The sequence below is a fragment of the Venturia canescens genome, chromosome 10 (genome assembly GCF_019457755.1).
Source record: "Venturia canescens isolate UGA chromosome 10, ASM1945775v1, whole genome shotgun sequence".
Lineage (NCBI taxonomy): Eukaryota > Metazoa > Arthropoda > Insecta > Hymenoptera > Ichneumonidae > Venturia > Venturia canescens.
This window is the reverse complement of record NC_057430.1, coordinates 7439494-7583672: the sequence shown is the minus strand read 5'-3', so window position 1 is coordinate 7583672 and position 144179 is coordinate 7439494. Positions and strand designations below refer to the sequence as shown.

The following is a 144179-nucleotide window of genomic DNA, read 5'->3' as shown; positions in this document are numbered from 1 at the left end:
AAAAATTGCGGAAAATCGCTGTTAAGAATATAATAAAAGTTCTCTTCACCTTAGGCGGGGGTATTTTTTTATGTAATTTGACCCGCTAAATCTGAATCGGGGGTTAGCTTGACTGATACACCTCCAAAATTTTGAGTAAATTCCAAAAAACTGCTAAAATTGCGGAAAATTGCTGTTTAAAGCATGATAAAAGTTGTCTTCGACCATACGCGAGGCTGTTTTTCATGTAATTTGATACGCTGAATCTGAATCGAAGGTTAGATTGACTGATACATCTCCAAAATTTTTAGTAAATTTCAAAAAACCGCAAAAATGACGGAAAATTGCTGTTTAAAGCATGATAAAAGTTGTCTTCGACCTTAATCGGGGTGTTTTTTTATGTAATTCGATGCGCTGAATCTGAATCTGGAGTCAGATCGGCTGATTTACTCGCAAAATTTTGAGTAACTGCAAAAATCTCTAAAAATGAGTCAAAATCGCTAGCATGGGTAGAAGAAGAGTTTTATTGATCTAGATCGAGTACGCTCCTTTTGTATTTTGATGAGCTGAAACCGAAACCGGGCGTTTATTTAACTCGTACGTCTCCAAAATTTGGTTCGATGGAAAAAACCGGCTAAAATTGTTCTTTACAAATTTCAAGCAGCTCAATCCGATTCCGGTAGCTAGTAGTCCCGATCATGCGTACTTCCATCGAAGATCGTGAAAAATAACAAAAAAATAGCAAAAAAACGTCAAAAAATAGTTTTTTAAATGTTTTACATATGCATGATTCATCTTAAACTGTGTAGGAAGCGAGTATATCGGTTCAATTTTCACGCCATGCTAGTAGCTCCGCCAGAGAGAGGGGAAAAACAAAAGAAGGCGAAGCACGCGGAATAGAAGACAGTCTCTGTAATAAGCTCCAAGGAGAAAGATCGTTGTCACATTTCATTTTCAAATTATCATTAAATCATTAATACATTTTGAATCAGTTGTCTTAGTTTACTGAACCACTCCCGTAGCGTTAAGTTTCCTACATTTGGGGGCTCAGCCGGGATCGAAAAAAAAAAAAACGTCAAAAGCCGAGGTTAGTTGGGGAAATAAGCAAGTTAAGCCGATACGATTAGTTGGGGAAGTAAGCAAGTTGGAAAGTCGAACGTACGAAGAGGTGCATCGCGAAAGTTGACGCGAGGGTAACCAGTCAAGTGTGTACAGTTCGAGAAGGCTTACGAAACAACGTCGGTGCGGGAGAACGTATGAGTGGTGAAGTTGCGACAGGAAAACAAGTGACGGATAAGCCGAAAAGGAGAGCGGCGAGATAAGTTGTGGGGAAAAGAGTTGTGTACCTCGAAACGGTCGAGAGTGGGATTCAGGTCGTAAGAAATACAATATTAACGATAGAGTGGGTGACATTGACGAATGTTGAGGACGCCGCCAGTGAAGAAAGGCGGGAAGGACGAAGAAAAAGGCGCGGACGAGATGAGCTCACAAGAGAATCTGACGGCCAAAGAGGTAGATGGCGCATTGATTGGATTCAGTAAGGAGAATGGGGGTAGGAACCAGGGAGATCGGGGAAACACCGGCGAGCAAGTGGAGACAACTAGTGGAACGACGCGAGTTTCGGCGATAGCGATCGAAGACATGAAGGTAAAACAGTTACGTGAGCAGTTAGAAAAACTAAATTTGCCGACAGGCGGGAAAAAATCGGTGCTTGTGGCACGCTTACGGGACGTAATGGAGCGCGAGGATGAAGACGATGAAGACGATGAAGGCGAACAATCCGAAAGAGATAGCGAAAGTGAACAATCTGAGGAAGAGGAACAAACAGACAGAGCAGCAAATGGCGAACGGACAGAAGATGAGGGAACAAGAAGAGTCAGACGACAAACACAGAGGGTGGAACGTCGAGGTCGAGAACGAGCTGAAGGCGATATACCAAGAGCGACAATGGTGCCGGTGGCAAACACTTTTACGATCAAAGATGTGGAAGGGAGTATTTCGTTTTTCACAGGCGATGATAAAATGCCCATACGACAATGGATATCTGAGTTTGAAGATACGAGTGCATTGTTACGTTGGAATGAATTGCAGATGGTGATTTATGGAAAAAAAATGCTTCAAGGGTCAGCCAAAGAGTTTATAGCATTAGAACGCGGGCTAATAACATGGAAGAAGCTCAAAGATAGTCTAATAAAGGAGTTCGAAATTGAAACCAATAGTGCAACCATTCACTCACAGCTGCGGACACGGAGAAAACAAACGAATGAGACGTCGCGACAGTATATTTATGCGATGCAAACCATTGCCAAACAAGGGTATGTAGAAGATGAAGCTATTATCCAGTACATTATAGATGGGGTACAGGATGACGAGTCAAATAAACAGATTTTATACAACTCACGATCGCTCAAGGAGTTGAAGAAAAATTTCGAACTCTACGATCGCATGAAGGAAAGATCTGGGCGAAGGAAACAACCACCCAAAGATGAGGTAAAGTCCAAGACGTATAAAGATAAAAAAGATGACAAGCAGGGAACGATGAAAAAAATCCGTTGTTTTGGATGTGGGTCAAAGGATCATGAAGTAAATAATTGTCCTCATAAAGAAAAAGGACCAAAATGCTTTAAATGTGATCAGTTTGGTCATATTGCGCCGAAATGCGAGAAGGTGGGAAAATCCAGTAAACGCGGGGAGTCGGTCAACTGTGTAACAATGTCAGGGGAAGAAGTCAGTGTGCGATTGAGTAACAATGAAATTTCAGCGCTACTTGATACCGGAAGTGTTAACACCGTGTTGCGAAACGATGAATTTCGGAAAATCAGTAACGCTCCTCTGAAAAGGACCGAGCGTATTTTTAAGGGGTTTGGGAACACGCGTACCAAGGCCATCGGAGTCTTCGATGCTGAAATTTGGGTTGGGGATGACCTTTATCGAAACGAGGTTTACGTTGTCCCGGTCGAGGTGATGGATTCCAAGATGTTACTGGGCAAAGACATTCAAAAGCAAATGGTGATAAACATCGATGGGGGAAAACTCACAATCCGGAAAAAATATGCGAAGGACGAAGAATTAGCAGTAAAAAGACCAAATGAGGACGAAATCAAGGAAACAGATAGTGAGGAAGGAGTGAGTCGACAGCTTTTGCAGATAAACTACGTTGATCAAGATACCATCGAAGTGCGAGAACCGTACAAGCAACGAATTCAACAGCTTATGGAAGATCACAAGCCGAGCAAACAAGTACAGACCAACGTGGAGACGAAAATTGTACTAAAGGATGATGAGGTAGTATGCGCGAAGCCACGTCGATTGTCAATTCAAGAAAAAGATATCCTCGAAAAACAAGTTGATGAGTGGCTAAAAGAGGGGATTGTACGACGTAGCCATAGCCCATACTCAAGTGCCGTGGTTATTGTGAAGAAAAAGGATGGATCTCACCGGGTGTGTGTGGACTATCGCCAATTGAATAAAAAGATTATACGGGATCACTTCCCGATGCCATTGATTGAAGACTGCATCGATGAATTAGCGACGGCTCGAGTTTTTTCGGTATTGGATCTTAAAAACGGGTATTTTCATGTTCCGGTAGCCAAAGAAAGTCAGAAGTATACGGCGTTCGTGACGCACAAGGGCCAATACGAGTTCCTGAAGACTCCTTTTGGGTTGACGAATAGCCCAACCAATTTTCTCAGGTTTGTTGATGAAGTATTTCGGGATTTGTCTAATCGAAGAATTGTTTTCACATATATGGACGATATTATTGTACCTGGTAAGGATGAGGCAGAAGCGTTTGATAACCTGCGAGATACAATGGCGGTAGCAGCGGAAAAAGGGTTGGCGATCAATTGGAAAAAATGCCAATTCTTGAAGAAACGGGTTGAATACCTTGGCCATGTGATCGAGGGAGGGTTCATTAGTCCATCGGATGAGAAAATCCGAGCCGTACAAAGTTATCCAAAACCAAAGTGTTGCAGGGACATCCAGAGTTTCCTCGGGCTCACGGGATACTTCCGGAAATTCATAAAAGACTATGCACTCATTGCACGACCGCTGTCCGACACACTCAAGGGAAATCAGACTTTTACGTTTGGGCCCGAACACGAATATGCATTTAGAGAGTTAAAAAACGCATTGACGACAGAGCCCGTACTGAAGATATACCGGCCGGATGCAACGACGGAACTACATACCGACGCCAGTAAGCTTGGTTATGGAGCGGCATTGGTGCAAAAAGATAAAGATGATGGAAAGTTCCATCCCGTGCACTTTATGAGTCGGAAGACATCAGAGGCCGAAAAGAAGCTGCATTCTTACGAGTTGGAGGTTTTGGTAATCATCAACGCTGTCAAGAAATTCCGAGTTTACCTGCAGGGTATCAAGTTCAAGATCGTGACCGATTGTGATGCGTTTCGGAAGACTTTAGATAAGCGGGATATAGCAGCCAAGATAGCAAGATGGGCGTTGTTTCTCGAAGGATTTGATTATGATATTGAACATCGCAAAGGACACCGAATGGGGCATGTGGATGCCCTCAGCAGATACCCGCTCATGATTGTGGATGATACAGTTACGTCAACGGTCAAGAAGCAGCAGGAGGATGACGAGAGGATACGGGTAATCAAGCGTATTCTTGAAAAAGAAAAATATGAGGACTATCTCGTCGAGAACGGAATTTTGATGAAGAGAGTAGGAGATAAAAACGTCATTGTATTACCAAGTAGCATGCACACAGACATTATACGCAAGGCTCATGAGAATGGCCACTTTGGAGTGAAAAAGATGACTGAAAGCATTCAGGACGAATTTTATATTCCAAGATTAAAAGAAAAACTGGAGAAGTTCGTTAGCTGTTGTGTTCCCTGTATTCTCGCCGAGAAAAAGAAAGGGAAAAAAGAAGGGGAATTACAACCAATTCCTAAAGGAGATACCCCATTGTCGACCTATCATATTGACCACCTAGGTCCGATGACAGCCACCTCAAAACTCTACAAACATCTCTTCATTGTGGTGGATGGATTTTCAAAATTCACGTGGCTGTATCCCACTAAAACTACGAATGCCCGAGAAGTCATTGCGAGATTACGAACGCAGCAAACCGTATTTGGCAACCCCCAGAGGGTAGTAAGCGACCGAGGGGCAGCATTTACTTCAACAGATTTCAGCGAATTTTGCCGATCAGAAAACATCGAACACATTCAGATTACTACTGGAGTGCCCCGTGGAAACGGGCAAGTTGAGAGACTCAACAGAATCGTCATACCGATATTAACCAAACTGTCTTTGGACGCTCCCGACAAGTGGTATCATCACGTAGAGCAGGTTCAACGTTGTTTGAATAGTACGTATCAAAGGAGTATTGGGATGACACCTTTCGAGCTAATGTTCGGAGTGAAGATGCGGAGACGAGAAGATCCTAAAATATTATCGATAATCGAAGAGGAAACCATTGAGCTGTTCGAGAAAGAGAGAGACGATTTACGAGGCTTGGCTAAAGCGAATCTTTACAAAATTCAGGAAGAGAATCGACGAACGCACAATCGTGCGTGTAAAGAAGCTCCGATTTATAAAAAGGGAGATTTGGTAGCCATAAAACGAACTCAGTTCGGACCAGGGCTCAAGATAAGGAAAAAATATCTGGGACCATACAAGATTTCTCAAATCAATGGAAAAAATCGCTACGAAGTTATCCGAGTAGGAGAAGGAGAAGGTCCAAAGATCACGACGACGGCGGCCGACTATATGAAATCTTTCCGATATGACTCTTCGGAGGCCGAAGAGTAGCAGGAATGGCCGAATGTAGGAAGCGAGTATATCGGTTCAATTTTCACGCCATGCTAGTAGCTCCGCCAGAGAGAGGGGAAAAACAAAAGAAGGCGAAGCACGCGGAATAGAAGACAGTCTCTGTAATAAGCTCCAAGGAGAAAGATCGTTGTCACATTTCATTTTCAAATTATCATTAAATCATTAATACATTTTGAATCAGTTGTCTTAGTTTACTGAACCACTCCCGTAGCGTTAAGTTTCCTACAACTGTACACGAATAAAAACATCTATATATTCTGTACGCAATAAACTAGAAACTGGGGAAAATTACAAAAAACTTGAATATAAAACTATCGTAGGCATGATTGTTCTTTCAATTCTGGTTTATTGATTTTTTTCAACTTTTTCCTTCTCTTGTAACGGATTCTTTTCTCCACGAACGACCTATGCAGTCGGTTTCTTTTCCTCTTTCTCTCTTTAGCGTCCAGCAAAAATCTGCCATCATATTGATATTCCACCTTCCCTGATACCGATTCTCCACTTCGCTGGTGTCTCGATGAAATCTTTTCCCTTGTTCTTCACTTAGATCTCCAAGGTTTTCAGGAAAGTAGTCGAGGTGGGAGTGTAGAAAGTGCAGTTTGAGATTCATCAAGCAACCCAAGTTTCTATAATTTTCCAACAACTCTTCAACTAAATCCTGGCATTTCTCACTTTTCTCATTTCCCAGAAAGTTCTGAGAAACGTTGTTGAAACTTTTCCATGCTGCCTTTTCAGTATCGTTCATTTTTTTAATGAAATTTTCGTCTCCAAATAAACTACGAATTTGTGGTCCATCAAATATACCCTCCTTTAATTTCGCATTACTCATCGCGGGAAACTTTTCTCCCAAATACTGGAAACAATCGCCATCTTTGTCCAGAGCTTTGACATACTGCTTTATAAGACCAAAAGCTTAATGTGGAGTGGTGGTTTCGAAGGATCAATTAATGATGTTCGTATGACGTTGTTACGGCCTAGATCGAAGTTTGTTCTTGTTGGCCACCCTTTCTGATCATAGTGTTTTTTTCTGTCTCTACTGTCCCATAAACATAAAAAGCAGGGATTTTTTGTGAACCCCGATTGTTGACCTAAAAGTAGTGTTGCAATTTTGAAATCACCACAAATTTGCCATTGATGTTCCGAATACTTTATTTTCTTCAATATCAATTGTAAATTTTCGTAATTTTGTAAACAAACCCACTGCATAGGTCGTTTGTAGAGAAAAGAATCCGTTACAAGAGAAGGACGGTTTAAGATAGATGAAGATTTTTTTCTTGTCATGTTATTGTGGAAAGTGAAAAAAAAATTAATTAAGCAGAATTGAAAGAACAATCATGACTGCGATAGTTTTATATTCAAGTTTTTTATACAATTTTCCCCAGTTTCTAGTTTATTTTAAGTTGGACTGCTGGTAACAGGCTAATTGAACTTTCGGTAAAGTCCGGAATTGCGTGAATTTCACCAAATTTATTTTTGAGACTGACTCACGTGCTTCGATTCGTCTAGAAGCTTTGCTTTTTGTAACGAATTGACCATTTTTTTCTCGGTGTTATTACACAGATATAAACTTTTTTTTCACGTTTAGTCATAATATCATAATTGTCTGATACGCTTTAAGATTCTAGAAATGGCAAATTTTTAATTCAACTGAGATTTTGCTTACACTTTGCTATCCATCGTTGACATAAGACGGCACCTTTTTTTCTCTCCATAACTGAAACATCGGAGGAAACACAAAAAACGTGGATTGCAAAAGATAGCTCGATCTGGTTTTTGAGTTTTTTTTAAAACTGATTCTCATGGAGTACGGTCCATTTTGAAGAACTTTGAGACAATAATGACGACTGTGGCATTTTTCATATAGTTACCGTAGAGCTTTGAATCTCGTGTAAATACACAAAAAAGTGCTGGAAATTGAAATTTGCAAATTGCTTCCTCAAGATGGTCCAGATGCACGATGCTCAAAGCTTACTCTATGAGGTACTATATTTTTCATTATAGAGGAAGCTTTAAGCATTGTTCTAAAGGCTTGAGAAAGCAATTCGTTACTTTTAATTTTTTTTTAAATAAAATTTTAACTCATTTATCGACTTTTAACTTTTTCAAATTAATTTCCAAAAATTAAAGCGGATTTTTCGAAAAACTCATATTTTCGTAAAATTAAAAAAATCATAAAATTTAAACCGCTCAACTGATATTTCCCAAATTCAATACCAACCTTCCTATTATGATAATCTATTTATAAAAAAAAAAAAATTAGTAATAAATCTTAAAATTTCCGGACGTTAGAGCGTCGCCACCCTTTTTTTAAAAATTTCAAAACGTCGTATTATTCGTATTTTATTTTTCAAATTCTGACAAAATTATCAGAGAATTAAGAGTTCGTTCAGATTAACATCTGTGCAAAACGGTAGCTCTGTATCTCACATCGTTTTCGAGTTATAAGCGTTTGAATTCTGCATAACACACACACACACACACACGCACGCACACACAAACATCCGGACATTTTTTCTAGATATGATTTTTTGATGTTTTTGGACATTTTGAGCACATTCTACGAGGAAGCAAAAATAATCGTGAAAAACCGTAAATGGAAAATCATACGAAAGAGGTACGCTCACTATTTAAAAAAATTTGAATGCCATTAAATTTCACTCCCATCACCGTAGACTGCATTGTCGCGATAGACTCGAAGGATGCTTGGTATATTTGTGCGTTTCTTCGTCAATGTGGACGTCATTAGACTGGTGGGAGTTCACGTGTTCGAATTAATTGTTTGACCCATTCGAAAGACTGTTTCGGTGTGCGAGGTCTATCTGACTTTTGAAAATCAACGTTGACAATACCGAATCGAAATTTATATCCATCATTCCATTCAAAGTTATCTAAAAGGCTCCAAACAAAGTATCCTTTGACAGGGCATTTGTCTCGATTAACGGCCAAGAGCAATTCTTTGATATAATCGTGAAGATATTGGATTCGCTGAGTGTCATTGAGACTCGTGCCGTCATCGGAGAACCCATTCTCGAGCACGTAAACTGGAAAATTGTTGTAACGATTTTTCAATATTCTAAGTAGATGACCAAATCCTTGGGGTACGACTCTGAGCCAAGACGATGCGGAGCGAGGCCAACTCGCGTTAAAACTCGTGTATACCCCATGGTCCCGGTACCAGAGAGTCGTATTCGATTTCGGCGCTGGTTCGGTTAGAACCGAAGAGTAATGATTGAGGCCTATGTAATCGGCGCTGCCTCTTATATAATTTATCTCGTCCTGAGTGAACGCAGGAAGTCTCGATCTCGGATAGCCCTCCATTTTGCTATTCTCACCAATCCGATTTTTCATTACCTCCGGATAATCGCCACTTTCTGAGAATATTGGATCAGCGGCCCAACCACAAAAGAAGGAGAAATATACTTCTGGAGTTTCCGTATCGTTCGAATTTTTCGGATAAGCATTTGCACAACCCAAGACAATACCGATTTTTCCATTCTGTTGCTTTCGATACTCCTTGTCATACATATGGTAAACCTTTGCATGCGCTTTAAGCGAATTGTGCATACATATGTACGGACTGATTCCAGGTAGTGCCGTGCCTGTAAAAATTCATTTGAATCTTTGAATGAATCAGATATTTTTTCGAAGTGAAAGTTTAAATGTGAAAAAACTTTTTGCTCATATTCAGTTAGATTTGAGGATAATCAAGTTATTTTTTTCTCGCCTCATGCTAGTGGAAGGGGATTTTCCGGCCATGGCAATGGAAAGAAAAAGAGAATAATGAAAATGATAAACGGCTAGTTGAGAAAGTCACGTAGTCCGGATCGCGCGTGTGCTAAGCGATTGAAAAATTATTTATATCGTTTGTCCATTCTGTTAAATAAAACAATAGTTAATATTATAAATAGTTATTATCATTAAAAATATGGATATTTCCAACATCTGTGATATTTATATAATGGTAATCCCCCTTTTTGGTGTTAAAAGGGGAAGGGAAAGGGGAAACGAGGAGTAAACAGAAAGTATCCTTTCTTTACATTTATACAATTTTATCTCGTTTATTACGATAACTTTCATGGTACTCTTGGAAGAACGTGGGGCAAGAGGATACCATAAGCAGTTAAACTAGTGTCGGTTTACATACGTTCTGTCAACTATTGCTGTATTACAAAATTGATTTTTCACGTTTATTTATCATATCCTATAAAAAAAAAATTATGGGGCAAAGGGGACCCCCCCTCGAAAAAAGACTCTTTTGACGATTTTGATTAATTTTTTCAGATGTGTGGTGAAATAAAATAAAATTTTAATTTTATGAAAATAAGTGGTCTTTTCTTTTTGCGAAAGAGTGTTTGTATCCATTTTGCCGCATTTTTTTAACTTATTTTGAATTTTGCTAAAAGTTCTTCGTTTCTTGACGTTCTATTTCAACAGAACTTGGTTGAAATTTATGAAACGAAATTGATCAATGGAAGAGGAATAAACGCACTGTTCCCATCACACTCATTTTCATCTGAAATGTGAAAAACATTCTTATGATACTCTTATTTATTAAGGATACACATCTGAAAGTGAGAAAAATCACAATTTTTTTGCTTTTTTGGTAATACCATGGAAAATGGATATAATGTGTGTTCAATAAAACAATAGCAGTTGTTCCTCCTAGCGTCTTCGAATGAGCTGATCCCATTTCGATCTCCATCGAAGAATTGAGTCGTGGATTCTGACACAAATTTTAATCTGAATTATATTAGTCATAAGATTTTTTTTCACATTTCAGACGAAAATGAATGTGATGAGAACAGTGCGTTTGTTTTTCTTTCATTGATCAATTTTGTTTCATAAATTTCAACCAAGTACTGTTGAAATAGAACGTCAAGAAACGATAAACTTTCAGTAAAATTCAAAATAAATTAAAAAATGAGGTAACAAAGTAGATACAAAAAAACGTTCACATTATCGTTTTAATATTTTCAACGAAGTTCCGTTGAAATAGAACGTGAAGAAACGAAGAACTTTTAACAATATTCAAAATAAGTAAAAAAAATGGGAAAAGTAGACACAAAAATTTTATCGCACAAAGGAAAGACCACTTTTGCCCCATTTTTTTCGTAAAATTAAAATTTGATTTAATTTCACCACACATCTGAGAAAATTAATCAAAATCTTCAAAAGAACCTTTTTTTCGAGAGGGAGTCCACTTTGCCCGATAATTTTTTTGTAGGATATGAGAGATAAGTGTGAAAAATCAATTTTTTAATACAGTAATAGTTGACAGAACGTATGGAAACCGACACTAGTTTAACTGCTTATGGTGTCCTCTTGCCCCACGTTCTTCCAAGAGTACCATGAAAGTTATCGTAATAAACGAGATAAAATTGTATAAATATCAAATATATATTGGATATAACCATATTTTCAATGATGATAACTATTTCACGGCTTATCTTGATCTGATAATTCAAGATAATTCAATTTATTAATAAAAAAAAAAAATTTTTTCCCTCCAAAGTAGTACAGCTATGCTGGTTCTGCCTTATGTAGGAATCTACCTTACCGACCGCCGGTAAAGTAAATCCCTGCTCCAACCCAAACGTCGGTAAAAAGGATGACTACTCTAACCCAAACAAACCCAAACAGTCGGTAAAAAGGATGACCACTCTAACCCAAACGGTCGGAAAAAGGATACCCCTCCCTAACCGAAACAGAACCCAAACAGCCTGAAACAAACCGAAACAGAACCCAAACAAACTGAAACAGAACCGAAACAAACCGAAACAGAATCAAAACAAACCGAAACATGTCATCGAACTGAGCTCAAACCTAAACAAACTCAAACAGGTCATCGAACTGAGCTCAAACCCAAACAAGTCATCGAACTGAGCTCAAACCTAAACAAACTCAAACAGGTCATCGAACTGAGCTCAAACCCAAAATACGACCGAACTGGGATCATACCCAAACAAACCGAAACACTTCAAAGCTCGCGCGCTGGATAGTTGGCGCAAATGCCGATAGATGGCGATTCGAGTAGTGGAGATCTCGTGTGCGGAGCCTCGGCTGGTCGAGCATATAAGGCAGGGAGTAGCGCTTGGATTTCAGAGAATTTCCAGGGTTTACAATGGTAAGTCTATCCCAAAATAATTCTCTCATGTACCTTTTTTATAATTCTCATCTTTTGCAGGTGTACAACAACGTATGTTTGTATGGAGGGCTGGAGTGGAACCCCCGCTTCCAGGGGCAAGTACTGGACCTCCCGCTGCCGGCCTTTGCGGGCTTATATCCTTGAGGATGACCTCTTCCTCTCTGATCATGAGAATGACGGCCCCCCTCCCGCCGCAAAAGTGAAGCAGCCTTCAGGGGAGGGATTAGAATTGTTCGTCTTTTTCCATCCCCTGGAGGTTGTTTCACTTTTGCGGCGGGAGGGGGGCCGTCATTCTCATCATCAGAGAGGAAGACGTCATCTTCGAGGATAGACCTCTTCCTCTCTACCACCGCTTTCCCTGGCCCCGGCTCCGACTCCAGCTTCGGCCCAGGCTCTTCCACCCCCGCAAAGGCCGGCAGCGGGAGGTCGAAGCGGGGGTCTCACTCATGCCCTCCACACAGACATACGTTCTTGTACACCTGCAAAAGATGAGGATTATAAAAAAGGTACATGAGAGAATTATTTTGGGATAGACTTACCATTGTAAGCCCTGGAAATTCTCTGAAGCTGTCTTATATGCTCGACCAGCCGAGGCTCCGCACACGAGATCTCCACTACTCGAATCGCCATTTATCGGTTCCGCAACTATCCAGCGCGCGAGCTTTGAAGTGTTTCGGTTTGTTTGGGTATGATCCCAGTTTGGTAGTATTTCGGGTTTGTTTGGGTTTGAGCTCAGTTCGATGACATGTTTCGGTTTGTTTCGGGCTGTTTGGGTTCTGTTTCGGTTTGTTTGGGTTCTGTTTCGGTTAGGGAGGGAAATTCTTTTTACCGACTGTTTGGGTTTGTTTGGGTTAGAGTGGCCATCCTTGTTACCGACTGTTTGGGTTTGTTTGGGTTAGATCAGGGAATCTACTTGACCGACGGTCTGTAAGGTAGAGTCCTACATGAGGCGAAACCAGCATAGGTGTACTACTCTCCAACTATGAGTTTTTGAAGCATGTTTTCAGCTGAATAATGAAATTTTGCAGATTTCTAATGGAGCAAAAAATGTTCTAAATTTTCGGGGGAGTGTTCCGCTTTGCCTTACTCTCCTCTATATTTTTCAATCATTTATTTTTTATTTTCAATCATTATTTGAAGAATGATTTAAAGAATAATCATTATTTGAAGAATGATTTGTATTACAATATTTTGTTATTTCAGACAAATTTAAAGCATTTGTTTTAATTTCAATTAAATAATTCAATTTACTGGTTCGTTTCTATTGGCTTAATACGATCTCAGGATTACTTTAAAAGAGTTTAAAATAAAATGGTGCAATACTCTATTACTGGAAAAGGAAAATAATTTTTTTTTAAACATTCTTGAATATTTTTCAAAATTCATAAGGAATGAATACATTTCAGTTTGATAGTTGAGTACTCAATTTATGAAGGAATTCGAATTTTTCAAATTATTCGACTTATTTGAACTATTCGAATAATTCGATTCGATTCATCTCGAATTATTTGTGAGTTTGAATATTCGCACACTCCTAGTTTATTCAAACTTTTGAGCAAGAGTCTACATGAATGAATAAAAAAAAAATAAGTGTATAATTCAGAAAATACCTGGAGATATCTGCGGCTCGTCGGAAGGCCTAGTGCAGTAGCTCGTTGGCTCGTTAAGGGTTGCGAATATTTCAACGCGGTCGCCCAATTCGTTGAAAATGACGCGTGCGTAATCCGCGAACCAAGTGACCATTAATTCATTCGTCCATCCACCCATTTCTTCTAGTATTGCTGGATGATCCCAGTGATAGATCGTGACAAGGGGTTTTATCCCTTTAGTCTTAAGTTCGTCCAATAGATTCTTGTAGTACTGAATTCCATCGTGACTTACTTTATTCGGAAAACCAGTTGGCAGAATCCGGGACCAACTCAGAGAAATGCGGTAGTAACCGACTCCGAGATCCCCCAATAATTCAACATCCTCTTTGTACTTGTGGTAGGAATCGCAAGCGACATCGCCGTTACTTCCGTCCTGGATAGGCGATGGATTCCTATGAGTATATTCATCCCACACATTTATACCTTTGTCACTCGCGTTCCAGCCACCCTCGATTTGATATGCGGCTCCTGCTACTCCGAGTATGAAGTCCGGTGGGAATTTCATATGCTCGCTTATGTTTGCATCAGTTCTGAAAGAAGGTGCATGAATCGGTGTTAACGAACCTTCAAAGGCTCCTCTGTATTCTCATTCTGATTGAGGTATTCTTTTCACGAACTCGAATATTCTACAAATAATTGATTTTAAATAACAGTAAAGTAAAAGTGCATTCGAATAGATTGGCGAAATTTCAGGTCAAGTGTTATTTGGATTTTATTTTAAGCTGTCACCGAATTATTGCACTGCTAAAATTATTCGAGAATGGAAAAATAATCAGCAGTTTTCACGTTGCTCAAATTTCAAACTTCAGAATAATATTGAAAAATCAGTTTTGTCTATAAATTATATGCAAGCATAGCTGATGATAAGACGAATTTGGTTACTGAATATCACGTGGTAAATTTTGAATTGAAAAAGAAATAATGAGTAACCATGTTGGTAGAATAGAATTACCATAATAAATAAAGTGAAGTCGCTATAGCGACGAGATTCCTTCACATTTTATTCGAATTTTGTTGGAAGTTATTGCAGAATGGTTGTCGTTAAAACTATTAGGGTTTTTTTAAACCTAATTTTTTTCAAAGTTCTTCCAGATGCTGGAAACTGAAGGTTCCCATCTGAGAATGGTTTTGCGATTCGTCAGAATAGACGTTTGTCACGGATTACCTGGACGAAAATGATAGACAACGGTAAATATTACGAATCACGGCTTTATCTCGAAACAGCCTCAAATTTTTTTTTTTTACACAATTTCTGAATCAACGGAAATTTATTAAAAAAATTAGAGTTGCTTTGAGATGGAGCCATGATTCGAGATATTGATTGAGCGTTTCCTGAGATTAGCTTTTCAAGGCAATGATTTAGTCGGTAACTTTGAAGAATTATGATTTATGGTGGAAATTGGAGTTGAAATGGTGATGTTTTTCTGGAACTACTAACTAAGTGGGGGATACTTAAAATGTTTCAACTTTTTTTACATTTATGCTGCCTTTTTGCCCGCGCAACTTCTTGCCTGAAATTAACTTTTCAACTATAATTATGTTTATATCATTCTTGTACTGCATAATATAATAACCGAATTTTCATTAATGTAAAACAATCAAAATAAAAGAAAAGCGAATGATCAAAATTTTTGTTGTTGTTGCAATAAAAAGCGAAATATTTTATTGGAAATTGGTTGCTCGAAAAATATCCGATGAAGTGCTTAATCAATTTTTTCTCTCCCTAGCTAACAAGGAATGCATGATCAAGTATTGTGGAACAGTATCGTGACAAGAAGTGCATTATAAAATACTACCTGTTGAAGTGTTCAAATGAATTCGAGCATAATTTTCGAAAAAATAAAAATCGGGTTATTTGAAGAGTGAATAATTGCTTCGTCGATTAAAATCGCAATTCTATTATATTTCGTTGAATTAAAAAAACGATCAACATTAATTCCTGAATGCATTACGGAGTTGGTTTCATTTTTGGTTGGAATTTTAGTCCATATGGAAGCATAAAATAAGAGGGCTCGAAAAGAAGTTTAACTCTTTAAATTCCTCCTTGCAATTTTGATCTTTCTATCTTAACGTGTTTGTGGTTGAGCATTTAATTTTGGTAACGTCCAAAAAATCATTTAACATGAACCAAAGGTGCTAAGTTCAACGGTGTGTCAAAGTGTTAATTGGAATCGGAAAGAAGAACAGTGTTTGCGACTTATTGATATTTATTGATTCGTTTGCTCAACAACATTGCGCAATATCCTTCGCGCTAAATTCTAGTTATTTCGTTATCAAGAGACGCGGTAGCGGCTCAACGCCAAGCGTAAAAGAAGAGCCAGCGCCACGCATTCTTATATACGCGAATATGCCGGTTTTATGACGCCACAGAGTTTTAAAAGGGCTCTCCCGGACAAGACATTTAATTCAAAAATCTGAAAATTGGTGATGATTTTTTTTCGATTTTTCCCTTTCTATAAACATTTCTGACCTTATTATTTTGTAGTGCTCTTCTTTTTTTTTCATTCTTTTCCTCTTTTTGCATTTTAATATTATCTTGATGCATATTATAGGTATTACATATAAAAGAGCATGGAGTGGTACAGGAATCTAAAAAGCAAGAAAACATTATTTTTCAGTTTCTTCCTAAAGAGTTTTCTTTTAAATTCTTTCGATAGCTTCCCACAAGCTGACGAGGCAATTATACTAAAAACGATTATAGACTAAAACGAAAATAATTACGATTATCTAGCTAAAAATAATTATTACCAAAATAATCATAACGTAAATTCGTTATGATTATACATTACGATTCCGATTACGATAGATTATTGGCTTATCGGACTTGATGAATGAAATGATAAAAGCTGCGCAGATATAGCCAACATTAATTCTCAGTGGTGATAATCCTTTTATTGCTAATGAGAGTGTGTAAAAAGTAAAAATTGGCGTAATAATAATCGACCTCCGTGAAAGCTTAATGAGTGATTAATGCTCGTTTTGTTCTCCAACGTTAATCTAGGTTCAAACGACCTTTATCCTATGTTGGAGCAATTTGAAATAAAATCAATCTGCGACATTGCACAGTAGTTGAATGAGTGCTAAATGGTTACAATTGTTTAAGACCCCAAAGTCTGATGCACCAATTAGTCACAGTTTTAGTGGATCCGTATCGGAGTATGTCTCGTTGAAGGAGAAAAATTGAAAATTTTTGTAATTTTGTTTTAAATTCTATATGAATCAAGAGAAAAGATTATCCTCAGCATTTTCGAGCAAAAATTTATACGAGAGTTAAAGTTGAAGGTAGATGTTTCGGTATGCAAAGTTCCTATATTATATCATGGCTAATGGCTATCATGGAACTTTTAATAACAACAACAACAACAACGACAACGACAACGACAACAACAACAACACAACAACAACGACGACAATAATGACTATGCAGTTACACAGGGTATTGCAAAATATCACCAAGTCATTTTGATCAGTAGTAAAATTTTCAATTGAACACTATCGATAATCAAGGTAAACTAAAAAACTCACCGTACGGCCGAAGGTAGAAAATATATCATAAACAGACACGCGATCATCTTCATCATGGGAAACGATCGATTTAATAGAAAGTCGTCGATGAAATCCGGAGACAGAAGTTATTTTTTTTAAATGGAAATTTTTAATGAATATTAATTAATTCTATTCCAAGTAATATTTTTCGTAGCTATTCGTTTAATTTGCTACAGAGGATGAACGAGTATGGCATGATCTCCTGACGATACCGCACTGTGAGAGAGTAAGTACAGCAGGATTTACTATGTACGTACTACAACACGGTAGGATGGTATATACTTAAAGTTAGATTTTTGGTGTCTCGATTTAGGTGAGAATGACCCCTCTGCTATTGATATCAATAGATTTCTGTTGAGTGGGGGAATAGAGTAGTTGACTTGCCTCTGCCTATAAAGCGTGTAGACGGGAAGGCGAACGTCGTGTGTCGCCTTAATTTATGCAACCCACTATACGCACCGAAAGGTTGCTGAATTAGATCAAAATTTGCACCTTATATGGGGGGCATTCCACGCCGATTCGACCGGCGTTTTACCTCGACCCCTTCGATTTTGTCCGCAAAATTTTATGAGTTAGTGCTATTTCTAAAAAGCACTCAGGAATTTTTTTTAGATTTACTCGATAGAAAAATGATTGGACAACAGTCCAGCCCAGCTCTTTCTATGTTTTTCAATTTTTTTTTCGTTGAAAAAGCCTTTTTCTAACAGATGGACACTTGCACCCACTTTGATTTAACGAGGAAAATTTTTCACATGAAAAATGAGATTTATGTGAATTTTTTCAGATTTTTAAATTTGGGCTAAACATTTTTTTTTTTTTTCAAAAAATTATATGTGGAATTGCGTCAGAAAAATCTTTAAAAATTCCTGTGTGCTTTTCAGAAGTAGTACTAACTCATAAAAAATTGCAAACAAAATCGGAGGGGTCGAAGTCAAAACCCGGTTGAATTGGCGTGGAATGCTTCATGTATATCTGTCTGATGCATTGCAAATAAATATGTCTAGTAATGGTGATGGTAAGAATGTTTTCTTTTTGCAGCATTGCAACAAATTTGTTTTTTAAGGTTAAAAACTAAATTTTTCATGAAATTGTTCCGCGTAGACTACGTTTAAGGATAATAAATATACTTCATTTCTGCACTGACAGAAATTGTATATGATTCATGAATCACAGTCACCGTGCATTGAATATACTAACACATAATATTTTTTATTGTCACTGAAGTGTTCTCATGGATTTCTCTTAGACAATTCATAATGCAATAAAATAATTCAAAAAAAAGCCAAGTGGATAAATTCCAACCTTGCGCAAATCACACGGGTTATTCCATTACATTGCGACCTCGATTGTTTGGATTTCCCACTTGTAAATATAGAACGTTGCGCAATTTCCATCTTTTCGTTGCTGGAAACCAAGTGAATGATCGGATTAAACCACCTTTTACAAGTGCAAATCGAATGATATGAGTGGCACGGTGAGGAATGTTGCAAGAATCAAACTTCAAAAAGATCGCATGTTTGTCAACTTCAGACTTCAAACTTTAAAGATTGTAATGGAAATGAAAAATCTTATAATCTATGAATGCTTGATCCGATATTTGGTTCAATTGAAACATTTTGTACTTCACATTTTTTTCTTTAGTTTAAACTCAAATGAAGTTTCCACAATCGAGCAAATCTTTTTTTTAGCCTATAATATGAAAGTAATTTTATTTCATTGAAAATGCTATAACATTTTTCTGTACAAAATAGATTCGTATCAACATGTTTTCCGTTGTTGAACAATATTCATTTAGTCCTTTTTTGCTTCCTCATAGAGGAAGCTTTGTGACGATGAAAAATTTTTTTTTCCACTTTTCAATGTCAATGTGCTCAAAATGTTCCAAAACATCGAAAAATCATATCTAGAAAAAAAGTCCGGATGTGTGTGTGTGTGTGTTGTGTGATGGCACTGCAAAATTCAAACGTTTATAACTCGGAAACGGTTTGAGATACAGGGCTACCGTTTTGCACAGATGTTAATCTATACAAGCTTTTCATTCTCTGATAATTTTATGACAATTTGAAAAAAAATACGAATATGATGACGTTTTGAAATTTCCATAAAAATGGGGTCGACGCTCTAACTTTCAAAAATTTAGAGATTTATTAATAATTTTTTTTTATAAATAGACTATCATAATAAGAAGGTTGGTATTGAATTTGGGGAATATCGGTTGAACGGTTTAAATTTTATGACATTTTGAATTTTACGAAAATATGAGTTTTTAAAAAAATCGTCTAACGGCTTCAATTTTTGGAAATTTTGTAGGATATTGTGTATAAGTCTGTACTTCCTCTATACTTTCCAGCAAAGTTGTCGGAATTATTTAATTTCAATGTAAATAGAAAAACGATGAAAATTGAAAGTTGCAAACTGTTTTTTCTGATGGCTCGTCATTTATTTTTTTTTTTTTATGAATTTAAACAAAGGGATAAATTAAAGTTCGTAAAAGAAGGTAGAAAAAATACATTATTTCCTTGTATACAAAAAAAATTCTGCAAATTAAAATTTGCAAATTGCTTCCTTAAGATGGTCAAGATGCACGGTGCTCAAAGCTTCCTCTATGAGGAAGCCAAAATGAAAAATATAGCACCTCATAGAGCAATGTGCATCTTGAGCACCATGCATCTTGACCATCTTGAGGAAGCAATTTGCAAATTTTAATTTGCAGTATTTTTTTAATAAACTTGAACCTTGCTTTATCCACGTTCGTCCCTTCTGGACGTAACAATTTCAACCTCAGTAATATTTAGTCTTTCGTTATTATATTTTCGAAATTGTGAATATTCACAGTATTGCTGATTGTAGTGATTTACGAATCGAAAAAGTAAATTTTCGGAAAATCGATATTTTAGTCGTTGTTCTATGGGTGATTGTTACATTCTATTTTCGATGTAAACGTGTTTCGAACTTTGAATTTTTTATTTTATTTATTTTCAACATTCAAAACTCTAGTCGAATTGATCTGCTTCCATATTATCATTAGAATATTATAAACTTGAGATTTTAGCTGTTGGAAATTTTAGTCATTCTAAAATTTTATCCCAATCCAATGTTTTCAAAAATTGACATATTGAGTGATTCGTCATTACAAACATTATTTTTTGCTATGTTGAGCGGGTTGAGGGCCAGATGCTTGCTTGATATGTTCGACGATTGGCTTGTTTACTTCCGCTCTGAATACTCAAGTTTATGACTAATGTTAGGTACTTTATTTTACGATTTTTATTCATTTGATTAAAAAAATCGCAGTGAAAATGAATTTTTAAATGAAACATTGAAATGTTTTAGAATGAATCCAGTGAGTTCTAAGGCATACTCGTTAAAGAAAGATCACGTGACTGGAGTAACTGTTTGAACCAACTGTAAGAGAGTTTTGATGTTCTGGGTCTGTCGGCCTGTTGAAAGTCAATACTTACAATACCAAAACGTTCGGTATATCCAACAGACCATTCAAAGCTATCGAGAAAACTCCAAAGAAAGTACCCTTTTACATTGCAGTTATCACGATTGACGGCCAAAAGCAACTCTTGAATATAATCATGGAGGTATTGAATTCTTTGAATATCATTGAGGCTCGTGCCATGATCAGAGAATCCGTTTTCAAGGATGTAAATCGGAGGATTGCCGTAACGATTTTTCAATATTCTGAGCAAATTGCCGAATCCTTCAGGGACAATAAAAAGCCAGGACGAGGCAGCTCGAGGCCAACTGGCGTTAACACTCTCAATCACCCCATGGTCCTTGTACCATTCAGTCGTATTGGATTTTGGTGCTGGTTCCGTCAAAAGCGAAGTGTAATGATTGATGCCCATGTAATCGGCACTGCCTTTTATATTATCGATTTCATCTTGACTGAATACCGGAAGTCTTGATCTCGGGTAACCTTCCAACTTGCTATTTTCACTGATTCGCTCTTTCATTACTTTGGGATAATCGCCAGTTTCGGAGAATATCGGATCAGCCGCCCAGCCGCATTTAAAGGAGAAATATACATCTGGTGTCACTTTATCGTTGGCATATTTCGGGTAATAATTCGTACAGCCAAATGTAATACCGATCTTTCCATTTTGCCGGCTTCGATATTCCTTGTCGTACATATGATAAACTTTTGCATGTGCTTTCAGTTTATTGTGCAAGCATAAATACGTGGCGATTTCAGGAAGTGTCACACCTGTAACAATTTATTAAGACCCATCAATTATCGATGTTTTTACAAATTGCATCAAGACCAATAAATAATCATCCGCGTAAAACTGACAAGCTATCTCCGTGTCTTCTACAACCTGATGACCCGAGGTAGAAATTATTTCGATTTATCTTCAACTAGAGTCCAGAAATAATAGGGTATTACACCTTTTTTTGAAAACTGTTTTAAAATAATCCTGAGATCGTAATAAGCCAGTAGAATTTTTATTTCAATTTTATAAGACCGAAAACTATGTCTTGAAAACCATTTTTTATTTATGATTTTCAATTTTCGCGCGGAAACGCTAGCCGCCATGTTGTTTTGGTTTGTGACGTCACTCCGTTAGTAAACAATACAATTGCGAAAGGCCAAGTAATAAGATTTGTGAAAATAATGAGTTATAGTGGTATATCATTGGTGTCTCGTGTCTGAATGCAATAATACAAGTGTAAAAATGCCACAAAAATTGTGGATTCATCGCCACCATCAACATATTTATCATTTTGGTAGATTTATACTTTCTGCTCTCACAAAACCGTTTTCCATAATGCGATTTTAATCAAATGAATGATAAAAGTCCATAAACGTGCATAATAACTTGTAAAATTTCAAAATAACACAGAGCGCACAATAAGAATCTAGATTGTTTACTATCGGAGTGACGTCACGTTGGAATCCTATATGGCGGATGGCGTTTTAGACATTTGAAAAACAGATGAAAAAAGACGATTTTTAAAATTGAATTATAAAATTTACATTGCATTTTTATGAATAAATATTGACGTTTCTCGTTTACTTTTTACGAAATCTATCATAATCATGCATTTTTATATATTTTTTTACATGGTGTAAAATATCCTATTGAGAGTAAATATCATTTTGTAAGACTTGCGGGAAAAGTTGTTACAAATATTAATTCCTGACAACTGGTTTTAATCAGATCTCCGGTGGAGCTTCACCGATTCGAAAGCAATAGCACAGTTCCTCAGTTTATTGTTGTAGTTGAACGTCAATTAAACAATTCACAGCACAGTTCATGCAAAGTGCTGAGGGCATCATTCTAATGTCTTCACTAACACAAACTGGATGTTTGTCGAAAATTGGTACACTTACGGAAATAGATATTAATTTTCGGTGCACTGAGATTGGTATTCTATAAGTATATTTCAGAGCTTATCAAGTCATGAGGAATCATTTCTAATAATGGTGTGAGGAGTCTGACCGGAATCGACCGATAAAGTCTGAGATATCGTTAAAAACGAGTTTCACAAGAAAATCAGGGTGTTTATTTTCATCGAAAAACATCATTTTTAAATACATTACCGCAGTAAGCGTGCCAATTTTTATGACGACATCGTGATGATGATTATTGTACTTTTCTACAAACTGCTGTGAATGTTCTGTGAATGTACATCTGATCGAAACAAGACTGGGCTCATCCGACAGCTGATAAATGTATTGTAAGATACTACTCTGATGCTCTCGAATAGGTTGATGTTCTGCCGAGGTCGGGTTTACACTAAGTGATGTATTTTAATTAGACAGACGTAAGTGCGTATCAAGTGGACTGAACGGACCCGATGTTTGAGTCTTTCAAACAGCCGTCGGTCAGTTCGATTACTTTTTGTCACAAAGCTTATATTTGATACAGCTTTTCTCGCCAGGTAATTCCAAACTTTTGAATAGGAGCGTCCATGCACTAATGAAATAGAAAAAGTGTCAAAGGAAAATACCTGGAAAACTCCGCGGTTCATCGTAAGAAAAAGCACAATGTGCTTCGGGTTCGTTAATCGTAACGAACATTCCAATGCGGTCCCCTAATTCGTTGAAAACGACTTTTGCGTAATCCGCGAACCAAGTGACCATCAATTCATTCGTCCATCCGCCCATATCTTCAAGTATTGCTGGATGATCCCAGTGATAGATCGTGACCAGGGGCTTTATCCCTTTAGTCTTAAGCTCGTCCAACAAATTCTTGTAGTACTCAATTCCATCATGGCTAACATTGTTCGCGAAGCCGGTTGGCAAAATCCGTGACCAGCTGAGAGAAATGCGGTAGTAATCGACTCCGAGATCCTCCAATATTGCAATATCCTCTTTATACTTATGGTAAGAGTCGCAAGCGACATCGCCATTACTTCCATCTCGGATGAGTGACGGGTTCCTATGAGTATGTTGGTCCCATGCATTTACACCTTTGTCACTTGCATTCCAACCACCCTCAACCTGGTATGAAGATGTTGCCACTCCCAGTATGAATCCTGATGGGAATTTCATATACTGCGTAATATTTTCATCGGTTCTGAAAAATAGTGTTCCATTTATCACTCAATCAACTTAATATGCCACTCGACGTTTTCTTATTGATCCAAGAACAAATACAATGTGGCATGGTCCGGTGTGTCCTTACATTTATAAAAATTTAAGGAAGTTTAGGCATTAGAATGAAAATGATGTCATTGCTTTTAAACCGATTGCATCTTATAAAGTGAAATGTAAAAAAAAATCAGTTAAATTTCCAGACAATGAATAACAATTTGGGCCAAATAACATGTAACCTTACGAAAGTCAAGACACATTCAGTGATATCTCTGTTAAAAATTATGCTAAAAATATGAAATTTTTTGGGCAAAATGAGCAAGGCTTGCTGAATAACGTCAATTTTTTTTAGATTTATTAGGAGATTTGCTGAGATCATATGAATAATCTGTTTTCCGTGCAGTTTTTTGAGGCTAGTATCGTCACCGTCCGTGTTTTCGACTGAGTCAGCTTTCACCAGTTTTTCGTCTTTTTTTTCCCAACTCTTCTTTAAAGTGTTAACAACATTGCCAAACTGTAAACTGGTCTAACTTTTGAAAGGTAAACTGGCATAACTTTTGGGTAAAAAAAATGACTGTACGGCCTCAACATTATTAAAGAGCCATGGTAGCGTTCGACGTCAAATAACGGAAAGAAGAAAATTCAAGATAATGCATGGCCCGAAAATTTTAGTAAACGCGGCCGCATTTTCATATCTAGGAATATCAGGATTTTCTATTATTCTCTTGAAACTTTGTTATAATGATAGATATTTTGTTGCATGGGCACAATAATTCTTTCAAGAACGTACAACAAAATATTTTGAAATTCCAATCAAATATTGTATCTGGCGGACAGAGGATAAGATAAGATTATGAGCTTCTTTGAGCGCGACTGCACTAATATATCATATATCATGATCATTTCAGTTTCGTGGGACATGAAATATTGGAAAAATGTTTTCAATTTCGATTAAAAACTGGGATATTTTTTGGTAAAGGCATCTATCAAATCGCTTGACATATTCGATTTCCCTGCAATTTACATATGTTTAAGTATGAAATGAAAAACATCTCTGATTTATTACAACTTTTTTCGCTGACAGTTTCCAACATAACTTTTATTTTTAGAGTACACTTTTTTTCATTTCTTGTAACATCTTGGAAATTGATTGACTTGATCATTTTAAGACAACTGAAGCAAAGAATTATTATTCAATTTTTGTTTTAACCACATTTAAAAATGGATGATTTTGAAAAGATTGCTAAGTTGATCAGTTTTTTTAAATGTGGTGTACATTAAAAAAGAATTGTCAAATTAAAAAAAAATATATCTCAAAAGCTATCAGCTAATAAAAATCAAACTTTTTGTATAATTTATAAACTTTGGTACCACTACACACGAACAGGTTAACTCCAAAGTATTTTGATTTCAAGATTTTTTCAGATCGAAATATCTATAACATGGCGGTACAAAAATTTACTTATCTCATGACTTTGATACAACTCTACTCTGAAGGATCGCTCGTTTCGAAAAAAATCATTTCCACAATATCTGTGTCCATTAAAAGTGAGATGAGTACAGTTTTTGGACTGCAGATATTTTTGAGCGGATTCGGGTAGTTTTAGACGTATAGTATATCACGCCATCGAGAGGGAAAGTGAATACTCTCGAACTGCGGAAAAATTATGTCAAGCACGCGGTTCGAGATAGTATTACTATCGTGTGACGATATTATTGTTTTTAATGCTAGAGATACGTAATCTAAACATGCATCTGAAATTTTTATCAAGGAGTGTTGCATGACTTGAGTTGTTACATTGCAGTACCAAGGAATATCTATTCTCTTCAGAGCTCTACTCTACTGCTCTTGAGGTAAAATATTTGAGTAATAAAGCGGATAAATATACGAATTTAAGGATTTATTATCTCAAAAATTATTCATTCGTCTTCATCCACATATGTTTTGTCTTAAAATATACATGTTTAGGTATACTAATAACTGTTCGCTCGTGATTTAGACCACTTTTAATTTTTCTGAAAATTTTTTATGCGATAAGGATATTCACTGACTAAATTTGATATTTACATCTCACTTAAAAAAAAAAAATTATTTTGCGAGGCTTGAAAACGTTTATATCTCTGCAATGAATCGACGTATTGAATAATGTCGCATATCGGTTTCATTTTTTGATCATACTTTCAGAAAATGAATGGGAAGAACCCGTTTTATTTGCGATAAATTTGTACTCGGATTGTGATTCAAATGTGAAATATGATTTTAAAAAATCGTTGTACTTTTGACAGAAAGAAACCTTTTCTACATTGATTTTATGCTATTCGAGTCAATCATCGAGTTAGAATATCTTGAAACAGTATTTGAAGACAAAATCTTGAAAAGATGGAATCACGGCTGTCCATATAAGGGATGCATCCACAAAATTTATCGTTGGATTTTTTTGGTATTTTTGATCTTTATATCCAGATTCATTATGTTCAGATTTTGTATCAATCTTAAGGTTACACCTTCACAAATGTTATAAGCATAAGAAATGAATGAGAAACAACTTAGCAAAATACATGTATTGAGGCATTCAAAATCCAAGATCTCACAAACACCATCAAAAAAATTCGCAATACCTTCAAACTTTGCACACATTTTTTTTGTATCTCTTGATTGTAGTTTTACAGAGGCCTTTCTGAAATTCAAAAATGTTGTGTTGCAGTCATTCTAATGTGTATATATTGACCGCGAGTGTTGTTATGAAAAATGTTTCTTCCTCGCCCCATTTGCAGATTCAAAGATTACATGCAATCGGTTGATTTGGGACAAAAATATTAAATAAGATTCCTAAAATGTAATGTATGGAGTCATTCGCATAAGAATAGCAATTTCCATTAGCCGTCATATTGTACATTTTTTTATACATCGTACGTTAGAAACAGCATCGGTCCATTATCGTGTTAGTTATTGAAAAGAGAATTGAGTATCCGGAATTATTTTACACATAAAGAAATCATTGAAATATTCATTCTGATTTTGTATTGACTATTGAAATTGATTATAAGATTCAATAATATTAAAATAATAAAAATGATAGAGATTGAGTATTTTTACTCAGTCCAACGAATCCAATAAAACTATGGCTTTATGCGCATGTTTAGATTACATTCGATGACCTGTAATGTTTTTTAACAAGTACGATTAATAAAATCAATGGCTTGAAAAACTTACCGTACACTGGAAATTAGGAAAAACGTCAACAGCAAAAAATGAATTAGCTTCATTATGTGATACAGGAATCCAGTGAACAATCGTCGATGACAGGTACGGTTGGTACCTTGAAAATGATCAGTGTGAATTCGTATTAAATATGAAATGATGATTCGCACATTACTTCTCGTGCTACAATCGACTGAACATCAATTGAAAAGAACATTCGTCGAACGCCTTCTTGACAATGCCGACCTGCGTCAATAAACAGCGCAGTATATAATCTGATGTATCATAATCATTTCTTTTTTTTTTGTACGGAGTATAAACGTGACGTATATGTGTGTCAAGTTTACTTTAACGGGGTGCCAGTTACGGGCTTCTAAACAATAAAATGTGCCTAGCAGCCAGCAGCTTCATTTTAACAATCTTATCATTTTTTTCTATGCATTTTATGATGCACGAGGATCGGTCATTTCGATTGAACATTTTAGCCATCACATCAGCTTCGTTCCGATAAAATGTATTAATTAATGAGCTATTAGATGGCAAGGTATAAACTCAATACCAATAAAGTGGCGTGGCCGTTTTGGGGCGAGCCGTTTGGGCGCGAGGACGTTTGGCGCTGCCGTTCGGGCGCGAGGATGTTTTGGCGCGGAGACGTTTTGGCACTGGGACGTTTTGGGGCGAGAACGGTCAGGCGCGAGGAAGTTTTTGCGCACGAAGATTTTGGTTGACAAAAAAATGCAGTATAAAAAATGAAATTGAATTGTGAAGGATAAAAAAAGCAATCATCGTAGCAACAAAAGATGTAATTAGTTTTGTTAGAAAGATGTAATTGAATTCAATAATAAAATTTATTTTGAAAGGATGAGTTCCCGCTACAATGTAGTTTGTAAACATTGAACCGATACATTGTATACGGGACCGACCAAGGCCAGATTTAACGGTTGAACGTATTTTCTTTGGAGTCAACTTGGTGTCTCTTAATTGTGGGACGAAATAATCGTGTAAAAATACTATGGCGAAATAATCGAAAAATTGATTCATGGAAAAAATTGTACTGAGAACATTACTCGAGAAAAAGAGACTTGATTTGAAAGACTTGGAACAGGAAAAAAGAGATAATATTTGATAAATTGATGATCACTTTGAAATTTTAATAGTCATTCTCGGGGGGCGGAACCCCTCGCTGGGGGCTCTGCCCCCTGACCCCCGCAGGGGGTTTACCCCCTGCGACCCACATTGCCCACGTTCAAATCCTATACGGGTATTTAGCATACAACAAAATATGGGGGTGGACGTAGATGAGACCCGATTTCGTTATTAGGCGAGGATCAAAATCGTCTCGTGCAAGAATATCCTCGCGCCCAAACGGTGGCGCCAAAACGTCCCAGCGCCGAAACGTCCTTGCGCCCGAATGGCGGCGCCAAACCATCCTCGCGTTTAAACGTCCCAGCGCCCAAACGGCTCGCGCCAAAACGGCCGCGCCAGAACGGTCGTGCCAAAACGCCGGCGCCAAAACGTACTGCTCCCAATAAAGTGCTCAATTTTCCAATTGCCCAGCGTTACTTGCCTTTGTACTAAGATTCAAGTGTTGCAATCGCCCTTTGCGTCGAGCCCTAAAGTATATTATCTGCTCACAGAGGCTACTGATATATGTGTCAGAACATTAAACAGGCTGAGTTGGGACCCTGCCGTAGAAAATACCAATGGAAAGGGAAAAATTGAAAAAAAAATCGTCACCAATTTTCCGGTTCTTTCATGAAATGGTTTGTTTGTGAGAGCCGTTTGAAAATTCTGTGACGTCATAAAACTGGCATATTCGCATATATAAGAGTAGCGGCAGGGCTCGGGCTGGCTTTTCTTTCGTGCTGCAGTTTTTCCTTTTAATACTTGGCGTCGAGCCACTACCGCGTCTCTTGATCATTGATTTAATATAACGTTTTGTTGAGTACCCATTATGTATTGTAACGTAGATTTTCCCCGTGAGGGTACGATCCAGTCCCTTCTCGGCTCACTCGCTCCTTCCCGTATGACTCGCCGGCTGCGAGAATGAACTGGGCGCCAGGTACAAAGTACCGTCGAATTAATCGACTTTATTTTCGTCGGTTCTCGCGATAGTAACACAGCGCAAAACTAGGGCTTAGAGTACACGAGGGGAACGAATGACCGAGGACGGTCCGACTACTCAGCTCATCTGAGATACAAAAGGTAGAGGGGGAGATCCTTGGGGCAAAGTAGCAATTACGAAACACAAAAGAAATAGTCAACAACAAAATATAAACGTCAGAACGGTATTCACCATTTATTAATAATTTAGATGAGAAAACAAACTATACAAAGAAAGAAATGAGAAATCACGCCCGTTAATTTGAAACAGAATGATAATTCAGAAAACAATAGTTTGATTCGCCATTTAACAAAATAATAACTCGAAGGAACAATATTTTTGATTCGCCTTCGCGTTAGCCCTAATTACACGCAGGTAACGAAATGCCGGAAACGACCTACCCGAGTTCGCAAGGTAACTACAGGTAATAGATAATAGGTAATAGCTATGACGGAAATTGTACCACGACAGCCACTACGGCAGGGGAGACAACAAAGTGACCATGGTGAAACAATCCCAGGTAACTTACGCGAGTGTCGTAGGTAGCGCAAAGGCAAAAGGTAATCGACACTCGGTAATTCTTTATCCAATAATTCATCCGCGACCTAACCTACACCACGGCGACAAAGATCGCAAAAGATAGCGCTCCGCGATTCGGAACAATACCCAGGCGCAACGTGAAAGGCAAAAGATAGGCGAAATTATGATTGACGAGGAAAATTAACAGAATTTCACAATAGAATACTTGAAAAAGATAACAGAAAAGTCGTCGATCTTGAGGCAACACATAATACAGCAGAAAACCAGAAAGGAGGCGCAATACAAAAAACTCGAAAGAAAAATACTGAAAACAACGGCTTGGCTAACCGCCGTACATTCCGAACGCGACAATGAGAACGAGAGAGACGCAACGAAAACATCGCGCGGCGAGCGCACTCGCTAGAGCCCTCGACGCGTGCAGGGAGAGAGAGACAAAAGATCACTTGAAATTTGCTGCGCGTAATACGCAGCGCTTACTCAAAATCGAACGAATAATCGTCCCTATAACTTTCTCGAAACAATGCAATACGGAATTGAACCAAATTAAGGATGAATTCTTTGATAGAGGTGAGCCTCTGCATAAACTATACGAAAAATGGAGACACGAGAAGTATCGGCCGCAATCTCGCACGATACTTCTTCACACATGTCTCCCTCAAAAGAATAGGCCACCAGGCAACAAAACTCGAATAACCGGAACTAAATTCCGAAAAAGGTAGGCTCAACCCTAACAAAGAACTCGTGGAGAAAGAGTAGTGGGCTTACCGAGAAGATCACTCGTCGCACATTCGGACAAGAACAAAGAACCTCACTGGTAGCAGGCTTCGACTTCTGACTCGCCGGTGAGGTGATCGGAACAAGACTAATTGTGCGAACGAGTGGTCCTCAATATTCGGCTCCATCCTCACCACTAGGGGCGGGTTGTTCCAACTTCTAGGTAGCTTATCTGGCGGGTAAAAGCATTGACTTGTAGACCTTTAACTGTCAGATAGGCTTACCTAGAAGTTGGAACAACCCGCCCTAGGCCCACGAACCGCAGCGCTTACCCGCTAGGCGTGAACTAGAGCACGGGCTCAGAGTCCACGCTTTCGCGGGAATTTCAATTACGAAGTGCGACACGTCGATAATTTACCTTCCTGTTGCTCTCGCCTTTCCCGTCCACTCGAAACATTCCTCCCGACTGGATTACCGTGATTCGGGTACCTTTCCTCTTGGGGATCCGGCGGGCAGCTCTGAAGACCGAGGGGAGGCCTCCCTCACGACTTCGGACGTCTAGAAGCCGTGGTGGGCCCACGACAAAAACCACCAGGCAATATAGCACCTTAGCTCTAGAAAACTCCCCCGAATCCCACCTGACGAAGCGCCGTATCGTCACGGACCGTGGCACCCGAATTTACGGTGTAGTGGACGGTGCAACTCTCAGTTGCTACAGCCGGAGAGGCACGGGCGGCGTTCAACGAATGGCCTATGCCAGCGTGTCCTCTCAGCCGTCCGCTGGTCGAGAATGATACTCGTTACTCGAAGACGGTGTGGGAGGGTGTTTCTCGCGAATGAGATCGGGTCGAGCGACAGCAAAGCATCGTCACAATAAAAGGCGGTTCGCAACGCCAGCAGCGAGGGCGACACCAAACATCCCAAAACGACATCGAAACTTTTACTGTAGTTAAACATCAAATTAAACTCAAAATAGACAACAAAATTCTCTCTCTTCCTGCCGCGTAGGTAAAAGGTAGCTAAAGATAACTAAAATTTCTCAGATCGGTAATGTAGGCGGTTTCTCAAAGTTAAATCTATAAATTACGCAATATGATGAGTCCGGTTCCGACCAACACCCGACGAGTCGAAAGGTTGTCAGAATGGGCCGTAAACCCGGTCCACTGATCGACACAATCCGTACGAGTGGCGGGGCAAAATGTCACGTCACAGTATATTATAGATATTAGAGTGGTCCTTATTTGAGGTTGAATTTTTTTTTGTAAATTCCCCATCTGGTTCGATTCTAAATCACTAAAAAGGACACCATGAAAAAGCTATGGGGTCAATGGGATGATGGGAAATGGTGCCGACAAATCCAAGTTGATTAAAAAAAGACATTTTACATTAAAGTGATGTTTTTCTGCCGGGGCCCGTCATCTATCATTTTATTCCAATCCTTCTACCTATTCTAATCTCTGCGTCATAGAGTCCAACTATCACTTTTCCTTGAAAAAGCCCACCCCATTCCGTAAATCATGTCTCCTCGCACAGTGTCCAGCTAACATGATATTCTTCCTGATATTTTATTAGTTCCTTTGGCATAACTCAAGCTACCTTAATTATAAATGCTATCCTCAAATATTAATCCACCTTAAATAATCTTAATTTTTTAATAACTTTCATATGAAATGTTGACATAGAACACCCGGTGGTTCGGGAATTGCATCTTATTGTGAATTATTCATCAAAAATCTTTCGGCATTGCGTTCGATTATCTTTTGACAAACAAGTTCTCCAAACAATTCTTTTATTTCGTGTCTTTCAACATAGCATCTGACTATCACGATACAAAAGAATTCCTTAGATATAAAAATTTATATTAAAACACCGATACATCGATCTCTCTTCAATCGTCGATGACAGTAAAGTAGGTCGAGCTCCGTATTTAAACAAACCATTATTCTTGACAAGTTGACATGAGCCTATGAAACAAAATTATTTCGTTTCATTGGCGCTGAAAAAAGGCTATTATTGAACAATGGATCCCGAAAACGACAGGCATATAAATTCAGTAATGGCATGTAATAGCACCGTTTTTCCTCCCGGTCATGGAGGAAATATCAGAATAATGATCTAGAAATTTTAGAAAATATAATTCTCTCCACGAATAGAAAAACGATAGAAATGTTATCTATTATCGAAATTCAGGAGCAAGGAATAAAAAAATGTCCGATGATTAACTCCTGGGTATACGGGAAAATAATGCATCACAGACAAAGACAATCGGTTGAAACATTGGAGGTGGGCGCATGACGTACTTACTTTTTAGAATTTGGCAATGCGCATAACGTAGTCTTAATTTTCAACGACTATATGTGACGTGACATAAATACTTAAATGGTTGATCGCAATGACGATTCACAAGGGTTTCGAGTACACTTGGTGGAGAGCTCGACGTGATTTGTAGATAGAAAAAGAATAGTCGCCAAAGATAAAGCACAAAGATAAAACACAAATTTGATTATGACCGGGCGCTTGCCGGCACCCTTCCCCATCATCCCATTACCCCAGTTTTTTCGTGGTGTCTTTTTTAGTGATTTGGAATCGAACCCGGGGGGGGGGGGGGGGGGGGATTGGAAAGAAAAAATTTCAACTCCGAATACGGACCACCCTAATAGATATATTCGTTTGAGTATCGTGGGCGCACGCTGAGGGACCTCGAGAAGTCTTGCTTTAGTCTAGTAGCGTTTGAGGAAAGGTATTAAAAGTCGTGGATAAAGAGATCTAAGATTCTTTATACACTCTTTAATGAAAACAGAAGGTTAGTAAAGTACAATAGTAGAATATAATAGAGAGATCTAGAATATGTTCTTTATGTAACGTAAGGTGTTAGTAAATTACAATAAGTGATACAACTTGGTATGATACGGGTGGTACATTACCGAAGAGGTGTCTTCGGACCTTTCGATGCGCGGTCGTTATTGAATTTCGTGGTCGATTGTAAAATATTTTAAGTCAGAAATCGAGATGATTGGAAAATATTTAAAGTCCCGTATCGGGGTAAAATACCTGAACATCTTCGTTGCTGGAGTTTACTCACTCTCTTCTACAGAAGACCTGGTGTTCGTCCAGAGTTTAAGTATAAGACGGCTAACCGAATGACAACCGAAATATTGTGAAACGTATAAACATGACTCTAGGTACGGATCGAAATGCGAGTTGTGCTGCAAATCTTGGCCTCTTTATAGGGCTAGATTTGGGTCGAATAATTGGGGTTTTTTTTTAGTTATCTTGGGCACAAGTCTATTTTTCGGGACTTACAGGGAAAAAACATCTGTGTTATCAATCGATGAATCCCTGAAATTTAGGGCAGTAGTGCTCGGATGGGAGTTTACGTGGAAACTAGAACATATATCAGGGCACGTGTCGTGGGTGATGAGATGACCATGGGTTATTTTCAGTGTCATGATTAGGTGACATGCACACTTAGTTCGAGATTGTTTTAGTTAACCCTCTCAGACCGAGACCTATTTCGCGTTGATGGAAAATGATTTCTTTCATAATTTTATCTCAAAATACTTTCTAGTTTCCGAATCCATTGTGACATTTCGGTTTTTTTGTTGGGAAATATGAATTTTGGAATGTTCGCTGCGCGCAGTACCAGGTTCTTGGGGAGCAAAATCAGGAAAATTTACGAATTAATCTAGCACCGAATACCTTAAATACATCATATTAGCTTCCCTTTGAAAGGAAATAACGTTTGGAGTACGAAAAAAAATGTATACCCACTTTTCTTTTGCGATAACTAAAGCACCTTTTCACACAACGCCAGCTCAACATGAAACGCCGACTTCATATTGATATTTCGATGAGTTAAAGCAGTTTATCTCTTGGTTCAGGAGTATCTAAGGTGCAATCTAACCTTGCTTCATGGAAATAGGCAGTTAGAACCCCGACCTTACTGACCGATGCAGTTTTATTGGGCCTGGAAGCGCGTGTTGCGTAGAAGCAACATACGGTCCGAGAGGGTTAAGTTGCAAATGGAAAAAATAAAATAATAAAAATTTAACATCGGTTGTGACAGTTGACTCATGTATCGACGTACATGAATGTTCTAAATGGGCCTATTCAAGATGTGCCAGTAAAAACATAACATTTTATGTGTGTAGAAACTACACTTCTGATTGTGATGACGGGGATGAGGATCAAATATTTGTTTCCCTCCCACTTTACTTAAAATTATCTTTACCTTCACTTAGATGTTTAATGATTCTAATAACTGAACACGTTTCCATATATTTTAATTTTTTATTGAATTGAAGAATACAAAATTTGAGGTTTTATGAGAATCATTCGTAACTTCCGCGAATATCTTCAGAATCAAACTGTTTCTCCTTTTCCTATTCGTTCCCATGGTAACGCTCATTGATCATTCGATTGCTACACTCGACATATATGCACACATTCATTCTTTACATATGTGAATATTTTGTATTTATTGTTCGAATCAACAAATGAATAATATTAATAACTATCCGTTTTCAATTTCACTAATGCGTAGTTGGTTAGCAGGTAAAAATAGTACCATAGTCAACTTGCCCCGACCGTGGGGTCGGTTGACACAAAAACGGTTCATCAAAAAAGCGATTCAATCACTCATATCGTTTTACGTTTAACAATTCAAACTTTTTTATGAGATAGAAGAAGGTTGCTTTTATACGAAACAACCATTTGGTTTTTGAAATCATGTTTAATTCCTTGTTTACAAGTAATAGTTTGAAAAGTTGGCCAACCAGCCCCGGTCTCCTTTACCTTTCACCAAAGAGAGAAAATATATCGCTCTATAACGCGACACTGCTGTGCCTCATCATCACATATTTACAAATAATCTGTCACGCGTTCCCACAGTATAGATTATTGTACAAATGTACGATAATCCATATAGATTCCAGAATGTCAACGAACTTTTAGAAATCATAATGCAATTTAAAAATCACGGTGACATTTGGTACTTGACGCTTTTGTTTTTGAATATGACCTAAGTATACTGCATAAATAATTTTTTTTTTAATTTTGATCAATATGCCTCAAGTATTGGAAATTCATTTATTGAAACCGTACACCCCGGTACTTGTGCTATTGAGTGTGATTGATCGTCTGTGATGATTTTGAATTGATAAAAAATCTTGTTTATTGTTATTGGTAGTTTCACATTATTTATGATACGCAGTTAAGGACAGGGAAAAACATGATTCTTTCATTATTCTGGTAACTTGAACAACAAATAAACTCAATCATGCAATCACGTCTTTCTACGCAATATACAGCGGAATTCTTTTGAATATTGATTTCCAACAGGGATGTGCTAAATGTGTAATTTTCAATTAATTTTTCAATTTCTATGTATATTATGACCATTGTTTTTGCTAATTTTTTTAATACGTGTATTTTCTAAGGTAAGAGATCCAACGAAAATATGCAAAACATGTGAAACCATTGGTGTCGTGGCATATAGGGGGAGTGCATGAAGAGTCACGCGCTAGCAGTGGCATTTTTTCGCGATGTGTAAAAGGATTTTCTTTTATGGGTTTGAGATCGGAATTATTATAAAAAATTGAATTAGAAAAACATTTTGTACGAATGAAAATAAGATTTTATTTCATTTTTCTTCCGGGTCTTATTTTAAAAAAATGCATATTAGGTTCATAATACGAAATCCTTCGATTTTAATGAACTTTATAGAGTGGTGTTATATACTCCCGAAGTTTTTGTTTTTACCTGAATTTTATCTGAATCGATAAATTCATATGGTTTTTTGTTAGTAAGGTTTCTGATGAAATGAAAGTTTTTATTTATCTTCAATTATCGTTCCTGACAACCTCACCCGTATGCATGCTTCACTGTTGTTTTTTAATCTTGACATTCTTCTTCTATATCTTAAAATAGTTTACATAGGACGTGATGAATGCCAAAACTGATTATATTGCGAAGTCTCGTTATCGATAATAGTAAGGAAGAATATTGTAGTCATGCTTGTCATGCCAACATCACAACATTTCAATGTTTAATTTTTTGAACATTTCTATCCAAGGCCCTCCTGTTATCTTCTTATGGTTGGTGATCTTCATATTGTTTCGTTGTGCCGAAACATTAACACGTTTCTATTACATAACATTTTTTTTTTCAATAAGAAATTCAAGAATTAAGTATAGGGGAAAGTAGGGCAAAGCGGAACACTCCCCCCAAAATTTAGAACATTTTTTTCTCTATTGGAAATCTGCAAAATTTCGTTATTCTGCTGAAAACATCCTTCAAAAACGTTTTTTGGGTTTGTTTTGAAAAAGTTTTTTTTTCACGTGCTTTTCTCATGGAAAATTGAAGTATGCGGTGGGCCGGCCGAAATAATTTTATTTCGAACTGTCCTTTTGGCTAGCCTCATCGTTTAGCATAATAAGGAGAAAAATGCTTGTGGAGTCTGAAAAAAAAAATATCGATTTTTTTCGATATACCCTAATAAAGAGTCAAAATCCACATTATTTTGGCAAATGTCATGCAATTTTTATATAAAGAGATTTCTTTATACTCCATACTAGTGTAAGGAGTAAAAATCCACACGATTTTGACGAAGTCCAAATGATTTTTATGTGAAGAGACTTTCTTTATACTCCAGGCAAGTATATAATGTGACGAAACACTCGCGCGACGACCCGAGCCCGTCGAAACTAACGAAACTCCGCGATCTTTAGATCGCGGACAAAACATCGCGGCGACCACGCTCGTCGTTATTGACAGGTGGCGGCCATCTTAGGTCGGTAGGCATGAGCCCGAGCGGGGCAACCGGCACCGCTCTGAACTTCGCCGCGCTATATTTTCGGAAATTAATTCTTTTTGATTTTTATTATTTTAAGTCGCCCGAGCACGTAATTACGATCAAAATTCTCAGAAAAATAACACGAGTTTAAGAAAAATGATCACAAGTCAAATTAATAGTATAAAAAACAATCACAATGAAAAATGTAAAGAGCGACTACGACGCATGCGCGGGGAGAGCGTCGATGGGCTATAGGACGCGTACGGGACTTTTCGCGATTGTAATTATTCAAATCATATTAAATGAAATAACAATGCCAAATTGAAGAAGAAATTAAATAATATTTGATCAGATTGAAGTTTTTACTGTTGAACATCGTAATAAGCTGTAAATCAAGAAAAGCGGTAGTCCGCGCATCGTATGTTAGCCCGCTCGACCAACGGGCGAGCGTGAATCATGGCAGCGGGCCAATCAGAGTAGGCGTTACAGAAAGGTGCGCAGAACCGAGCGAAAACGGAGATTCTCGGCGCTCGAGAATTTTATGGTGGGGACACGGGTATAAGAAGCGCTGCGCGACTCAGTCGGCAGACAGTTCTCCCTGGCTAAAGAATCAACTCGGACCTATCTTAGTACACTTCAACATCAGCCTCAGCAATACTAAACCTATCCTCAAAATTTTTGGGGTTCCCGTAGCGCGGACTCTCGGATCGACTCGGTGACGTCTCGATCCCATAGCCCGTGGACGGTGAATTGCCTATTTCCTTGGATGCCTGGATTCTCGGAGCGACTCGGCGACGTCTCGATCCCATAATCCAGGGTCCACACCTAACCTCTAAAAAATTTCCGGCTTTCCGTTGCACGGAGTTCTCGGATCGATTCGGTGACGTTTCTATCCCATAGCCCGTGGTTTACATCCTACCTTTTCACTTTTTTATATCTTTCTTATTGTTGAGGAGGATTATAAATTTATCCTGTTATCAAAAATTAAATTCTCGTTTGAAAAACATTGTCCGAGGTGGTCCAGGTAGGGAGATCTAGACCCATTTTAGAAAATAACAATCCAAGAGACGATAGTTTAAAATTAATTTTATATCGAGTAAAAAGAAATTCAAAATTGTAAAAGTGAGAAATACTCTTAGTTGATTTTAAAAGAAAGCGTAACAGGACATCGGAAAAACCACGTCAAACGAATTATAGCTCGAAGCATTGAATCGAGAGGTTTTTAAGCTCGATGCGTGTCGAAAGATTAGAACGAACGCGACCATTTAATTTAAAATTGTTTTATTTCTAATTATTATTTTTGTACAATTAAATTCCGAAAATTGAGAAATTAAAAATTATCTCAGACAGAGAATTTGCAACGTTTTCGGGTCTTTCGGGTCTCTTTCTCGCCAGATCCGATTAAACAAAGCAAGACAGTTTAAAAACAAAAAACACAAAATTGTTTTCGAATTAGCGAGCCAAGGCGCAAAATTTCTTTTATTTTTGTCAAAATTCGGTCAAATAATTGAATAAAATTGATTATTTTTATATTTTACCAAAATTAACAGTGTCCGCGTTTCCTTCATACCTGCTCCTTATTATTAAGGTTGTTCGAACCGACGCGTGGCGGCGTTCAGGCCGCCACGCGTTCAGGTCGGCAAGAGCGTTTCGTTACAATAAAGAGTCAAAATCCTCATGATTTTGAAAGAATTCATACGATTTTCACTAAGTTCGTCTGTTTATATCGATGTATTTTCCAATTGTCTAGTAGCCCAGTCATTTGGGTGTTTTACCCGGAAAGTTTTTCGGGAGTTTTGAAAATTGGTGACTTTATAGTTTTTGACCTCCTCTTTTTGAATTTTCTTTTTGCCACTGTGTATTTTGCCGCTCGCGCCACCATTTTGAAAATATGGCGTCCAAAATCAGTTTTTCGGTAATATCTCCTTTCCGACTCATTGTACGATAAAAATAGCTATGCAACAAAATAAACTAGCGGAAATTTCCTAAAATTTATGTGGTAACAATTTTTTTTCGTAAAGTCAATGCTTTCGGAGTACAAAAGCCGCAAACCAAGGCATTTTTACACTACATGGGTTTTTCGTATTAAACGCGAGAATATTTGACCGTACATTGAAAATCGGGTCTTCCACTGTTTGGTAGGGTTTCAGTTCGTTATCAGGCAGTTAATCTCCGTAATGTTCACGTATATATGGGGTATTCCATATCAAGTGGATCACCCCAATTTTTTATAATTTCAAATTACTTCACAAATTTTTGGTGTGTCGTTTGAAGTGTCAGAAATATCTACCAATAATTTCAAATTTTTAACTGCTCAATTTTACTCACAGTTTTTGTTTTTCCGTTTTTTTTCGATTCTCTGTGTATTGAAAACTGATAATTAAACACAAATAAATGTCAAGAAATAAAATTTCGGTTTTTGCACATATTTTTTAATAAAACAACCTTAATGGTCCACGTTAATTTTCGAAAAAATTAAAAAATTATTTTTTTTTATTGAGAGGGATCCTTTTTAGAAAGCTGAAAATTTTAGAGGTATTTGTTTTTCCTATCTACAAACCTTGAAAAAATTGGCGCGATGGCAAATCAATATGTACCCACTGTTTTTTGTGTTTTTGCGGAATCTCAGATCTCAATTAACTTCTCAATTAACCACCCAAAAACTCGTTGAAAGAAAAATATGAGAGAAATAATAAAAATATTAGAAGGATAAGGTTTCATCATCAATTTTAAAAAGAGTTGTTTAACAGCCAGTGAAAAATGTAAATTTTTGGACTTTGTTATCGATTCAAGTAATTTCACATTGAATGTCAAAGAGAAAAAGAAAAAACAAATAGTAAATTTATCTAATCAATTCAAAATAAACAAAGATTATAGAATTAGAGAATTTGTCAAATACTTGGGTACATTAACAGCAGCTTGTCCAGCTGTGAGCTATGGATTTATACATTGCAAGAGACTGGAGAGGCAAAAATATTTAGCTTTAAAAATCAATGGAGAAAATTATGAAGGGAGTATTCGTATAAACAGAAAGATGATCGAGGAGGTCAGATGATGAAAAATTCATGTTTTTATCAGCTCAAATCCAATCAGAATTTATAAATTTTCAAAAGAAATTTTCTCAGATTCCTCGTTAACGGGTTGGGGATGTTTTTGCAGTGGAATCAGAGAATCTGGATTTTGGAACAAAAATGAAAAGAAAAATCATATAAATTATCTGGAATTACCGGCTGCCTTTTTTGCGTTGAAATGCTTTGCTTCTGACTTATACAATTGTGAAATTTTATTACGCCTTGATAATACCACTGCTATAGCATATGTGAACAATTCCTTCATCTAAGTGAACTCGCTAGGAAAATTTGGAAATGGTGTGACGTGAGGAAATTATGGATAAGAGCATCATATATCTGTTCGGCTGAAAATGTAGATGCAGATAAAGCCTCATGCAATACTAATGACGATACTGAATGGGAACTTTCCCAATATGCATTTGAACAAATTAAGGAAAAATTTGGTCCAATTTCAGTTGATTTATTTGCATTTCGTGTAAATAAGAAGTGTAAAACATTTTACTCGCGTTTCCCAGATCTCGAAGCGGAATTGGTGGATGCCTTTACAACTAATTGGCAGAAAAAAGATTTCTATGCCTTCCTCTCTTCGCCTTCATTCTGCGCTGTCTTCGAAAAATTATCAACGATAAAGCTTACTAGTAGTTCCTTTCTGGCCCACATAACCGTGGTACCCCTTATTCACGTCGTTGCTATCTGAACAGACTATAACGTTCAATAATAATAACGTTCAAACTTCTAACTCTCTGTTAAAATCTTCTTTCAGAGAAAAAAACATTCCAGCTTTCGTTGGTGGCAGGCGAATTATCAGGAGTGCATTTTCAAAGAGAGGCATTACCGAAGACTTAATGGTTAACTCTATAGCAAAATCGGCTTTTAGACAATATGAGAATAGTCCATAATCATGCATAATTAGTTTCCTGACTGAAAAATTGCACAATGGTGCTAGTCATAGTTGCTTAAATACACAAAGGTCAGCATTTTCATTAATATCAGTCTATGATATCAATGAAAATGGGTTAATTCCGCGATTTTTCACGAGCGTTTACAAACAAAATTCCACCAAACCCAAATATGCCACAACTTGGGATGTCATTCCTGTGCTTAATTTTCTCGAGAAATTACCACTACTGAAAGAATTTAAATTAAAAGAAGTAGGAGAAAAAGTTGTCACTCCATTAGCTTTTAACAACTGCACAGAGATTGCAAACTTTAGCTTTAATAAACATTGATAATATTGAGAGATCTACAGATAGTATAAGAATAAAGATTACTGATTTAATTAAAACTTTGCGACCTGGTGCATATCAATCCGAGTTAATACTTCCAAAATTTAAAGAGAGATCGGGGCTATATGTGGCTTCTGTGGTTTTAGAATACTCAAATCGTACTAGAGAGTTAAGAAATGAGAATATAAAAAAATTACTCCTTTCTTCTGTGAAACCGTACAAAGTAGCGACGTCACAAACTATTGGTCATTGGGTGAAGAACCTCATAGGTAAAGCTGGTATTAATACAAAACAATTCTCGGCATATAGTACCAGATATACAGCAGTATCCACTGTACATCGTAAAGGAGTGGATATTGCTACAATCAAAAGAAGTGCTGGATGGACAGAAGGCTCCATGACATTTTAAAAATTTTTTAATAAACCTATTCAGCCACCTAGTGACGCATTCGCACGTGGAATTTTGAATTTGACAAAAAAAAGAGTTGTCTTTGTTAAATAATAAAGATTTAAAAATAAGATAGTAAAATCATTTATATCTTACAAAAGAATGATCACACACTCTCAAAATCTACAATATTCTTCCTTACTATCATCGAGAACGAGACTTCGCAATATAATTGAAAGCAATATATCTTCAAAATTATATGGAGAACGGAAGATTAAGAATGAAAGATCAAACGAGCCCGCCTTGGCGCCTTTGGCGGGCTCGTTTGATCTTTCAACGATGAAGTGTGATCATGTCAAAAAAAAATGTCTCAAAAGTACGTAGTCGCTAAATATTATTGATTTATTACAGTCGATTACATACGAATGTGAGCAATTAACGTTTATATTGTCTATTATGGAAAGTTGTGCCGATGAACGCGGTATAAAAAGCCGACTTTTTTGTATTTTTAACTACATTGTCTCAAGATTTTCCAGTCCCAGAACATTATTTGCGCACCAATATGCAGTCACGTAAGTTAGTCCAATTCAACGTGAAGGGTTGTATACTATTCTTGATCCCGTAGCCGAAAGTACGTTCAATAATTACTAGCAATCGTGAGGGGGGGGGGGGGGGGGGGGCACCCGACTTTTGCACGACCGAGGCGAAGCCGAGGTTTTGCTGGTCAGGGCGGGCATTAAAAACATAAACAAAAAGTAAAAAAACACACACGAAAATATCGCACAATAATACAACAATATTATTAGTACAAATAAATAATTCGCTAATAAATGTCTGATTTAAAGTCCTATGATAGTTAACAATTTCTATATATGAATATATTTCCCGCTATACTTGACAATTTATATGAATATGTGCTTTCTTATGAACCTGGAATTTGGAAATACAACATTATTCCGGACGACCATATTCATTTTATAAGTTCGGTTACATTATTTTCTGTTTTCGCATCTGAACGAACAAATGTATTTTTCTTGCTCCCCTAGCCGAAAGTACGCACTTTCCGGCCGCATTTCAGGCCGGGAAGAGCATTTTTCGTGGCCGGCTAACTCGGCTAACTTCAGTGCGCTCTGACGATATTTTTGCGGCCGGTGATCCTTTAACATTTCGATATATGAATGTGAAGCCTGTATTCGTTGCCATGATTTTGTTTATTCGTTGCCAAGCATCATTATTATTTGCTTCAAGCGGGCGCGTATAGCGTAACTTTTATCATTCATGGTATGCGCTATACTGCCATGAACCCGGACGAATAACATACATTTGTTCGTTCAGATGCGAAAACAGAAAATAATGTAACCGAACTTATAAAATGAATATGGTCGTCCGGAATAATGTTGTATTTCCAAATTCCAGGTTCATAAGAAAGCACATATTCATATAAATTGTCAAGTATAGCGGGAAATATTCATATATAAAAATTGTTAACTATCATGGGACTTTGAATCAGACATGTATCAACGAATTATTTATTTGTACTAATAATATTGTTGTATCATTGTGTGATATTTTGTGTGTGTTTTTTTACTTTTTGTTTATGTTTTTAATGCCCGCCCCGACCAGCAAAACCTCGGCTTCGCCTCGGTCCTGCAAAAGTCGGGCGGCCCCCCCCCCCCCCCCCCCCCCCCCCCCCCTCGCAATTGCTACTAATTATTGAACGTACTTTCGGCTACGGGATCAAGAAAAATAGTATACAACCCACGGCCCAAATGTTAGATGCCCTGGCATGTGCGACATGAAGGCCTCGGCTTCGCCTCGGCCTTCAATAGCACATGCCAGGAAATCCAACTTTCGGGCCTAGGGTCGTAATATACTATTAATTCGTCCGCGTTCATGGCAGTATAGCGCATAACATGAATAATAAAAGCTACGCTATACGCGCCCGCTTGAAGCAAATAATGATGCTTGGCAACGAATAAACAAAATCAGGGCAACGAATACAGTCTTCACATTCATATATCGAAATGTTAAAGGATCACCGCCCCCCCCCCCCCCTCCTCGCGATTGCTAGTAATTATTGAACGTATTTTCGTCTACGGGATCAAGAAAAATAGTATACAACCCACGGCCCAAATGTTAGATGCCAGGAAATCCAACTTTCGGGCCTAGGGTCGTAATATACTATTCTATTTTTCCTTATAAAAATTAAATCGTTATCATTTTTATCGTACAATAAAACCCATCAGAGATCAAATTTTGAAAAATTTGACAAAATTTGGTTTAATTTTGAAAAAAACTCGCTGCCTTAGTACCATAATAATTGAAAATAGTACCTTTCCTTAAAAATTACGTATGTTTTCAATGAAATTTCGTTTTACAATGATCTTTGTGTACTAATTTGAACTCTAAATCATGACATTGAGTTACGTAAATCATAAAAATATTATGAATACAATATGAATTATTTTATTTTGCAGTGTTTATTCGCGCCACTGCTGGGTTTTTCATTATTACACTTATGCTCGAGTTGTTCGTGGCTGTAAACTCACAGACAACATCGATTACGGGTACGGTCGCTTCCCCAGAAAATGAGCAGGACGTATGTCTCGCAGCAGAGGATTTCGTCGAAAACCTCTTTCAGAAATTCGCACGCCGTTATATTAAGGTATAAACGCAGACAAACAGAAAATTTTTGTTCAATCACTCAGTGAACTGCAGAAAGTCGATAATTATTCCGGCGATGATAATTCTCATTCCGGCGAACTAACAACTAATTCGTTTCATTGTACAAACAGACATCATACGGCGATTCTTTTATGAAGGACAGAGTTGCTTCACCTTGGAACGCTTTTTTCTTCTTATCTCTTTTGTCGTATCAAGCTGAAGGAAGTGTAAGAAATGAATATTTACAATTACTCGAGCTTCCAGTCGACAAAACAGAGATTGCTAAAGCTGGTTATGGAAAACACTGGAATGCAGTAGCCGTGAGTAAAAAGAATATTGTATTCTGAGTTTTTGGCTGGCGCTGGAAGGACAACGTGGACAAAAATTGCAAAAAATAATCCTCAAGAGCGTGGGTCTGTTGGTATCTGGCCACCGCAAGGGTGACAGAGATAGGGGTGGGGGTCAAAACAGCGAACGATCAAAATAGCGAACAGGCATTCTGTATATCTATATATGCATATATAGATATACTGAATGCCCTGTTCGCTATTTTGTTGTTCGTTGTTTTGACCCCCACCCGACAGAGATAGTTGTAAATTTTCGGAGGATTTGGAATTGATTATGAAAAGTGCTCTATCGACGTGCTCTATCGTGAAATCCGAAATTTCGGTCCTGATGCGCTTAACGTGTGTCAGCGGCTCCGTAGTTATACTACACTACGAGAGGTGCGACTCGTCTTTGAGTTGGCCATGTGCATATGAACTCAATGACTATTAACTTCAATCTTTATGATTTCACCGTAAAAACGAATGAATATACGAAAATCAATATGAATACGGGTATCTTTCTCCATAATTATTTTCGAGGGTTTGTTTGCATAAAAAAGTTCTGAAAATATTGCAGAAACACTTGAACATGAAAATGAAAATATTCGTTCGCTCAAGTATAGCTCTAAAACCCGACTTCGTCGAACTCGGCACACAAATTTTGGAGGCGGAAATTGAGCGAGATAATAAAATGCAGAATTATCGGGATCGAGTCTTCGTAGCAATCAACAATTGGGTGAAGGCTCAATTAAATGTGGAACCGTTATTTGATCAAGGCAAGTATTATACCAACTTACTTTTTATGGATCTTTTGAGCCACGTGATTCAATCGGGAGACTCGACATATCCAGCTGTCTTAAGGTAATTCTATCGCTTCAGTCTAGTTATACCACTGCTAATAGTTGAGACTTATAGTAATTAATGTTATTGACATATGGAAAAAAATTATTTCTTATAAGTAAAATTTTCCATATGTAATCCTTTAAATGAATGTTCGTACTGAATTATAAAAATTTTAAAAAAAGTTAGTCCAACGATTCGCGTAGTATCCCCAGGTTTACGTTTGGCAACACCGGTTCTCTCCGTCTTTTCCTACTCGACCACTCGTGAGCGTTTAACCTCTTTTCTGCTGATCTGTCAAATTGAGGTTAGGACTACATTCAGCTGATGCCTTACTGTCATGTCTCTTTGTCATAGCGAGCCGTAGGAAATCCAATGCCGGAAGTTCAAATTAAACTTAATATTCCGTAAAAAATAGGCCGATAAGGGCAACTTTTTTTGGAAGTATTAGATTGCTACAAGTGTTAAGTATACGAATTGCAGTTTTTTTTCAGAATTTTATGGATTTCTACGCAAATATACCTTTTTGTAACAACCGGAAATTAGGTTTTTGTATGCTGTTTTGAAATTCCTTCACGAAAACCATCAATTTTAATAATTAATTTCTCTGAAATTAGGTCGATAACCGACCCTGAAATTTGACACAGCTCTTTATTAAAGGTTTAAGTACAGCATAACATTTTTTTTTTAAATCTTATGAACTAAGCCTGGTGATAGAATTACCTTAACAGAATTTGGATTGACGTAGATGTTTGATTGTTTCGTTGTAATTTAAGGGACCTACCCTAATTGAAATTTAAAGAAAATCAATTTTTTATGTTATACATTTTTCGAAAGTACACATATTTCAAAGTATCATAGTAAAATTTTATAAAGATCAGAGCAGTCTAAGTGTCCGTCTTCTTTTAACCCTAATCACTCACTTGGGATCAAAATGGCCCTATTTGTAATGTAATTCAACCCTGTTTTCCAGCAAGCAACACTGTAGAACATTGTGCAACACAGTGTCGTATGGTGTCCGTGTTATTTCCCTATTGTTGGAACGCATTGTGTAACACAGTATGTTGCTCTGTGACGTTTGCTGGAAGATTTTTCTGGAGAAGTGCGAATGATTAGGGTTAAACGCGTTTTTCTTCATATGACGTTTTTGGACAGCTTGTTGATGAAATCTCCGAAACTATTCATCAACCGATCCTTACCAAAATTTGACCACATGTTCTTTACGACCATAGCTATAGCGCATATCATACGAATTTTGAAATTTTAAATGGAACTATTTTTACTTGCAAAAAACGATGAAAAAAACGTGCTTATTCGTAGTGTTTGGAAAAATTGCCGCTATTTTGTCATTTTTTAAATAATAAAAAATCTTATGATATGCTTTATAGCCACTTACCTATTGAATCAAAAACCATTTTTTTTCTCCGATTATCCATTCCAGAGATTTTATCAACAGTGTACACCCATCTTTTTTTTGGATCTGTCTTCTACCCCATTTTTCTGTACGAAAACTGAGTAAAATGAATATAAAAAAAAAAATTTTTGAGTATTTTTACCGGTTGACTGGTGAGCTTTTGTCCAGTTTTTGTGCCAAAACTGGTACGAGCGAATATGTAACCGAAAATCACGATAATTTATTTCTGAGGGTTTTCGAGGTGGCTGATTACATTTTCATGTGATAAAGCATGAAATTTTCGCAGTGAAAAATTAACAAATTTCACCCTGAACCCTTATTTTTCACATTTTTGGGGGTAGCGAATTTTGTTTGATTTCGATGAAAGATTCCAGTGTGCTAAAAAACTAAACATCTTCATGTCATATAGCATGAAAATCCATTGAAAAAACGAAAAATTTCACCCTCAAACTTCGATTTTCCCCATTTCCAAGGGCAGTGAGGTGAAAATTAAGTTCAACAATCGACTCAGCGACCCAAAAAACCATTGTATACCAATTTTTGTCCAAATCGGTTGAAAATTGAAAAAGTTATTTCAATATGTACACATATGATACAAAACCAGAATGGGCCCGACTTTTTTTTGTACATATATGATCCAATACCAGTCAACCGGTTAAGAGAGTATTTTTTAGGCCCAACATTTTTTATATCTATTTTATAATTTATACCAGTCAAAAAAATTCGTGAAAATGGTACTTTTTGCCCGTCTAATTAGGGTAGATCCCTTAATAATGAATGAAAATGTTGTTAATTTAGACGATGTGGGACTCGACACGGATGTGATTGTCGTTAATACTATCAAATTTGCGAGACCTTGGAAGAAGCCATTCGTCACCTCTGATACTACATCACGTTCCTTCTACCTGCTTGATTCTTTCAATAATAAAGTACCCCCAAAAAACGTACCGACCATGCACATATCTGGTCGTTTCCGACATGGCCAGCTCCCTGATTTACGAGCAACGTTTGTTGAACTTCCTTTCAGGGTGGTAAGTTATTTAAATGGAGTTTTTGAATGCTGTAAACTTTAATCCACTTGTTATGAATGCAAGTCAATTTTTAAAAAAGTCTTCATTTCTGCTTCTAAATTTTGCATCTTCGAGTGTATATAATTATTTAGATTTAAATAATTTTCAATTCGTTTCTCACTGCAGCTGTATGAATGTAAGTTATTGAAATTCCCGAACACGTTAAACACGAACATGCAGTCGCATATGTATAATTCACGAAGAAGGCTTAAAAAATGTATAAGATTTATGATAAAAATAATAGTTTATATTGGGCGTAAAGAGAAAAGCTGCAGTTTTGCCCATTATATTCCATCAGGTTATATTCTTATGCAGATTGACTACTTTTCCGAAAAACGATGAAAATTTTTTAGCCCATACTAAAAAAAATAGTTTACATCGATTTTTGGAAAAGTAATCAAACCGCATAATTACGAAAGTGGCCAACGACTGTGGAGCTCTCAATTCCTCTATATTCATCTATGTTTTATTTTGATTACAGAGAAACTGTGCTGACGATCCGATAAGCTTGTTCTTAATACGCCCGGATAACCCTGATTTGATCGAGTGGTCGTTGAACGATTTTGGAAACCTAAATGTGAATTCGTTACTCACCAGTACGGAAGACGACATTGATTTGTATCTTCCAAAGTTTTCATTTGTCCAAAAAAACAAAATAAAAGTACCCAATTTACAGAACATTGTTAGTATATTTTAAAAAATTGTAATAGTGATATGGAATGGGAAAGGGTTTATTCAAATGTCGGTCAGGTTTTTCAGGTCGGGGGTCGCAGATCTCAATTTTTCCCGAATTTTTTTTCGATTCAAGAGTGTATGACTATCCGTGAGACAATCTCGGTCGTTGTCAATGAAACAGGCTACTTCCTTGAAGAATCAACTGGTTAGTTAAAATTTATCAATTTTACTACCCTTTGCTTCAATATCGCAAAAACCAATTTTTAACAATTAGAATGACGTTGTTTACTATCGCCGAAAAATTGAAGATTTAAGTGAAATAATGAAAATGATTGCGCCCAATTTTGCGAGCGCAGTACTTCGCTTCAACTTCTGTATTTTTTTCCTCAGTATGTGCATTCTGTGAACTATTAATATACAAAATTAATTGTTTAAGACATTGGATGTTGCTTTTGCAAAAGCTTTACAGCTTTAGGAAATCCTCAAATTGGCAAGTCACAGTCAAACACATGACTTTTGTGCATCTTCGATCATATTAAAAATTATGATTTTCTTCACATCTATTGCAGCTTTCGACAGCAACAGTAAAAATTGCCTTGAGATTTCAGAAACAATTTAATTTCTTTTATACCCTAATAATAGGCTAACGAATAAAGTATTTCTATGTTATTTTCTTATACAGGACTTACTTATAACCCGGATTATCTGGTTTCGAATCGACAAGAACGATCGGTTCCATCGCCAGTACCATTTGGGATGAATTATCCTTTTATTGCGATCATTGGAGTCAAAGGGAAATCCTTGAATCCTTTATTGGTTACGAAGTTTCCTGGCCGGTAAGAAAATCATGGCTAGTTTTTAAAGACTAAAATTCACCAAAAAATTTCTCTTTTTTAATTGGAGGTTGTTTTATTTCAGTATATTTGTCGACAAGTTAGAAGATCCAACGCATTATATACTGAAGCATTCATAAAAATGAATTATGTTTTTTTTGAAAGATCACGATTCAATAGTTGTAGTAAGTAAGACAAAATGTCTGACAAAATTGGATCTCTTACATTTTTTTAACGGTTCCATCATGATTTTCTATTTTTCATTCAGATGAAATAAATGAGGCAATTGCACGTGAGGATTTGAAAGTTCTTTCAATCCCCAACGAGAATCAGCGAGTCCTGAAGGAAGAAGAAGCAAGAAAAAAGTACCAACTTGGGACTTCAGTAGACACATGAGACCCAAATTAAGTCCCAAATGGAACTTCATTTTTCAATAAATTGGGATTGAATTTGTCGTTATAAGTCTCGTATTGGGATCCGAAATTCTACGTAGGGTTTTTTATAGCCCTATTTGAATCGAATTTGGACTGAATCTGGAACCGAGTATGGAAGAAAAAAGTCCTATTTTGGAATTAATTATTCATCAAATCGGAAGATTTCCCATAAAAATATCGATGTTAAGGTTCTTGGGTAGAATTCCTACTTTTTCATACCAGGAGAGCCAGGACAGTTCAGATTCGTTCTGTCTCAAAATTTTGGTGCGGACTCTATTCCAACTTTTTTTGTTAAATTTTTGAGTGACGATTAATTGAGAAAAAGAATTTTCTTACTTAGATTCAAAATTGATTTTTCTCCGTTTCTAGACGAGAAGACTTATCACTCATTATTTATAAGAATCGAATATCGAGCAATAAAAATTATCAGAATCAAAAATAGCTTACTTGCGTAAGAATTGTATCGAGTTTCAAGAGTGAGAAAATAAGTTGACAGCTCAATTTTAAAATCAGACTGAAATAAAATTACATCGTTTTTCATTCACCAATATTATTAATTAAAAAAAAAAATTCCAGAAATACAAATTTTCACATGCGATTTTAACAAAATCTCATTTATTATATTGTCAATTTAAACACAGAAAAAATACAAAATGAATAAATAATTAATTATTAACAAATAAAAAATTTCGCACTTTAGTTTTTCTTTCTTGCCCGCTATTTAATTTTATAAGAAGCCCGAATTTATGCGTAACGGTATGCTCTCACACAAACGTATCGTTACAACATTATTATACATAGAATTTTTTTTCTCCTCCTATTTTCTCCTTTTTTTCCTCTATTTTATTTACTCGCGATCAAAAAGTTTCCGGTAGTAACAAACGAAGGTTTAGATTACTGTTTGGCGTTGTTACTAGCTAGTTTTTATGTTTTCGTTAGGGAAGCCAAACACACTAGGTCGACCGCGTCATATTTTGGTCGAACTTACCATCAGTGGTGGCATTGAATAAAAACGTGTCTTAGTAAACTACAAGTTGTTGTGGCCAATCACGTCTTAGGTATAGAAGGAAGGACTGACGGGGCTGAATGGAGGTGTCACGTTTCGTGCCCGCTTCCTGCATATATTACCTATTACCTTTTGTGTATTTGTAATGGACCATCCTTTTGCGATTTTTTTTTCAGTTTCAGGCATTTTCCGTTTTCTTTTGAATAGAAAAATTGAACAAAAAATTTGGACTTTTGTAATTTTTTAATATTCATTAAAAATGCTGTAACTTTTTTCATTAAATTATGACGTGGAAATTTTATTCATTTTCCAATTTTCTAGAAATTGGTTATTAAATATGTTTTGATTAGGTAAAAAGATACAATCGATCGTACGAAAAAGAACTTTATTTATTCAATTAATAATATTAAATTGGTGTGCTCACATGCAGAGGAGCGTCGGAGACAAAACTGATAAACTGTTTAGATAAATCAATCGTCTATTTTTTTTACATCGTCATAGCAACGACTTACATTAAATACATGGAACATATAAACAATTACTTCAATCAAATTTCTATAATTATATTTTAAGATCAAGGCGTCTCTGAGCCAAATCCGGAATCGAAGGAGCCACTCCCTGCGAATCCGGAGCCTCGTGTGTCGCGACAACGAGGGGGTGGACCATCGTGGATTGTACGGTCTTCGCAAAATCCTCCCACGAGTACTGTGCAACCGCCGACGGTTCCTCTGATTCCTGAGCCGGCAACCACCATGGGCCAGCCTCGATCAACCGTCGCCACACGCGGACGATCGAGGGGGCGAAATATCAGCGGCGCACACAGGGATACACCTCATCGTCAGATTGCGAACCCGCAAACACGCTCAAATGTCGGCGTTGAACAGCAGGACCGCGAAGGTATTTCGCTCTCTCTCTCTCTCTCTCTACCTCTACCTTTATTTCTATCATTATCATTCTTTGAAATTTAACCCTTTTTTTATTCTGTTCCCTAAAAACAATGAAATGTTTTTTACAGGAGTTCGTAGGGAACAATGGCGGCAGCGGGAGGCTTCATTCGTAATGCCCAAGCGCGCATAGTAGATCTACTCTTCGATCTTTCTAACCCCTACCGGGGTAGAAGATATCGCGGCCGCGGCAGACAAAACAATTTCCACTAGTAACGTACCTCAACATATAATAAATATTTATTTCAAACAAATGATTAGCTAAGATGTCGTTTTATCAACAAAAAACTGAATTGTTATTAATTAATCGATGTTTGAGTTCTGTCGATCATAAGTAATGAGATTTGTCAATAAAGAATTGAATTGTTATGAATGAATTGATGTTGTTCTTTAATATTCAATATTTTTCAAATATATTCTATAAAATTTCGGTTCCCGAGTACACGAAAAGTTGTTAAATAAACCTGCAACACAGCATGAATGCTGTAAAAAACCTAGAGACAAGTATACATTTATACCCCTTTGCGTAGTTACCTATAAAATCGTGGAAATCAATGGTTTCAATTTAAGCAACAAACGTTGTCAAATAAATGAAGAATTTGCCAAGCACATTGGGTGACGAATAAAACAAATCGTGAAAAGAGAAAAATTGGATTAAAAAAATTATAATCACAAAAAATACAAAAACAAATTGTGAACAAAAAAATTGAGATCACAAAAATTCAAAAAAAATTACAAACGAAAAAATTGACATCATAAAAATTTTGAAAAAATTACAAAAAAACAAATTTAAACGAAAAAAATTTGGTCGTTGTACTTGGCGTTTTTTTCCGAGTTAATCTTATCTAATTTAGACGTATCTTACACTCACGAATTCGAGAGTCGAGTAAAACACCAAGTACATCGACCAAATTTTTTTGGTTTACATTTGTTTGTATGTAATTTGTTTTTAATTTTTATGATGTCAATTTTTTCGTTTGTAATTTTTTTTGAATTTTTGTGATCTCAATTTTTTTGTTCGCAATTTGTTTTTGTATTTTTTGTGATTATAATTTTTTTAATCCAATTTTTCTCTTTTTATGATTTGTTAGATTCGTCACCCAATGTGCTTGGCAAATTCTTCATTTATTTGACAACATTTTGTTTCTTGAATTGAAACCATTGATTTCCACGATTTTACAGGTAACTACGCAAAGGGGTATAAATGTACTTGTCTCTAGGTTTTTTACAACATTCATGCTGTATATAATTACTTCAACAAAATATTTTTACTTATCGATAGTGAAAATACTTATCGACTTCATTGATTTTGGATACGTTCTCCAATAACCTTTCTATTCAATACCAATAATCATGCGATTATCTCCGTAAGTTAATCTGATCAACGAGTCCTGAAAAAAGTCCTGAATTGGGACTCCAGAACTCAAGTAAACACGTGAGACCCAATTCCCTAGTGGATTGTATGATCAGGATTTCGGTCGTTTTTGTAGTCGTTTCGACCGAACAGTCCGCTATATGGAAATCAAGTCTAGACTTTCCTATTCACTCGATTGGTATTGGCACTGACGTCGTAAGTCCTAAATCTCAAATCTCAAGGCCCTTGGGCCGAGTGAGAGGAAAAAAGTCTCATTAAAGACTTAAATTTCGGTCCCACAGGTTCACACAAGTTTCAAATCTTGTGTCTCATTTCAGATTTAGTCTGGAACTTTTTTCACGGATTTTACGCTGATTCGTCAAAATATCACTCTTGGCAAGTGGATTCTTGTTTCTTGTACAGTTTTACTTGCTTATCATATTGTTTTCAACTCCATATTTTCCATTGATTTTTCTTTGAGCAACTTTGTTTTCGTATTTTCTTTTTTTTGAACTACTCAATCATTTTGCTATAAGCAGTACCGTTTTTAATGACAATTTTTAACAGACTTTTCGTTGGCTTTTAATTAAAATTTTTCTTCAACATAGGCTAGTATAGTAAAAATACGCTTCATATGCTTCCACTCGACCGAATCGAAATAAAATATATACGGTAATGTTCTATTAAAACGCAAATAAAACCAACGCTTCAACGCTTTGCCTGTTTCACAGCACCGAATCGGTGGACAAATTAGAATTATTTTCCTTTGATGAGATTATCAACCACAACATGCAATAAACTATGAAGCTATAATTGAATCTGATTTATTATTTCTTAAGATATTAAAACCGGTTTTGAATTCAGTAGGTACAGCCAATTTTATTGAAATATGATCGGAACGATTCCAAAGTCGATAACATTCGGCGTAAATGGCATCTCCGTTATTTTTGAATTGGTTAATTTTAGTCTGAGATAAAAGAAAATCCAGTGAAGCTTTTGAACGGGATACTTAAGGAAGTACCGTAGTTTTACTGTAATTTTTTGCAAATTTCGAAGAAAAAAACGATTTTTTTGGTATCCAACGGGAAACCCCTCAAAATTTTGTGAAAATTTTCTTTACTGCAATTTCAGGTAAATGCTACTTGACTACTTCTTTTATGAAGCAGTCGAAGTGCATTATATTGAAAATATAGAAGAAGAAAAACAAATTTCGGAAGGATTGAAAATTGAAAATAAATAAAAGAAAAAAAGGAAAATTTTAGAGAAATTCAATTTTTTTTCTATTTTTCGGAAAATATGAAAAATTGGAAGCAGAAAGAATAGTATATTACACTACAAGGGCCCAAAGTTTGATATTCCTGCACTGTACTTTTTGAGTACGCCATTTTTCCCCGATTTTTCTTATATGTGTGTAGATTTCATGACAGAGACCAAAGTACTGAATATTTTGTATAAATCATTATGAGGTGCTGATAATTTAATTTTTGTTTCGTAATTAGTTTACCCACGAGACTAAAATTCGCGTTACAAGTTCAGAATGCAAATAGAGGATATTGATTAATGCTAAAAATGCATAGAAAAATGGTAAATGAAAAAGTCGTAAAGATGATGTAAGAAACTTATCCTGCGATCGTCCGGGTTCTGTCGATCTTCAGTGTGCTCAATTTCGGGCAGTTCGCGCTTCTGAATCAAACGTTTGAACCAACCGTACGACATTTTGGGTGTTCTAGGTCTAGCGGCATGTTGAAAGTTGATGCTTACAATGCCGTAACGTTCGCTGTATCCAGCGGCCCATTCGAAGCTATCGAGAAAGCTCCAAACAAAGTAGCCTTTGACGGTGCAGTTATCTCGATTAATGGCCAGAAGCATTTCTTGAATATAATCGTGAAGGTATTGGATTCTATGGGTATCATTGAGACTGGTTCCTTTATCAGAGATTCCATTTTCAAGTACGTAAATCAGTGGATTGTTGTAACGGTTTTTCAATTTTCTAAGCAAATACCCGAATCCTTTAGGGACGACTCTGAGCCATGCGGAGACGGACCGAGGCCAACTTGCGTCAAAACTTTCAATAACTCCATGGTCATTGTACCATAGAGACGTATTCGACTTTGGTGCTGGCTCAGTAAGGCGAGAAGTATAATGGTTGAGACCCATGTAATCGGCACTGCCTCGGATATAATCGATCTCGTCCTGAGTGAATACCGGAAGTCTCGATCTTGGATACCCCTCCAATTTGCTGTTCTCGCCGATCCGTTCTTTCATCACTTCCGGATAATCACCATTTTTTGAGAATATCGGATCAACTGCCCAACCGCAGTTAAATGAGTAACTGACTTCTGGTGTCACTGTGTCTTCAACGTGTTTCGGGAAATAATTCATGCAACCAAAGGTGATACCGATTTTTCCTTTTTGTCGGCTTCGATATTCCTTATCGTACATGTGATAAACTTTCGCATGTGCTTTCAGCATATTGTGTAAACATAAATACGTCGCGATTCCTGGGATTATCGGACCTGCGAATATCAATTCAGTATTCATAGACATATGCTCTGGTTTCTCGTTATAATCAGAACATACATTAATCCATTATTTCTCAATTTTTAATTCGGCTGATGGTGATTCTAACATATCTTTATTCATAATATACGTTTAATTCTGAACCTGAAACAGGCAAATCTCCAGTATAGAAATTGACAAAATTCGGCTGCATCGTTGAAACTAATTTTTTTTGGTACTTGGCGTCAAGATACTGAGATGTCTGTAAATATATTTATATAAATTTGACTTCATTTCAAAATAACATAATAACTATGCTCGAGATTTAGCCGTATTTACTCAAGGATTTTCTTAGTATTTACGTATGAAAAATCTCATGCTAACAGATCTAAGAGTATGTGGTCATATTATAATACGTTATATTATGAGCATTCAACCTTGGATGCGACGATCCGACCTGAGCCTGGATTTATATCTCTCTCATTTTGTTTGCAATTTTCGTGATTTTGTTGTATCTCTGAAGAGCTCTGAATAGATTGGCGAAGTTTCAGGTCAGATTATCGAACATTTAAGGCCTTAGGCCACCCTAGAAATATTGAAAAATCGATTTTTTTATTTTTGCTTTAAATCATCCCTTAGGACCTTAAAAATGACGTCCCAAAAGATTATGACCGAGAGAAATCTTTAATCGCTCGTTTATTGAGTTTTAGATATAGTATTTTTATATAGTGCGCGCGCGCGTGTGTGTATGTGTGTGTGTCAATGCATCGGCGGGTACACCGAAAATAACATCGGAAACTTCAACTCGACTATGTGCGCATTGGCCCCGAAATTCAGGTCGAGTGGTAAAACCATCTTGGATATAGCAACAGATATTGTGGTTTGTGTGTTTAATGAGAGATTTTCCTTAGTACTACATATAATGAAAGCAATGCAATTGGAAATCGGGAAACCGGCCCAAGCAGCTACGAAGTGTTGCCAGTTTAGTACAATTATACTAACAAGGAAACATAGGGAGGTCGACCCTATGTTTTGAGGGGTCGATTTTCCTTCTAATTTATATATGTTGTAATACATCGAAAACTAAAAGACACATATTTTTTTTACCGGCCCATAAACGATTTAAAGGGGTGAAAACAACCTCCGAAGATGAGCACCTCACGGGGTGGTTTCTCAGTTTTGATGAATTTTAATTAACAAAAGAAAAAAATATGATAGTTCGAGTTTTTAATACGCGGCGCCGCTAGTGTCGCGCTCCGCCGCTTGTATCGGGCCTTTGTATTGCCCTCCAGTACGGCCACCGCCGGCCAACAGTGACGCGGCTCACCGGTCGTTGTTTGTGTTCGGTCAAAACATCGCGCCGCGTCGCGATGTTTTTCGAGGTTATGTTCGGGTTCGAGTCGATTTGGGTCGTTCAGGAAGATGTTACGTCACAATATGCAAAGAAAAATTAAAACAAACGTTATCTTAAATTTTGCAGACCACTCTAAGATGTGGCTGGAAAAGGTCTTTTTCCTTAACATCGGTTCAAAAAGCGTACTTGTAATAGATTCATGGAGTGGACATTGCACACAAGTAGTCAGGCAGGTTACACCGATTGGAAAAAGCATCAAAACAATGATCATACCAAAAGGTAAAAAATTTGCTTTCGGACAATCATCGAGACCTCAATGTGAGGTTCAAGGTGTGAGAAAGTGGCAATAATAAGATGTTCGTGGTGTAAGATATCACTTTGCTTGCAACACTTTTTTGATGAATATACTGCACGGACTATAAAAACTAATAATAATCTGAAAACTATATTAATGTATTATGGTGGTAGTTGAATATGTATTTTCGAGTTTGAACACATTCCAATAATATATATAAGTGGTTGTCCTACCGTACAACAATATAATTAAGAATAGAAATGTTTATATAATGATATAAGGTATTACGACGAAAGGAGTGATTTACCCCCTTAAAAGCGAATTTTTCCGAAAAACACCGAAACACGTATCGACTAATTTTTCGACCTCTACAAAATGCAGTTGGTACCGTTTGAATCAGAAGAATAGTTTTTATGGTACAAAATAAAATTTTCGAATTAGGGGTTGTTCACCCCTTAAAAACCCTTTCCCCTAGAAAGCCTTGGGTGCGTTTTCGATGATTTATCAATATAAATACTTTAGCGTTGGTTCCATTCGAATACATAAAGCGCTTATATGCAAAACTGAGAAACCACCCCGTGAGGTGCCTATCTTCGGGGGTTGTTTTCACCCCTTTAAACCGTTTATGGGCCGATAAAAAAAAATACGTGTCTCTTAGTTTTCGATGTTCTACAACATATATAAATTAGATCAAAATCGGAGGGGTCGACCTCCCTATGTTTCCTTGTAAATTTAGTACGTTTCCGGTGTATTCAGTACGTCAGTACGCCTTCCTAAAATCTAGTACGTTTTTCATTTTTAACCTCTGGATATGAATAAAGCTTAAAATCCCATGAAAACCCTGATCCGACTACAAATTTCCCTTGTATATGTACTTATCTGTTCACTCGAATCATTTGTTTTGCTTTTTTATTTATTTATTACACGTAATAGGTATACGAAAGCAATTAATTGATTCTATTTAGTGATTTAAACAAAAATAAATTCTATACGCCTTCTTAGAATGTAGAAATTATAAATGTAGAACAGTAGAATAAAACGGTGCTGCCATCGAACATCAAGTATAAGCGAAACTGAACTGACTAAAGAGAAAACCGAAAAAGTCTAGCCGAACGCCGAACAAAAAGTTGGTCGGACGTTGGACGTTACGTTGGCCGTTTGACAGTTAGACCAGCAATGGCAGTGTCGTAATTCTGTTTTGCGATTCCCGAAACTTTCAGTTTCTTCATTTTCAGAAATTATTCGGAAAAATCTAGTGAGAGTGATATTTACAAGTAGAAATAATTCCGAACTATCATGAAAAGGTACGTGCAAAATCTTTTAGTATTTTTTTTCCGATACAAACACGGTTAGAATACTTTTTCGAAGTAGAGGCAAAGAAACAATACTTTGCGACTTTTAGTATTTTTTTTTCGATACAAACACGGTTAGAATACTTTTTCGAAGTAGAGGCAAAGAAACAATACTTTGCGACTTTCAAGGTCAAATGTGGCATGTGGTCGTGAAACTGTATCCAAGTTCTGTGTTTTGAGTTTACAGCGTGTATTCCGAACTTAAAACATGCAAAAATTACTGCCATTAACATTTTAGGTTTTTGATTCCCAAACCGCGAGCAACCAACTCTGGCTTCGGTTCCAGCACCATGAAGGACGATAATACCCGTGTTGACGATCAAAAGTGAATACCATTGACGTCAAAAAATCGTGGTTCTAATACAGATCAATCTAGAAATAAAAAAAAAACTATATAAAAACAAAATAAAAAAAATTAAAAAAAACAGTTGCAGGTAAGGTTGATTAAAAAAAAAAACTCGAACGATACATGTTTCTAATTTAGTAAAACCTTTTAATTTTTTTCAAGAAATTTCATGATACTTTCATGATTAGTGATTTAGTTTGAAACAAAATATTGCTTTTAGCATATGAATTTTTCACTGAAAAATTATCGAAAGATCTTTCAAAAGATTTCGTTGTGCTTCAGCACTCAGTAATGAGGACGCGCATTTTTGTTCAATTTTATAATTAAGCTTTACTGCTCCAAAAATTAAGTATAGGGTTAAATATAGAATACGAAAAAAGATTATAAATTATCAACATGATATTATTTTTATATGTTATTAATATCGCGGTTCGCGGTACATTATAAGCAAAAACTGTGATGACTGGGATCTACGATAATTTTGATGTATCCATGTTAATGGATAAAAAATGCAATATGTATTTTGTAGTGATGAATACAAACTGTGATGTACATAAAAAAAAAGTGCTAATGTTTCTCAATGATTTGTATGTTTTTTCCATTTAATTTGAAACGACCGCTAATTTAGTGCGAAAATATGTCATCTGTTACGGTTTGGTGCTGCCATCTAGTACCGAACGGTAGCTTACTCTGGCAAGACTGGACAGACAATAAAATCCCGTTTTTGTAATTTCGGTTCACTTCGTAGTATCTCTGAAAAACGATTCTTAAAAAACCTATTTTTTTCGATCTCTAGAGTGGCTTAAGGCTTTAATAAATAATTAAAACTTCAAAAATCGTAAAATTTATACGGGAGCTTATGGAGATTCCATCATCATCACATTTTTATTAAATAATTCCTGTACGTACTGAATATTTCTAAATTTCTGATATAAACCGTCTCACAGATAGAAAGAAATGTAAGGAATTCATAGCGACGATAAAAATAAAGGGTTATCGAGTGTTTAAAGAGATATTAAGAGGATAGATCAGTCGGTATATCGCAATCGTAAGTGCGAGAGAGATAGTTGCAAATTTTGAAATCGAAATTCTTTGACACAGTTTGACCGATTAAAAAAAGGCTCTGTCAGCCGATTTTTGCCATCGTTCCGCGTAGGCTGACAGAGCCTTTTTTTTTAAGGTAGATCATGCCTCACGGATCGTATTTCATGGGTGTTTAAATTGGATCGATTTTTACTCTCTGATTGAAAGATGTAATCACTTTAAATTAATGTCAGAGTTATTAATTCAAAATTGTAAATACATTTTTTCAACTTGTCTTTTGGCGAATGAAGTTACAAGCCATTAACAGAACCCAAAATTTCATTCGTCCCTAACGACAATACTGTAGTTTTTATTTAAAAAATCACATTAGAGAGCGTAAAGGGAAAGCACAAAGGGAAATGGATCAAGAAAAAAGTGTTAATAAAAAGACACAGGAATTGGCCAAGTCAAGAAGAAACAAAATGCCGAAATAAGCGAATGTGAGGGGTTATACGAGTGCTCGTTACCAATTTCATTCAATTTTTAACGTAATTTATATTTATTACTAGTAAGACAATCGTCTCGAATTTTTTTCCAAACCTTTATTGCATACTTCATTGTTTTCGTGTACGTCTTTATAAACTTCGTAAGAAGCGTTCATTCGTTATATGGAAAATAAACGATTTTTTACGCTCAGTCCCTATGACCCTGTGTATTTTTCTGCATATTTAAACACGTTTGTCTCAATAATTAATAGGAGAAACCCTTTAAAATTTGATACGCGTGTCAGTCGACTACCCATTACTCTGTGTAAATTACAAGACTTTCTTAACCCTCTCAGACCGACACCTATTTCGCGATGACGGAAAATGATCCCCTTCATAATTTTATCTCAAAATACTTTCTAGTTACCGAATCCATTGTGACATTTCAGTTTTTTTGTTGGGAAATATAAATTTTTGAATGTTCGCTGCGCGCAGCACCAGGTCCTTAGGGAGCAAAATCAGGAAAATTTACGAATGAATCTAGCACCGAGCACCTTAACTCCATCATATTAGCTTCCCTTTGAAAGGAAATAACTTTTGGAGTATGAAAAAAAATGTGTACTCACTTTTCTTTTGCGATAACTAAAGCACCTTTTCACACAACGCCAACTCAACATGAAACGCCGACTTCATATTGATATTTTGATGGGTTAGAGCAGTTTATCTCTTGGTTTAGGAGTATCTATGGTGCAATCTAACTTTGCTTGATGGAAATAGGCGGTTAGAACCCCGCGATCTTACTGACCGATGCAGTTTTATTGGGCCTGGAAGCGCGTGTTGCGTAGAAGCAACATACGGTCCGAGAGGATTAAGAAAATCGTTTCGTGCTTGGGCTACCTTAATTGGTCAAACTGTGTCAAAGAACTTTGATTTCGAAAATTCCAGGTGAGGGTAATTGTATCTTCTATATTATATGAGGTTGCATGTATTAGTATGGGTACAAATGATGGAAAAAACTTGGAGTTCTATTTCTTACTTTTTGCTGAATATTACCTTTTTTTTCAACGAAAAAAATACTGCAGTCTATTTTAGCTTCACACTCATACTGACACAATATTATTTCTTTAATTTCAATCCAGCTTTTTAATGGAACTGCATAGGAATTTTGCAAATGCTTTCGATGCAAATTGGAAAAAAAATCGAATCTTTGCGATCAAGCATCACTGCTCGAGGGCTAGTGAGGCACTGAGGTGCAGCGTTTCTTTACTTCTTGGAGGCAAATAAGAACTCATTAATCAATTATTCATATATCCAAACCTTTAAAGTACTAATAAGAAAAATCCAGAAATCAAACATTATTTCGATATATTATATTCTCAAATTATCGAGTGTACTACGCGATTTGTGTACGTGGGTGTGCCGACTACACTGTCTTCGAGGAGACCCGCCACGCTCAGCGTCAGCACGTCTCAAATTACGCGTAGAACATCGACCGTAAGTCCAAAACTGTATCACCTTTTATTTCATTTATGTTATGTGATTGTAAACAAGAGGAAGTAGACTGCGATCTTATTCAACTGTAATCTAAATCTCTAATGCCGACTCCTTAATAAACAAGTTAACTCGTTACTTTGACCCGATATTTCTGTGTCTTGACCTACATCAATCTCCTTAAAATTCCATATTGTATATTAGCAACCGTAATAGGTGCACCTAGCGCTTTAATAGCTATTCCGAACATCTACTATTTTTATCTCTTCTCCTTTTTACTAAATTGTTTATTTGTTCCTCTGAGAGATTAGTAACTTTAATATTTGTTATTCGTTATTTTCCTCTCAGCCCGCGCGTTCTCACGTTCGGGCGTAACATTCTTATGGAAAACCGAAGTATACGGTGGGCCGACTCAATTAATTTTATCTCCAGTAGTCCTATTGGCTAGCTTCATTTCTAGCTTATAATATAAAAAAAATGCTCGTGGAGATGGCAAAAAATATCCATTTTTTTCCACACACCCTAATGTTCATGCTCAGACAAATTGAATGTAAATCAGGTGGATAATTGAAAAAAATACCTGGAGCAATTTTGGGCTCGTTGTAAGAAAAAACGCAGCTGTTCATGGGCTCATTTATCGTTACAAACATTTTTATGCGGTCACCCAGTTCATTGAAAACTACTCGTGCATAATCTGCAAACCATGTGATCATCATTTCATTCGTCCATCCGCCCATGTCGGCAAGTATTGCTGGATGATCCCAGTGATAGATCGTCACAAAAGGTTCGATGCCTTCAACCTGAAGGTCGTCCAACAGATTTTTATAGTATTGAATCCCGTCCCGGCTGATTTTATTTGCAAAGCCGGTTGGTAGAATGCGGGACCAACTGAGAGAAATGCGGTAACAGTCGACTCCGAGATCGTTCAAAATTCTAATATCTTCTTTATATTTGTGATAAGAGTCGCTAGTTACGTCTGCGTTACTTCCATCTCGTATATACGGTGGCTTTTCATGGACATATCGGTCCCATACGTTCACACCTTTGTCACTAGCATTCCAACCACCTTCGATTTGATATGAAGATGTTGCTACTCCTAGCTTAAATCCTGATGGGAATTTCATATACCGAGTTACGTCTTCATCAGTTCTGGAAAAGTTTTCAAAGTTAAATAAAAAAAAAGTTCGCGATGAATCTTGACATACTACAAATAAGAACACTGTCTGGCATATATAGAATATTATGTCAAAAATTGGTTAAGACAACTATCACCGTTTTCGAGAAAACTGGCGACAAAGGAATATCCCCCTACCCACTGATAGCAGTGAAACGCATAATTCCCGTCTTTTTGTCCCTGCGGGCAGTCGGGAGATAAAAACAATGTACACATTATTTTTCTCGGACAAATTGAAACCCCAGGAGCAATAGAAAATAAAATATTAGAATATAAGATAGAGTATGAAATATTCTATTATCTGTCTTATGATCAAAATATCCTTTATCTATATACGAAATTTAAAAATGTTATTATATTTCGAACGAAAATAATCTGATTATTTCGATGATTCCTGAAGGGTGGGATAAGGTGAACTCAATACAAAAAAGCATATTTTCGATCATTCTTTTAACGACACAATGAATATATGAGGGATTCTCTGTCGAACCGGCCACTTTTTTTTCGACCATCTCATATCTACCCCATAACTGATTATATCAAAGTACTACTAAAGAGCACTCTATGTGGATTTTTTCAGATTTTTAAATTCATAATTTTAGAAAATACAGTTTTTTTTTAAATGAATATATCTCGGAAACTTGAAGTAACTGAAAAAATGTTTTCACATAAAAGTTGTAGTTTCGTGTTAGCTTTCGAGCGGACGACTCGAAATAATTTTTACGTTCTGCTAACGATGATTTTTTACGAAAAAGGGGAGAATTATATTTTTATTCAGAAACAGCCATTTTTTTGGCTGAAAAAATTACAGAGTTTTCTAATATGTCTGATGATATCGCAAAAAAATCGCCAGAGTGGCACCGATCGAGGTTCTAGGGTAAAGAAAATGAAATTACACAAATTAATTTTTTCATACTCGGTACCTCGATCCGTACCACTCTGGCGATTTTTTTACGAGATCATCAAACATACTGAAAGACTCTGTAATTTTTTCATTCAAAAAAGACTGGCTATTTTTTAATAAAAAAATATTAATTTTTGTGATTTCATTTTTTTTTTACCCTAGAATCTCGATCCGTGCCACTCTGGCGATTTTTTTGCAATATCATTAGACATATTGGAAAACTCTGTAATTTTTTCAGCCAAAAAAATGGCTGTTTCTGAATAAAAATATAATTCTCCCCTTTTTTCGTAAAAAATCATCGTTAGCAGAACGTAAAAATTATTTTGAGTCGTCCGCTAGAAAGCTAACACGAAACTATAACTTTTATGTAAATACATTTTCTTTCAGTTACTTCAAGTTTCCGAGATGTATTCATTTGAAAAAAAAACGGTATTTTCTAAAATTATGAATTTAAAAATCTGAAAAAATTCACATAGAGTGCCTTTTAGTAGTACTTTGATAATATAATCAGTTATGAAGTAGATCTGAGATGGTCGAAAAAAAGTGGCCGGTTCAACAGAGAATCCCTCATATTTTTATTTGTATAAATGTTACATGATAAAGTAACATTAAAAGGATAGTCTGTGTAAACATCATTAACCCTCTCGGACCGTATGTTGCTTCTACGCAACACGCGCTTCCAGGCCCAATAAAACTGCATCGGTCAGTAAGGTCGGGGTTCTAACTGCCTATTTCCATGAAGCAAGGTTAGATTGCACTTTAGATACTCCTAAACCAAGAGATAAACTGCTTTAACTCATCGAAATATCAATATGAAGTCGGCATTTCATGTTGAGTTGGCGTTGTGTGAAAAGGTGCTTTAGTTATCGCAAAGGAAAAGTAAGTACACATTTTTTTTTTCGAACTCCAAACGTTATTTTCTTTCAAAAGGAAGCTAATATGATGTAGTTAAGGAAAAATTCATAGAATGATCTCTCAATGTTACTCCATTATCTAGTAATTATGGAAATATTCATATATTAACGCTGTCGTCGACAAACAAAGATCGAAAATAAGATGTTTTTATATTTAATTAACCTTATTTTACCCATTCCAAATTTCAGAGCGGGTCGTGACAGCATAGATCAAAATCGACACCCAAAATCGGACTACAATCTATTCAGAATGTGACTTTTTGCATTATCTGCCACACTGACTCTTGAAAGAATACAAATGTCTGGCTGTAAACGAAGATGTGAACGTAGCTAAGAAAGCTTGAAAAAAAAAGAAGAGTTTTAGAAACTTACCGAACACTTGAAGTAAAGAAATATGTTAAAAACGTTAAAATAATTGTCTTCATGATGCAATACGAACAAACACGATATTAAATAACGTTGTTGAAACGTCCAATGTAAGGCTCCCAAGTTGTTTGCTTTATGGTCGAAATTCGTAGAATGTATTGAGTGACAATTTTTTTGTGTATTCCTGTTTGGAGCATAATCAACTTTTGTTGTCCGTTTGACGAGAAAAAAATTCGTGCGCTTACCTGCCACTACCTTTATATGTGAATATGCAGTGGAGTAATCTACTGTATGAATAACGTTTTTACTTTGTTTTCTGTGTCATGTATAATCATATGGACTGTATGTACATTGCGACCTATATCGCTTACTGACTTTTTAAATAAATGATAAAAGTATCCTTACCTTTGAATACCAATTGTTTCAGTTTTACATAGTAATGTGCTATTCCACTTCACGTTTTCTCTCGTTCTTTCTTTATTCAACTCATTGTCAGATAATTGTGTACCGGATTTTTTGTATGCAGTGTGGTTGTGGTGCATTTGACCTGAAAGAATATTCAAATAGATCATTTACTTCGCATCTAGAATATTTTCTTCCATTTCCTGTAATATCTAAAAAAAACACATGAACTTGAAATATCCTCTCTGTAGTGTTGTATCTATTGAAATAGATACATACTCTGTTTCACACACACACACAAGATAGTAACATGTTTGACAACGAATGTTTAAAAAAATAAGAAAAGAGGGAGGGAGAAAAGGAAAGAGGAGAAGAAAGCAGGACGAAAGAGCTTGGTGTGGTGATCAGCCAGTGTGGAGGATGAAACGGGAAATAAGGAACCGCACCTATTCTACACTTTAAATTACAGTAATTATTTTTTTATTAAAATAATAAATTTTAAAAATAGTTGGAAACGTGATGGCTCTGGTAAAGTGTCCATGACTTCTATAACCATACTTGTTTTCGAGTCGCTACCGCAACTCCAGATTATGACTTTATGCTTTTCGTAGATCAACTTATTCAGTATTCTTCGTGGAATCGCAAATACAATCACAACAAAATAAAATAATATCCAACAGCAAAAAAAATGTTATGTTATCAATGAAACAATGTACTATAATGGCATTTGTGTAAATCTGTAACTTAGAATGGAATCATTTTGCAAAAGAGATATGGTTGAATGAATTATAGAACAAAAACGAAAATGCAAATCATGCTTGATCATGAAGTCGCAGACCTTGCATTCGGAAAACCTGACAACTAAAGATTCTGCATAGTTCTGCATTCAGGAGAACTCCATCAATGTTATTAAAAAAAAACACGTATTGGCATTTGTAAATGTTTTGTCGGCGCAACTATTAATTTGAAAATTGATTTGTAAAAGCCATCGTTGTAATGTCTATTATTTCGCAAAATCATCTTTGTATTGAGGATTGTGTTGAGGATATTGTTGTAAAATCTATCATCTCGTAAAAAAAAGGGAGGAAAAATCAAAACAGTTTTGTTACATACTCTACGGTGATCAATATTAAGTCTTTGTTATTAATAAAATTAATAAATACTTACATTGAGAATATTTTAATCATAAGAATGTAATAAAATGTTTTAAAAATATCATAAAAGATCAAATGTATACTAATTCAACTTGACTAGTTAATGATTGAGTCGACACGGGTGACACTTGAAATACACATAACCTAGGGAACATTTTTATTGTGTGAAAGAAAGTTTATATCGGTGTAATGACACCGAGAAGAAGGAATAGACGAATAAAAGCACGTGAGTCAGTCTCAAAAATAAATTTGATGGGATTCCCGCGATTCCCCAATTTTACCGAAATTTAATCAACTATTACCAGTAGTCCAACGTAATGACTGACATCCGCTTTCGACACGTCAAAAACTACAGTATATTACGCAACTAGGGAGGGAAGTAGTTGCGTATACAATTTTTTCACCACATGCGCCGAAAGTTCAACTTTTCGAAATCGGAAGGTTGAATTTTCGGTGCTTGTGTGGTGAAAAATAGTATACACTCCACGGGAGTGAAATTAGATCACCTCAAACCGCGTGCTTATCACCCTCGCCTTCGGCTCGGGTAATAGTATATTACACACCTAGCGAGGGAAAGTAGAATTGTCATCCGAGCCGAAGGCGAGGGTGATAAGCACGCGGTTTGAGGTGGTCTAATTTCACTCCCGTGGAGTGTATACTATTTTTCACCACACGTGCACCGAAAATTCAACCTTCCGATTTCGGAAAGTTGAACTTTCGGCGCATGTGTGGTGAAAAAACCTTTTTCTGGAGTAAAAATTAAAGAAATGTGTTTGAAGTTTGAAAGTTTAAAAAACGTGTGTGAGTTTGTATCTAACCTTGCATTTTTTGCATTTTATTCTCTTTCTTAGCAACTTATTGTTTGTTTTTTTCTTTATTTTTTTGGAGTAGGAATAGCGGAGTGTAATTCTTCCTCTGGAGCTGCTGGCTGTCGAAGGTTTTCGGTCAACGATGACGGCATTGCTGTATGGTATCTTCCCGTTGATGTGCTTGGTTGTGAATCTGTAATTTCGTCGAAAATTATTCGTTTATTTCCGGAAGAATTTTCAACATAACCTTCGGCAACTGCACTGGATTGCCTGCCCCATCACCTATGTTGTTCTACGGAGTGTAGTTCTTTTATTGGAGCTGCTTGGTGTTGTTGTAGACTTCCCGTAGATGTAGTAGGTTCTGGATTCACGATTTTGTCGAAATTTTTCTTTTATTTTCTAAAGAATTTTCAATATAGCCCTCGGCAACTGCGCTTAACTTCCATCCTCCATGCTGCTTGACGGTCAACAAATTGACACCTGAATTTGCCAGTAAAGTAGCTGATGTTCGACGGTAGCTGTGTCCGGTGTACTTAGTCGCATTTTCCAAATTCAAATACAATGCGATAGTCTTAGGGATTTCACTTATTTTGATCTTCCCAATAACCTGATGCGCGCATTTTTTTTTCGGTAGTTTATGAAGAGTCGGTTTGAGTCTGTGTCGTCCGGTCTTTGCGCCATGTATTTGTTAACTAATCCATAAAAGTTTGATCCAATAACAAATGATCGCGGATAGTAATTTTTTGTATCCCGAATCGAGACAACAAATTGTGTCCCCGTATTCTAAACATCGGTGACATTTAGGGTGCAAATCTATGCTTCTCAGGGCTCCACAAATACTAAATACAAGAATTACCTGCAATAAAAAAATTCGCGTTGCATTATTAAGAAAAAAAACTCAATGAAAAAAAGTTAATCATTTTGTTTAGGTGAGATTTTCGCACCGCAGAATACCCATCTAAATATTTTCATTTTTAACTATTTTTTTTTAATTATTTGTTATTCAAAGAACTGTTTTTGATATTTAACTTTAACGAACAAGGAGTTCAAAAAAAGATGGAAGTTTTACTGCGGAAAAAAAAGAAATTTGTGAAATATTTTGGAATGCCCTTTTCTTTCTTCCATAACAATACAATGTCGAGAACAAAAAAGATTTGACGAAATACATTTTTCAATTTCAATTTTCTGAGTTCCTTGTACCTCAGAGTACCTCATACATCGCAAAATTCTATACGAAATTGAATATCAATTTTACATTTACCTTCATTGCCAGGTAGAAATTATTAGGAGCTTCATCGATAAACTTCATAATGTCGGTAAATGAAAAAAGTGGAGCCTTCTTTGAAAAGAATGGTTTCCACTTATTTTTTATGAATGTTTTCAATTGCTTGTAATCGTTGATGTTGATCCCGTGCTTCCTCTATGAGGAGGTCAAAATGAAAAATATAGCACCTCATAGAGTAAGCTTTGAGCATCGTGTATCTTGAGCACCGTGCATCTTGACCATCTTGAGGAAGCAATTTGCAAATTTTAATTTTCAGCATTTTTTTGATAAATATTACTGTGTAGAGGTCATCAATCATTTTTTTAAATGATTGTTTCAGTTTGTTTGGAGTGCTTGTGTAGTGAAAGGATGAAAAAATAAAAAATATAGCACCTCATAGAGTAAGTTTGGAGCATCGTGGATCTCGAACACCGTGCATCTTGACCATCTTGAGGAAGCAATTTGCAAATTTCAATTTGCAGCATTTTTTTTTGTATACAAAGAAACCTCCAAAATTCCCCCGGGGAAAAAAAAAGTTGAGACAAGTACATTCATGGTCCCTTGTTTCCTTACCATATCATGAAAAATGTAAAAAAAATCCATAAAAAAATTATGAAACCAACTGTAAATAATTTCAACAGAACAATTCGAAAAAAATTTCACAAATCCTCAAAAAACATCACGTTGAAAAAAAATACGAATCTGTAATTGGTTTGCAAAGTGAAAAAAATTCAAATAAAACATGAGAAATAAAAAACCGAAATATCGCGCTTGAAAACATTTTGAAAAACGATGCTCCATTCTTCTTATCTTATTCTAACAACGAAATCAATCGAATCCAAAATTAGATCTAAATTACTTGCAGCAGTAGAATTTATGATATCAATTCGAGGCCAAGTATTTTCTAATAAATTGAAAAAAGTTACCACTTGAGTTACGTGCAGCAATAAAATTCATAATATCATTCGGGGATAAGTAATTTATGAGTAATTCCAAATTTCAACATTATGAAATTGTTCTGAGAAGATTTTAAATCCAAAAAAATCACATGAAAGCTAAAGTCATTTGTTACTCTACGGTGACAGAGACTTATAAGAAAACCGATTCTTTCAGGATCTTCTGGTATTATTTACAAAATTCGACGTCGATTGGATCAATACAAATTATATTTAAATATGTGTTAAAAGTACTGAACAATTCGAAAAAAAATTCACAAATCTTAAGAAAACATTATATTTAAAAAAAACTAATGTGTCAAAAATTTATTAAAGTGTCAAAAGAATCAAATAACAAGTAAAAAATAAAAAACCGAAAAATCGCGCTTGAAATCATTTTGGAAACCGATGCCTCATTCTTCTTATTTGATACGAACAGCTAAATCAATTGAAAAAAATTCCATCTAATTTACGTACAGCATTAAAATTTATTATATCCATTCGAGGCCAAGTATTTTCTAATGAATTGAAAAAAGTTACCACTTGAATTACGTGCAGCACTAAAATTTATGATATCAATCGGTGGACGAGTATTTTATTAGTAACTACAAATTTTGACATTATTAAATTGTTCTAAGAAGCTTTTAAATCCAAAAAAATCACATGAAATCTAGTCATTTGTTACTCTATAGTGGCAGAGACATATAAGAAAATCGATTCTTCTCAGACTTTCAGGATCCTTTGGTATTATTCACAAAATTCGACGTCGAATGGATCGATACAAATTATGTTTGAATATGTGTTACTCGTCCCCTACGGGATAAAAAATTTGTTAGACCAATATCCTCTCTTTCTGACAACATGTTCATTCGTAAAAGCGGAATTTCTGCGGAAATATCCTCTCAAAACGTTAAATCACCTCTAGAAACATCAAAATACTCCTCTCGGCATTCTCAACAATCTAATCCTTCGATTCAGCTCCCTCTCTCCATCTGAGGAATTACAATCCTCCAATCACCTGCTAAATCGCCAAGATAGCAACCTGAATGAAGTCTGTTCGAACAGAAGTTCGACTGATTCAATTACCCCTTCTATCAACATCAGAGAAATAGTTCGAGCTGAAGTTGCGAGATTTATGCAAATGTATAACCAAACTCTACATAACGTTCTTCTACAAAAATTTCCTGAATCTTCAGAAATCTCTGACAGTTTAATTGCTACGGGGAGCAATTTCTGAATTTACTATAAATCATGGCTACAACGAAACCCTTTTTACTGGGTCAGTGGAATTGTAGAAGCATAATAACTAAAACTAATGAACTCACAAATTTTATTGCCAACCTAGACATCCTTGTTCTACAAGAAACTTGGTGTAATCGAAATAATTCCTTTTCAGTACCAAATTATAGCGTTATACGCAAAGATAGAATTACCCATTCAGGAGTAGGGGTAATGATTTTAATAAAAATTAATATCCCTTTTCGGCAAATAAGTATTCCATCTCCTAATGATAAATTTGAGTTCATTTTTATACAGTTTTTATTTGGACCAAAAAAAAAATTCCATTTCTTCAATATATATAATCCCCCAAATAATTTGTACCTAGTAACCATTGGTTTAAACTATTCAAACCAATAAATGCTTCAAATCCATTCGTGATTTTTTATCTATAATAATATACTTGTATGATAAGTTTCCCTCAAAGGACGGCCATACAATGTAACTCGATTATAACATGGAGGGTTGAGGGTGAGGCAGAGGGAGATAACTCAGACTGGTTCCTATTTCTACTGTAACCCACAATTGAGTTGGTCTAATTCCAGTTGAAGCACGGATTGAGCAGGCAGGAGGAGACGATGAATGGAGTAAACATAGTCGATCAGTTTCCGTCAGATTTACGAGATTCAATGAGAGAGAATATAACTGTGGGGAAAAAAAGGAAAAAAAAGAGAGATGAAATAAACTTAATAGATAATTAAACAACAAATTTATTTCAAAGTGAGGTAAATTCTCGTTTAAAGTATGCAGAAAGTTAATTGATTTAGACGTCCTTGCTCCATCCGAATTTCCCGCCTTTCGACTACTAAAGACGGCCAACAAAACGTATGCAATTCAGTAGTGGCACCAACAACAAATCTAAAAACTCATTATACTACTATAACAGTTGATACGAATCACATATAGTGGCACATGCCCCTCTTGTGGGGAGATAGCCAATCAAAAGGACAAGAAGAACCAGTATAGTTAACAAGAAGAACTCGAGGAAGCTTCCTCGACTCATAGCGCTACCGGATCGATTCCTCAAATCATTAATGTCCAAGATATTGTTCGCACCGAAATCTCGAGGTTCATTGCCATGTTTAATCACACTATGAATAATGTCATTCTTCATAAATTTCCAGAATCTCATTGCATTATGGAAAGTATTGTTGCTACGGGAGAGCAATTTCTCAAGTCCTTGTAATTATGGCTGTGAGATTAAAATCTCCCCTGCTTGCTCAATGGAATTGTAAAAGCATTCTTCCTAAAATTAACAATATAAAAAATTTTCTTGTCACAAATAAAATAGACATATTGTTTTACGAGAGACTTGGCTTATCAAGATAATCAATGTTCCATCCCTAATTGTAATACTGTTCGTAAGGACAGAATTATCAACCGAGGAGGAGGAGTTTTAACGTCATTAAGAAATAATATTCCGTTCCATCAAAAAGATAACCTAAAATGTAATAATAAATTTGAATATATCTTCATTTGCTTCTTTATAAATGAAAAAAAATTCCACCTTTTAAACATTTACAATCCTCTTAACAATTTCAAAACGGATATCCCCCCTAATGAGCTGTTTCAACAACTAGTTCTTCTCAGCATATCCTAATTCTACTTGAGTCTACTCAGACGGCTCAAAGACATTTAACCCGGATCGGACAGGTTCAGCTTTTTACTGCCCGTTCCTTCACTTAAGGTGATGGATCACACGATAACATACGTTGCCGCACCCTCTCCTCCCTGTCGGTACTGCAGAACTCGAAACGAGCTACTGCGCAAACTACCGACAGGTGTCACGGCGTGATACTTCCATCAGGTTTCAACGAAGAACCCGATGGATGAGCAGTAAGAACTGCTGCTCGCTTCAAAAAGCGGTAAAATAGAATAAACAATTTATATTGTTTATCCGGGAGAACGTTAGTTCTTTCCGAATATCTCCAAATATCCATCGATGGGTTGTTCAATGAGTACTGAACTCTCCTGCAGTGAAGACTGCCGGGTTCTCGCTCGAAAAAGCGGTAGAATTCGATAAACAATTTATATTGTTTATATTATTATAACAATTTATATTGTTTTCCGGGAGAACGCTAGTTCTTTCCGAATATCTCCAACGATTTTCATCAATGGGGTGTTCAATGAGTACTAAACTCTCCAGCAGTAAAGACTGCCGGGTTCTCGCTCCAAAAAGCGGTAGAATTCGATAAACAATTTATATTGTTTATCCGGGAGAACGTTAGTTCTTTCCGAATATCTCCAACGATTTTTATCGATGGGTTGTTCAATGAGAATTGAACTCTCCAGCAGTGAAGACCGCTGGGTTCTCGCTTGAAAAAACGGTAAACATAGATAAACAGTCGAATTGAAAAAAAAAAAATTTACCAGAATTATTGAAAATTTTCCATCTTTGGTTGCTGTTTTTTTCTCCAGTTATTTTTGCTCCCTTTCGATCTATCTTCTCCAAAATTTCAATATCCGCACGCTCGCAGCGAGTCCAGGGCTTCGACGTGTCCATCAATGTACCTTTCAACATCGAGCACATTCCTCTGTATATTTTGTCCTTTATTCTTCAGCACTACACTTTTTCCATAGCACTACACTGCACAAGAAGACTTTCTGTCAAATCCATGACATATACTAAACGACACTTTCTCTTATGCTTCTTCGTTTGTCTTTTCAGAAACTGATGGTCGCGCACATTTCGATAAACCAATGTCGATCATTTTTTTCAATAAATTTTTAAAAGCTTCTTTCTCCTTCATTTCATCATCGATTTTGATGCAACAAGGCTCAAAATGTGTGTTTTTTTATTGCTGTTGGGATGACAATCGCCAAATTACGATTCGATGGATATTTACTGAGTTATTCTACAATTACTCAGATGGTAATACGAAATGTAAAAAAAAAAATAAAAATTTCAAAAAACCCCCATGTCATCCCAATTGTGGTACAATACTGTATTCACAGTTCTAATTTCAACATAATCGGTTGAACGGTGTGGCAAAAATCAACTTTTGAAATTTCGATCTGCAAATACCGACTGATCCATCACCGAGGATGGATCAGTCGGTATATTGCAACCGTGTGTGCGAAAAAGATAGCTGCAAATTTCAAAATCGAAATTCTTTGACACAGTTTGACCGATTAAAAAAAGGCTCTGTCAGTCGATTTTCACCATCGTTCTGCGTAGGCTGACAGAGCCTTCTTTTAATCGATTAAACTGTGTCAAAGAATCTCGATTTCGAAAATTCCAAGTGCGGTTAGTCGACTGATGCATACTCTTAACCCCTTAGGCAGCAACGATGCCATATGGCGCACATCAATTATTTCAAAATCCAGTCAATCATCTTTCATCAATTTAGTACCCAGGGGTTTTTGGGGTCACTGATTGTGATTTTGCACTAAAAATTTCAAAATTCAAAATACCCGATCCAATATGGGAGTTAAAATGTTAAAAATTTATTCGAACCGCCTGAAATTTGGTATGGGGGGTTTTTGGAGTTGCTGATTACGATTCTGCCCCCAAAATAAAAAAAATGTTCAATGGCGGATCCAATACAGTGGCCAAGAATTCATTAAAATCGCATACAATTTGGTACTCGATTGTTTTTGGAGTGACTGATTACCATTTCACCCTCAATTTATACAAATTGATAATAATAAATCCTCTATGGCACCATCATGTAAAATCATAGAAAAAAAAGAAAATGTTATACAAATTAATGCACGGGGAATTAATTAATTAGTTGGTGAATTTGAATCCACGTTCATATCTTCTTATGAAATATTATACCTCTATGACCACCGACATAAATGTTTGAGGTTAATTATATGTATCCTACCGACAGTGATAAGAATCAGTTGAAACAACTAACAACAAAAATTACATCATGTTTTCAAAAGACTATGTGGTGTATCTTTGGAAGTTTTCAATGAAAATATCGAAAGCTTTGTATGGTTACTCATCATCCTCACCAGTCGACCAAATGTCATCAGTTTAGCATCAAAGTCCACCATTTTTCGTCGGGAAATGGTAATTCATGAATCGTAAGTACAGATTCATAATCAGTAACTGCAATAACTGCAAATCGGTAGTTGCTGCATTTTCAGAGCAGTTTCATCCAATTCATATGAATTTTGACATTTTCAACCGTCGTATTAGAATCGCTATTTTGAATTTTGAATAAATTTTCAAGGCAAAATCGTAATCAGCGATGCCGAAGATCTCCGAATACCAAGTTTCATGGGATCCAAATGAATTTTTGCATTTTTAGCCGCCATATTGAATTCGCCATTTGGAATTTTGGAATTTCGAGCGCAGAATCGTAATCAGCGACATTGAAGCTTCTCGAGTACCGATATTCAGGCGATGCAAATAAATTTTTGCATTTTTTGGACGCCATGTTGGATCCGCCATTTTTTATTTTAAAATTGTGAGGGCGGAATCGTAATCAGCGAGTTCAAAAACCCTCGAGTTCAAAATTTCATTGAAATCTAAATACTTTTTTTCCGCGTTTCAGGCACTGTGGACGAAATTGGTCTTACCGCCGAAGGGGTTAATTGTTTTAAAACATCGGCGAGAATAGTATATTGTTTACCAAGGACCTAAAGTCGAACTTCTTAACTCTGAGCGTGATGTTGTCAGTATGCGTTGTAGCCAAGGCGAAGACGAGTACTGACACGATACTTGATATAACGAAACCACGTTTGCTCACTTTTTCGATCGTGTCCAAGGTACCGAAAGTAGGTGTTTTCACAACTGTTGAAAGAAGTAGTGGTGGGGGGTTACTCGAAAAAGAACTTTTAACTCTTAAAACTCCTAAAACGTGGTTGCGTTATATCAGAGTATTTTTCCATACCAAAATATCCGAGTTTCTACATATGCTTTTTTTTTAGGTAAAATTGATATTTTCTGTGGAAATCGTTAACCATATCCGTTCCGATGACAACGAGAAGGATCAGACTGATCTTCCTTTCCAAAGTCGTGATTAGACCTGCTTCTGAGCCAGTGGGGCATCTCAGTCATGTGGGATTTATGAAATACGCTTTTTTTAAATCAATTACAAACCTATGAATAGCCAAAGTTGGAAACACATCATTATTGATTTCCTTATGAAAAACAAAAATCCTAAAATAATCAATTTCTTATCTGTACAGTCATATAAAAGTGATCATTTTTATAAATTGTTGCATGCGTAAAGATTCAATCACTACGGCGCTAGATGCCTTACATTTGAAAGATATGGTAAGCAGAATTTCTGCCAGTTCTCTCAATAATACGTTTTTTGTTTATAACATACACAATTTTTTATTTTTATTTATCTCACTGAGATTGACGATCGTGAGTTGAGACGGGTACATTTTTAAATAAAAATCAGTATTAATGATCTAAATGACCTGATTAACAACTTCAAAATATGACGATTGTGAAGAAAACAAAAAAAAACAATATTTCTTTTGTACAATATATTATGACGAAGATCTCATCGAAATTTTTGACAAAGTATTCTTGAAAACTGAAGAATTATGTGATTGCAGTTTCCGCTTTTACTCATTCGGTGGATAGAAATTATTTTATGCAATTTTTAAGGTTTGTTGGATGTCTTTGCGTGCATGTTTAAAAATACAACGATAGATAGTTCGATAAAGCGTTCAAAGAGTTCTCACATCTTATCAATGTTTTCGTCTTGGTGTTGTATTAGAGTCTTGATACACGTTTTATTGAACGTGTATCAACTTTTTATTGAACTAGAGTTTTTCGAGACAAAGCCAGACTTAATTTCGAGCATATACGAAATAATCGTGAACTCATCAGTTTTCACATTGGCAGATGGCAATCTGAAATATGAATATCCCATAAAATATTATTGCGGATGAGATGAAATTTTATTTTTTCCGTTTTGCCACTTTGGTTTGTTCGTTTAATTGTTAAAATCACTTCAGGAGTTTTCCAGTGAGCGACACAGATCAACACACTTATCTGATACAGTTTCGTAAAAGTTCATTCCACTTAGAGCAGCGTGTAACACAGGCTTGCTTCCTTAATTTTGAATTGATAAATTTTTATCAGTGAAGTACATGAACGGAGTAGGTAGTGTTTGATGATTTGAGATTTTCGATAGGCGAGAGTTGTCGCGTGCTAATCAATTGTTTGTACCAATTGTATGAGAGTTTGGGAGTTCTAGACCTATTGAAATTATTAAAATCGATGTTGACTAGTCCAAATCGTTCGGAGTAACCGCTCTCCCACTCAAAATTATCGAGGAGACTCCATATGAAGTATGTTTTAACATTGCAATTATCGCGATTAATGGCCAAAAGCATTTCACGAATGTAATCATGAAGATATTGGATTCTTTCGGTATCTTGTAGGCTCGTGCCAAGATCGGCGATCCCATTCTCAAGCACGTAAACCGCTGGATTGTTGTAACGATTTTTCAACTTTCTTAGCAAATCACCAAATCCTTGAGGCACAACTCTGAGCCAGGATGAGGCGGTTCGAGGCCAACTTTCGTTGTAACTTCGGATCACTCCATGGTCCTGGTACCAAAGGGTCTCATCATTTGACTTTAGTGCTGGTTCGGTAAGGACTGAGGTATAATGATTAAGACCGATAAAATCGGCGCTTCCTCTTATGTAATCGATTTCTTCTTCAGTGAATTCCGGAAGCCTCGATTTCGGATAGCCCTCCAGTTTGCTGTTCTCGCCTATTCGTTCTTTCATCACTGCCGGGTAGCCGCCATTTTCCGAAAATAGCGGATCCAGCATCCAACCGCAATTAAAGTCGAAAAATACTTCCGGTGTTTCCGTATCGTTCTGATATTTCGGATAATACGACATACACTGCAGTACGATACCAATTATGCCGTTTTGCTGGCTTCGATATTCGTCAGCGTACATATGATAAACCTTCGCGTGCGCCTTCAGCATGTTATGCACACATAAATATGGAGCGATTTCGGGCATGGTCTTACCTGTAATTATCGATTAATATTAAATATCATTGTTTAATGCAGATAAGAAAAAAAATTGTTTTCTATGAGTATCGATATTACCATGAGAATGCCCATAGAAAATGCATTTCAGAATATTCATTGGAATGTAAGAGATTTGAAGTTGCGAGAAACAATAACCGACCAAAATAAATAAATAATCGTATTTATCATGGAGACAAATGTAAATGAGAGAATCACTTGATCATGCGAATCGAAAAGCAAGAGGAAGAATTGTTCGAATCAATTGAAAAATGTACTGTACGTACCTGGAGCCTTGTCCCCGGAACCATAAGCCTGCTTGCAATTATCAGCAACCTCATTGAGCGTCACATATGTCTTGATATGATCACCGAGATGATTGAAAACCACTCGAGCATAGTCGGCGAACCACGTGACCATCAGCTCGTTCGTCCAACCGCCCATCTCCTCGAGGACCACTGGATGATCCCAGTGGTAGATACAGACCACAGGCTCGATGCCTTGAGCCTTGAGGTTTTCGAGCAAATTCTTGTAATACCGAATTCCATCTTCACTAACTTTGTTGGGAAAGCCTCCGGGCAGGATTCGAGTCCAACTGAGTGAAATGCGGTAACCGTCAACGCCTAGATCCTTTAAAATTTCAATGTCCTCTTTGTATTTGTTGTAAGAGTCGCAAGCCACATCTCCATCACTGGCATCTCGAATGGGCGATGGTCTTTGGTGTGTGAATCGGTCCCACACGCTCTCACCCTTATCGCTCACATTCCAAGCTCCCTCGATCTGATACGAAGCTGTTGATATTCCGAGTTTAAAATCTGCTGGGAATTTCATGTACCGATCAACATCCTTGTCCGATCTGAAAAATTGTAAATAACTTCTTGTTCATTTAATGTTGTAAAAAACAATTCAACCACGCTAGAATTATTGTTGGCGACAATTCGGTGGCATGCAACAAAAGATACCAAGCGAAGAAACACACTTGAGATTAATCTTTAAGACCTTAACTTTTCCCTAATAATCGTAAAACTAAGATGGAGTTCATACGTCTTCTCATTGATATGTTATCCGTAGATTGATGATTGATTCGTAAAAATCTCATTACAAAATATTAAGATTTATTAAGGCATGTTACGAATCAACACGATAACAATTTCAGAATATCGTGATATCGATATGGTATCATGAAAATTTCTTCACGTTCGTGAATACGTACATTGGCAACCGTCCACCTTACGGCTCTACTCAAACACAAGGTTGCTCCTGGGAGCTCTACTCTCAAATTTGAAAATCAATACAATGCAATATATCTCCTCTTTTGTCATTAATAATTTGTATTATCCGCCTAGACGTGTAACAGAGTAATGACTTCATTTATAGTTGTGTATAGTTACTTCATTATAGTAGTGACTTCAGATAGTTATTCATGCATAAAGTAAAAATCTTTAGAGTGGAAATGTTATCGCGAGATTTGTAAGAGTCGAGTTGTGTTGCAACACGTCAATAATTCTACTCTCAGTAATGTACTCAACATCAGTTCTCCTCTAAATACATGCTTAAAGAGAGAAGTTTTTATAGTGTAAAACTGTAATGATATAGCTCCGAGTTAACAACTCTATCGATAGTCATTCTTGATAACAACTCCGCTCCTTAACACAACTGCGGATCTACGTAGAGAACGTCCACCCTCTTCAACATATCTACTCCGGTATGATATTTAATCCCCAATATCTCTACTCATGATGATTTCAGAACATATCCCATCATGAGTAGAGATATTGAAGATCATGAGTAGTAGACATAGAGATGTTATGAATTTCGGAGTAAAGATTTTAAGAGCAGAGTTCTTTTTGAATAGAGCCATAAAGAGGACCCTTGTTATTCTGCCCGTACATTTGTTACATGGATGATGGACGATGTTTATAAAGGTATTGAAACGTTTCGACATTCGGGAAATGGTGAATTTCCCCCATATCGGAACTTAGGATTCTCCTCTCACGTAGGAGAGGTGTCTGCGCAAGATCCATGCACTGACCAGCGAGTTTTGTCAGGAGCGGGTAAAGAGCATCGAATGCTCGAAAACGTACTATCGTGACGACGCCAGGCTAAGTACAATGCCTTGGTAGTTCGTCATCGTACTTGTATTGTACGTATAGACGTTTTGTCAACATCTGACCAGGCAGAGTGCAATGCCTTGATGATTGACGTGCTTATATCTCGTATAACGAGGGGTAATGCTCCATTATTACTTTGTTTACATAGAATTTTGGTAGGAATAAGGAGGAGGATGAAGGAAAGGTTGGGAGGCTTATTGTCGTACGGGCGGTACTCCGCTGCTCTAGAAATCGTGCCGGGGGTAAGGCTGTCCCGTTACAGTATATGTGATCCGAGCATAAACCAGACAGTAGATCGTTTTATTGTATATAATTGTCACTTAGCTGGTCAATTGTACAGTGATGTAAATCTACTAGGATTTTTAGATCTCATATAACTGTAGAACATAAAATAAATTAAATCGAAAAACAATTTTAACAAATTATGTAACCATCATTTAATCGTCGTTTTAATGGATTCTTGATAAATCTGTGTATTATATTGAGAATACACGTATATTCTATGGTAGATTTACAACAAATGAATTGTTATAGAAATTAGTAAAATTATTTAGTAATTTAGTCATTAATTAAATTGATTAATTATTAAAATAGGACCGAATTCTGTTAGGAAAAAATGGAGACCGACGGATGCAAACCTAGAAATATTTTTCATCAAACTTTCAAAATTGGTCTTATAATTTTTGTAGATTTAAAAAGAAAATTGAATCAACAAGATCGCAATAGGTCTATTGTACAAAGTTGCCTTCCTGTATAAACTCAAATAGTTTTTGATTGTGAACAAACAGTTGAGAACTAAAATTTTTTGCGATTTTGCATTCATAACCCACATTTCTTTTTCGTTAAAATTCAGTCAAAATATTTTATTAATTTTTATAATAAATGGGCAAACTAAAAAATTCACAAATTATAACGTCTTGTGTGGTGAAATACCAGATTTTGAAGTAGAGAATTTTAATTCAACAAAATTTTGAAAAACTGTTTTTGCCAAATACTTTCACCCCTTCTTTTGGAAGGACGACAAGAATAGTTATTTGTAGCTACACGTTTTTTAATCTCATAATTTATAGGTAAACATACAGAAAAGAAGAAATAAATTATGCGAGGTAGTCTTGAAATTTTTTCTGAGAGTGAAAAAACCATATTCATACGATATCCAGACGACTATATACATAGCCTTCTTTAACTATAATAATTGTATCGTTCGATTATTTATACTTGTACCGTTATTTATAACCTAAAATTGAAAAATGGCACAAGTTTGAACTCATTATTGTTGTTTTTTCACTGTAATTATATTTGCTGTTTTTTGTATTGATGCCTGCCCCCCCCCCCCCCCCCCCCCCCGGACCAGCCGCCACTCGCTTCGCTCGTGTCGCAAATGTCGGGACAGGCATCAAAACATCTTCTATCGATAGATGCACATTTAGGAAGAAACGTACTTTCGACCGGCTGTAAAGAAAAATAGTATACACCACACGGGCAGACGTTTGAAAGCCCTGAACTGCGCCTCAAATAGTCCAGTCACCTTAGAACTACAGGAATACAGCCCTGAGTTTTCGAACAAATCCGACTTGCACTTTTGCAATAAAAAGTTATTGAAAAAAAAAAAATCGATTTTTTTGAGTTGGTGCTCAGGGAACGCATCTGATCGAAAAACTTAACACATGAAAGTTGTTTGACATAACGTCCTCTATAAAAAAGGTCTTATACAAAAATGCGCTATCATTGTTAATTAAGCAGTTAATTGCAAATAAAGACAAAAAATCACAACTTTGTTTTTGCTGCTACAATCGTTTGTTAGTAGAGTAATCGGTTTGAAATTCATATAAGATGTAGGGAATCAATGCCCAAGAGAATGGTGCCAGATTTATTAACCTGTGAGATATAGTTTAGCAACAATTTGCGATCTTCGAAAAAACTTTGACATCCCATAGAATTTGGCGATGAAGGCCTACAGTGTAGAAAAAAATCGAGGAGCTTCGTGTCATCGTGCACAAACTTTTTGGAAAAAATAAATCGTTTTTGTTGATAATAAATAGTGTTTTTTGACGTTTTAAAAATTTTGCTTATAAACAAATAGCAATTCTGGACAAAGTTACAAAGATATTCGGAAAAATCTTAGACCATTCGATGCGTTTTTGGAAAACGAACAATTTAAAAAAAAAAAGTCGCAATATCTCTATTACAGACCGAGATATGAATATTTTTGCAAATATCTGTTGTTGATGTTGAGATTTTTGCAAAAATCAAATTCGATAGCCTTCCGTAGGGTTCCGGCTATGAGATTCGATAAAATACTGACCTCCAACTGGGATTTTGTCATCACGGTTATTTGTGTAATCTACTCGACGGCGCGCGGCCGAGAGCGCGGCGATGGCCGCTCGCCCGGGCGCGGGGGTGGGGGTACCCCCTCGCGCTCCGCAGCCCCGCTCGAGCGACTTAGTTAACAAATTTGATAATTCCCCTTAGAATGGTTGTAGAACGATGTATTTTTTTTTCATTTTGCGTGATTTTTTCTCGCGAACACGATGGTACCATTAAAAATCATGTCCGTCCCATAGGAGAGCCGCCACGATCGATTTTAAAAATTCCACATATAACCATGCTTTAAATTCAATTTACCGTTAATGGGATAGGGTATCATGAATAAATATTTTCTTCAACATTGTTTCATTCATTACAATTCGTTTTATTTGCAATTAACTGCTTAATTAACAATGATAGCGCATTTTTGTATAAGACCTTTTTTATAGAGGACGTTATGCCAAACAACTTTCATGTGTTAAGTTTTTCGATCAGATGCGTTCCCTGAGCACCAACTCAAAAAAATCGATTTTTTTTTTCAATAATTTTTTATTGCAAAAGTGCAAAACGGATTTGTTCGAAAACTCAGGGCTATATTCCTGTAGGTCCAAACAATCTATAAAAAAAATTGGCTAACCTCTAGGTCTCTTGAATAGAACTTCGTAAAATATGGCCTAAGGTGACTGGACTAAAATGCCCTCGGCTTGTAGTGTAATATACTATTACTTCTGTAATTTTACATTATTTTGACCGTTAAAAATACTGTAATTTTTTTTTTTTATACTAAATTCAGTGCTTAGCTGTCATTTATTTTGGTCGTTTTCCAATTTTCCATAAATTGGGAATAAGATTCTTTCATTTATAGACAGTGTTTATTTATTCATGAGTTTGTAAATATGGGGATCGATCGAAATCGTTCAACTTTGTTTTCGCACTTCGCTAAATATCATAATATTGAAATTTCGTAAAACCACAAACATATATTGAGTAAGGACCTTTAATATCATGGAAGATATATCGTAATCGGTCCATTCGAAGGAAAATAGAAAAATATTTCTAAGCAAACAGATTAACAAACATAAAATTCCCTATGGAATCGAGGTCCCCTTAAAATGGGAGAAAAAGTTGAAAAATCTCGAGGTTTTTAAATTAGAGTATTGGGCTTAGAAAAATAATTCAAAAATTGAAAAAACAAAAATCTTTAAGTATCCTGGACAGGTAAACTGTTCCTCGCAAATTCTAATTGAGTTTGTGGTGGCTCTTAGTGAATATATAATACTGTTCAAAAGTCAGATTGTGTGGATTTTACTAGCCCTATCGATCGAGTCTGCATATACTTTTCAAACCTGCGTATACATTTTAAAGGTTACATAAATCCAAAATAAATGTACATCTGTAAAAATTTGATTAAACTATAATTAAGGCATAAATTACAAAAACGTAAGATAATAAAAGAGAGTCGAGCCTAATGGAAGTTCCAGACAACACCAGACACTCACCCACAAAAATGAAAATTTTTTTTTCGTTGGAAAAGTGAAAAATTCAAATATATAATTCAGAGCATGAGGTGCAAATGTAATATTTATCGAAATACCCGATATTTTCATAACTCGAAAATCAGAATATATGTTTTGAGAAAAATCAGCATTCAACAAAAATATGTATGATTAAAATGTCTTCTTCAGGAAAATGTAAATGCCAGTATCTGATGAATATTACAACACGGCCAACAGTACCGCGACCATGTTTGAAAGTTATGAACAGTCACTCAAAGAAGTTTTTTTTTCAGTTTTCACGCCCCTTTATCCAGGATTTTTGTGAATATAAATAAAAAAGAATCGTCAAAAAAGCAATAACAACATTACTAGATATGTGAAGGCGACGCACTTTCGAGTTTCAATGATAATTTATACTTTTTGAATTTTTTTTTCTCTCGTCACTTATAATTTAATATCTTCTTCACGGGCATGATTTTTTTTTCGTATTAACAAAAAAAAATTATATTAAAATTCAAGTTCTATAGGTTTTTTTGGAGTCGTCCCATTTGAGTTCGATTTTTATTTTTTCAAATTTATTTTCATCTGCTCATCAACCAACCAGATATCCACTGAGAGATTTATTGTTTCTGGCAAGAGATGACCTTTCGTGTTGAAAATAAGTCCCACTTTTACTATTACTTTTAACTATTACTTTTTTCATTGCATGACTTACTGAACCAAATCATCAAATCTTTCACTTTTGCAACAAAAAAAAATCGTTTTTTTCCGAGGGTGTTTTCAGCTTTGCTCGGGTTTTTCATTCCGTCCGATCCTCTCTAAACGTATATTACACTTAAAACTATAACCAATGTACTTGCCGAGCAGCATGAACGAAAAAAGTCGCGATAAACATAAGACTTATGCTTCCCATGTTGTACATTGTGAAAAATGAACTTAGATTTGACTATCCAATGTATTTATACAGTGTTGAACCAAATGGGTCTACGTAATCTCTACCGTTAATTAGGGGATCTCTTCACTTTTTTGCTTCTCGTTTTTACAAGCGCACTTCCGAAATGATAAGTGTCACATAGCAAAGCGAAGTGGATGATCGGATACACGACCTTATGTTTTATCTTCCTCGAGATAAACCCACAACTGATATCGGAACCTGCATACGTCAATGACGATCCCCCAGAAAAATATTTTTAATGAAACAAATATGTTTCGTGTGGAAATGAAATTCGTGATATCTATCCGTTATCGGCAACAGAAACTCGACTAATGAACACGCGATTTAACGGCGGGATTCCCAGTTACCCGCTTAATCGTTCAACTTGCCTTTGCTCAACATTTCAACACTCCCGCAACTGTTAGTCCTCGTGCCACTCTATCACTAGTAAAGAAGCAGCTGTATATTTTCTTAACATCCTCATATCCCCACTTTCAATTTTCGATAAGTGCACGCCACGTTACTAAATTACCGCGAGATGTCGAAGATTTTGTAATCGTGCCACTTGAGCAAAAAAGTTGAATAGAAACCAGTTCAACTGTGGACTCCTGCTCTTTGGCCCTGGTATACAAATTTCCCTTTCTTTATACATGGGTGACTATGTGATAACAAAAAAGTATGACGAACTTTTTTTGTTGCCTTATCAAAACGAATTTCATTTCGTTTAACCAAGGGTGGGAACGACCTTAAGGAATGACCTTGGTCATTCGACCGAGTTTAATGCACCATTAGAAAACAGCTTTAGTAGATTTTTGTATCTCAGCATGTCTTATCGATGGAAAAAATGTAAAAACGGGAAAAATACTTCTGCAAAACGATCAAATTATGAATAAAGATTTCGATGGAAATCGTGCGTATTTACCTAAATTATTGCTTTTCAACTTTTTCTATGTCACTAATAGCACAATTTAATTGGGATTTTTCATAGAATATACCATAACTTTTAAACGATCATAATTTTCATATTCATATTGTTCCTATAGTCTCATATTGTTCCTATAGAAATATTGTTTACCAATTTGTTGTACCAGGTGTTTATTTTGCAAAGAAACTCATCGATAGGCAAACTATAATAATTTTTGAACAAATTAATTTAAAGAAAATCTATGTAATGGATGAGTTGATCAGTTGGCGGTTGCACAAATTTAACGATATAAATATTTTTCTAACTAAGTCAAGAAGTCATTTTAACCTATAAAATCTACATCTACTGCGTTTGATTGGTACATTAAATACCGATTTAAACTCCGTAAAAAAACAATCTGAAAATTCACCAGCACTCTTTCGAGTAAAAAGTAGTTCAGTAAAAAAGTTTATACAGCAATGGGTTAAAATTCATATTTTAACTAGATGAAATTTTTTTTGCTTACAAACTAATTTGCCAAATTAGTTCAAAGTGGATATCGAAGTTGTTGCATGTGGTGCAAGGTCCGTGGCGCGAAATTACTATCTCATAGTAATGATCTAAAAGTCCGACCGTCAATATCAATAAAGCCACGATACAGTTTGAGAAATCATTATGGTATATAGTCCAGAGCGCCAGTACGTAAATATTTTTTGTCATATAAAATTCCGAGTTCTCTCCGAACACGATTGTACAATTCTGCAAAAGCACTTCGTAATATTCCGACTGTTAGGCATAATGAAGTTAAGTAGCATTCTGATATTTCACAATACAGTCTTTCACATGTTAAATATTGACTTTATTTAGAGTCATTGAGCTCACGTGATCGAGTTAAAATCGAGTGTCTAGTATTTCGGATTTATCGGACGGTTTTGATTCGAATCACACAAAGTACTTTCGATAAGTGCAGTCAAATGCCAAAAATACGGATCTGATACGTACAGTCGTGCGAAATGTGTGTGAATATTTAATCAAAATAATCATCAGTGACATTAAAATTATCAACGCATGCGAACTAACGATCTCATAATATTTTTCATTATTTTCCATCGAAATGGGAAATAACTCGAAATTAAAAAAGGACTACAACCAGAATTGTGTAATTTAAACGAATTTTTCAGTATTTTTTAAAATTTTTATACAATGCAATAATTCACAATTTGTTATTTACCAATGTGACGAAATGAATTTTAACACTACGATTTCACAGTAATTTCCTCTTGGTGTGGGTCCATGCAGAACCATAGGACTAGCCATGACAATACAAGCAGTGCGGAGAGATATGCAGTTAGCTGGAGGAGAAATATTAGTATCGTTAAGTTCAAAGTTATAGATATTGATAACGTAAAGAGATATTAATAACGGATGTTGCATATCATTTTTTGGGTTCTAACAGAGGTTCTATTAAAACGGCGCAATATCGAACGATCTAATTATTGACATGAAAAAAACAGAAAAATTGTTATTTTATGAGCCCAAATGTTGAAATATGCGATTAATTTTTTTTTTTTAATGAATTTTTATATGCCACTGAACCCGGCACCGGTCACGCTTCATGTGTACTTTAAATATTTGTTGATAACAGATTTTTAGATCGGCACACATTGAATTGGTTAACTCGATATACATAGAAACGTAAAAACAATACCGTCGCTGTGATTGAAATTCTGGAAAGTGTTTGTTTCTTCGAAATGATCAATGCAATTGTTATTTATTCACCCTTAGAAAAAAGAAATGAAAAAAAAGAAAAATAAATATTGAAACATAAATATTTTTAACAATTATACAGAAGAATATCATAACAGCATAATTACTGGTAAAAAAGTCGAGAGAAGTTCCTTTCAAACAGTAATTCTTAATTATAAAACATCATATCTTCTCAACGAGTTATTGAATAAACGAGATTTTCAAACGCATTGGAAGTCGAATTACATTGTAATCACATTAAAATCACATTTTTACTAAACTTCTAAGCACGTTGAAACCTATTAAAGAGGTTAGATCACGAAGTCAAAATAATCAGAATGTGACAAAATTTGGTGATAACATTCTTTGGCATCAAGTATACAATTACAATTTTTTCCAACATTTTTTACCGCATGGTTATCGAATAATTGAGTGTTAAATCGAAGTTCTTATGCACGAGTTGTATAACTGTATATATGTAAACTCTATGCTTATACACGTGAACTTTAGTGTTCAATTGCTCGAGAGCTATGTAGTAGAAAAATCTAAAAAAACTTATATCGTCGTTCATATTTTTAAAGAATACATTTACCAAATTTTATTAAATTCGTATCGTTTTGAAATTTTTAGTGTTTTTAACATGGTTTAGCATTTTTTTTTTCACTTGGTAGAAAACTACAATCTGTCTTGGTAGAAGACATTTATTAGTTCTGGTGTCACTTTTCATCACTACACCCGTTATAAATTGAATGTCCAATCACATTCCATCTAATTTTGTTAGATGTTCCTTCGCGGTTCACGAGATCGAGGGGCTTTATGCGTTTAAGTTTTTTTTTTCTCTACGGCGATCCAATTGTTCTTGCGCTAGTGTGTTGGGATGGTTCTGGAGCCTTTCCATGTATCTTTTGGTGAGTCGTTGGAGGTTTTCTTTTATGTACGTCACTTGTAGGTCATTGTGGATTGTTTTATTGCTCACGTACCATGGTGCGTTGGCAATCGTCCTTAGAACTTTAGATTGATATCTCTGTATTTTATTTATGCTTGATATACGAACCGTTCCTCAAAGTTGAATGCCCTAGGCTCAGACTGGTCTTAGTATTATTTTGTATATGAATGTTTTGTTTTCCAACGATAATCGGGAGTTGTGTCCAATTAACCAGTAGAGTTTTTTAAATTTAAAGTCAAGTTCTTTTCTCATTGTATTTATGTGCTTATTCCAGGTTAGTCATCGGTCTAGATGCATACCCAGATATTTAACTGCGTTTGTAATGGGTAGGGTCTGATCATTTAAAGTGACCATTCTCCTTTCCGTAGCGTAAACGTTGTATGTACGGATTTGCTTTCGCTGGCTTTGATCCTCACGTAGTTTAGCATGGCAACATCGTATCGTCGCGATCCAATCTCCTTAAGAGGATGGATCAGTCGGTATATCGCAATCGTGAGTGCGAGAGAGATAGCTGCAAATTTCGAAATCAAAACTCTTTGACACAGTTTGACCGATTAAAAAAAGGCTCTGTCAGTCGATTTTTGCCATCGTTCTGCGTAGGCTGACAGAGCCAAACCGTGTCAGAGAATTTCAATTTCAAAAATTCCAAGTGAGGTTAGTCGACTGATCCATACTCTTAACGAAAAATCTTTCGGACTAATTCCGAGTATAATGCCTTTATACAGTGCAGATTTTCTGCCTTACATGAAACCAGGAACAATTTCAGACGAAGTGCTAAGCGAACCTTTACTCACTTCTTATAAAGTACTTATTACTCATGGTCGTGAATTTGTGGAGTAGGGGAGAGGGGAAAAGCGGGCTGTACTTCCGAATACCGGTTGCCTCCGATTGGCTTCAAATTTGGCACGGACCTTCTTTTTGATTTATTCACAAGAGACCCTGTAAAATGATTTTTGGCGCATCGTAAAAGCGGACCACGTCCCCGCTGCCCCTTGAAAAAGTGGACATTTTTTTAAAATGAAAACTTGCAGAATTTCATCATTCCGTTCAGCACATCATTTGAAAACTTGATATTCCATAAAAAATTGAATTCTTTCAGAATTTAATTTTTTTTTTCGATTACAGAAAATTGGCTCATGTACTGAAGGAGTGATATTTTTTACATTTCATAGTACTTAAGTAAATTTAAGTATTTAAAAAAATTCAAGTAAATAGATAAATTTCTTACATTTTGTAGAGTTAAAAGAATTATTATAGAATTATAATCATTTTTATTGGTGTTACCAAGAGAAGAAGAAAAATTGTGATTTTCCTCGCTTTTAAGTGTGTATCAACAAAACCGTAAGTGCATGTTTTGAATTATAGTGAATGTTTTAGTTATTAATTTATTTTACTATTACTAGCATTTAAATTTGACTGATTGAAAAAAGTTTTAATCTGTTGAAAAAATAGTTGTTTTTTAAATTTAACATTAAGTTTTCGAAGCACGTTGCAATTATCGAATGGGGAAGTGGAATTCTATATTTTTTGGGAGATGTTTCACTTTGCCCCACCCTCCCTAACTTTGGCCAAAATCATTATTTACATAGAATTTTTTTATCGATTCTGTTTCTCGTTGTCTAAACGCGCCGGTAACCGGAAAATGAATCTAACGTAGTAAAATTTGATAACGCGCGTTTTGACGTCAGCAATCAAATGTTGGAGTAAACTGTTGATCTGCGATTGATCTACACGATTATTTCATATCGTTATACTTAATCTAGGACACCTTGCTGTATGATACAGTCAATGTTTCAACGTGTTCAACGATTTTTTCGTACCTCCCGAAATTTTCTACATTCACCCAATTATTTGTATGTGTTCAATTATGTAACAATTGTTTAAGATTTAGGGTATTTTATCTTCTTATATTTCGTCAAAATGATATTTTTTTCCCCGTATATTTTGTCATTCAGTCAAATTTCATGTAGTCAATAAAGTAATATTCAAAAGTTTTTTTGTTAAAAAAAAATTAAAAATCCGTTTGAATAGTGAATTTTTCGGGTTTCCCTGCCAGAAGTACTTTTTTAAGAAGGAAAATTCCTCTCAACAAGCGAGGTGAAGGTATATTTCAGTTATTTATTGCTTTTTAAATTAGATCGGTGATGGCTACGTGATCTTTGCACATTTCATATTTCTCGAAAATTCCGAAACACAAAACTTACGTTATTATAATAATTTTATCGGTCCAAAAATATAATCGAGAGAGGACTTCATAATATAATTTTACAATAGAACAAAAAACCTTTGAAGAATTTATTTTAACGTGGATGGTATATATAAATTAAGACGTTAGGCAACGTAGAAAGTGCAACTATATGCTACCGCTGCTATGTTGATCATCTTACGCTGTCAGATTTAGTTACAAATTTTGTTGATTATGAAGTGCGTTTACTGTGCAAGATAGTTTTACAGTAGAGGAAAATGAACGATAAAAAAGGTTATTGCGATAAAAACGGTCGTCTTGCAAAAAAAACTTACAAAAAACGTGGCAAGAGAACCTTGAAATAGCTAATACGGGAATAGCTGACGAAGTGAATACTGTAATTTGTATGATTTTTCATCCGATAATTTATAATATTTCAGGTGATTTTTAACCGTAGTATGCTAAAATAAAAATAGGCATATACATTTTAAAACATGCACGAAATTACAACGCTCGGTTTTGGATAAACGAATAGAACAAATCAATGACTTTTCATACGAGAATGACTCTGCTGTGCAGGAGGGATACAACAATCTAAGCTAAAACGACTCTCAATAATAAATCACTGTTATACCACATGATAACTAGCGTTTAAATTCTATGCAGATCGATTTAGTACATATTCATTGTTGCCCACAAAAAATATCTCATCTTGGATGACGAAGTTCAATCACCGATTTACCTGGTAAAGATAATAAAAAACTTCTACTCCCTCGTGGAAAGCCGTTCTACGCGAAAAAAAGCCTTCTCATATGCCAGCTCTGTCGTCTGCTGGCCCGAACTCGTCGAGACTATCTTTTCTCTGAATAAAACGATTGGTGATGGTGGGGGTAAAATTGGCACGTCATTTTGTTCAATTACGAAACTCTTGAATCATCTGAGGCTTTGAAAATTGAACTGGAGACTAATTAATAAATTCTATTTCGATTGCGCCCAAAATCAGCATTATTGGTGGCGCGTAATGGCTGAGAAAAAACTTTGCACGGGCTCAAGATTATGCAAAAATTACCAACACATTCAAGAATTTATGGGTCTTTATTTACAACACGATCAAAGGCACTTTGATGCTCTCAAGTTTTTGATTGGTTGGATCTGACGACATCCATTTTTAGATGTTAAGATTGGTTGTTGATGATTGGAAATCCGACAACTTCAGAACGTAGCAGGGCAGCACAGCAGACATTTAAAAAAGACGTAGCACGGCGGTAACAGCCGTAACAGCGACAATACATAATTTCGATCGAGAGGCGAGTGTCAGTGTATAACTAGCTGTGATTGTAAAAAAAAAGTACAGAATAACTGAGTGAATAAAAGAAAAAAGAGACGTTTCTCAGAAATTACAGTTTTTTAGTGCAATTATCGTATATACTGTAACGTAACGCTCTTGCCGACCTGGCCTGAACGCCGCCACGCGTCGGTTCGAGCTACCTTAATTTTAAAAGGAGCAGGTATGAAAGAAACGTGAGAACGCGGAATTTAGATTTTGAAGAATTTAACAATTCCGATATATTCAATTTTGATTGATTTCACAGGATAAATTCGTTTTTGATTTGTGGTCATGAAATGTTCGCGTTCGCGCTCGCCAATTGTGAAAAATTTTGTTTCACTCGCCGTTTCAAATTTGAACAATTGTTTATTTACGCGTTTTTCGCCTATTTTCAAAATAATAGTTTCGATAATTCAATCGTGTTTCGATTTTATACAAAAAAAGAAATTTATTAATTTGACGCAATATAACCTCAAATTCGTACCGCGGTCTTTTGAATTATTTAAAATTTACAAAATTTACCAAATTTACAGAAATCTCGGTTTTGTTTGACTCGGACTCGATTAATTACAACTTTGAATTTAAAAAAAGAATTTACAAATTTACAAATCAATTTACAAGAAAAATCATTCCTGATTATAGCAGGCAAAAGAATAATATAAGAATCGCCGCGTCGCGATGTTTTTTTTTGAGGTTATGTTCGGGTTCGAGTCGATTCGGTCGTTCAGGAGGAGGTTACGTTACAATACATTAGGGTGGTCCTTATTTAGGGTTGAAATTTTTTTTCTCAAATTCCCCCCCTGGTTCGATTTTAAATCACTAAAAAAGACACCACAACAAAGCTGTGGTCAGTGGGATAATGGGAAAGGGTGCCGGCAAGCCCGGTCGTTGTTTCTACTTCAGTCAAATTTGTGTTCGCTTTATCTTTGGCTCCTATTCTTTTTCTATGTATAAATCACGTCGAGCCATCCAAGTGTACTCGAAACCCTTGTCAATCGTCATTAAGAACAACCATTCAAGTATTTATTTAACATATTGAAACGTTTCGATATTCGGGAGGTGGTCAATTCCCAAATATCGTAACTTAGGATTTTTTAGATCCTCTTCTCTCACGTAGGAGAGGTGTCAGTGTGCAGGTTCGTGCACTGACCGGCGGATTTTTGCCAGGAGCGGGTAAAGCCTTCCGATTTCCCCATCTTGCAATTCGAGAAGCTTGGCTCGAACTCGACCTTCAAGAACGGATACTTTCGTCCGGTATAGGAGCCAGTGTTGCCAGAGTAAGCCACCGTTCGGTACTAGATGGCAGCGCCAAACCGTAACAGATGACATATTTTCGTACTAAATTGGCGGTCGTTTCAAATTAAATGGAGAGAAGATACAAATCATTGAGAAACATTGGCACTTTTTTTTTTATGTACATCACAGTTTGTATTCATCACTACAAAATACATATTGCATTTTTTATCCATTAACATGGATACATCAAAATTATCGTAGATCCCAGTCATCACAGTTTTTGCTTATAATGTACCGCGAACCGCGATATTAATAACATATAAAAATAATATCATGTTGATAATTTATAATCTTTTTTCCTATTCTATATTTAATCCTATACTTAATTTTTGGAGCAGTAAAGCTTAATTATAAAATTGAACAAAAATGCGCGTCCTCATTACTGAGTGCTGAAGTGCTGAAGCACTATGTACTTATTTTTTGTTTGTTGGCATTCGAATCATACTGAGGCTTTCTTTTCAATAATGCCTGACTTGGTTGCCAGTTATGACACGTTTTGTCATCCAAAAGTTCTTTCGCATGGAGGATACTCTCGCAAGTATCGACATGCAATTTGTTTCGCATCTTATTTTTTAAAAGATTCAACTGTGAAAATACTCGTTCAGCCGCTGCTGACGAATGAGGCAAACACAATAATCCTTTTACTAATTTTGTTAAATTTGGAAACACCAAATCTTTTAAATCATTTTTAATCTGAAAAATGTGCGTCCAAAATGTCTCCAATGTTTCCTCTTTGAATGCTTTAAGCTCTGATAAATCGGCCACGAGACGCCATTCGATATTCAATCTTTCAAGATCGTTCACGAGTTGTGGAAAAAGTTTAAAAGATTGGGTTGCAATATTTGAGATATCACCCGATACTGCGATTGCAGGATTGAACCAGCTCATGAATAATAAAACTTCGTCGTCAAAATTAAAACGTTTTTTTAGTTGTTCTGCAAGGAGGACGTAATAACTGAGAGCATGCGTTCTGAAGCTGTGCAGTTCTTTCGGATCAATATCCTTATTGGATAATAGCAAATCTGTTTGTGCGCCAAAATAAACTTGTTCCAATTTCAAAAAAAGTCTTGGATCGCTTGGATTGATATTTTGTAAAGATATTCTATCGAGATATTTTATCTCAATATAGTTACGAAGTATCGATCGATACAACGCTCGTACTCGACTCAATAAAAGATGCAATTTAGGTTTCTCGGCTTGAAATTCGACGTTCAGCTTGTTGACGAGCTCCAGAACGTATGAGAGAAACGTGAAATATACCTTGTATATAGGTGTTTGTAACTGGCCGAGAATGTTTTGAACCGATTGCAGATTATCTTCGAAGCACTCATTCGTGAAGAAGAGAGTTAACGCAGTCCAGTTTTCTAAGACGCGATCTACAGCCGCCTGTAAGACAAAAGACCAGATATATACGATATATTTGATTTCACCTCGAAAATATACGAGAAACGGTTGGTTTAAGAATTCAATGAATTTAATACTCTCACTTTTTCGAAAAAGGAATCACTTCGTACATAATATGAATATATTATGTACAACCAAAATCAAATTACCGTTTTAAGTATTTTAACAAGATCAATCGAAAATCAGCTGCAGGCAGAAAACTTAAGCACTCACCTGAAGAGACAACCATCTCGTTTGACTAGGACGTAACATTTTGTGTGGCTTCAGTTCGACGAAAGCCTGAAATTCCTGCAACTTTCACACTCTATTACTACTATGAGCAAAGTAATTATAAATGCTTCGAATCATATCCTCTAAACTTCTTGGTAACTTTTGTGCTGCTGCTGACGAACAAAGATTGAACGAATGGCATACACAGCCAAGCACGAACAAATTCAGAATGATTTGTTTGAATCGAGCTTGAACTCCGCTTATTGATCCCATCATGACGGAAGCGTTGTCAGCTGCCAATCCTATCATGTTCGTAAAGGGAATTTGAAGATCATCGAAATGTTTGCAGATCGCCGTAAACAAATCTTCGGCGGTGCATGAAACTACTTTGATGAGTCCGAGAAATTTATCTTTGCATTGCTTCTGTTGTTCATCGTAAAAACGTGCAACAATTGCCAGTGATTTCTCGGCGCTTACGTCTGTAGTTTCATCGATGATTATTGAAAAAACTCCGTTTCTCAACTGTTCCGAGATTATTGCAATTTGCTCAGCTGCGATGCAATCTTTTGTCAGACTTGTAGCTTTCGTCCGAGCACATTTTACAGCTTTGGCGATTTCGGAATCAGGGCACACAGACACGAGGAACTTCCCGAAATGGTCCATAAGCAAGAAAGGCAAATTATGCTCATGTAGAAACATGGTCATTTTGAGTTCAGCAACCGTGACGAGTTTCTTGTTTTCTTTTTCGTCGTCTTTGAAAAACTGCTGAATCTCGCACGTGCTTTGGGCTGACTCAATTTTCAATTGATGAGCATTTGTCGCAGCATGGCGTTCAATATGCGACTTCCCTCCGATTATAACTTTGATACATGCTTTACAAAATGCCTGATTCGACCTTTGCTCCAGCCAAGGGTATTTCGGTTTCCATTCTTCTCGAAATTTTTGTTTGTAAATTTTCCTCTGTTTTTTTATTTTTTTTCTCGATTTGATTTCGTCATCGTCAGAATCAGAATAATCAGAGGTGTACGACTCGGTCAACGAAGATTCTCCGTGGAATGTAACCATCGCTTTGTCAATACGAAATTTTTTATTTTTTTGTTGATGGTCGGTCCTTTTGTCGTCTGTGGCCTTGCGTTTGAAATCGACAGATGTCATTTTTTGAATTTTCTCCCCTAACTGTGTCTGAGCTGTGTCGATATTCCTGTTTAATGATAAATGGCAAATACAGGGGAATAAATTAATTGAAAAAAATTGAACGAACGAAATCTTTTGAAACATCTTTCGATAATTTTTCAGTGAAAAATTCATATGTTAAAAGCAATATTTTGTTTCAAACTAAATCACCAATCATGAAAGTATCGTGAAATTTCTTTAAAAAAAATTAAAAGGTTTTACTAAATTAGAAACATGTGTCGTTAGATTTTTTTTTTTTAAATCGACCTTACCTGCAACTGTTGTTTTCTTTATTTCTAGATTGATCTGTATTAGAATCACGATTTTTCTACGTCAATGGTATGCACTTTTGATCGTCAACACGGGTATTATCGTCATTGTTTGTGCTGGAACCGGAGCCAGAGTTGGTTGCTCGCGGTTTGAGAATCAAAAACCTAAAATGTTAATGGCAATAATTTTTGCAAGTTTTAAGTTCGGAATACACGCTGTAAGCTCAAAACACAGAACTTGGATACAGTTTCACGACCACATGCCACATTTGACCTTGAAAGTTGCGAAGTATTGTTTCTTTGCCTCTAGTTCGAATAAGTATTCTAACCGTGTTTGTATCGGAAAAAAAATACTAAAAGATTTTGCACGTACCTTTTCATGATAGTTCGGAATTACTTCTACTTGTAAATATCACTCAGATCACTCTCACTAGATTTTTCCGAATGATTTCTGAAAATGAAGAAACTGGAAGTTTCGGGAATCACAAAACAGAATTACGACTGAGATTGCTGGTCTAACTGTCCAACGGCCAACGTAAAACGTAAAACGTCCGACCAACTTTTTGTTCGGCGTTCGGCTAGACTTTTTCGGTTTTCTCTTTAGTCAGTTCAGTTTCGCTTACTTGATGTTCGATGGCAGCACCATTCTATTCTAGTGTTCTACATTTATAATTTCTACATTCTAAGAAGGCGTATAGAATTTATTTTTGTTTAAATCACTAAATAGAATCAATTAATTGCTTTCGTATACCTATTAGATGCTCCTATTAGGAGCATCTAGTGCTCTGCATTGCTTTCTCACTACGCAATCGGGCTTAGCCTCGCTAAAGCGTACTGCGAGAAGCAATCTTCTCGTTATCGAGGAATGATAGGCTCCATTATAACTTTGTTTCTGTACAATTTTGGTAGAAATAAGGAGGAGGATGAAGGAAAGGTTGGGAGCCTTTCCTTCATCCCTGGGAAAGCCGACGCCGTTCCGAATATCATGTCTCGTGGCACAGCGTCTAGCTAACACGATATTCTTCCTGATAAGTTTTCTCGGCATAGCCCAAGCCACCTTAACTACAAATTCTATCCTCAAATATTAATCTTCTTAAATAATCATTATTCTTTAATAACTTTCATATAAAATGCTGATATAGATCATCCGATGGTTCAGGAATTGCATCTTATTGCGAATTATTCATCAAAACTCTTTCGGCTTTGCGGTCGACTTTTTTTTGACAAACAAATTCTCAAAACAGTTCTTTTATTCCGTGTTTCTCAACATAGCGCCTGACTATCACGTTATAAAAAAATTCCTCAGATGTATGAATTCACATCAAAACACCGACAAACTGACATAAGCCTACGAAACAAGATTACTTCGTTTCATCGGCCCTCAAAAAGGCTGTTCTTGAGCAATGGATCCCGAAAACGACAGATATATAAATTCAGTAATAGCATGCAAATAGAACCGTTTACCTCTAGGTCATGAAGAAAATATCAGAGGAAGTAATGATCTAGAAATTTTAGAAAATATAACTCTCGACGAATAGAAAAACGATAAGAAAAGTTGTCTATTATCGAAATTCAGGAGCAAAGATTAAAAAACTATCCGATGATTTATTCCTGGGCATACGGGAAAATATTATAGTTCGAATTTTCAATGACTATATGTTAAATAAATACTTGAATGGTTGTTTTTAATGACGATTGACAAGGATTTCGAGTACACTCGGATGACTCGAATACAAGTACACTTGACTGCAGTAGAAACAACGTCCGGGCTTGCCGGCACCCTTTCCCATCATCCCACTGACCACAGCTTTGTTGCGGTGTCTTTTTGAGTGATTTAGAATCGAACCAGGGGGGGAATTTGAGAAAAAAATTTCAACCCCAAATAAGGATTTTGATGGAATCGTTCTCCTTGTACTTCATTATAATCTCCGAGGTTTTGAGGGAAATAGTCGAGGTGCGTGTAGGAAGAGCAGTTTAAGATTCATCACGCAACCTAAATTTTTATAACTTTCCAACAACTCGTCAACTAAGTTCTGATGATTCTCACTTTTCGTATTTCCTAAGAAGGCCTGAGGTACATTTTTAAAACTTAGGCAAGCAGCTTTTTCAATGTCACTCATTTCATCAAGAAAATTTTTGTCTGAAAATAAATTCCGAATTTGAGGTTCATCAAAAATCCCCTCTTTTAATTTAGCTTCACTTATCGTGGGAAACTTTTCTCTCAAATACTGAAAACAGTTGCCATCTTTATTCAGAGCGTTGACATACTTTTTTATAAGACCCAGCTTAATATAGAATGGTGGTAACAGATATTTTGGAGGATCAATTAATGCTACCCGTATGATGTTTTTACTACCGGGATCGAAGTTCGTTCTCGTTAGCCACTCTTTCTGAACACAGTGTTGTTTTCAGTCCCTACTATTCCATAAACATAAGCAGGGATTTTTTGTGAAACCCGATTGTTATCATAAAAGTCTTGTTGCAGTTTTCAGATCACCACAAACTTGCCAGAGATGTTCCGAATACATTATTTTTTTCAATACAATCTGTAAATTTTCATAAGTCTCTTTGAGCTTGATCGAGTGGGCTATTTGAATGGGTGTGTATGTTTTCCCGTTATGGAATAGAACAGCTTTGAGACTTCTTTTTGACGAACCAATAAATAGTCTCCACTCATCGTTTTTGTGTGTATTAGGCTTTAATGTACCAATCAAGCTTTTACATTCAAACAATATACTAAAGAATTCTATTCATCATATCATCACGATAAAAGTAAGCTAACGCTCCTTTAGCCAGCAGATTTTTCTTTGCCAATGATGCTGCGAGAAATCCACTTTACCGAGCATTTGAGGAAAAAAGAGTTCGTTATACAAGAAGAACGGTGTGATGTCTATAAAGTTCTTTAATCATATTTTCTGCATCACTCTTGCATCTTTTCCAACATCCACAAAAAACAATGAAAATATATACGAATTAAGCACATCAAATTAGATAAAAATCATGCATGATAAACGTCAAAAAAAAATGTTTAGTGCTCAAAAATGCGTTTTTTTTACTTACTCAATATTTTGAAGGTGTATAAGCTAAAATAACTCTGCATTTAAATTCACCGCATTAAATTACATAAAAATCATGCATGACATAGGTCAAAAAAATTTTTAATTTAAAAAATGCGATTATTTTACAATTTTAGCAGTTTTTCGCAATTTACTCAAAATTGACGGGTGTAGGCGCTGAACTGGCCCCAAATTCTGATTCAGCGCGTCAAAATACATAGAATTACATGGGTCTAGTCAAAAGTACTGACCTCTTTTTTTTTGTGTGCCGGTGTTATAAATCTCACGAAATTCATTGAATAAACAAAATTTTGGGAGCCTAGTTTCAAGTATTCAAATACATGAAAACTAGTTAAGAAACCTCTTCATATATTATATTGGGTTGCCGGTAAAGTTCACCTCGACTTTCGCTTACGCTATATCAAAAATTGGTATGAACTTCTCGGGCAATCCAACAGTTTTAGGCGATTAAACCCCTCGCTATAAAAAAACCTCCCTTATATAAAAAACCATGTTATAAGACCTTGAAAAATGCCTCTCAAGCGAAAACTCAATTCGAGAAACCAGATATTTCTAATAATTCGCTATGATTACAAAAGTTTAATATAATAATCGTAAAAACAATAAAAATACTATAAAGGAAGTTCAGACATTAGTTTTTCAAAACAGGAGTGTCGAATTAACAACATTTGAGCCTAGATTTCACGAAAAAATGTGGAATAAATGAAAATTTCAGAAGCTTTAACAGTCAAATGCATTAAAACCGATTATTGATCTTCCCATCGATTCTCGATGCAAAATCAGTTTTGCAGTATACAATTTTCTTGGCACCCAAAGAATCGAGATTTCTAAAAATCCCGGAGGTACAGAAAAAATGGCACTAGGAAAGAATTCATTGGGAAAAATTTCGGACGAAGTATTTGGCGAATTTGCGACCATGAGCTAATTATCAAAATTAAGCAAAGCTCGACAAGTACTTAATTCAATATTTTTTTTCAATTCAATTTTTCCTGCATGATATTTTTTTCTGTATTGCGATTTTGTTCAATCCTGATTCATGTTGTGAAAAAATAACCGAACCGTAGAACGTTCGCACTGAAAATTAATTGAAAGATCGGTAATGGATTTCCATGAATTTGACTGTTAATGCCTCCGAAAGTTCATCGTACTTAAAAGAATATTGAAACTTCACTCAAACTGACTCGAACAAAGCTTGCATCAATCGAACGGACAGAGAAAAAGAATTGCGTAGTTGTGTGTAGCGTCGATCTCGGCATCGAGACTGTTTAGGAACGTAGCGCGCGTGGATAGAAGGCAGGGTTATTATAAGCAGAGGATGAAAAGGCTGAAGCGATTTTCGGGCGGCCAATGTTTGCCCCGAGTAATTTTGGAACCACCCGCACGAGAAATTCTAGCCAAAAATGGACACAAAGTATAGCGCGATTCTGTGACGAAATGAAAACTCGCGTGGGGTCTCTTCCAACATCTAACTGTAACTTCGTTATCTTCTTGTTCCCCCCCCCCCCCGCACCCTATTTTTTAATTTTCAATTATTTTTGTGTTTTTTTGAAATTCTGCTTTTAAGATAATACATTATTTGGTTGCATACTACAATTGTGGGTATGAAATTTTTGGTTGCTTTCTCAAACTTCTATTATTGTTGGTTTCAAATAATGGAATTGACATTTTTTTGAGTTATTCACGTGTTTATATGTGTTCGTTAATTTTTAACTTTTTCATTATAGCGTTATTTTATTACTTACTTGTTCGATTATTATTTATTTTTAAGATGCCTCGGTTTTGATGAATACAGTTGAAGTCAATCATTCCCAAACAATTTGTTTCCACATACAAGTAATATGCGAACTGTCAGTTTAACAAAATGGGGAAAAAATTCAACAACGCGCCTAGCTTGCCATTTATGAAGAATCACAGCTTTCGTTCACGAAAACACTCAATTTAGATTGCCAAGTTGGCGGGGAGTGAGCTCGCGTACTGTCTTTCAACACACTTCCTTCACCTCGAGCCTTATTCACTTCACCCATTTAACACGATGTATACTGGGGAAACCTTTTCGAAGTATGAGGGAACGAGTCTTCGAACTCCCACTCTTACTCTTCCGATTGGATGAAAGAAATGTTTGAATGCAATTTTTCGTAAAACTTCTTTGAGGTGTGACTCATTTTTTCAATAATTGAGCAAAAATGCAACGTCTGCATAACGCTTTTCACTGTACGTCGAGTTTATAACGAATCTTCATTTTTTTTTCATCACCGTACAAACTCTGTCCACGTATAATTTCCAATTTTGAGCGTGAAAATTTCCTCAATTGAAATTTTGACATTTTTTTCTTACCTTTTTCAAAATAGTCATAAATTTATAACGAAAAAGAATGTTGATCACTTTTGCTGCGGTTGAACCGAGGAGTTCCACACGTGATCTTCATCATTCTGTTTTACTTTCGCAACGAACCCAGGAAAAAACGTCCCGCTTTAAAATAGTATATCAAACCAACAGCCAACTATTTTTCATCTAAAAGTATAACTATGTTATTTCCGACAAGTTTGTTAAATTTTAACTCTTCATTTAGACGCACTGACCTAAAATTTTTCACTGTATTTAAGAAGATCAGTGATTATGAATATTAAAAATTTGCAATGACTTTTTGATTGACTTACGTAACGAGTTCGAATACTTCAAATTCTACCAACCAAGTTCGAAAAACATGGTACCAATCGAAGTCTTATTTATGCAAGTCTGCAAAATCTTGACAATAGGGAAACTTTCTACTGGCCAAACTGGAACAAAGGAACTCGCCTGATGAAGTTCCATTCATGGGAACAGAAAAATTCGTAAATAAATTCATTCCGAGATGACGATTCTGTGAGTGTCTGAAAAAAATGAAGGAAAAAGGAAAAGGCATCAGGTGGTTCATCCATTTCTTCGGGACCCTTTTTCTCCAGTGACGAACACTGTTGGAACATTTTTTCCAAATTACTTCGCCATTGTTCAGTAGAATTTCATTGTTCAGTTTCCTTGGTCTTTTCATTATTATTTATATTTGTAGTTTCAATTTTGCTACGATAATAAACAGTTGAAAGTTAATGAATTTTATAAAAATTATAAATCAAAGTGACTCTTCTTCGTGCTAGATTTTTTGTTCTCAATAAAGTAGAAGCAGGAGGTTCTATCGCGAACGGAAATTAGCATGCAATCGCTTGCTTTGCGTGGCAGAAGGCAGGGGAAAAAGCTCATTTGAAGAGGGTTGAAAGATTGAAATGGGGGTTATATTAGAGAAAATTTGTTGAGGTAACGAAAGAGCGCATCGGGGATGAACCTGAAAAATGATTTCACGAAGGTGCATCAATATTTTCGAGTCGTTTTGTGCTTTTTCTTGAACTGGGCGTGGGCCACGACGACGTGGGCAGGCGCGTGCGTTGGCTAGCCCTGGAAAGCTGGCGTGCCCATGTTGGGTAGCGACTGATCTTGGGGGGACATTATATCTGCCGACGCGAAGCTTCCAGACCTCAGCCGCTCCTCAGCAGTCCGCCGATTCACAACCAGACCCTTACGGTCGGTAACACTTTTTTTTTTTATCGTACTTTATATATTTCATCGAAGCAACGAGAAAAGTAAAAAAAAAACATTGTGCGTTGTCCGAAACTTATCGCGAATAAAACTCAGAAAAAATCACGAGAAACATTGTGTAAATAGAGAGCAAGTTATTGGGAGATAATCAAGTGTTCATAGTGTGCGATTTGGATTTACGTGAAAAAAATATACCTGGATTTAATACCTAGTTTCTTCAAATAAGCCTGATACTACGCGCGATTTCATTATTTTCAAATTGATTATGATAATTTGAGATATTTTGGGAAAACTTGGTTTCTACCTGACAACAAATACTAGAATTCAATTGGAAACCATGGGAGTGATTGCAGTTGGGATATTTGGTTCGGAATTTTGATCGAGTAACGAGGTTGAGAGTATATTTTCTTAAAGAGCCCTGAAAGGTTGGAAATAGGCGGGAAAAAGTTTGCTTCATTGAGTATTTTAAAATTTGAGTGACGAATGTTACGTACGCATTGGGAATTATCTGAAAAGTTTTACATCGAATTCGGAAAATTGATGCGAATTGTCATTGAAATCGAACCGCTATCACCGTAATGACGAGGCTTTTTTCTACTTTTTTGCAGAGATTTTAAAAACCCATCAAAATGTGTGACGACGAAGTAGCAGCTCTGGTCGTAGACAATGGCTCTGGCATGTGCAAAGCCGGTTTCGCCGGTGATGACGCGCCCCGTGCCGTTTTCCCATCGATCGTCGGTCGCCCGCGTCATCAGGGTGTCATGGTCGGTATGGGACAGAAGGACTCGTACGTAGGTGACGAGGCCCAGAGCAAGAGAGGTATCCTCACCCTGAAATACCCCATTGAGCACGGAATCATCACCAACTGGGACGACATGGAGAAGATCTGGCATCACACCTTCTACAACGAGCTCCGCGTCGCACCCGAGGAACACCCGGTCCTCTTGACCGAGGCTCCCCTCAACCCCAAGGCCAATCGTGAGAAGATGACCCAAATCATGTTCGAGACGTTCAACAGCCCGGCCATGTACGTCGCCATCCAGGCCGTCCTCTCCCTGTACGCTTCCGGTCGTACCACCGGTATCGTTCTCGACTCCGGAGACGGTGTTTCCCACACCGTGCCCATCTACGAAGGTTATGCCCTTCCCCATGCCATCCTCCGTCTGGACTTGGCTGGTCGCGATTTGACCGACTACCTCATGAAGATCCTTACCGAGAGAGGATACTCCTTCACGACCACCGCCGAGCGAGAAATCGTTCGCGACATCAAGGAGAAGCTCTGCTACGTCGCCCTCGACTTCGAGCAGGAAATGGCTACCGCAGCTGCGAGCACCTCCCTCGAGAAGAGCTACGAGCTTCCCGACGGTCAGGTAATCACCATCGGTAACGAGAGATTCCGTACCCCCGAGGCTCTCTTCCAGCCTTCCTTCTTGGGAATGGAATCGTGCGGTATTCACGAGACCGTTTACAACTCGATCATGAAGTGCGACGTCGACATCCGTAAGGATCTGTACGCCAACAACGTACTCTCCGGTGGTACCACCATGTACCCCGGTATCGCTGACCGTATGCAGAAGGAAATCACCGCCCTGGCTCCCTCGACCATCAAGATCAAGATCATCGCACCACCCGAGAGGAAATACTCCGTATGGATCGGTGGATCGATCCTCGCCTCCCTGTCCACCTTCCAACAGATGTGGATCTCCAAGCAGGAGTACGACGAGTCCGGCCCTGGCATCGTCCACCGCAAGTGCTTCTAAGCGATACGAAACTTCAGGAGAGTCGTATGAGCCTGAAGTACTTACGTACTCCAGGATAGCACGGAAAAGGAACCCCAGTTCACCGTACACCTCATACGATGAAAACCAATCCAACTGCAATCACCAAAGAACCTTCGTACAAGACTCATCGTATCGTTTAAACACTCCTCAATACGTATGTGTCCTGAAAATGTCTTTCGCGGCTGCTCTCATGGGCATCCTGCTCCGATTCTTCGAGCATATACATTACTTCAGGCAATGCGCAATAGGACGATATTCCCTACAGCGTGATAGCCATTCACCTCGGGACCTATTCGACCAAGCTCAAACTCGTCCCAGCTCATTTTTCGGCAAGTCATAAATATCGACTCAACTTGATCGCGGATTCTGCACCAGGTGTTCAAAACCGTCTCTATTCGCATCGAAACGGTCTTCTGTGAACAAGAAAGTATAAATGGGACATGAATTTGTTTCGGTATCGGTACGTCCGACAATACTCTCTGCTCTTGAGCTTTCTTTGAATGATTCTCTTGCGTTTATGGTAACGCGACGCTCGCTTCCTGTTACGGGATTTCGTCCACCATTGTCAATGAAAGAAAGAAAAACACGTCGAATTTGTAATTAAGTGAAATTATATTATTCAAAAAACCAAATACAAAGATCAAAACCTGTCTGAGGTCCTCGTGCACTCAAACAAAGCGAAGCCACACCGTTAAATACGTCTATTATACTAATTAATTTATTTTGTAAATATTACACTATATTATTGTTATACAATGTCAATTGTCAAAGGCAAATATACATTATCTCACACCATTTTTTCTACGCAAATTCGTTCTCTCTTCACCCTCACAGGACTCCAACTCGTCTTCCTTTTCCTCTCCTCCTTTTCTGCAAAAGAAAAAGAATTCTTAAAATATCTACCTCCTTTCTCTTTCGCCCATTTCGAAATTTCTGCGAGATATAAAAAAATCGAGGTATCAGTTCCTCCTTCCTTGACTCGCTCGACTCGGTCTAGCTGGCTATTTTGAGGCTCTACACGTATAAAACCCGAACCCCTGTACTCAAAACACAAATAGGAAGCCACGAATCATTTCTCGAACCAAAAATCGTCTGGTTTCTTGCACAAAGATGTTACGTGCTTCTCGAATTATCGTGACTTTGATTTGCGATGATATATTTTCAAAGTTGTTTTCGCGTATTTTCAAATTATTTGAATAAAAATCATATTGGAAGAAAAAAAAAATACGTGTTGAAATTCATGCACGTTTTTTTTTTCAATTCATCCTTTTTCTACTAGGATGGGAAGATATTATTTTCCGACCAGAAGCCAAAAATATTTTCATAAATAGGGAAAGAGATATTGATAACTGTTGATAACGCTAACGTTTGGATATTCACTAAAAGAAATAACTTACACGCGATAATGGCGAATGTCTTGTAGTTTGTTTGGTTTATTTTGTAGATGAAAGAAAAATGGTTTTATGTAATTTCTTTGAGATTCATTCGTGCTCATGACCGAATAAGACTCCGGCTCCGACGATCGAACTCGAGAATACTTTAAAATAACTGAATTGTTGTGACGTACGCCTACCCATTGACCTTGGCCCAGTATACCGCAACTTGACACAATACATCAGAGTCAAGGGATTTTTTACGCAGTTTCGCAACATGCGGATATATAATTCGTTCGTTCTCCTCTTTTGTACTCTCTCCACGCTTTTTTTTTACTAGACAAACTATTTTAAAGTGAACATTTCCGATTTTTCAACGACACCCTCAATGTAATTTCTCCTTCAACGTAATCATTTTTTGATATTCAATTTATTTCCGTCAGAATATCGATGCTTGTTTTGGTAAATTTTTTTATGCTGCAAAAGGGTTGACGATATTCGATTCATTTTCTGCACTAATTTCTATCGGAGGTCGGTAAAGAAGATTTTTCTAACGTTTTCTTTCAACTGCTACTATATGATACTCTAGTAATCGACCATAATTCTTGCATGTCAAAAACCACCCAAGAAGAAGGCAACGAATTCACCTTGTGTCTTGTTTTTTACTTATTTCTTTGTTCGACGACTTTTTTTTAGTATTCAGTTGGTTTTTTTTGGTATTCATTGATCAACTAATTACTTGAATTTCGCTCCAAATAATTTTCATTACAAAAAATGATATTGAAAGGTTGTTTAAATTACACCGAGTTTCATGCATAGCAAAAATAATAGGTGGGAATCAATAGTTTTCAATATCGAGCTACTAATATTTGTATGAAAATGAAAAATAGGCAAGATATTATTTTACTTTTTCTTTATCGAATAAGTAATATAATAAGAATACGAAAATGACGTTTGCTCGTAAAGTTTACCAACTGACAAAATAAAACAAGGGTTCTTCCTGTTGAAAAACAGAATTCGCTTCTGTGTGACCATAAATGGGGATTGAACGAGGGAGGGCCGCGTCGTTGGTCTGCTTCCATCACACTCACACACACACACACGCACACGCACACGGTGAGTGCAATGTTTTGAGATTACGTGTAGTCGACAAAAATAGCGTGCCTTGAGCAGAAGCTCTTAACCTTAACGAATCGAGATATTCCTAACCGGACATTAAAGAAAATTTGATGCTTCAATCAAGTGTTTTTCAAATCGAGAAAAAATCTTTTAAAGCTAGTAGAAAAAAACAATCGAAGGGGCAGTAAGTTTGGAAAATTAATGGTATTCCATTCGAATTCATAGTGATTTGATTACTGTGCTACAATGAATCTTCATCAATGGAATCGAATCGATAGCACTTGATTTTATAAACAAAAGAAGATGCGCAGCTTTTTTATTGGACTCGACAAAATTTTTGGAATGTTGACTTTTGATTGAGTGGACCAACTGAAGTATACGCAAGCCCGTTAACCAGCAAAGAACTCCATTGACCAAAAACAATGACCTGTTACATCAGGTGTTTCGTCGCATTTCGCCCACTTCTTCTTCGTCAATTCCAATGACAAAGACAGCGGAAGACTTTACCAGAAACCCCCAAATTTCAACCCCCAAATTAAAAAATTCATTACGAATAGATATAACGTCCATTTTTTTTTTACAAAAAACAAACATTCGAATCTTTTCATCTGTAAACACGTAACGAATAATTCGAATTTTTTATTTTTTGTGATTATACTGCCATTTTGCTACTCCGTTTGAGATGACCAAATAAAAATATGCATTTTCATTGATATTCTTGCAGTTTCGCAATTATAAGAGTGATTTTGTGATTCCTGCTCCAAAATCATTGCATTCACGGAGAATTTACAAAGAAATATCAATTCATTTTAGAAAAAATACCGTTCAAGAGCTATCGTATGAACCAGTATTGGGACAATAAAGTTTGAATCGTTTATTCTTTTTCTAAAATAATGAATAATTTTTCTTTATTTTTGAGGCTCGGTTCAACATGATTTGTTATTTTTTTGAGAAGAATTTTTTTTTTTATTTTCGAGCTGTTTTCGAACGTTATGTAGAGCTTGCGTAAAAAGAGTATCGCGTTCGAGTGATCATAACAGCATATAGTACTGGCAGGGAGTAGTGACAGTGTAAACTGGAATCACGTGTTACATGAACATTTCCAAAACAGTGGCAGCGAGAGGTTTTTGTTCACACGTCGATTAACGATGTTTCGGGATTGAATTTTTTCATAAAAAATGGGTCAAAGAAATGGTAAAAAGTGTGTATAATCTGCCTCCGAAATTAGAGCTTCTTTAAAATAAAAATGAGGTCAACTTTGGACGGGTAAAAATAGTAGAAAAAATCGAAATTGGTCAGCCACGAAGTGGAAATCCGATAGTGAGATAAAAGCCACAGAATCTGGAAACTTAACATTGAAAAAATTGAGCAGCTCAATGGAAAATTTGGCTTTAGATGCTTGAGATGCTTTCAAATAAATTGAAAGATTCGTATAAACAGCTATTCTCCATTAAGTTGTTATCCTCTCGCCCGAAGATGGTGAAGAATTTTCGGTTTTTCAACAGAATTCTCCCGGCGGAAAAGAGTGGAAAATGAATACAGAAGAAAAAGAGAAATGAAGATTTGACACGTTAAGGGAGCAGAACGGACGATTAAAAACTGGCGAATCCAGCGATCTGCTTGGGGTTGCTCGCCCAAGTTGGGTGAGCGTCGCGATGCCCGAGACACGCGCCTTTTTCGTGCCTCGTCGAGCAAGCTCCGTCTCACGGAAATGCGGGGGCGTCCGAGCGAGAGCATATATTCGACGTCGGGAAGCTTTTTCGCCACAGACGCCACCACACTCTGTCCCGTGCACGGTAAGTTATCACGAAGCTCCGTTTTCCAGAACTTCTTACTGCTCTTCTTCTTCTTCGTCTTTTTCCACTTTCTATTCTGTCCACGCCATTCTTATCGTTTTCAAACATTATCAATCAACTACGTCAATTCTGTCAACTTTTCGCTCATTTTTCGTTATTCACATTGCCAAATTGACATCAGATACGTTTTTTTAACGTTTAATATATTCACTATTTTTTTTTCATTGTTCTGGATGACTTTTTCATTTAATTTCATGTATCATTGATGAACTAACATCGATAATCTCATGTTTGAAGATCAATATGTTGCATGAGCTTACGCTTCCATAATTTACGATTTTTTAAACGATTTTTTCATTCGAGCTTCATCGACCTCTTCATCGAAATATTTTGAATGTTCAACTTTTCGATCGCTATTATTGCAAGAACAAAAGTTTTACAATCACATTGCAATGTCTCTCTAAAATCGTCGAGGCGTCCTTTCAATTTGAGATACAATTTTCATGCTTTTCGAATTTTCTTCATCGACCATGTCTATTTAGAATTTTCGGTGAATAGAGTGAAATATTTAATTCCATTAGACGGACTTGATTTATTGTTAGTTCCTCAATAACTTGAATGCTTAACCACTTTCTTGGCTATTTTAATATGACTTGCCAAGTACCGTGAGACGACTGTGATTTACAGTATTGGGAAACTGATTTGCTTCGAACCGTTTGACTGCAACTTCAACACGAAGGCGTGCAAAAATTTTTGGACACTCGTCAAGTGCTCCGAAATTATTACACGTCGTTGTTATTTTTATGGAGGTTTGAACCAGCGAGGTACTTCGGTAACTTTGTGATTCTAAAAGAATTGCGACAACCAAAGTGACTCACCAGGCCAAATTTCAGTTTTTTTCAATGCTTTTAAAATTTATAATCAATTCATATGTTCCATCATTTTTCACAAGCATTTAGAAGAACGAAATAGAATTTTATCATTCAAAATGTAACAAATAATAATGATATCTCGTTCTAACGTGGAGAAAAACTCGAAACCAACATCATTCATCGAATTGTTTCATAGAGTAAGCTATACTGAATATGCAAGGCAGTGAATTAATTGAAAAAAGCAAATACTAAAATAGCGTTGTCATCAAAATCGTTGGAACGAATCAAAAGTAATCGCATTTTTCGTGTTCCATTGAAAATGCAATTGTTTACCAATAGAATTTGAGTTATTTGATAAATTTGATGTTAATTTGTGAAAAAATTTGCTATATAATTTGGGCAACTTTACATATCGCAAAATTGTTTGCGGAAAAAAGAATGAAGTCAAAAAATGTGATCATTTAGATATTTCGCCTGAAAAGTCTAGCGGGGATGGAAGTTGTTTAGTGAAAAATGTAGTATTGTCAAAACGGAAGTTGGAAGAAATGTTGAGCAAATAAAAATTGAGAAAATTCCGGAGTCATGTAATTGTTGGATCGTTTCGAGAAGTCCCGGAGCCAACGTCCGTTGGTCGAGGTCTTTGGCCGGTTTTCCGCCACGTCTCTCACAAAACTCGGGAAAAGCGCTAACATAATTTTGGCACGAATGACTCGTTATGCTTTTCTCGGTTTGTTAACTGTTGCCAGAGGAAAGGAACGAGAAGAAGTGGGAGAGCAGCGAGGGTTGGGGGGTTCATAATCGACGCTTGAACTTATAGGGAGCGTTCGTCCGTCGATCTAAACTTAGACGCCACGGACTCGAAATAGTAACGACGCCTCTTGAGGCGAGCCACCGCTCTCTCGACTCTAGCCTATCGTTTTATAGGCAACTGGGTCAATTCTGCTTCTCTATTCATCTGCAACAAAATGGGGGAACAATGTGAATGTTATCTGAACTATTAATTCAAGGGAACAAGGGGATGACACATTATTCACTCACTCAGTTATAAATTAACGATGATTCTAATAAAAGAGAGTCGGTGAGAATGATTCGAGTTGTTGAATATTCGAGATTGATCATTCGTTGATTAAATACAAAATAAACTGAAAATGGGAATGTTAAAGTGATAGTAATTTAGGGCCGATGATTTTTTTACACTGGAATGATAGAGTTTCATTACCGTTTCAAAAGAGTTGATTTTTGGAATTGAAGGTACCAGAACGATTGAACGTAATTATTGAAGCGAATATTTTCGTTCCTGATTGCAGAACCTGAAAAAGAAAAGGCACCACAATGTGTGACGACGAAGTAGCAGCTCTGGTCGTAGACAATGGCTCCGGCATGTGCAAAGCCGGTTTCGCCGGTGATGACGCGCCCCGTGCCGTCTTCCCATCGATCGTCGGTCGCCCGCGTCATCAGGGTGTCATGGTCGGTATGGGACAGAAGGACTCGTACGTAGGTGACGAGGCCCAGAGCAAGAGAGGTATCCTCACCCTGAAATACCCCATTGAGCACGGAATCATCACCAACTGGGACGACATGGAGAAGATCTGGCATCACACCTTCTACAACGAGCTCCGCGTCGCACCCGAGGAACACCCGGTCCTCTTGACCGAAGCTCCCCTCAACCCCAAGGCCAATCGTGAGAAGATGACCCAAATCATGTTCGAGACGTTCAACAGCCCGGCCATGTACGTCGCCATCCAGGCCGTCCTCTCCCTGTACGCTTCCGGTCGTACCACCGGTATCGTTCTCGACTCCGGAGACGGTGTTTCCCACACCGTGCCCATCTACGAAGGTTATGCCCTTCCCCATGCCATCCTCCGTTTGGACTTGGCTGGTCGCGATTTGACCGACTACCTCATGAAGATCCTTACCGAGAGAGGATACTCCTTCACGACCACCGCCGAGCGAGAAATCGTTCGCGACATCAAGGAGAAGCTCTGCTACGTCGCCCTCGACTTCGAGCAGGAAATGGCTACCGCAGCTGCGAGCACCTCCCTCGAGAAGAGCTACGAGCTTCCCGACGGTCAGGTAATCACCATCGGTAACGAGAGATTCCGTACCCCCGAGGCTCTCTTCCAGCCTTCCTTCTTGGGAATGGAATCGTGCGGTATCCACGAGACCGTTTACAACTCGATCATGAAGTGCGACGTCGACATCCGTAAGGATCTGTACGCCAACAACGTACTCTCCGGTGGTACCACCATGTACCCCGGTATCGCTGACCGTATGCAGAAGGAAATCACCGCCCTGGCTCCCTCGACCATCAAGATCAAGATCATCGCACCACCCGAGAGGAAATACTCCGTATGGATCGGTGGATCGATCCTCGCCTCCCTGTCCACCTTCCAACAGATGTGGATCTCCAAGCAGGAGTACGACGAGTCCGGCCCTGGCATCGTCCACCGCAAGTGCTTCTAAGAAGTTTCACTCGAAACACTTTATCATTAAAACGAATACTTTTTGTCTGTCTCTCTCTCAAACAAACATACAAAAAAATAAGAACGATGATCAGGAAAAAGAAATAGGAAAGCAAGGAAAACACACCTCATACTGCCGCACCCGCTTCGTCACTTTATACTCACTGTGCTATTTTACGTTTTTGTATGTAGCTAGTCAATGTGGCGAGACTTTCGTTGCTCCGAGTGCAAAACGTCATCTTTTGTATATATAAGTTAACATCTTATTGAATAAATACTATCATATTATTCTTACAGCCCTTCAATTTACGCACGCTTTCATTTCGGTATATACCCTCGCCTCGATCGCTATATTATTTAATTATCGAACGGTTTCATCCTATTCTGTGGATCGAAAGGTTTGAACCTTCGATTAAAGTTCTTTTCCAATAAATTTTTGGCAAAAATTTATGAAATATTCTCTATTGATGGTTAATTACAATAAGCGGCAAACGAGATCGAGTCGATATTTTATTCTCAATTAAATTGGAGTGAAATCGAATATTCAAAAATTCCAATCAACTATTGCACTCAGCTATTGTCGCGTTTCATGGTGTGCCACTAATAACGCATGTGAGATTTCATGATGGTTTTTCTTTTACTCTGCAATATATTCTTCATGATTTTTCTTTGACATTTCGATTTTTCAAACACAATCGATTACTGTAGAAGTTATTGTTTGAATTTTTTGCATGCACTTCTTGTTAGATCGCCTCGATCTCGTGACGGTTTTTATATTTCAATGAAAATTACAATTAGGACATGTGAAGGCTATTCTGAAAATGGTCAAACTAAAAAATAATATTTCTTCTAAAGAATTGAAATCAATTAAATATCCATCCGACATTTAACATTTAAGTAAACTTTCAAAATTTATTAAAACAATGGGGAAAAAACGAATCAACAAAACACATTTGAGTAACCAGAAATTCAATTTCTAAACATTTTAGATCATTGTTTTGACCCTAATGGCTTACACTAATGAAACTACTGATGGAATAAAACATTTCAGCAATAAAATTTTGGATTATTTAGAATTGTTTCAATATTTCATTCAATTGGATTTCATTCCAATGATTCAATATTCCGGAAAAATTTATTACCTCGGATACGTGAGGTTGCGTAATTTGAAAAAGAGCGTTTCAAAGTTGAGCTCAGGTTATATTTGGAGTTGCGGATACACCCAAATGTTGAATAATCGATAGGATTGCTCGTTTAGGTCTGATTCAGTGCATCGACATTTAGCTGGGTTTTATCGAGATCTCTTGCAACGAGCTTAAAATAGCTGCTATACGACTTGTAGAGTTTTTTTAAATTTTTAAAAATCGTAACAAAGTGATTTTTTCGTGTAAATTCATGAAACTTTGGGCACTTAAATTTTTAAGTGACCAAATGCCGAGATTTTTTTTTCCATTTTAGGACTTTTGCACCACTCAACAGTTTGAAAAGTTTTGACTTTCTGTCGCGAATTTTCAAGCATTATTATCCGACTCTACTTATACACTTAGCAACGTTTTGTCTTCGCTCCACCAACGCTGTATTCTCTTTTTGAAACAAGCAACTATTTCAAATATGGAGCAAGCTGTAGAGATTCAAAAATAGATACAATTCGTCGAAGACGATTTTGGTCAAATGCGAAAATTTCGAACTGTGTTACGGGGATTTTGGAGGCAAATTGAAGTCACAGCACATGGATATTTATAACCTCGATGATCGGCCCAAAAAATGCTTCGAGAAGGGAACGAAAAATTGCGAGGAATGAGGACTGCGATGCATCGAGTGTCGGTAATTGTAGTAAAAAATCTCAATGCACGAAAAACTATAAAAATCTAACACTTTCTCTTTGTCTTTTCAGAAAGCCGATTTAGGAAAAAAAAAATGGGAAAATATTATGCGATTTCGTTCTTTTGATTGCGGAATCACGAATGAACGCAATATCTAAATCACCGTGAGCCAAATAACCGAATCGATCATGCAATAGAATATGCCAAAAAAGTTCGATCTACGCGGAGACGATTGGGATCGGAGGAAAAAAAAATACAGAAAGTGCAGGAATGTAAATTGGAGCAGTTTATTCTCAAATTACGTAACAAACGAGTCAGTTCATTAAAGTCTACTTCTTATTCTACGTGAATCAAAGTATACTGATATTCAATAATAATTACAGCGTTGGAAGGCCATAAGTAATCAGCGGGAATTGCAGACCGATGCAGAGATTTCGGGTCTTCGTGGTATGACGGGTCTTCGCGTGTGTGGGCGTCGCAAATCAGCGAACGACGTCCATATTATGGGAGGTAAAATATCTTACTACTCGTAAAAGATAATATAAACAAAAAAATAGATGAAAGATAAACTAAAATCATGCGTGATGCGATTGTCAAAAAATCGGTGTGGTTGTACATTGCAAGGGGGTAAAAACGTCATTTACCACGTTGAAACGGGTGCGGTAAACTTTGATCCATCAAATCCCTCGTTGTTTTTCCGATCGTCTTCGAGGTCCCTCGGGATCGTTTTTTATAGTCACTTCCGATAAAATTTCAGGGGAATATAACGACGAATGAAATAACAACTTTTATAATAATCGCACTGCTGAATGTTGAGGGGAAAGTACAGAGGAGGGATCGAGAATAAAAATCAAATAAATTCGGGTAGAAAAGCGAATGAGAAAAGTTTCAGAGCGAAGGAAAGAAAATTGAAGAAATCTTCCGCCGCGCGATGCGATTTTTAAGGAGGTTTTCGCACCTCCGGAAAATTCAACCGGGGGGTCAAAGGTGGATACAGGAAACTGAGATCTCGGGGATCTCGAGCTCTAGTATTCGATACAGTTTGAAAATAAGAGACGATTATGTGAAAAGAGGATTTCCGGAAGAGTCGTTTTAGACTTTGATAAGTTAAGGGCTTAAAAAAAGTGTAAAATTGTTGGTTAAGGAAGAAAGAACGGAGGAAAAGTTTTGTTTCGGTACACGTTTCGGTAGAGCTCCTATAGCAAGTAACGTCCAAGCGTCTCGTTAGGATCTTCGTCGTGGTCGTGATCGTCTTCGTCGTCGACCCTTTGAGCCGCGAGCCGAAGGGGTTCGCGGCAGCGGGGGCGACGGTGAGACGGGGGTCTTCGTACGGCCTGGTGGGGCACGCCGCCTTATTTGGGTTCGGGGGGCGTCGCCCGTTGCTCTTTCGGCGTCCCGACGATTTTCTCGATTTTCTTTTCTTTCTCTTTTTCGTACGGAGCGGCGCGCGCGCGCACTTTCGTCGTTGAATCTTTTCTCAACGCTGTTTAGGGTAGACTAAGGACTATGTGCGAGCGTTTCACCAGAGGCGCCCCCCGATGCTTAAAAATCAACGGACTTCCATGTAAGGGGCGGATCGCTATTTTTGGCCTCAGACCGATATGGATAAAGGGATCCCACATCGGCTGCAGTTCGCCACTCGCTGCTTGCTCCCTTGCAAGACAAAAGCCCTCAAAAGCGCGTCGCCGATTTTTACACTCGCTCCACGGTACAAGCCTTTCTCTCATTCTCAATTATATTTTTCTCAGTCTCTCGATTTCTCTCATTCGCCTTCGTATATCGTACGTTTTTTTATTCATACTTCTTTAACATCGATATTCTCGATCTTTTCGATCTTACATTCGCCTTTTTCCCATTAAAAATCGTTCATTTTATTATTTTTCCGAGTGTGAGTGTGCGTGATTATTTTTTTTATGTTTTACGCGAGTGCTTGTTTCGAGTTCAACTCATTTTTAAAAAATCAACGATTTTAATAAGTGAAACTCAGTAGTGCGAATTATCGAATGTTTCCGAAATATTTTTTTTACAATCTTTAAAATCGGGGCCTGAAAGGCTATGATGATCTAAAAAGTTGCGGATACGTATTTACTGATGAAAGTCTCGATTTTTTCTTCCGAAGTTATCGATTATCAAGAGTTTTCATTTTCATTAACAGTTTATATTATAATTGATTTACTTATAAATCGTTGTTTCGATTTAGTCGGAATATTCTCCAATGAAAAAGTTCGTTTCGCGATAATTGTTCGTCGATTTTTTTAATTACATTTTTTTCGAGGTGACGATGTCAATGAAACGTTCACTTTTTATTGGATATTTGTGAAGTGCGATTAAGTGATTTTGGACGAGCTTCACATTTGATCCGTTGAACAAAGAAAAACAAAGCAGTGCCATGAAAAAAGGATTGGTCGTGTATTAAATAGAACAATTTAAGAATCGAATATTCAAAGCTAACATTTTTCGTTTATCAAATCCTCGAGTGAATATATTTTCGAGAGTTACTTTCAAGTTGGATTCGAATACGGAATTGCTGAAAATAAAAAAAAAATAAAAATAAAAAAATCGGAATTCGTAAAAAACAACGGATTGCTGTCAATCGTTTCATTCGAACAATAATATGTTTCGAAACTATAAAGTCGTATCGATTAAAACTGAATAGCGAATTGCATCAGTAACCACAGAGCTACTGAGTAGATTTCTAAATTCAAAAAATCATGTCGAAACCGGATAAATTTGAATCATTTATTTATTATGTCCTCACTTAGATCGGAATTGCAGTTTTTTAAATAAAGTCAATGAGGTTAGAATACATTCAAAAAAAAAAAAAAAGAGAGGAAAGAGGCAATGGAAAAGCTGCTATTTCATTACAAAAAGTGTGCGAGAATCATTAAAAATAATTCTATCGAGAGTACTTGTTCTCCGACTTGATTAACAAGCAATTTAATGTAAAGTGAGAAAAGCCGAAAATTAAAAGTGACGAAAAAATGTTGAATTTCTATTTGCAGAACGTAATCACATAAATCAATCAAGATGTGTGACGATGATGTTGCGGCGTTGGTCGTGGACAATGGTTCCGGTATGTGCAAGGCCGGATTCGCCGGAGACGATGCTCCGCGAGCCGTGTTCCCCAGCATCGTTGGACGCCCTCGTCACCAGGTATACCGACAATTCTATCTAAAATGTTGATCAAAGTTTCCTCAGTTGAGTGATGATAAGAAAAATGAGAATGCTAATTGACTAATTGGTAAATTTGCACTGACAGGGTGTCATGGTCGGTATGGGTCAAAAAGACTCGTACGTCGGCGACGAGGCCCAGAGCAAGAGAGGTATCCTCACCCTGAAATACCCCATTGAGCACGGAATCATCACCAACTGGGACGACATGGAGAAGATCTGGCATCACACCTTCTACAACGAGCTCCGCGTCGCACCGGAGGAACACCCGGTCCTCTTGACCGAGGCTCCCCTCAACCCCAAGGCCAATCGTGAGAAGATGACCCAAATCATGTTCGAGACGTTCAACAGCCCGGCCATGTACGTCGCCATCCAGGCCGTCCTCTCCCTGTACGCTTCCGGTCGTACCACCGGTATCGTTCTCGACTCCGGAGACGGTGTTTCCCACACCGTGCCCATCTACGAAGGTTATGCCCTTCCCCATGCCATCCTCCGTCTGGACTTGGCTGGTCGCGATTTGACCGACTACCTCATGAAGATCCTTACCGAGAGAGGATACTCCTTCACGACCACCGCCGAGCGAGAAATCGTTCGCGACATCAAGGAGAAGCTCTGCTACGTCGCCCTCGACTTCGAGCAGGAAATGGCTACCGCAGCTGCGAGCACCTCCCTCGAGAAGAGCTACGAGCTTCCGGACGGTCAGGTAATCACGATCGGTAACGAGAGGTTCCGTTGTCCCGAGGCCCTCTTCCAGCCTTCCTTCTTGGGAATGGAATCGTGCGGTATCCACGAGACCGTTTACAACTCGATCATGAAGTGCGACGTCGACATCCGTAAGGATCTGTACGCCAACACCGTACTTTCCGGTGGTACCACCATGTACCCCGGTATCGCTGACCGTATGCAGAAGGAAATCACCGCCCTGGCTCCCTCGACCATCAAGATCAAGATCATCGCACCACCCGAGAGGAAATACTCCGTATGGATCGGTGGATCGATCCTCGCCTCCCTGTCCACCTTCCAGCAGATGTGGATCTCCAAGCAGGAGTACGACGAGTCCGGCCCCGGTATCGTTCACCGCAAATGTTTCTAAGCTGACGTTAACGGCCGCTATCCGCACATCCACCTCGCTTATAATATATCTTCTTTTATGCCTGGGTCCTAACGGCTCACGATCAAAACGAAAACATCTAAATCAAAAAATCGAAACAAAAAAGAAAACAAAAGAAAACACAAAGGGACACTCGATCGCGCGTATACGCATTATCCAACCAAAGAGAGAGAGACATGGAAGGGAGTACTTAAGCTACGAAACGAAAAATCAAAAAACACACACACACGGGAAAAGTTTGCAAAAAACCAAGAAAAGCCTAAAAATTAAGAGGAAAATAAGGAAAACGTAACGATTATTCAAGTGCCTTTATTACACACATTTATCAGACTGTATTGTACTTTGTAGTTTATACAACATGACTATTTGTTATTAACATTAATTTATTATTACTTTTAGTCCTCAAGTTTTACTTTTGTCAAAGCGTCCATCTTTATTTCACAAGAACGCGTTTCTCGCTCCACCGTTTATTCGTCAAATGCGTCCTTGTCCCCTGACCGGCATCCCCCCCCCCTCCCCCTCGCCCCTCCCCCCTGGCCCATTTTGCAAAACACGATTCATTGATTGTTGTCGATTGTCAAAACGGATGATGAAAAAACAAACAAGAAACCCGATAAAAGACGTACGGAATATACGGACTCGTCGTCGCTGGCTCATATTGCTGCCCGGCGTATTTTTCTCTCATTATACATCTTAATGATACTATAATAATGATAATAATAATAATAAATAATCGTATTCCATACAAACAAAAGGTATCAGAGTCCATGGAAATATCGATTGCCATGATTTTTTTTTGCTCTCCCGTCATTTTTACTTATCTCTACGCTCGATTATGCAATTATTATTGAATTTTGTTTCGTCTCCCACTTCAGAAGGTGACGATGGAAATAGAGAATCAATTTATTTCCCTCTCCGTTTAACATCGTTCCACGTCTGTGCATTCTTTTGTCGAATAATTTTTCCATTTAATTCGAACGGTTGATTGAAGATCTTCTTTGTCATCGCGCGTTGAATTTTCTTCATGGGAGCCCTGCCGGGATCACGGGTCTCGAATTCATCCACATGTGTGTGCCACGTGCCAGACCAACGCTGAGAAGAAACACGCGCAGCAAAACCCGGGTACAAATTAAGGGATAGTAAAAATAGAGATCTTCGAACGGTCCCTGCCGAGCTTCGGATGCCATAACCGTTTCGAAGCTCTTTCTCTTCGTCTATCTCTATCATTATTGCAAGACAAGCACAGCTGCGAAGCAAGCCTTAGAAGGCCCCCACCGAGACGGTTTTAAGTTCGGTGAGAGAGCGAAAGAGGCTTACGCAGCTTTTACTTTTTATTCTTCTTCTCCTTCCCAAATTTTCGTATTCACGATTTCTTTTCCTCTCTTTCTTTCCATCTGTTTTGCTGTCGCCTTACCTTTTTTTTACTGATCACGCGATTTCCGTTCGTTTATTCTGGCGCTGCAACCTCTTCGGCTTTGACAAATACCCAGAAAGCTTCGTCGTTCGTGCATCAATCAATTATATAATTAGTTTTCCTATTTTTAATTACTTCAAAATTTACGATTCAAAGACGAGTTTCAGAAAAATACATTTTTTATTTTCAGAATTTTTGAGGAGTCTATTTTTTGCATTCAAACACTGCGAAATTTACTGCAGTTTTTTTAGAATTAAAAAATTGCACCTTAACGTTCCTTTTGAGAAGCAGTTGTGCATTTGTATAAATTTATATAAAAAGAACAAAAAAAATTTGCAAATTGCTTTCTCTTGACCATCTTGAGGAAGCAATTTGCAAATTTTAATTTGGAGTATTTTTTTTTTTGTATACAAGGAAATAATGTGTTTTCTCTACCTTTTTTTACTAACTTTAATTTATCTCTTTGTTTAAATTCATAAAAAAGAAAGCTAAATGACGAGCCATCAGAAAAAACAGTTTGCAACTTTCAATTTTCATCGTTTTTCTATTTACATTGAAATTAAATAATTTCGACAACTTTGCTGGAAAGTATAGAGGAAGTACAGACTTATAGACAATATCTTACAAAATTTCCTAAAATTGAAGCGGTCAGACGATTTTTCGAAAAACTCATATCTTCGTAAAATTCCGAAAATCATAAAATTTAAACCGCTCAACCGATATTCCCCAAATTCAATAACAATCTTCCTATTATGATAAGCTATTTATAAAAAAAAAAATTAGTAATAAATCTTAAAATTTCCGGAAGTTAGAGCGTCGACACCCTTTTTACGAAAATTTCAAAACGTCGTAGGATTCGTATTTTTTTTTTTTCAAATTCTGACAAAATTATCAGAGAATGGAGAGCTTGTATAGATTAATATCTGTGAAAAACGGTAGCCTTGTATCTCAAACCGTTTCCGAGTTATAAGCGTTTTAATTTTGCAGTGCCATAACATACACGCACACACACACATCCGGACATTTTTTCTGGATATGATTTTTCGATGTTTTCGGACATTTTGAGCACATTGACATTGAAAACTGGAAAAAAAAAAAATTTCATCACATAGCTTCCTCTATGAGGAAGCAAAAACGAAATTTTGAAACAAAAGAAAAATAGGAACAACATTAAAAAGTAAGAAATTTAGAATGAATTTTATTTTCCTTTAATTTAATAAAAAATATGAAAAATTAAAATGAAAATAAAAATTTACATGATTTTTGAGGTCATCCGGTCTCCCACATATTTACAGCGTTAAAAAAAAACTGCTGTCAAGCAAATTCAATGTTCTTCAATAAGTTATCCCGATTGATTATTAAAAGAGTAAAGAATTTGTTTAAATACTCTTGATGCGATGACGAAACGTTGTGTGAACTGCGAAATATAGTGAGAATAAATTAAAGTCCAGAGTCTGAGGAATAATAAAAAATCATGTGCTCAAAATAAAAATTATCGAAACTAAGGTCTTTTCTTATATTTGGTTTTAGGTTTTGATTTTTTTTTCAAATATCAAGCCATTTGGAATAAACCGTACAGACCGTACATATATGTAACATAATTTTTACCGACCGCAAATCTAACAGATATTGCCTCGCGCTTTTACAACGGCCTCAAGATGTTCGGTCGGTAAAAATCCTGTTACATGATTCATTCTGATGTGACTCGATATTTGAAAGAAAATATGTGATGATCGAGTTACTATACGTCATACCCTCATTTTTTATGAGAGAACGAGGTGTAACTTTAATTTTTCTCGCAAAATCAAAGATGTCCGAGTAAACCCGAGGGTGTTTTCCAATTAATTAAACTGTTGCTCTGTGCCGCATGATTCAGGGACCTCCTAGTAACTCGGCAACGCAACTCATCGTCATCGCATCGTTGCCAAAGAAGTCAGATGTTGTCGTTGCCGCCAATACCGCCGAGAGTCGGGAATTTGGCGCGCTTTTTACGGTGAATCGGTCTAAAGTAGTACCAAGTAGTACGCTGACGGGCGAATGTTTTTTTTTCGAAATTTTCGCGAACGTGAAAGTAGTTTTTAATAAAAATAATTACTCTTGATAAATATTTATTCATAATTTTTTACAAGTTAATCAAATAAATAGCTCTTGAAATGCTTAGTACAATGGAATCAAATGGTAAGTCGAACTTTGAGGTTAAAAACATTAAACATTTCAGCGGTGTCAAAACAGACTGCACAGAAAGTGTTTTTTCAGCGACAGGTTTGTGTGAAAATAGTACCGCTACAGTCGGCTTAGGCGATGAAGAAACTACGGAAAATTTTGCAACAAGCAACCCCGCAAAAAATACTCTTTCGAATGAGGATCAAAATACAAAGTTCTCGGAGGATCAAAATTCACACCTCGACGATGTTAACCTTAAAACCAGAGTGAAGGAAAATACTGAAGAAGAAGATGAACATAATATTGTGGACGACAATATTGGTGACAGAAGAAAGAAAAAATATAAAACATTTTTGGATAGTGATTCTGAGGAAGAAGAAAATCCAACTTTGTCATCCTTCGAAAAACTCGGATTTGAAAGTAAATTGGAAGATTCTTCATTGGTTAATGACAACAGTGTCTCCGTTAAACCAGATTTTGCTACCAAAATTCAAAATTCAAGGAAGTTCGTCGAGAGCGACTCTGATGAAGACGGTATTCTTGATAGAACTAATGTGAATGTTAACAATGAAAACAAAAGTGAAGACTTGGATCAAAATACTACTGCCAAATCTTCGGTAAGCTAAATTTGTTTTGATTCTTGTTTTGAAATATAATAATAATTGTACAAGTGCATATCTTCCTGCATTACCATAACTGTTTCTTTATGAATCAGAGTATTTTAGTTTCCAAGGATTCAATTGAACCCACGGTAGATTTATTACTTCTGCAACAATAAATGTCATAATTTTTGTACTTAATCAGAACATTTAAATTCCTTCACTATTCATAATTAAATTTATAAATGTTTGAAGGAAGAACTAAAAATAAACTTAATACTCAAATTACTCTGATGATAAATTCAATAGAAACTCTTAGAGTTCACTAATCTGGTATGATCAATAAAAATTCCAAAAACTTAGGCAATGCTTGAAGTAGCTAAGTGGAAGTGGAAAAATTAGTTGTTAGCACAATCTGCGATTCAAATTTGGATGTCTTTGCAGAAACTGAAGTTCTGCACCATCATAGACTCAGATTCAGCTGACGCGGATGACCCTGATCAGTCAGATTCAATACAAGTTGAGAGTCATAACGAAGCTACGTTTAGAAACAGAAACAAATCGGTAAGGTTCTAAAAAATTTCCTTGTTTGTCCTGAAAAACTTTTACATCGATTACATGCAAACAAATTGATTTTCCTGTCAGGAGCCGAAACTCAATAGCATCTTGGATTCTGAATCTGAATATGACAATAGTTTGCATCGAACCTCCCCAACTGTAAAGAAAAAAAAAATTCATCGTAAAAAAAAAACAAAAGATGGAAAATCTAAACAAGTGAGTAATCAATTTCAAATACTTACCTCTCGGCAAGGTTTGGCGATTATCTCATCAAGACAGTGGAAGAAATACAAGTGAATGCAATGAACACTTTTTTCAGACGTCAAAATCTATCAACTTGGTTGATACGGATTCGGAAGAAGACACACAACATCAAGATACCAAAGAATCTTTTAATGAAGAAACTGAAAATCTAGTACCTGGGAAAGAAAGTGGAAAAAAGGCAAAAAAACGATCGGTGAGTATTTTTTTCTCAAAGTTTTTGAGTTGAATCTTGACATTCGCAGAAAAAAAAGAAACGAGTGTTAACGAATTTTTGGTAAATATTCAGAATATTTATCCATTCTTCTGAATATTTACGGAATTTTTTTACCTAAATTTTACGTTAAATAGGAAGAAAAATAATTTTAGGGTTCTGTCCGAGCTGCAAAAGACGAGGCAATGCGTCAAATTCACAGTGAAACGCAAAGACTCATACGAAACTCAGCAATTTCCTTGCCTTATCACGTGCCAAAGCAGCGCACCCTGCAGGATTTTCTAAACAGAAAAAAAGTAATTCCTTTGCCCGAGGGTTTGACCACGGCTTTGAAAGTAAAAATGTCCTCTGAAATTGTCAGGTTGGTAAACGTTCATTGTCGAGCTGTAGTAAGTGATAGAAACAAGAAATTGATAGCAACAAAAAAAAATGGGAAAAGACAATTGCTAGAACGTCATCAAAGATGGTTCTTGTCATGAAAGTTGTATACAGTCAAAATTTCAGTAGTGGATGATTCGAGAAAATCTGCAAAGCTCCAATCATTGTTGCAATTTGACGAATAAAGCTTTATTATGACAACAGAAATTTCACTGAAGCGTACTGAAAATGAAATAGAACAAAATCATTGGTATGAGTAAATTTGTTTCCATTATATGGATGCGTCAAATAGGTTTACTTAAATGTATGAATTTTTTGCATGTATAGCAAAGCGTTGGAAGAAAAGGAAAAAGAAGCTGAGGCCTTTTTTAAATCATCAGATTCGGAAGAGGAGATCACATGTACACCATTGAGTTCAAACCTGTTGAATGAAACGCCGGGCTCCAACGATCAACCGCCAATAGAAGAGACACAAAACATTTTCAAAAATGACCTACAAAACGCGCACAATAAAAAAGAAATAATACAGCAGGCCGGAACGGAGATTGGAGTACCGCGAAAATTATTTATTGACGAGCCATTGGAAAGAGATATAAGCGTGGAATCAAAAGAGGACGACAATGAATATTCTGTCAAATTGGATCTGCCAAAAAAGACAAAAGAAACAAAACAAGGAATCAGGGAAGGAAATGTACCAAGGAAGTTATTTCCGAGAGACTACGACGAAGGCGTCGATTCACCGCCAAAGGACGCGATGATCGTATCGGAGTGTGCCACCAATTCAGAAAGGCGTCTAAATATCGAAGTAGATCAGGAAAACGTTGACGAGGGAATACATTCGTTGGAAAAAAATAACGAATCGAGCGATGATTTTAATGAAAATGATACAGTTTTGAAAATCACTGGTTCTGAGATACCGCAAATCTGGGAGAAGGAAAAAATAAATGAGAAAAATGATGCAGATCCTTCGAATGACTTGTTCAATATATCAGAAACTCCTATTATAAGTAATAAAGAATACGCGAAATTGAACGAGCGTGAAATATCATCAAAGGTTCGCGAGAATTCCACCGATAACTCGGAAATTACTAAAGATCCTACGAAATCTGTTTTCGGTGATGTGATCGGTCTTCCACTCCCAGACTTTGACGAAGTATCTTCAGGCTCGAAAACATTGGATACGAAAAAAAAAATTCTCTCCACGTTGTCAAAAATTCAACCGAAATTGCGTGGCTCGCCGGGAATGATGATCGACCTAACAAATGACGCAAAGCCCGACAAGGAAGGCATCCAATCGTTGCGTGATCGTTTTTTCAGACATTCGACTATCAACAAGCCCAAAGAAGTGCAGAGTTCCGTGAGTGTTATGAGGACCGAACAAACGCCGCATGGTCTCAAAGTCGTGGAAGAAATTTTACCGTACAAAATTCCTGTCGGAGGATTCACTGAAAAGGAATTACAAAAACCCGGAGCCAAATATAAAAGGTTGAAAATGGATTTGATTCAAAAAATGGCGATGAAGCGAGACAAAGAATGGGAGTTAGAGGCACAACGGAGAGAAGAAAATCGCGCTGAGGAAGAGAATGAAGACGAAGAGAAAAGTGAGAAGGAAGAGGAGGAAGTCATTGAGCTGGATGAAGAGGAAGGGACGACGGAGAGCGAACCGGAAGTGGATGACATGCCGGCTGAAAAACGTAAGAAAAGAAAGCTTCGTGAATTCGCGGACGAAGAAGCTGAGGTTAGTCTCGAAGAGGACGAGGAAGATGAGGAAGATATCGACGACGAGGAAGACAATATATCCTTAAGAGTTGATAACGACGAAGATACACAGGAGAATTGTTCAGACTCGGAAAGTTTGAAACAGCCTCGAAGGACTCGTATCGTTAAACCTTTCGATGACGATTCAAACTCTCAGCCCGATCGGTTGTCTGAGACTGATAGTGGCGGAAAAATACTGGAACGTACGAAAACGGACGTCGACATGTTCGCATCGGAACGCGACGATTGGTCAAGTGACAACGAGGCAGAATTTCCACTCTCGCAAATTCTACCACGTGATCAAGCAGACGCTCGGAGCCAACTTTGCAAAACTCCCTTAACAGCTGTCAACGCTCTTCGCTTTGTATCGCCCATAACTCAATTGACAGGTTTGAACACTTCGTACAACAGCCCGAAAGAAAGTCCAGCCGATATTTCTTTCGGAAGCTCCCGAATTTCCGGATCTTTTAGCGAAAAAACGCCGATCGGTTTGAAAGAATCGCCCATTTCTTGCGACAAAGACAAACGATCAAATTTACAAAAAAAACTGTTCGAAGACCCGACTAGCGTGGTCAACGATGACGAACTGATGGGACTGTGCTCCGGAAAATTTACTGGTTTAGAAAACGAGACAAAAGATTCGATTGATCCGATGGGAATTTCGACGAGTGAAAAAGTTACGGAAACACAACTTTTGGGACTTTGTTCCGGCACGTTTACTTCCCAGATTTTGGATTTGGACGGGGATGAAGATGGGAAAAATATTAATGAGGATTCACAGGATATACGTCTCACTATGGACCCCGATTCGGAAGATTCCGGTGACGATGTGGCTTCGAAGGAAATTACGAAATCAAAATATAGTAGTCTCCGGGTTAAATCATCGTCTGAGGATGACAATTCGGAGGACGAAAATGCATCGAAAAGTATGAAAAAACGGAAAGTACAGCAGTTAAATTTGTCCGACGATGAGGAATTCTCCGATGAAGAGAAGGACGAGGAAGAAGTTTCGAAAAATGACGAGAAATACGTCGATTATGACTCTGAAGAAAACGAAATTGTTGTTGTTCCAAAAAAGGATATTAAGAAAGTTGCTGCAACGTTTCTCGAGGCCGAAGCCGAACTCAGTGAGAGCGAATGGGGCTCCGAGGACGAGGACGAAAAAGGATTAGATCGACTTGAATTTGAAGAAGCCGATGAGGAGGAAATCGACGAAAATCAAATGAGAGATCAATTAGAAAAAATTCACATGCGTCGAGTTCACGATGACGATCAGCGGGAGGTTAGAATGCTGCAAGAATTGTTGTTCGACGACGGAGACCTTCACACTGATGGCAGTGGTCGAGAGAGAAAGTTCAAGTGGAAAAATATAGGTAATCCATTTTTACTCCGAATCTTCTTTCGTATTCCATGTTTCGTTTTGCTGTTCTGTTTTGCTCGCATTCATAGATGTACGAGTACATAAATGAAAAAAATTCTGGATTCCATCTAAAACCTAACAAATAGTTCACCTAACAAGTGTTCTCCATCAGAATTGATATTCCTTAATTAATTTTATGACTGAGATAATTTCTTTAACGGAAATTGTAAATACATTTAATTTGGTAGGTAAATTAATCTTTTCAATATTGAATGCTCTCTATTGTGGAAATTTGAAAATTATTGATTTTTTCTATAGGAACGAATGATATTAATATCATTTCCTTGATCTGCGAGGTCAAAAAGTTTTTTGTATAAGAGCATACAGGAAGTGCACAACATCCGTAATACTTCAATATCTACACTTTAGAAATCATAAATAAAAGTCAATAGTTCGAACGACAGCATTGTGTGCCTTCCTGGTGAGAAATTTTTCGCTGTCAAAAAATTGTTTATAAAAAAAAATTATCAGTATATCGTATAGGTTGAAAAATTATTTTAGAAATTTAAATCCGTTCTTTATTTAAGTTTGAGTTTTCAAATAAACATTCATGAAGAGATACTTTACGATAAACTTCAACCAATTGATTGTAATAATTTTTGGTATTTATACTTCTAGATAAATTAGGGGATGACGACAAATTTGGTCCTCCAGGTGAAGATGGTGGAGAAAATGGAGATATGGTTGAAGACGAAACCGATTTAGCTTGGCTCAATGAAAAAATAGAACGTGAAAAATTCCTTGAAGGCACAACGGTACGAATTTTTTAGAAAAATCATTGAATTTCATTCCGATACTTATCTACAAACGAATATTATCGGACTTAAAACTTTGTTTAAATATTTGTAAATTCGTTTTGAAGGTTGTAAAAATCACGCACTTATCGTATTTTCAGAAAACTGATGTCGACGAGGTGATTGAGGAACTGGCAGCCGATAGTCAAGTTTTTACCCTGGGAATGAAAGCTTTAAAAAGGACCAAAAGTTCTCAGAATTCTCAAAAGGAACAATCCGAGCCTGTGATTATGAAGCCGGTTGCTTCACGAACTATTTTAGATTTAGTGGACACTCAGAGCTTTGGTTCGAGTAGGACAATTATACGTGTACGTTAATTACTAACATGATTCATTAAAAAATCTATTGGTCTATTATTTCTAAAAATGTACGAACTTTTATACGCTTTCTGGCCATTAACTCTTCAAAATTTTTATTTCCATATTACTCCAGAAAGCTGTTTCTCGAGGATCGTTTTTAGCACGCGGGGACGAGTGTTTGGCTCGAATGGCTGTACACTTGAAAGAAACGGAAACAACCGTTATAAAAAAAGCAAATCCACGAAATTTTGTATTCGGTCAAATGAATCCGTCGGATGAAGAACCTACGAAAATGAATGAAAATAATCGAACAGGAGACATTTCTTTGGATACATTGAAGGTACCTCCTGTTTTTCACATTTTTACAAAAACTAGACGTCAAAAAATTTGACGAATTATAATCTTTCAGTTTTGACATTTCTACACATTTTCATTTCGTGACTAGATAATCTCGTTCTCTCGTTAATTATAATATGAAATTTTTGTCACGTTTTTCCTTAGCTTTTGATGGGTGGTCTCTGTAAAACTTGCTGTTTTTCATTTCAATTATTCCTGACGAATTCAGATCCGAGTCAATATTAGGACTAGTGATTATTTGTTTTCAAATAAGAATATAAATTACTGTAGTGTCATGTCCATTAAATTAGACACACACACACACACACACACACACACACACACACACACAAAGTAGGTAACATGTTTAACAACATCAATGTTTGGAAATGCTGATTGTCTACGAATACCATTCCAAAATAATCTGCTAATTCTAATTTCGAAAAAAAATCTTTAGTGATCGCGAGAGTTGTTAAAAATACTGTATCGTAATAATTTACCGTTCTCATATTGAATCCTCCGAATTGGACTCTACCGGAGCAACGATTCGAGACAGAATTTTCTCAATTTAAAAAATTAAAGGCACTACAAGACTATTAATTTTCCAATTCTATTTCGAAATGATTCAAGTTTTTAAATAAAAATGTACCGGATACTTAAAAAAAAATCTAGAAAGTCACGAAGAACTTTGAATGTCATGAAATTGTTTTCGATTTAATAAAACTCGTCAAACTTCGTGAAAAATCATTATTAAACTTGATTTTCACGAAGTCTCCGACGCTTTCACTAGCCTTATTGTGATTAAACTTTTTCTAATTGAAATTTTTGTGAGTCTGTAGCAAAATGTGATGGGAAAAATTTATCTCTAATACACAAAAGTTTTTAATTGTAGTCGCGTAGATATTAACAATATTAATGTAGATATTAACAACCATAATAGCAATAATGTGTTTTTACAGGGTAACAAACGAAAATCGACAGGAAGTTTAACACCACGATCAACAAAAAAAGCAAAAATAGAAAGAGCTGGATCGACGCGAAAAAAATGATATTGATTTTCTTTTCCGATAAAAACGTTCATTGAAATATGAAGGGTCCATTTTTTAAAGAACCAGGTTAATTATAGTAATAGCAAGTTTTAATTGTTATAATAGCTCGTAAATAAAGTAGAACAATTATTTTTATGAGATAGTTATAAGTCGTTGTAAAATAAAAAAAATTGTTTTTTGTACCTGTGAAAAGTTCTCGTATTTTTCGGATTCATGCCTGTGACTCTTTTATGAACTCGCATATAGAGATTTTCATATTCTGCGATTTTTTTTTTTTAAATCTTGGTCTAGTGTCTTTACCAAAATTATGACAACGCGTCTACGTAATACTTTTCGCAGATCATGACTTTCGGAATGATTTTGGGAAATTTCATATTTTATCATAATTCGTTGAAAAAAAATACGTGTGAATTTTTTGAGAATTTTTGAAATTTTTCAAAAAATTGTTAAAATTGAAAAATATAAAAATAACTATAAAATTAAAAAAAAATCACACGGATTCTTTAGATTGGTTCTCAACACTTTATGTTCTACATAAATTTTTTCATTCAGTAGATACTTTTGGAGAAAAAAATCATTAAAATTTACATCATGCTATTTTGCAAAAACCGCCGTCTTAGAAAAACTGAGAGAGTAAAAGATTTCATAACCAGTGTTCTGGAGAGATCAGATATTAAGGACACTTTTGCTAGTCATGATATAGTTATTGAAGTGCAGCAACAATAACGAAAATCCATATGAAAGAAAAGAAATGCTGAAAATTAAAATTTGCAAATTGCTTCCTCAAGATGGTCAAGATGCACGGTGCTCAAGATGCACAATGCTCAAAGCTTACTCTATGAGGCGCTATATTTTTCATTTTGGCTTCCTCACAGAGAAAGTTTTCAGCATTGTTCTAAAAGCTTGAGAAAATAATTTGTTACTGTTTTCGGCTTATATGCTGCTCCTAAAATTGAATGATGCGCCATCAGAAAAAATAATTCGCAACTTTCAATTTTCTTTTTTTTTCTATTTACATTAAATTAAATAATTCCGACAACTTTGCTGGAAAGTATAGAGGAAGTAGATTTATACACAATATCTTGCAAAATTTCCAAAAATTAAAGCGGTCAAACGATTTTTCGAAAAACTCATATCTTCGTAAAATTCCGAAAATCATAAAATTTAAACCGCTCAACCGATATTTCCCAAATTCAATAACAATCTTCCTATTATGATAAGCTATTTATAAAAAAAAAAATTAGTAATAAATCTTAAAATTTCCGGAAGTTAGAGCGTCGACAACCTTTTTTAAAAAATTTCAAAATGTCATAGGATTCGTATTTTTTTTTTTCAAATTCTGACAAAATTATCAGAGAATGAAATAGCTTGTTCAAATTAACATCTATGCAAAACGGTAGCCCTGTATCTCAAATCGTTTTCGAGTTATAAGCGTTTAAATTTTGCAGTGCAATAACACACACACACACACACGCGCGCGCGGGCGCACATACATCCGGACATTTTTTCTAGATATGATTTTTCGATGTTTTGGAACATTTTGAGCACATTGACATTGAAAACTGGAAAAAAAATATTTTCATCATCACCTCTATGAGGAAGCAAAAACGTTAAAAATTCTTGACTTTTATTCGAAACGCAAAAATAGTAGACATTTTGAATTAATTTTACAAAATAAATGACAGATTCTGCAAGAACACCCTCAAAAATCTCCTATATCTGATTTTGAAAAATCTTTCTTTTGCTTCTCCGTTAAAACAGTGTACTCGAAATTGCGTGTCCAAAATTGTCGTTTTGCGCATTAATGGGTTAAACAATTCATATAATTTATCAGATTATGTTTATCTGATGTACTTTTCCGCGTAGATCACAATTCTGGAAACAATTTTGAAAAATTTTTGTTTTCTGTCAAAGATTGGTAGTAAAAAATCAACCTATTTTTATTTAGAAGCTGGCAGTGATACTATTTCATCATGTATATATAGAAATTGTTCCAGATCGGTTGAATAATTTTTTAGTAACAGCTTCTACTAATATCAAAGAACCAATTCGGAACAAATCATTTATCGCATTGAATCGAGTGATTTGAAAATTCACTGGCTCGTCAACGATTATAGGGCAACGTACTCACGCTATGTTTTTTCTGCCCCATCGAATCGATCATTCTCTGCATCAGCAATAACATTTTATGAAACGAAATGATTCTTTCCGAAAATCCTCATTGGATTTTTTTGGACTTCGATTGAAGTAACGAAAGAATATTGAAATGAATTTCGAATGCTATTTGTTAACCGACCTTCCAAAGGAGCCAACAACCACGTGTTCTCTCTCACCTCTCCCTTTCTGTTGACGGATCGAATTACAGGCGGTTGGCCACGTATTCATTCTCTACACTGCATTTATTTTCTCTCAAATCATAATTCTCCGTGGTTTCTCGGTGTTGTCAAATCTTGCGAAAGCAAAGCATTCGAACCCAACTATATGTGTTTATACGAACAACAATATAAATCCGATCTTTCCGATAGTAGAAGAAGATAAAAATATTTACACCTATACAACTTTACGGAGTATCCTTCATAGCTACCAAAAGAATTCGTTAAGTTTTGTTTACAAAAGCTTTGTTTTGGACGATTTAAAAAAAAACTGACATTTAAATAAAATCCGTAATTTGGCAAGGTTTCCGGTCATAATAGTCGGGTACACGTTCGGATTTTCGGTTCTGGTATGAATGAAAAGTAAACATTGAGTTTGCTCTGGGCACATTGAACTGAATACCAAATACCCGCATCGATGCGAGAGGGGGGGGGGGGCAACAGGGCGAAAGTCATACAATAATGCTGAGCGTTAGTGAAGCTTTGTGTAATGTAATTCTATCCAATAATGCACATCCTTTAGCTTGAGGCAGTTGTAGAACCGGCTGGCTCACGTATGGCAAACATTACGAATCAACCAGAGAAAACAGTGAACAGTCGGTAATGAATGTTTCGAAGTATGGGCATTTTCATGATACTAAACCTTTCGAAAACAATGCGCGGATCATTTCGGTGCAACCCACTCAAATACCCTAGTACAGCTCTTCGGATACTTGCATTTTCAGATCTATATGTGCAACCGACTGAACAAGAGGCCTTTTTTCAATTTCCCAATTCACTGTGATGTTCTATTAGAAAATGAATATATATTTAGAGGTCAACCCGTGTGACAGCCGGATTTTTTGGGGTTTTTTTGTGACAAGGAAAAAATAGACTTGTGAAATTTGGAAGGTCTATTTATTGTCATTTCAACTCTACGTAGGAATTTTTATGTGGGAAAACGCATGCACCTGCTCAAATTGCAGGCACAAGATTTACATGCACCACATTCTTCTCTCAGGCTATCAGGCTCAAGTGCAATTTGTTTTTTCAATCTGAAAATTATTCCGGTTTTTATTCATGAAAATTAAAAAAAAAAAAACAAGAGTAAAAATAATCCTCGAAATCCAGTTTTTTACTCGACGCATCCCTTCATGAGAGCGGTTTGAACAAATATAAAAGTGTTAGAGTTATGCAGGACAAGGGATGATCGATAAACGCACACAAGATTTTGATTATCTTATTTATTTAACGTTTCAAGAAACACATCTTTATCACACAAACATTTCTAAGGGAATGAATAACAAAACATCCGAGCGTACCTCATCAGGTCACTGTCAATATGAAACATTTTTTGATGAAATCAAAAAATAAATAATTAATATCTTTTTAATGCGTTGACCTACGGAGTTCGTAGAGGTCGCGATCAAAAGAAAAAAAAATAAAAAATACGTCAACTTGCAGGATTCTCTGATACTGTAATTATTTAATTATTAAAGAAATAAATTTTGAAAGTTATCCAAAACAGCTGAAAAACACTCTCGTTCCTGTAAAGACTTTCTGGAAGCGACTCATCATACATAAATTTACTTGTCTCATAGAGTCGCTACAGTGACTCTAGATACCACTCGGTTGACCCATTAACGTCCAAGCGTCCCAATTTTTTTACTAAACTTCCAACGCGATTATTTTTCATGTAATGGCTCGACATGGAGTATTTAAAGAAAAAGCTAGCGCGGACACCGTCGCACTCGTATGTATATTCGAATATGAAACTTTTCGGACTTTTTTAGTTGTTGGAATTATCGTACTCGTTGATTCCCTCTAACATACTTTAACCTATAAACGTCCAAGGGTCGGAATTTTTTACCAAACTTCCAACGCGATTATTTTTCATGTTATCGGCGTTGAAAAAATTTTATTTTCACATATATCGACGTAGAATTTTATGCTCTTTCGGAATATTGGTACAAAATTCCGATTAGACATAAAGGAAAAAAAATATGGCCGATTTAAACGTGAAAAACGTGAACATTTTTGAAAAAAAACCTTTTTTGTATTTTTTTTTGCAATGTTACCGCAAAGAATTAATACTGTAATCATAATCAGGGGTATTCGCAATAGTTGAAGTTCAACAGGGAATTTTCATGTAATCATTGAACCACTCCTTTTTACAATATGGCGGCGAAAACGTAAATATTCTACAAAAACATAAGCTAATTTTTTTCTCGGAAACTATTGAGCTTAGCACAAATCATGTCGGTACAAAAATATCTTAGAATTGGTCAAAGAATATCCGCAAATTTTTAAAAAATTTTTTGAGATGATTTTTGGTTTTCCAAAATATCAAAAAAATTAAAATTGCGAATTTTTTTTTCTTCAAAAATTTGAGGGTATCCTTTGACCAATTCTAAGATATTCTTGTTCCCAGATAATTTGTGATATACTCAATAGTTTCCGAGAAAAAAATTAGCTTATTTTTGTAGCATATTTACGTTCTTATTGCCGTCATACTGTAAAAAGGAGTGGTTCAATGATTACATGAAAATTCCCTGTTGAACTTCAGCTATTGCGAACACTCCTGATCATGATTACAGTATGAATTCTTTGCGGTAATATTGCAAAAAAATATACAAAAAAAGATTTTTTTAAAAAATGTTCACGTTTTTCACGTTTAAATCGGCCATATTTTTTTTCCTTTATGTCTAATCGGTATTTTGTGCCAATATTCTGAAAGAGCATAAAATTCTACGTCGATATATGTAAAAATAAAATTTTTTCAACACCGATAACAAAAAATAATCGCGTTGGAAGTTTGGTAAAAAATTGGGACGCTTGGACGTTAATGGGTTAAAGTATGTTAGAGGGAATCAACGAGTACGATAATTCCAACAACAAAAAAAGTCCGAAAAGTGCCATATTCGAGTATACATACGAGTGCGACGGTGTCCGCTAGCTTTTTCTTTACTCCGTGTCGAGCCATTACCGCGGCTCTTGATGGCTTTTGACGCTTTCCAGTAGAAGGTACTTTTTTTTAATCGTCAACCCTTTGTTCGTGTAACTAATAAATCACTTCAACATAAGATGAAATAATCAGACCGTTTCACATGCAGATTTGACTTTTTGCTTCTTGAGAGAGGAAGCTATGATGATGAAAAATTTTTTTTTTCCAGTTTTCAATGTCAATGTGCTCAAAATGTCCCAAAACATCGAAAAATCATATCTAGAAAAAATGTCCGGATGTATGCGCGCCCGCGCGCGCGTGTGTGTGTGTGTGTGTTATGGCACTGCAGAATTCAAACGCTTATAACTCGGAAACGGTTTGAGATACAGGGCTACTGTTTTGCACAGATGTTAATCTATACAAGCTCTTCATTCTCTGATAATTTTGTCAGAATTTGTAAAAAATTACGAATCCTACGACGTTTTGAAATTTTCATAAAAAGGGGTCGACGCTCTAACTTTCGAAAATTTTAAGATTTATTAATAATATTTTTTTATAAAAAATACACTATAATATTAGGAAGGTTGGTATTGAATTTGGGGAATATCGGTTGAGCGGTTTAAATTTTATGATTTTTTGAATTTTACGAAAATATGAGTTTTTTGAAAAATCGTCTAACCGCTTCAATTTTTGGAAATTTTGTAACATGTTGTGTATAAGTCTGTTCTTCCTCTATACATTCCAGCAAAGTTGTCGGAATTATTTAATTTCAATGTAAATAGAAAAACGATGGAAATTGAAAGTTGCAAACTGTTTTTTCTGATGGCTCGTCATTTAGTTTTTTTTTTTTATGAATTTGAACAAAGAGATAAATTAAAGTTCGTAAAAGCAGGTAGAGAAAATACATTATTTCCTTGTATACAAATGCTGCAAATTAAAATTTACAAATTGCTTCCTCAAGATGGTCAAGATACACGATGCTCAAAGCTTACTCTATGAGGAAGCCAAAATGAAAAATATAGCACCTCATAGAGTAAGCTTTGAGCATCGTGCATCTTGAGCACCGTGCATCTTGACCATCTTGAGGAAGCAATTTGCAAATTTTCATTTGCAGCATTTTTTTACTTCGGGTTAAAGAGTTAGAATGGGCAAAAATGAGTGACCGAGAGGTTTTAGGGGTTAACCGAAATGAAAGCTTTTTTTTCTGGATCAATATGCTCTATCAGTGCAAGTCGAGGTTTTCTCAGAAGTTAATAATGGGAGTGATTTCGTTTATAGTCAACATGTACGATGTAATATTGCACTCTGTTTTCTAATTTTCTCAAGGTACACTGCAATTTTTCATTTCGTAGGACGATAATTTTTGTTTCAATACTAATGGATAAGCGATCCCTAAAAAAAAAAACGAAAAAAATCCTAATTGGTACTAGCAGGACGTGAGTGGACAGGTAAAATCCAAACGAAGCTCAAAATGGGACTTTTTCCACTCGGTCAAAACTGAATAGGTTGTATTGAGTCCCAGATTGGGACTCGGCATCTCAATTAAATAGTCTTTTAAGTCTATTGGAGTCAGGGAAGGAAAAAAAGCGCATGCGAGTCTCACCTGTCGACTCAATTCCCATGTCTCGAATTCAAATCGCTATTCCTCCAGCAAATAAATAGTTATCCTCCAATTTAGCAGCAATATTTAAACTCATACGTACCTTTACTTTTTACATACGACCTAGCGAAAAACGTTCCCATTCTCGGCTAGAGAGTAATTAAGAAATCGCCCCATGTATCAGACGTCGTGCCGTTAAATATTCGAAAACAAAATAATGAGTATTTGGGGCTCAATAATTTGACAGGTAGTGAGAGAAATAATCCGATTGAAAGACACGATACACCTGAATCCAGGAGCTCTTAATTATTTCTGAGAAATTCTGAACGATTGATCTTCCGGCCATAAACTTGATAATTTCCTCATAGTTCAAGTTGAAGTGGACCTGTTTTGAAAGTATTGAGTTGCAGTTAGACTGATTTTGGCACAGTTTCGGTAAAAGTGTGAGAGAAATAGCTGAAAAGTAAACCGCCCAATAGGATTTTTGGCAACCGTACAACTAATAAAAAGCTCCACTCAACGAGCGAGTTTCTCACAGGGGCTTTCATTTCCGCATAATGAATTAAGTTTAAGAAAACGTTCAACAAATGAAGTGTCCAAGAGGAATCGTACTCGTTTTACATGTGAGCGCCGCCATGCTTCACTGTGGTCTCGAGCGAAGATGGAATTGCCTAGAAGCGATATAGAATTGTCCCATGCAGAATATCGACTCTCTCTACCAAAGTCGACGAGGTCCTAAATGATCGAGCTTCATTTAGGGATGACCTGAACTGAAATGTTGTTAAGTATGGCATCGCGCGTTTGATCAAGTTTTATATAAAAGCATATCAATAAGATACACGGAGAAAACGGATTCGTTTTGTATAGTGAGGAATATATTATTTTTCAAAAATTTTAAAAGTATTTAGCCACCGATTACAAGCAGTATAGTATTTTTTGAATTTTCCAATTTTTCGTCTCTTGAGTTCTAAGCAGCTTTATGTGCGGACAGCAAAAAGTGATGCACGTGCGAGAACTATATTTCATTTTGTTTTCGAGTGTTATTCATCATGGCCGACTAGCACACTTACTGATAAGTGGAAATATATTGTGAATCACAAATTTCGACTGTCAGCATAGTAAATTCTATGATAAATACACGAATATACACACCGAATACGTGTGACATTTTACCATAGATATAATTTTTTTTTCAAAGTTGCTCGAGCATACTTTACAATATAAACATTTGAAGTGACTGAAAACATTTTTTACTATGCTTATGGATAAAAACACTCTTAAGGTGGTTCCTCCACGAGACAGTTAAATTAGAAAATTATTTAAATTTGGCATACGTATTGTTTAACATATGAACAACACCTCTATAAAATTTTAACAAGTTTCACCATCCCGAACGCGAGATATATGTAATTGAAGTTGACTCAATTAACACGTAACATATGGACCATGCATAAGCAAACGGCACATTATTAATTCTACCGCTAGTACTAAAATTAGGAAGTTTATAAAAAACGAGGAGGAGCTAGGGCAGGATATCACAGATATTGTGAAAAAAAATCAAGGTGATTGACCATCTAGTTTGACAGATATAGCCTCGGGAAGTACGAAGGTTTAGGCTGCATACGATATATTTTGCAAGCGAACAAGCGAATGTCGTCTGTATAGACAACCTTTTCTGTGTGTTGAAGCGTAACCTGGATAGTTCCGTCAAAAAATTTACTCACGATGTCGAATCAAAAATACTTTTAGAATAAATTTTACGAAAACAAATGATATTTGTACTATATCTGCTGGCACCGAGTACGTATATAGGGTCTTTACAAAGTTATTGATTACGATCCGAACGAATTATCAAGCCTTTTAATATGCTGACAGTACATAACTTTTGGTTGGGGCTGTCGCAGAGGATCAACCTTAAGTCTTTTGAATAAAAGGGATGAGTATTAGGTCCTTTTACTATGGTGGATAGAACAGTTCTTATTACTGCTCTTCGAATTAATGCTCTGCAATCCAGTTATATACTGTCCCCGAGACACTATATTCTTAGTACTTTCCTCTAGAATCTTCAGCCTCGTTTTCTCCGTGTAGTCAGAGACAAAATCACTGCCCGAATTGAATGAAATATTCTGGCTGAGAAACGAAATCTGTTCCGTTTAACGTAATTTTTTTCGATATGAGTGATAACAGGGCGGGCGCGTGAAAGATGAAATGAAATGGTTTTAGAAATTTCGGAAGAGGCGAGAGAAGTTTAGCCGAATGTTATAAATAATTTGTGTTGAATGATAGTGGTATGAAATAAAGGGCGTCATTGAGGAGCTTTAGTAGCCATCAAGCTCTTGGCTCGGTCGGTGTGCCATGGGGCTTATTCAGAGGATCGCGCATATACATATACATAGACGGCAGAGAAGATGCGGTCTCTCTCGTTGGAGGATGCGGAAAGCCATGGGATAAGGGTGGTTGGTTGTAGGTAAGCCGATTAAGGGGACTGCGCATAGCAGACTCGGACGACAACGACGCTGACGTCGCCGACGATAACGCAGCTTGGAGCGCAAGTGGGACGGGAAAAGCATCAGTCGAGAGACACATTAAAATCGCATAAAATATGCACATCCAAGCCGCGGGTATTCGTGAAACACGTGACCACCCTTCGTACAGTACCGCGTTGCCTACATTCGGGCATCAAAATCCTTATACTATTTTTACCATATTGGCCATCTTCAGGGGCGCGCTTTATTCGACTACATCCCTCGATCCTTTCGCTCTGCATATTTCTCTCCTTCAATCAAAGAGAACATTTTTTCTCGGATCACCCTCTAAGAGCAAGATTCTTCAGACAGAATAAAATCTTTCAAAGAAGAACATCTTTTCTGTCGATTTGTGATAACATGGAAAAGGAACCTGCATACTTTTTATTTGAAAACAAAGTCAAGATTTGTTGGAAGATTGAGGGAATCGATCAGATATCTATTTTGAGGATGATGAATTGTCGAAATTGCGGACTTATAGTTGGTTGCAATTCCAAGTCGAAAAGCCTCATGCTCCATTCTTTAGTCGGACTTCGTTTTCGAAGTTGGAGGATCTTTTATGCGGCACATCCAAGAAGTTCCTACTTGCTCGCTTTTATAGTAACATAATCTTGAAAGCGGTTCGAACACTCTTTCGTTTTCGAGGGTTGCGACGTTGCTTCGAGACTCACTCACTCAGAGTTTTTATCGCGATTCGCGCCCAAGACTAAACTACAAGAGCTTGGAAAATATTGTATGGGACTTTTATGGAGATAAATTATTTGCTCTACATTTTCTACAACTTCAAGGCAACGCATTTTTCGCTGAATGTGAAAAAAATACTCATTTGTGAACTATCAATAAATAAGCCCAGCGGTAAGAGTTAATTAACTCTTGTCAAATATTCTGCACGAACGCAACAAAAATATTTAGTGAAACTATATATAAATATTCGGAATGTGAGGAAGTATGACTATTTCCTCGCGGTCAGAAAAGGGCTCGAATGAAAAATATTCGAATCTATTCTCATTTGTGAATTTTTCATATTTTACACACTTGTTCATTCTGTCTTACTACAACATGTCGGTGCTAGTCCATTTTTGATGAGAAGTTGATACGCGTTCGAAATATTACTGCTTCAAATCATCCGATGAGGTAAAATTACGAATTTTGTTTTACAATATTTCTAATATTCATTCTATCAGATTCCAGTTTTTCAACAGCTAATTTTGGTTTTTAAAGGTGAAAAACCGTGTTCATGGCACTCGCAGCCGATCATTTCCATAAGATGACGTACTTCGGTCGCGCTCGACTTTGCCATTTTAGTACGGGAAAATGTAGCTCGATTTTTGGTAAAGGATGTTCAAAGTATCCGCTTGAACGATATAAAAATTTCTTGTCAAAATCATGGATTTGGCTTCCGTACTTCCTTCGACGATTTCCTTTTTTCGTGAATAGAGTACGGAAGAAAAATTATTTTTGGTATCACGTTACGTGAAGGAAAATATAGATTTGCCTTGTAGTTGATTTATGTATTTTTAAACAGATATTCTTCTTCGTACTTCCCTCTTATCATCCCATACATCTTCTCGTAACCCACCGGCTTATTTTTACGTCATTCTGAATCTTTGAAAAATCTTTCCATTTTCGAAATGGATTTTTAACAGGTTCCTCTTCGACGGAAAAGAACTACTATCGAAGCCTGAATGATGTATTATTAAAAAAGATTTATGCAAATTCCATTCAGAGAAATTAAAAACGTATAGTAAATATTAATAAATAATAACGTACGTTATTTAGACGATATATTAATATTTTTCTTGTGCTTCTACTGAAATTACCTTCTGCAAGTTCGTGATTATAAAATTGAATAAAATTAAATTATTCAATAATTTTAATTACCGGTTTGAGTGATTCATTATTCAAAGTTTATTATAAAAATATTATTTTCAGGCAGTTTTGATTTGTAGATGGAAAATAGAAGGTATAGAACAACATGCATAAATCGTCACTCGCGTACGTCCCAAATCTGTAGAATGATAATAGCAAAACCTTCGAATCCAGCAAATCGATGGTGAGAGGATTAGCATCCGCTGTAAAATAATTTATCGTTTAAGCTCCTCGCAAAGTCCTCTTCAACCTATTAATTCTGGAAATATTCAGTGCATTTAGTTCCCATTAAGCCAATCTATTTGTTTCCAACCAAAGCCGTGCTCTGTGTTGTTTTAATGCTACACATACATGAGTGGAGTGGCTTTTTCCACGTCAATTTTTTACATTAATCATGAAAACGTTTGAAAATGTTGCATTTACCAAATTTTTGTAAAGTTCACAATGGCTTTTGCCACCATTTGTCGACCCAACAAGAACATTGTTGAATTAATAACTTCCTTGTCTCAGTGAATTGGTTAGAAGCTGGAAGCTCGCTACTACGGCCACTCGTATTATGATGCCGCGTCCGTCATCACAATCTTCTTACCCATAGTCGGTTACAAACAATGTTAGGTTAATTTGTGTAAAAATTAGATTTTTTCGGTCTTGTTATAACTTGCAATAGTATTGTAAATAATTTTGTCAGAACTTATTTTGAAAGGTCTCAAAAGAAAAGTATTTCAAATACTTATTAGAAAATGAGTGTATTGGAATTACGTGCAGCACTAAAATTTATTATATCAATCGGAGGACAAGTGTTTTATTAATAATTTCGAGTTTTAGCATTATGAAATTATTCTAAGAAGCATTTAAAACCAAAAAAATAATATCAAATTTTATTTGAATGAAAAATTTAGATGAAAAGTGATGGGCCGGACAAGTACTTTTAACACATATTTAAACATTGTACCGATCCAAAATCGACGTTGAATATTATGTGAATAACACCTGGGGATCCTGGAAGTCTGAGAAGAATCGATTTTTTTCCAAGTCTCTGCGTCACCATAGAGCAACAAATTACTATACCTTTGATGTTATTTGTTTGGTTTTAAACGCTTCTTAGAACAATTTCATAATGTTAAAATTCGGAGTTTTTAATAAAACACTTGTCCTCCGATTGATATAATAAATTTTAGCGCCTCACGTAACTCAAATAGTAAATGGTAACAAACGGTTCCCGTAGGGATAAATATTTCCAATTACCATTAAATACTTCGCCTTGAATTGATATCATAAATTTTAATGCTGCACGTAACTTAGGTTGGATTTTTTTTTTCAATTGAATTAACTGTTAGAATAAGATAAGAAGAATGGGGCATCGCTTTCCAAAATGCTTTCAAGTGCGATTTTTCAGTTTTTTATTTCTTACGTGTTGCTTGATTTTTTTGACACTTGAAAAAATAATTACAGATTTTTATTTTTTAAATATAATGTTTTTTTCATGATGCTGTGAATTTTTTTCGAATTGGATTTATCCGACACCACATAATTTAAGGTTCAGTCACTGAGTCTTGGGAGGAAAACCGAAGAGAAAATAGTTATAATTAGTAGTCTCCATTGAAAGTGGCCGAACTAGCATTCTAAAACAGTCGACTCGAAATAAAAAAGATCGTAATCATGCATAGAACTGACAAAAAGACATGGAACACTTCTCTGGTGTAACGTTATTTTGTTGAAAATTCATTCACTATCTTCATCATTTCTCATTCCTGACGTAATCATATTTCGATTAATCTTTGTATCTCTCTTGCATAAGATTGTTTCTATTTTATTTCTAATATCCGGAACAGAATTAGAGTTTATAAGTATGAATAATTCATTAAGTTTTTTTTCGTAAGAGCTTATCGCAATAATTGTTCTTGTTATTCACATATATTTACAATGCGCCGAGAAGTTAAGCTATTGATATACCAAAAAAAATAAGTTCGTAACACAAGCAAATTGATGATTGCAATAGTGGGCTCACAATCGAAAGGTGCGTAAAATTTCATGCGGTATTAATTAATTATAGAAAGTGAAAAAGTGGCGTTGACGTTTCATCTCTGACGAGGTTTAACGAGGGAAGAAAAAAGCGATATAGAATATTTCGTCGATTGTTAACTTGTCGCGAGTGTTTAGGTCGAGATAGAAAGGGCAGAAAGGTCTTGAACGTACCTCAAGAGCCTCTCGTCCAATTACAGCGTGATTGTCCGAGCTCCGTTTTTCCCTCGAGGACAGAGATTAAGTCCGAGAATTTTCTGGAACAAGGCACTGGCATCTCGGAGGACAGCGTTTCGAAAAAATACTTGGCCGAAAGAGTCCAGTCGCGTTATCCAATTGGGCCGCGTTATCGTCACAATTTCATCATCTCTATTGATAATCAACATTTTCACGTGTTGAGTTTACAAAACGAATAAGTCGAGAAATAATTGTCCCAAAATAAAACCATCTATTACACTACATACAACTCAATAGTTTCGAAGAAGTTTGTCAGCAAATGGGTAATAAACCTCAACGTGAAAACGAATCGAGTTGCAAAATTGCGATTCGAATAATGCGCAACAACAACATAGTCAGATTTTATTTTCACTAGCAAAAAGGAAGGTTCTAACTGCTTCGAGTCATCGGGCATCGATTACAAAGATATTTAAACGAGTTTAAAAAATCTGAGTTTCGCTGCGTGAACCGAAGTAACTCATGGGTTACGGTTATCAAGATATGAATCTTTCATTGGAATTACTTCATTAAATACATTATAATTCACGAAACAACATTTCATGTTCTTTATATAGGACTACTGAAGTTCGAGACGAGAAAACAGTTTCATCTCCTCGAGTTTATTTTAAATGTATTGCTGCTTGGACAAATAGCAGTTTCTTATTGATATCAA

The 144179-nt window shown here is 36.5% G+C and overlaps 9 protein-coding genes and 1 long non-coding RNA gene across 12 annotated transcripts in view; 5 read left to right on the top strand and 5 right to left on the bottom strand.

Moving 5' to 3' along the window:
• Positions 1 to 50623, top strand: part of LOC122416819 (serine protease inhibitor 3/4-like) — a 51402-nt gene extending 779 nt beyond the window's left edge. Inside the window, exons 2-10 of the mRNA XM_043429866.1 lie at positions 44187 to 44374; positions 44505 to 44693; positions 45277 to 45475; positions 47752 to 47984; positions 48505 to 48705; positions 48774 to 48903; positions 49381 to 49534; positions 49617 to 49716; positions 49800 to 50623. Coding sequence (XP_043285801.1) covers positions 44228 to 44374; positions 44505 to 44693; positions 45277 to 45475; positions 47752 to 47984; positions 48505 to 48705; positions 48774 to 48903; positions 49381 to 49534; positions 49617 to 49671 — 1308 coding nt within the window. The 5' untranslated portion in view covers positions 44187 to 44227 and the 3' untranslated portion in view covers positions 49672 to 49716; positions 49800 to 50623. The remainder of the gene's footprint in view (positions 1 to 44186; positions 44375 to 44504; positions 44694 to 45276; positions 45476 to 47751; positions 47985 to 48504; positions 48706 to 48773; positions 48904 to 49380; positions 49535 to 49616; positions 49717 to 49799) is intronic.
• Positions 8309 to 73766, bottom strand: LOC122416817 (myrosinase 1-like). Of its 2 annotated transcripts, XM_043429863.1 has the most exons (4): positions 73685 to 73766; positions 65878 to 66019; positions 13537 to 14105; positions 8309 to 9380 (listed from the first exon to the last, which is right to left on the bottom strand). In XM_043429863.1, exons 2-4 carry the CDS (start codon positions 66012 to 66014, stop codon positions 8524 to 8526), a joined length of 1563 nt encoding a protein of 520 aa, XP_043285798.1. In that variant the 5' UTR covers positions 66015 to 66019; positions 73685 to 73766; the 3' UTR covers positions 8309 to 8523. The 2 variants fall into 2 exon arrangements, with proteins under 2 accessions (XP_043285798.1, XP_043285799.1); XM_043429864.1 differs by lacking the exons at positions 65878 to 66019; positions 73685 to 73766 and adding an exon at positions 17101 to 17318.
• LOC122416818 (myrosinase 1-like) lies at positions 19758 to 27100 on the bottom strand. The gene is made up of 3 exons (XM_043429865.1): positions 26886 to 27100; positions 23086 to 23654; positions 19758 to 21337 (listed from the first exon to the last, which is right to left on the bottom strand). The coding sequence occupies exons 1-3, from the start codon at positions 26936 to 26938 to the stop codon at positions 20472 to 20474; spliced, it is 1488 nt and encodes a 495-aa protein (XP_043285800.1). The 5' UTR covers positions 26939 to 27100; the 3' UTR covers positions 19758 to 20471.
• On the bottom strand, positions 54796 to 65681 carry LOC122416816 (myrosinase 1-like). Its single transcript, XM_043429862.1, has 3 exons — positions 65479 to 65681; positions 62695 to 63263; positions 54796 to 55785 (listed from the first exon to the last, which is right to left on the bottom strand). Exons 1-3 carry the CDS (start codon positions 65529 to 65531, stop codon positions 54833 to 54835), a joined length of 1575 nt encoding a protein of 524 aa, XP_043285797.1. The 5' UTR covers positions 65532 to 65681; the 3' UTR covers positions 54796 to 54832.
• A 2817-nt stretch (positions 73767 to 76583) lies between the features above and the next one.
• LOC122417283 (myrosinase 1-like) lies at positions 76584 to 101611 on the bottom strand. 2 transcript variants are annotated; one of them, XM_043430668.1, is made up of 3 exons: positions 101404 to 101611; positions 78564 to 79132; positions 76584 to 78276 (listed from the first exon to the last, which is right to left on the bottom strand). In XM_043430668.1, the coding sequence occupies exons 2-3, from the start codon at positions 79105 to 79107 to the stop codon at positions 77369 to 77371; spliced, it is 1452 nt and encodes a 483-aa protein (XP_043286603.1). In that variant the 5' UTR covers positions 79108 to 79132; positions 101404 to 101611; the 3' UTR covers positions 76584 to 77368. The 2 variants fall into 2 exon arrangements, with proteins under 2 accessions (XP_043286603.1, XP_043286602.1); XM_043430667.1 differs by lacking the exon at positions 101404 to 101611 and adding an exon at positions 85051 to 86297.
• Positions 101612 to 103065: 1454 nt separating this feature from the next.
• Positions 103066 to 105120, top strand: LOC122417453 (actin-5, muscle-specific). Its single transcript, XM_043430969.1, has 2 exons — positions 103066 to 103213; positions 103837 to 105120. The coding sequence occupies exon 2, from the start codon at positions 103858 to 103860 to the stop codon at positions 104986 to 104988; it is 1131 nt and encodes a 376-aa protein (XP_043286904.1). The 5' UTR covers positions 103066 to 103213; positions 103837 to 103857; the 3' UTR covers positions 104989 to 105120.
• A 585-nt stretch (positions 105121 to 105705) lies between these two features.
• LOC122417456 (uncharacterized) lies at positions 105706 to 115889 on the bottom strand. The gene is made up of 2 exons (XR_006262291.1): positions 115099 to 115889; positions 105706 to 105879 (listed from the first exon to the last, which is right to left on the bottom strand). It is a non-coding gene; the product is annotated as an uncharacterized lncRNA (long non-coding RNA).
• LOC122417455 (actin-5, muscle-specific) lies at positions 109148 to 112736 on the top strand. Its single transcript, XM_043430970.1, has 2 exons — positions 109148 to 109297; positions 111477 to 112736. The coding sequence occupies exon 2, from the start codon at positions 111502 to 111504 to the stop codon at positions 112630 to 112632; it is 1131 nt and encodes a 376-aa protein (XP_043286905.1). The 5' UTR covers positions 109148 to 109297; positions 111477 to 111501; the 3' UTR covers positions 112633 to 112736.
• Positions 115890 to 116006: 117 nt separating the features above from the next.
• On the top strand, positions 116007 to 118947 carry LOC122417452 (actin, muscle). Its single transcript, XM_043430968.1, has 3 exons — positions 116007 to 116162; positions 117457 to 117607; positions 117714 to 118947. The coding sequence occupies exons 2-3, from the start codon at positions 117482 to 117484 to the stop codon at positions 118716 to 118718; spliced, it is 1131 nt and encodes a 376-aa protein (XP_043286903.1). The 5' UTR covers positions 116007 to 116162; positions 117457 to 117481; the 3' UTR covers positions 118719 to 118947.
• A 3111-nt stretch (positions 118948 to 122058) lies between these two features.
• On the top strand, positions 122059 to 130171 carry Claspin (claspin). Its single transcript, XM_043430530.1, has 11 exons — positions 122059 to 122328; positions 122407 to 122930; positions 123357 to 123476; positions 123558 to 123686; positions 123790 to 123927; positions 124101 to 124306; positions 124651 to 127454; positions 128120 to 128256; positions 128397 to 128603; positions 128728 to 128934; positions 129890 to 130171. Exons 1-11 carry the CDS (start codon positions 122304 to 122306, stop codon positions 129977 to 129979), a joined length of 4587 nt encoding a protein of 1528 aa, XP_043286465.1. The 5' UTR covers positions 122059 to 122303; the 3' UTR covers positions 129980 to 130171.
• Positions 130172 to 144179: the final 14008 nt, after the last annotated feature.

Excerpts from the sequence above, each read along its gene's own strand:
- LOC122416818 (XM_043429865.1), bottom strand. The coding sequence starts at position 26,938 with ATGAAGCTAATTCATTTTTTGCTGTTGACGTTTTTCCTAATTTCCAGT. Across the intron at positions 23,655-26,885 it reads TTCCTAATTTCCAGTGTACG|AACCGATGAAAATATTACGC; the intron begins GTAAGTTTTTCA and ends ACTATTTTTCAG. Across the intron at positions 21,338-23,085 it reads TGAACCGCGGAGTTTTCCAG|GTGTGACACTTCCTGAAATC; the intron begins GTATTTTCCTTT and ends AAATTGTTACAG.
- LOC122416816 (XM_043429862.1), bottom strand. The coding sequence starts at position 65,531 with ATGAAGACAATTATTTTAACGTTTTTAACATATTTCTTTACTTCAAGT. Across the intron at positions 63,264-65,478 it reads TTCTTTACTTCAAGTGTTCG|AACTGATGAAGACGTAACTC; the intron begins GTAAGTTTCTAA and ends AAACTTTTCCAG. Across the intron at positions 55,786-62,694 it reads CGAGCCCAAAATTGCTCCAG|GTCCGATAATCCCAGGAATC; the intron begins GTATTTTTTTCA and ends TGATATTCGCAG.
- LOC122416817 (XM_043429863.1), bottom strand. The coding sequence starts at position 66,014 with ATGCACCACAACCACACTGCATACAAAAAATCCGGTACACAATTATCT. Across the intron at positions 14,106-65,877 it reads GAAACAATTGGTATTCAAAG|AACTGATGCAAACATAAGCG; the intron begins GTAAGGATACTT and ends ACCTTCTTTCAG. Across the intron at positions 9,381-13,536 it reads CGAGCCGCAGATATCTCCAG|GCACGGCACTACCTGGAATC; the intron begins GTATTTTCTGAA and ends GAATTTTTACAG.
- LOC122417283 (XM_043430667.1), bottom strand. The coding sequence starts at position 85,112 with ATGTACAACATGGGAAGCATAAGTCTTATGTTTATCGCGACTTTTTTC. Across the intron at positions 79,133-85,050 it reads TTTTTCGTTCATGCTGCTCG|ATCGGACAAGGATGTTGATC; the intron begins GCAAGTACATTG and ends ACAATTTTTCAG. Across the intron at positions 78,277-78,563 it reads TTCCGGGGACAAGGCTCCAG|GTAAGACCATGCCCGAAATC; the intron begins GTACGTACAGTA and ends CGATAATTACAG.
- LOC122417453 (XM_043430969.1), top strand. The coding sequence starts at position 103,858 with ATGTGTGACGACGAAGTAGCAGCTCTGGTCGTAGACAATGGCTCTGGC.
- LOC122417455 (XM_043430970.1), top strand. The coding sequence starts at position 111,502 with ATGTGTGACGACGAAGTAGCAGCTCTGGTCGTAGACAATGGCTCCGGC.
- LOC122417452 (XM_043430968.1), top strand. The coding sequence starts at position 117,482 with ATGTGTGACGATGATGTTGCGGCGTTGGTCGTGGACAATGGTTCCGGT. Across the intron at positions 117,608-117,713 it reads TTGGACGCCCTCGTCACCAG|GGTGTCATGGTCGGTATGGG; the intron begins GTATACCGACAA and ends TTGCACTGACAG.
- Claspin (XM_043430530.1), top strand. The coding sequence starts at position 122,304 with ATGCTTAGTACAATGGAATCAAATG. Across the intron at positions 123,477-123,557 it reads TTAGAAACAGAAACAAATCG|GAGCCGAAACTCAATAGCAT; the intron begins GTAAGGTTCTAA and ends TTTTCCTGTCAG. Across the intron at positions 123,928-124,100 it reads AAAAGGCAAAAAAACGATCG|GGTTCTGTCCGAGCTGCAAA; the intron begins GTGAGTATTTTT and ends AAATAATTTTAG.